Here is a 144179-nt window from a genome sequence, read left to right on the forward strand (position 1 = left end):
AAGAGACTGAGTGCCTGATGCTGTAGGAGGAAGACCACAGGGCATGTCGTCACAGAAGCCATGCAAAGAGAATGTTTCCAAGAAGGAGTGGTCATCCATGGCCAATGATGCTGAGAGGTTGAGTGCGAAGGGGCACGAACATATTCTTTGAATTTGCCAACATGGAGGAAATAGTAACACCAGTTTCTCCATCAGTGAAATGGGTTGTTCTGAGGATTATGGATTTTAGAGTGTCTGCATCCCAGACGTCATCAGCCTGAACTCAAATAATTTTACTTTTGCAATGATACTCTATCAGTGACTCTCAAACTTTAGTGTTTATTAGAACCACCTGGAGGGCTTGTTAAAATACAGGTTTTCTGATTCAGTAGGTCTGAGAATTTGCATTCCTAACAACCTTCCAGGTGTTGCTGAGCCTCTACCTGTTTGACAAATAGAAAGCTACAGTCTTTTCCAGGGGTTACCTTTTGCTCTTGTTTTTGAGAATCCCCATGGTGCCTACATGTCCACAAATAGCCCTGGTTACTGCTTGCTACTTCAGCCTGCTAGTGAAAGATAGACTAAAATACCCTTTGATCTAGACTCTGCAATTCCTGTTCCCTACAGCCCGTCAGAGATACCACTCTGACCAAGTCAGCCCTGCCTGCCAACCTCTGCCCCAGCAATGGGCAGCCAGGCACCTGCTCCCAGAGCTAATCATGGGACCACAGATCGACATTCAGCAGAGCAAGAAATATGTCAATAGCACTGGTGTCAGTTTCTTGCCTTAAATCCCAGAAGTCCTGAAGGAATAAAATTCTAGTGAACTGACTTCTGAAGGTCTTAGTGTAGGTTTCCTCAGACAGGAAAACTTTAGTGAAATGGAAGGGAACATACTCCATCTCCATTAAACCCAGTCAGAGCCATCCCACGGCAAAGCTGCCTGGCTCTCCAAGTGGTAAGCTCATTCAATTCACATACATACTCTCCTTCAGAGTCACTTCCCTCCACCTCTGCCTTAACTCACTCTCAGGGCACACAAGATACACTGTTGAAGGGGTTCTCCCTTAGGCCTTCGAGTTGAGTCTGGGTCACCAGCCCCAAATCCATTTTGCCTTATAGGGATTTTCCTCCTGGGAACCCAATTGTGCTTTCTTGAAATCTAACTTTGGCTGGGCCTTCCCAATCTGTCAGTCATGTTTTTATAGCCTTAAGTCTCAGTGGGGATAGTTCCTGTTCCCTCTGTTTTGTGGGGTGGGTCAATTTCTGAATAAATTTGTGGCTACAGAAAGATACGAGGAATTTCACCAGAACTCACCAACCACAGCAACCAAGCCCCAAAAGCAAGTAGACGCACTGGGGAAAGGGCATTGTTGAACTCCTCTCAGCAAGAGCTCAAGGCCCTGCCCAGGCCTGTAAGACACTTAGTATGTACATGGGACAGATGTTCAATAAATGATAGCTGTTACAATGATTGCCTGTTTCTGCCTATAAACTCATCCCTCTCCCCAGACCAGTTTCCCTTCAGGCTTTCCCTTACTTATCCCAGGGCCACAGCCCTAATCTTAGCCCTCATTTCTTCACAGCCAGATTGCTCCCAACATCTGACAGACCACCTAATCTCTCTTCCTCCAGCGTCTAGCTCCCCCAGTCCATTTTGTCATTTTGTTCCCTTGCACATGAAACAATGGTTCCCTATTTGTAATCACTCAAACTCTTCTCCCTGGCCTTCAAACCCTGCTCCCTAACTTACCCAATCTTAGCAATTACCGCCCCCCCCCACCAAATTCATTCAAACACATATCGAATGCCTTCAGGCAATGGGGCTATGAAAATGAGCAAGATGTTGCTCTTCGCACCGAGCTCACAGTATATAAAAAGAAGCAAATGAGCAATAAGCCAATTCCTAAACCATGTGACGAGGCACAGGCTGCTGGAACCCAGAGCTCACCAGTCAGTAGGCTGACTGAGGGTGGAGAAAAGGCATTTTAGGCAGAAGAAACTACATGTGCAAAAGCATGAGGGGATTGAGAAGTAGGACACATTCAGGTTACCGCAGGTTATTCAACATGACAGAGCAAAGAGCTGCAGGGGTGGACTGGTAAGGTTTCAGGATGAGCAGGGAGGCAGGAGTGAGATTTTCAATATTAATAGATATTAATGGAAGTTTGGAATTTTCCTAAATGCAATTAATAGATGTATTATTAATAGAAGCTTAGAATTTATCCTAAAGACAATGGGCAATATCCGAAGGATTTTCAATAGAAGAGTAAATTTTAATTTTAAAATTCAGGTTTGGAATTATTCTGATTCATAGATAAGTCTAAATAAGAGACATGTTTATAACATGTTTTAAAGATCTTACAATACAGAGAGATCATGTGTTTGTGAACATGGAAGAAAAGCTAAGAGGAGTGACCAGCATAGCTTCAATTACACCCTCCGTATCAGTGTCTATCCTATATAAAACAATATTTAGCTAGCCTATCAGGAATGTAAAACTAAAGCCATTACTAGGATAACTTCTGTTCATTTGCATAATACTGTGCATCTTCAAAGAATCAGTATGAACTCATTCACCACAGCAATGGACAAGCTCAAAGAAGCAAGACGGCTTCCCGTCAGTATAGAACAATCCAAGTGAATTCTGCCTCTTCTCAGGGGATGGATTAAAATTATACACGTTGAAAAAATTTTTCAATAGATAACACATGGTACAAAATTCAAATACTATAAGCCAGTAAAAAGTAAGCTTCTTCCCACGCCACTTGCCAGGTTTCCTCTGCCCCCTTGTCCCTCTCCAGAGGCAACTATTGTTCAGGTCTCTTGTGAACTCTTCCAGAGATGTTTTAGATATACACATGGTAACATTTTATCACGCTGTTTTGCATGTTCATACACATTAATACACAGAAGTACATGATACAAAGCACATCATTCTTCTTCATGACAGCATAGAACTTCATTGTGTGGCTGTACTACTTTGTACTTAGCCAACATAGTATTTACAGGCACTTAGGTTATATCATATCCTTGTACATACATCATTTTTGCTTATATGTGAATACAAACATAGGATAAACTTCTAGATGTGGAATTGCTGGGTCAAAGTGTAGAGATTTTTTTAAAACTACTTTTTACACAATAAAAGTAACACATATGTAGTAAAACAAAATTAAGTCAGGACAAAAAATTATACAATAAAAAGTCTCCATTCCACCTAAGACATCCAGCTCTGCTCTCCTCAGTTAACCACTGTTAATAGATTCTTCCAGAAAATCTTCTATGCATAAGCAAGTCTGTGTGTGTGTGTGTGTTTGTGTGTGTGCGCAGTGTTTAGATTATACTTGCATTTTAGAAAGAGAAATTCTATGGTAGTTCAGAAGGGAGACTAAACAGAGGGCAAGATGGAGAGGCAGCAAAAGCAAGGAAGAGGGTGTGGCAGCAATCTGGAAAATGAGCAACAAGTGATAAAGGCCTAAACTTAGCAGAAGCAATGGGAATGGAAAAGAAAAATGTAGTCAAGAAATATTTAGGAGGCGAAGTCAATAGGATTTCATAAGTATTGGGACATGGAGGTGAGGAAAGGAGAGGAGTCCTTGTTCACTCCCAGGGTTCTGACCTTAGTAACTGGGTGGATGGTGGGTGGCCATCCACTAAGACAAAGCCTTGAGGAGAGGAAGTGATATTGGGGACAAGGTGATGGTTTCAGTGTTTGGTATGCTGAATTTAAAGTGCCTCTGAAACATCCAGTTGAAGATTCCCATAGGCAGTTGGATAGAGATCTGGGTCAGAGATACAGATCTGAGAGTCACCACATATAATTAATTCATAGTTGAAACCAAGGAAATGGATGAAATCACCCAGGGAGAGAATGTAGAGTGTGAAAAGATGAGGGCTGAGGACTGAATCCTGGGGAACATCAACATTAAGTGAGGGACAGAGAAAGAGGAACCTGCAAAGGAACTAGAGAGCAGGCAGCGAGAGAATGTGGAAGGAAACCAAGACAGAATTTTGTCCTTTAAACCACAGGACGGAGAGTTTAAAGAAAGGGAAAATAGTCAATGAGGTCAAATGATCGTAAATGATTTGGAGTTGGACAGACCCGGGTGTGAATCCTGGCATTCCACTTACTAGCAATGACACCTAGGACACATCGCTAGAACTATATAAGCATTTGTAAAAAGAGGTTAATAATATTACTTATCTAGTAGAGTTATTGTGAGGATTAAATTGGATAATGTATATGAAGGTGTTAGTACAGCACCTAGCACATAATAAACTATCAATAAATGCTAATTAATAATAAGAAGAAAAATAAGCACTGAAAAGGATTCATTCAGTTTAAAACTGATGACCCTACCACAGTAATTTCAGAGATGCCGTGTGGATACAAAGCCAAATGAAATATATTGAAGAGTGTATGAGAGGTGAAAAAGCAGCCAAGGAGCTTGGCAATGAAGATAAGATAAGAAATTTGGTGTGCCAAAGGGAAATAAGGAATTTATCATAATGCTCACCCTTCCCCCACCCTTTTTTTAAATAGATGAGGGAGTCGTGTGTGTTACTAGGCTTTGGGAAACAACTAGAGAGAGACAAGTTAAAAATTCAAGACATGGGGGCCGGCCTGGTGGCGTAGTGGTTAGGTTCTCTGTTCAGGTTCAGATCCCGGGCGTGGACCTACGCACAGCTTATCAAGCCATGCTGTGGCAGGCGTCCCACATATAAAATAGAGGAAGATGGGCACAGATGGTACCTCAGGGTCAATCTTCCTCAGCAAAAAGAGGAGGATTGGCAACAGATGTTAGCCCAGGGCTAATCTTCCTCAGGAAAAAGAAAAAATTCAAGAGACGGAGTAATGGTAGGATTGAGAAGGGACTACTTCCATTGACTCCTTACTGTGGTCCCTCCTCCCGAACATCACCACTGGTTCAGCCTTTCTGAAACACAACTTTGCAAATGTCACGTCCTCTACCTCTCTGTCCTTGTTCCAAAGCCTTCAAGGAATTCCTGTTGTCCAAGGTATATTATTCAAATGCCTTCCCAACACTCAAGGCCCTCCACAATCTTGCTCTAACCTACTTTTACAATGTTTTCTCTTCCTATACCCTGTGGACTCTTCTTCTGTTGCATTTCTCTCCTCACTCCTTCAGGGGTCTCCCTAAAGTCGCTTCTTTCCTCATCTTCACTTCTCTCTCACCTCTCTCCTACTGTAGGTCAACTCAAGTCTTACTCCTTCCAGAAAGTATTTCCTGAAACACTGTACTTTTCAGTGACCACCTCTTCCTTTCTCACACTCCTAGAACCAAAGTAGAGGTTGCAGGCCAGTCCATGAAGTGATTTTTGTTTGTTTGTTTTATTTGAATTATCTTCCAAATTTACAAATCAGAAATTTTCACATAAAAATGTGAATTTCTAGGGGACAGCCTGGTGGCGAGGTGGTTAAGTTCACACCCTCTGCTTCGGCAGCCTGGGGTTTGTGGGTTGGGATTCCCAGTGCGGACCTATGCACCGCTCATCAAGCCATGCTGTGGCAGCATCCCACATACAAAATAGAGGAAGATTGGCAACAGATGTTAGCTCAGGGCCAATCTTCCTCACCGGAAAAAAAAAAAAGTGAATTTCTAGCTTCTCTTGAAAAATCAGAAGACATGGTAACATTAAGTCTGCATTCCCTCCTGGCAAGAATGGGCTGCGGTTGAGTGGTGACAGCTGGCCCTTTGCTAGGGCAGGCACTCTCAAGTTTCATTCTTACACCTGGCTCGCCATACTCACATACACAGGTGCCTGGGTCATGTAAGCATTTGAGTTTGTAACCCCAGGTCTAAACCATGGCTGGGCACTTGGCGTACACTATCTGGTAGTTATTTATCTTTATTGTGTCTTCCAGAAAAGTTTCACATATTATGCCTATTTGGGATTCCCCACAAAGCCTAGTGCAATGACCTAAAGGAGGATACTAAGTGTAAGGGACATGATGATGATGATGAGAACCAAGTCTGCCTTTTCTTAACCAACCCATCACCCAACAAAACCACAGTTATTCCGTTCCAAACTTAAATGCCAAGAAAAAATTCTACATAAGGAAACAAAACAGCCTCAGAAAGCTTTGGGAGTGAAGAGGGGAAGGCAGTCCTAGGAGGACTGATTTCAGTGACACCAGCCCAGGTCTTGCAGCTAGAGCAGGAAGTTTGAAATTTATCCATTGTTGTTAGCAGGCATTTGGGATTCCTGTCTAAGTCTTCTTGCTGGAAGGCTCTGTTGGTCCCTATTTCCTCACTCATGCCAGACAGCTGAGACCCAAAGGCAGGAAGAAAAAGGGGAAAGATGATGGATAGTGGTGATGAACACTGGGTTGGAGAAGGTACTAGCTACTCATGTGGCAATTACCCTCTCACTCTATTCTCTAATGTGGGAAGTATGGACAGAGGGCTCCTCCCAACCTGTGGATCCCACAGAGCTGTCTAGAGCTTCAGAGTTAGGGACAGGTCAGGATTTGAATTCAGATCACACGACTCCACAGTCAACGCACCCTACCACTGCACGAAGAAAGGAGGATTTACCATGGAACTAATGAAGCTTAACCTTCAGGGCCCCTTACATGCACAAGCCCACTTCAAGGCCCTGGGCAGGGCCTTAGCAACGTGTTCATGTGGTCATTATAAAATTTGCAAAAGTAAGATATTTTAATAGCAAATGGTTCAGAGCCCTGTTTCTTTTTACTCAGACTCTCCAATACCTTCCCCTTTTGGGGCAGTTTTTGGGATCTAGCTAAGAGGAAGTTGAGTTTGGATATAATTATTTTAGGTTATATTTATGTGGTTTACAGTCCCTTTCATTAGAGTTAAGTTATTGCTAGACATGTAGGTGTAGAAATGGCTTTCAAGAATACCTCTGGTACCCACTGTGCAGACTCATCTGGCATTATGACCCAAAGTTGTAGGACCAGAGGTCATATCTTGATACAAGCGGCATGTAGATTGTGAAGGAGAGACAGGGTTTAAAATGTATGAAGCCAGGGGCTTGCCCGGTTGCCTAGTGGTTAAGTTCCGTGTGATCTGCTTTGGCAGCCTGGGTTCGGTTCCTGGGCATGGACCTACACCACTCATCAAGCCGAGCTGTGTTGGCAACCCACATACAAAATAGAGGAAGACTGGTACAGATGTTAGCTCAAGGTAAATCTTCCTCAGCAAAAAAAAAAAAAAAAAAAAAAAAATGTATGAAGCCAGAAGCTAGTCTGTGGAAAATTCTTCCAAACATCACACTGTGAAATTTTAAGTGGAGGATTCAGTTATCACTAACACCTAGTATAGTAGCAAGCATTCAAGATAGACCCCAATGGTCTCTGCCTTCTGTTATTCATGCCCTTGCTTAGTCCCCTCCCAAATTATGTCGGGGCCAAGGTATGTGATCAACAGAATACAGAAGAAGCAGTATGTCTTTATGATATGTCACTTCCAAGGCCAAATCATAAAAAGCAACCCAGCTTACAGCTTCTGTTTTGGTCTCCCTCTTTCTCTCACTCTGGGGGAAGCCAGCTGACCATATCCTGAGAAGCCCCATGGAGAGGCCCACAGCCCAAATGGCAAGAAACTGAGGTCTTCTGCAAACAGCTGTATGAGTAAGCTTGGAAACAGAGCCTCAAGCCCAGCTCAAGCTCCAGATGACTTGTTGACCTGACCAACAACTTGGTTACAACCTCATGAGAAATCCTGAACCAGCACCACCAGCCGCCCTGCTCCTGAACTCCAGACCCACGGAAACTGTGAGGTACTCAATGTTTGTTGTTTTCAGCCACTCAATTCTGGGATAATTTATTACGTAGTAATAGATAACTAACATCTAGTAAAAAATGCTAGTTCTGTCCTGGTCAAGAATATATTCAGTGGGGCTGGCCCAGTGGCGCAAGTGGTTAAGTGCGCGCGCTCTGCTGCGGTGGCCTGGGGTTCGCCGGTTCGGATCCCGGGCGTGCACCAACACACTGCTTGTCAAGCCATGCTGTGGCGCCGTCCCATATAAAGTGGAGGAAGATGGGCATGGATGTTAGCCCAAGGCCAGTCTTCCTCAGCAAAAAGAGGAGGATTGGCAGATGTTAGCACAGGGCCGATCTTCCTTACACACACAAAGAATATATTCAATAATTCAACAAAGTCTTAGTGCTTATACATGTAAGGAACTTGATAGACGTTTCTGTAAATTTGGCAACAATCTTATAATTTTCATGACATTATCAATAAGTTGTGAAGTTGAAAGAAACTTTTCTAAACTTATTAATAAAATTATTTTTTATTAAAGATGCCAGAGGAAAGACTGATTTATTTTTTATTCTCTTTATAGAAAATATTACAAAATTGTTGTCATATGAGGGGGCAATCAAAGAGTATTCAGCTAAGTACATAGAAAAATATACTATAGAAAATTACAGAATTTATTGGTAAAAAAAATTATGACCTTTTTTTAATGTATGTGGTATAGTTATTTTTTCCATGTGTAATTTGTTGTAATTTCCTTTCCTAGTCTAAATAGATATTCACTTTTGAATCTAATTTTGTCTCAATAATTTTGCATTCTTTTTCTACAGGCCTCTATAAAATCTTTGCTCTCACATTGGACATCCTAAAACGTTTTGTCAGTTATTTACTGACAAGGTCTAGAGACTGTTTCATTTAGATTCAAGGTAGTGTGTGAGTAGGGGGACTCTGGCATTGTGACCTTGGTCTGGGTCCTTTACCCCCTTATAACAGACCAGGGCAGCTCACACGCACCCTGAGAATTCCGTTTGTGTCTGTGGAGGGATCCCCACGTGGGCTCTCCCCTGGCCTGCAGACCATCTCCAGACTCATCTGCCCTCTTCCAAGTCTCTATTACTCTGTTATCTTTCTTTTCTCTCTTCAGCGAGACTAATGGAAACTGAAACATGACTATTTCCATCAAAAAGGAACTGGTGAAACTTATTGCAAAACAGCCTTACCATGGTATGCGAGTTGTTAAAAAGAATAAAGTAGCCCTCTAAGCACTTATGATCATTAAAAGATAGTCAAGATACATTGCAAAGTGGAAAAAAAAAAAGCAAATTGCAGAACAATATGTATAGTATTAGCTTGTTCTTATCTTAAAAATACTGTATTTCATTCATTCTAAGATGCACATCCTTTCAAATTTTAATATCTCTGATCAATGGCCTATCAGAGTTTTTTGGCAGTTTTTTTCTTTTTGAGGTCTGTAAAATAGGATGCATCTTATAAGCAATGATACCTGAGATTTGATGAAATACGATGTAACTATACATAGCATCCCAATCCGACCAGGACTGCAGCTTGGAAAGTCCTAGTCTGGAAAACCCTTCAGCTGTTTGGAAAGCTCTCTTAAATTGAAAAATCCTAGCTGTTGTTGCACAGACAGAAATCGGTTAGCAGAAACCTGCTTGGTTGGTTGACTTGGAAATTACAGAAGTACTGTCTTGTAAGGCAGGGATTGAGGCTGGGATTCTAATGTGTGGCTTCTCAACATCTTAGTCCCTTTTGAAAGGAGATAAAAACCCAAGTGTGAAGAGACTCAGGACCCCTCTGACCTGATATATACGGAGTCGCGGGCTGGCTGGGACTCCCTCACCAAGCTGGGAGCTGGCAGAACAAGCCGGAGAAGAAATAAAAGGTGCCTGGAGTCCCACCTGCTTTACCATCAAGTGTATCCTTTTTTAGTAGCAGAACTATATCCTTTACCTGACCTGAGGTCGCTAAAATGTTACTACCTAAGCAAGTTCTGTTGAGTCACTAACCTAGGGGGCATCTCGGGGTCCTACTAGATCAGTGTAATGTATCTAAGTATATTTGCATACCAAAAAGTTAGAAAGAATATATGCTAGATTAATGAGATTATTTCTCAGGAACGAGATTAATGGAGATTTAAACGTCTACTCTCTGTATTTCTGTATTATTTACATTTGTAAAAGACCACTTATATGTATTACTTTTATAATCGGAGAAAAAGGTAAAGCCATTCAACTGCGAAAATACAGACTAATGTTAGTAATGAAGCCCGGAGGCGCCTGCTGCTGTCTGCCCTTTTCACGCCCCAACCCTCAGGAACTTTTTAAGGAACATGAATTGTTTTTCCAACACAAAAATTTGTTTTAAGAAATAAAACTCTCCCCAAACCCAATTTCACTTCTTCAGATAAAAATAAATGCTCAAATCTTTCAACATTACATGGGAAAAGTAGTTTATTTCTAAATTAAACGTACGCACGGTTCGGACGATTTATTCATTAAGCAAACACTTTGGTAAGAATAAACTGAGCGCCTACCGTCTGATAGACACAGTTCTCGCACCTTTCTCGCTTATTACCTCATTTGGCTTAAAAAAAAAAAAAAGTTTTTTTTCAATCGAAGATGGTTTCAAGAAACCCGTTAACTTCCTACAACGCCTTCCTTGGAAACGAAGGGACCCGCAACACCCAAGCCCCCACCCCGCTCCCGTGACCCCGTGACCGGGCAGCCATCTTAGGCATCGCCTCACAAAGGGGACTACGTCTCCCAGAATCCTCGCGCGCGCGTCACGCTGGCACTTCTACTGGCCGGGTCTGAGCGCGGGGCTGGGAGCCGGGCGCCATCTTTGACGCTGGCAGTCCGGGGTTTCTGCTGGTGGTGTTGCTGTGCGGACGGCGGGCGGCAGCGGCGAAGAAAGGAGAAAGACGAGGCAGCGAGTGGGAGTCGGAGGCAGTGTCGTCGGTTCGGTAAAGTTCTGTTCTCTGGTAACTGGACCCGTTTTCTGATTCCCGGTGGCTCGGGGCCGGGGAGGTGGGCGAGAGGGCGAGGGGAGTGGCCGCGGCCTCCCCTCGCCCCGGGTCGCGGCCCAGCCCGGGAATTCCGAGCGGTCCTCGGGCCCCGCTGTGACGCCCCCTTCCCGGCCGCGGCCCTCGCCCCCCGCTCCCGCTCCGTGCCGGCGTCCGCCACCCCCCGGCGTCGGCCCCTCCAGCCCCCGCCCCCACATCCGGTGTCGGCCGAGTGGAGCCCCGCCTGCCCGCTCCCGGGAGGGCAGCGGAGCGCCGTCCTCCGCAGCATCCCTAGTGTAGCGGGCCCCGCTGCCCGGCCGAGCCGAGCGCCGGGAGCAGAATTCACCAGCTCTGGTTCGTCTCCAGGGCCCTCCACAGAGAGCTCCGACTTCACTCCGGCCCCCGCCCGCCCTCGGCACGGAGCCGGGAGCCGAAGGGGCCTCCGCTCTCCCGGGGACTGAGAGACCGTAACGAAGAGCGCCCCTAACTCCCTAGTCGGTGCGGACTCCTATGGGGAAGGCCCGGGTTGTTGACATCTGCCGGGCCTTGGTTCTGGACCTTGAGGAGGCGGTGGAGCTAGTGATAGCGATGTTATTCAGGGTAAATGTTTGTAGGTATTGGGGGAAGGGGAGGGATCGAGCGAGAAGGAATGGAAGTGGTAGTTTAAAGCTCATGTTTCAGTTTTCGTGGCTCATGTAGAGTCCAGCTTATGAGTTACTCATTTACAGGCTGTAAAACTTCTCCCGTCTCAAAATGTCTGAAAACTAAAGTTGGATTAACTCTTGATACAAACAGTAAATTGAAAATGCAGCTTGTGTCCTTGTTTTTTAATTTCACTCTCAAAGCATTTTTTTAGCCACTTAACATTTTTAAAAATTGTATTACTTTTAGTTAGAGCTGAAAGGGCTCAGCTAGCATCTGCTGTTAATGACCAGTATGTGGAGTCTGATTTAGCTTTCCAGAATTGACTTTTTGGGTTGTGTTGGCAAATCACAGTCCTAAATGATGAACGTTGAATGATGCACTATGTTTTTGTTCAAGTGAAATTTCCTGAACATAATTAATTTCAGAATTAAGGGAAATTGATGTTATCATGAGGCACCATAAAAAACTATATTTTAAAAGCTGAAGGCATTTCAAGCAGATGTAGTTCTTGATGAAGCAGAGAGAACATGGGCCTGTGATTTGGGAGACCTGGCTTCTAGCTGCTACTGACCAACTCTGACTCTGGGAAAGTGGGCCTCAGTTCTTTTTTCTGTAAAGTGAGGAGATTGGACTGTTTGAATTCAGAACTCGGAAAGTTGGAAGGGATCTTAAAGCCCTCTAAGAAAGAGTTTGGGAATGTTCTTCATTGCTGTCACTTTTCCTCCAAAAATAACCTGGCTTGGAAATCATTGGTCCAAAGGGAATTTGACTCCCCAGAGAAATCGGAGAAAAGGTAATACAAGTAGAGAGGAACAGCTGTATTTCTGCTTGAGTAATAAACCCAACAGATTCTGGTACGAATTTTGGAGACGTAAAGAGAATGAGTGTATGTACCTTAAGTGTAGCAGTTTCCTCACTCTCTCCTGGCAGAAGACGCAGCACTTTTAGTAGTGCTGGGATTCGGGGATGTGTTCCGATTAATTCTAATACAGATGAAGAAGATGTGGTAGAGGGAAAGATGGTGGCAGAAGGAATGGATAAAGAGACAAAATTGCCCGCTAAAAAGAAAAAGAAAAAGGGTTTGCGAATTAAGGGGAAAAGGCGACGGAAAAAACTGATCCTTGCAAAAAAGTTTGGTAAGGATTTGGGATCTGGGAGGCCTGTTGCAGACGCCACTGCTTTGTTAGCTTCCAGTGCTCCTGAGCAGGATGATGAAAGTCCTTTTGAGAGCAATATAGAAAAACAGATCTATCTGCCTAGTACCAGAGCCAAGACTTCCATTGTGTGGCACTTCTTTCATGTTGACCCCCAGTACACCTGGCGGGCTATTTGTAACCTCTGTGAAAAAAGTGTTAGCAGGGGTAAACCAGGCAGCCATCTTGGGACATCTACCCTTCAACGACATCTGCAGGCAAGGCATTCACCTCACTGGACCAGAGCCAACAAATTGGGAGTCACTAGTGGGGAGGAGGATTTTACTTTGGATGTACCTTTATCTCCTTCTTCTGCTGGAAGCAATGGAAGCTTTGAATATATCCCAACTGATCCATTAGATGATAATAGAATGGGTAAGAAAAGAGATAAATCAGTATCTGATGTCCTGAGGGCAGAAAGAGGGAGATTTCTCATCAAAAGTAACATTGTCAAGCATGCCTTAATTCCTGGAACAAGAGCCAAGACATCTGCAGTTTGGAATTTTTTTTATACTGATCCTCAGCACATCTCAAGAGCTGTGTGTAATATATGTAAAAGAAGTGTGAGCCGGGGTAGGCCAGGATCTCACTTAGGAACTTCAACACTTCAACGACACCTGCAGGCCACACATCCCATCCATTGGGCTGTTGCCAACAAAGACAGTGGTGCAGTTGGAAATGGGTTAGATGAGCCTGAGCCTGAGAGAAATGATCTCGTGAGCGATACTTTGCATGGAGAGAAGTCTACAGGCAGCCAAGATTTAACAGCTGAGGACCTTAGTGACTGCAATTCAGATGAACCTCCTGTGTTAGAGGTTAAAAATACAAGAACTGAGAGTCCTATTCGTGTTGCAGACCAAGATGCTCTGATCCTTGCAGAGGAGAGAGAAACAGCATATTGTGAAAATTCAGTCTCAAGTCAAATAAGTCAGGCAATTATTCAAATGATTGTGGAGGATATGCATCCTTACAACTACTTCTCAAGCCCAGCCTTTCAGAGGTTCATGCAGATTGTGGCCCCTGACTATAGGTTACCATCTGAGACTTACTTTTTCACTAAGGCTGTACCTCAGTTATATGATTGGGTCAGAGAAAAAATTTTCTTAACTTTGGAGAATGTTCAAAGCCAAAAGATCCACCTGACTGTGGACATATGGACCCATGACCCATCCACTGATTATTTCATTGTGACTGTACACTGGGTCTCCTTGGAAACTGTACCTTCTTCCAATAATGGCAGGATCTCCAATTTTAGAAAGTGGGCAGTACTTTGTGTAACAGGTTTGGCCAAAGACTGTTTGATAACCAACATTTTACAAGAATTAAATGACCAGATTGGTCTGTGGCTTTCTCCTAATTTCCTCATCCCTAGCTTCATTGTTTCTGACAATTCCTCTAATGTGGTACATGCAATCAAAGATGGCGGTTTTACCCACGTGCCGTGCTTCCTGCATTGTTTAAATATAGTCATTCAGGACTTTTTCTGTGAGCATAAAAGCATTGAGAATATGTTAGTGGCTGCTAGGAAAACCTGTCATCATTTTAGTCATTCAGTCAAGGCCCGTCAGATCCTGCAAGAGTTCCAAAATGATCACCAACTTCCATGGAAGAATTTGAAGCAAGATGAAACTGGCCATTGGATTTCTACCTTTTATATGTTAAAATGGCTCTTGGAGCATTGCTACTCAGTTCACCATAGTCTTGGTAGAGCCAGTGGAGTTGTGCTCACCTCCCTTCAGTGGACTCTAATGACTTATGTCTGTGATATTCTTAAACCATTTGAAGAGGCCACCCAGAAAGTGAGTGTGAAGACCACAGGATTGAATCAGGTGCTACCCCTAATCCATCATCTACTCCTTTCCCTGCAGAAACTCAGAAAAGATTTTCAAGTCAGAGGTATTACTCAGGCCCTCCATCTGGTGGACAGCTTATCTCTGAAGCTTGAAACTGACACCATACTAAGTGCCATGCTCAAATCCAAGCCCTGTATCTTGGCTGCTTTGTTAGATCCTTGCTTTAAGAATAATTTGGAAGACTTTTTCCCTCAGGGTGCTGATTTAGAAACTTATAAGCAGATCCTTGCAGAAGAAGTTTGTAATTATATGGAATCTTCACCAGAGGTCTGCCGTATTGTAACTTCGGAAGCTTCTGGTCCTTCAGCTATAGTAGGAGCTGATTCATTTACCTCATCTGTAAGAGAAGGCACCTGCAGTTCAGGATCTATTGATAGCTCAGCTGCAGATAATGTTGCCACTGGAGGCAAAAGCTTCATGCTTGCTTCTGCTATAGCAGCAGTGGATGAATACTTCAAAGAGAAGTATCCTGAGATCTCAGGAGGTGATGACCCTTTGATTTACTGGCAGAGGAAGGTGAGCATATGGCCAGCTTTGACCCAAGTTGCCATTCAGTATCTAAGCTGCCCCCTGTGTAGTTGGCAATCTGAATGTATCTTTACTGCAAATAGCCACTTTCATCCAAAGCAGATCATGAGCCTAGACTTTGACAATATAGAACAGCTGATGTTTCTGAAAATGAACTTGGAAAATGTTAACTATGATTATTCTACGTTAGTTCTGAGCTGGGATCCTGAGAATGAAGTTGTTCAAAGCAATGAAAAAGAAATATTATCCTAATTTCTTTTTCCTTTCTCCATTTAAAATGGGCAGCTTATTGCTATGTTACTGTATCCTAATTGCTATAGTTGTTATATGTAGTTAGACCAATTCTTTATATGCACATCTGGGGAAACCTGAAAAGACAAAAAGGGCTGAAAATTCCTCAGAGGTAATGTTGACAAAGTGAAGATTAAAGATTTCACAGTGGTAACTCAATATAGCCGTCACTTGAAATTTTGTTTATACCAATTGAGAAAGAAAAGATATTTTTTAAATAAAAAAATATAGTGCAGCATTGGAAGGCTTTAGGCTGGTAGATTGAACTAGTAATTGGTTTTAAGTAAAAATTTCTCCCAACATGGGAAGTTTGATTGCTCTGAAACCAATGAAATTGAGAAAAAAGCATACTAAGCTGGTATCCCCCCCCCATTTTTCTATTTCTTTAAAAATCCTAATTCGTATTTACAGCTTGGCAAAAGCAAAACTCACTAAATTGTTTTATATTTGGAAATTTCTAATTGCCTCCTCATACTGGTCACCTTTAAAATTTCAACTTACTGAGTGTGATAGAGTTACCCTTTATATTTAGGATTGGATCTATATAAAAGAGACACATTGGAAAACAATTAGGAAAAAATTACTTTTAGTCTTTGAATTGCCTTTTTTAACCTTTACAAAATAGTGTAAAAAACAGTAAAATAAAGATTGTATAGGTACTTTTACATAATTTATGGGTAAATGACGTAATAAGAAGTTTACAAAATTGAAAAAGATTGAACAGGAATTGGAATGAAAAGCCCCATGAGCATACTTTGACAAACCCAGTATCCATTTCCCGAAGAATGTTTCTGTAATTTTAAGTGATCTTACTTGTCTTCAAAAAAATACACCGAATGATCCATAATACTACATTCTTAACTATGAGATTGTTTTGGCCTCTATTCTTAATGAAAAATAAGCAGTCAGTATTTTCACGTGTTAGGAATCATTGCTTCACTGGTTAAAATGAGAGAATTGATCTCAGTGATCTTTAAAGTCCCTTTCCACTCTGAAAATATGTTTCTGTGTTTGAGTGGGAGGCCAGAAAATGATGACTTTTAGTAGAAGTCTATTAAAAGTTTCAGATTGAATAACTAATATAAGATCCCAATTTTTCCTTTTTTTCATTTTAGATTTGGGGATATTCCCTGCCCAAAAATTTCCTGGAAAATTGACTAGTATTAAGTGTGAGTAAAAGGTGTCCACTTTTTTTAAGTTTTGATTTCAGTTTTGTCTTGGATAGTATTTGGCAAGATTTAGCCTAGAAATTATGTAGTATTTATTACGTGAGATTCAAATTGCTTTGTTACTGGGCTGGTTTCAAAATTTAGAACTCATTGCTATGTATCAAAATCGTTTTTTGTTTTTGTTTTTTTTTGAAATTCTTAAATGGTAAATGTACCATTGTGAAATGAAACTGCAACTCCAAAAGTTTACCCTTTTGCTAACTGGAGTAAATAGATAATTACAGTCTTTAGTTGTAGCCATCAAATAAAGAATTTTAAACTAGGCTGCGTAAGCAAGCCTTTTGTAGGGTCAATATTGAATGTGATGCCAGTGACACTGGTGTTTCTATAAAAGAAGAAAAAGTCTTCCCTTAGATAGAAGCTTTCTGTATTTTGACAGTGCCAGTTCAGGATGGCTATAATGCTGCTCTGCCTTCTACAGCTTGCTGCACCACTCTGTAGTTACTCTATAACCATACGTCTCTATCTTTTCTGGTTAAACACTCCCTGAAGATGATAAAGATGATGATGATGATGGTATACATCCATCCATATTATACACATTGATATGTGTGTAAGGATTTCCCTTCATCTTTATTTTGCAGGCTGGGCAAAATTTAGTGTAACATATTAGAGTACTTCCTGATACTTTGGTATAAGAGTAAGTTCACAATTTTTATAATGAACCCAAATCTAAAGGCTTTTGTAGTGCATTTTAAAAGGGAAAACTTACCCAAATGTTTTATTTCTACACATTTGTGGATATGTGTGTGTGTGTGTAAGCCAGTTAGTATATATGTATATGTATATTATATACATAAAACACTTCATGTTTTTACATACAAGTATGCTTTTATTATACAGATAATAAAGATGGGGGAAGGTTTCTGTTTTTTTCTTAATAGGTGAAGAAATCTTGAAGACCAGAAATTGGATCATATTGAATTTTGGTGTTCTTTTTACTTTTTTTTCTTTTTAAATCATATTGTTCGGCTATGGAAGATGGATTTTTCTTTTTTTTAATCCTTTGAATCTCAAGTTCATCTATAAATGAACTCTTTTTTTGTTTTTTGTTTTTTTTTTGGAGGAGATAACTAACCCTAGCTGTCTGCAGTCTGACAAAGGTTATTCGAATGGACTTAATCTCCCAGTAGTTGGGAGATGTTTTAAAAACACGTCCTGTGTTTGAATTGTGGCTGAGAGGTTTCCTTGGCAATGTGAGGAGGAAAATTCTTTCTGCCTCATTATTATTAATTCATGGATTGAGTGTTGGTTCGACCTACAGGCGTAAGATTGGAACTCAGTGAAGACACAGACGTTCCTGTTGAGAGCAACCAGCTAATGTAAGTGTGGAAATGAGTTTTTTCTCATTAAAGGAGTGAACATTTTTGTAATTTAAGGCATAATATTCCTGGATCAGTAAGAAATTAAATAGCGATTGTCAAGACATTTTTTCTTGTAATTGTTTACAAGCTTTTGGTTTTTGTATGGAATCCCCCCTTTTTGATAATGTGCATTATTAAAAAGGTAGAAATATAGCCAAGGTGCAATCTCCCTGTAATTTCATCTCCTCGGAGAAAAGCACCGTTAATAGTTTATCATGACATAGTTCCATGTGCAAAGGTTTTTTTTTACCCAGAGCTTATAAAAAAAAATACCATACATTTTCCCCCAATACTTGGATGGTTGTGTTAGGGATTTTAGTTATATGGCATTGTCTGTCTTCCTCCCATAAGCATAGTAGACGTTAAATATTGCTTGCCTTTTTGCTGAGTGCAGTTATGAATTCAGAATGTTTCTTAGTATAGTACTTTAATTAGTGAGCTAAAGCCTCTTTGCTATCTTTAATTTTATTCCCCTGGAACCTTTTTGTATGAAGTAGAAATTTTTTTCAACTGGTTGGCCAATTTTTTAATTTCACATGCCACTTTTTTCATAAATCACATTTATTCATGGACTCGCTTGAATTGTGCTCATTCATTTGTCAATATTACATTTAAATGTTACCTTTCACATCTACCTGTAATATCAGGTAGAGCAGGCCGTCTCATTCTTTTTAAAATTTTCTTTATTTTTCTCAGTTATTCTAGATGATTTTACAGTCTGTCAAGTTCCGATAACTAACTCTCAGTGAAATTTTGACTTGAATTGCATTCAATGTATACATTATTTGGGAAAGAAGTAAACTTCTTTAAGTCTCTTCTCCATTATCTCTCCATTATCCGGACCTTCTGTGCCTTAGTAGTTTCATAGTTTTTTTGGTTTTGTTTTTAATTCAGTGTGAGTCTTACACACTTCTTCATTTTCTTCCTGTATATTTTGTAGTTTTATTGTGAATAGGACTCTGTTATCATCAGAATGATTGCTACTGGCATATAGGAAATTTACTGTTTTTTTTAATATCTTATTATTTTAACTATTTTTTAGTTGATTGTTTGGTTTTCTAGTTTGCAAGCATATAACCTGCAGATACTAAACTTTTTGCCTCATCCTCTTTAGTCTTTAAGCCTTTTTTGCCTTATTGCGTATGCTGGACTCTGCAGAACAGTGTTGAATAATAGAGGAGAAAGAGTGTTCCTTTTTTGTTTGCCTTGAATGAGCTTACCTCTAGTGATTAAGTGCATTTATGCTAAGGAGGTTCCTTGTAATTTACTGACAGTTTTATCAGGAAGAGATTTGCATTTTAGCTTTTTTTATTTAAGCCAATTTAACTTTTAAAAAAATACTATTTTAAATCCTCTTTTTTTTTTACCATTTTTTTCCGTTTTGAAATCTTAAGATACCACAGAGTTTTTGTTTTTGTTTTTACTCCCCTTTACTCTATTAATGTAATGAATTTCCTAATGTTAAACCTTTCTTAGTCCTGGAATAAACCTTCTTTTTGATTGTGTGTTACTCTTCTAATCTGCTGTGGTTCAGTTGGCTTTATTTAGGATTTATCAGCTGTATCATAAATCAAATGTACAATGCAGTTGTTTGACACTTTTTTAAAAAGCAGTGGAATAGAGCTGTGACATGGGTTTGTTCATTTTCTGCTTTTGAGTTCTTTTTCCTAAACTTTTTCTCAAGTTAGAATGCTTCCTTAAGTAATTTTTTCAAGAATATGTGGAGTACTCAGATGGTATAGTTTTTGAAACTTTTCATGTCTAAAAACTTCTTCCAAATGCTGAGATCTCCTTGAAATGTAGTTTGAAAGGCTAATTCTAAGGTCATAATCTCTCCTTTAAATTCTGGATGCATAGCATTTTGTCTTTTAGCATTTAGAGGTTCAGATAAGCAGTCACATGTCAGGTCTGATTTTCTTTCTTTTGTCATCAGTCTCCGTTTCCTAGAAGTCTGTATGATTCTGTCTTTACCATTGGAATTCGAAATTTTACTATATTTACAGTATAGTAGAGATGTCTAAAGAAAATTTCTGCCTGGCATTTGATGAGCCCCTTTTAATATAAGGACTCAAATTCATCCAGTTTAGTGAAATTTTCTTGTATTGTTAATATTCTCTCTACCAATTCTGTTCCTTTTAGAATTTTCATTGTATAGAAATTGAATCTTCTGGAATTATTTCCATGTTGTTTACCTTATATTTCATTTTGACATCTTTTTGCATTCTGGGAGATGTCCTGACGGTGATACCTTATTATTCAGTTATTGCGTTTTTTGTCAATGTTTATTCTGTTATCTATTCTTCTGTTGAAATATCTTTGGGGGAAAGAGGCTAGAAATTGGAGTTTTCTTATTTTTTAAGCTTTCTGTTGTTTGCATTCTTTTTTCCATAGCAATGTATGCATTCATATCAAGCTATATCCTTTAAAACTTGCTGAGAGAGCCAGCCCTGATGGTTTCGTGGTTGCAGTTTGGCATTCTTGCCACTTTGGCGGCCCGGGTTCGTTTTCTGGTCACAGAACCACACCACCCGTCTGTCAGTGGCCATGCTGTGGCGGCAGCTCACATAGAGGAACTAGAAGGACTTAAAACTAGGATATACAACCATGCACTGTGGCTTTGAGGAGGAAAAATTAAAAAAAGAGGAAGATTGGCAACAGATGTTAGCTCAGGGCGAATCTTTCCCTGCAGAAAAACAAAAAAAATTGCTGAAAGCATGAGGATTTTAAAAGAATTTCTCCTTTTTTTTTACATTAATTCAGGGATGGGGTGCTGGAGGGCCAATTATTCATCTTGACCTCGTGCTTTCAGACAGCTCTTTTCTGTTGTAATCAGTTTTTTCTTGGCATCTTGGATTTTTTTTTTCTTTTTTCTTTTTAAAACTTAAGAAATTTGTAAGTGTGCATCTTGGTTTTTGGTTTTTGCTTGGGGTAGTAGTGATTACTGTCAATATTTTATCTTAGAAATTTTTTTTGCCATTTTATTGACCAAGAATTATATCCTTTTTCTCCCCTCTAGTGAAAGCTGTAGAAGCTCAATATGTAAAATAGATATATGTAGGAGCTGTTCTGTTGAAACAGTAGTAAGGGAGTGCCCATCTACTCAAGTTTCAGTCTCTCCCTGCCCTGCCTACATCTGAGGGAGTTTTGTAGAACCTAATTTGAAGGAAAAAATGCAATTCATGCTATTTTGTTGCTATTTCACAAGTACGATTTTGTTGTTTGATCAGTATGTTGGGGGTCATCCTGCAACCAGCAACAGATTCATATATGTTCTTTGGGATGTTGGAATGAAATCGACATCTGAACCTTTTTTTTCCTTTCTAAAAAATTACTCTAAACCTTTTTCCTTCTCATCTGTGTAATACTTTTCCTTTTTGCATATGTGTCATTGTAATTATTTGAATATTCCTTAGAGACTTGATTCCATGTGAGGCAGTTTTTTAAATTAACTTTTTGTGTACTCTAGAAGGCAGAATGTATTCTCTGGGTTTGGGGTCGGGGGAATCCTGCTGGTGGATCTGTGATGTGCTATTAAAGGTCTAACCCTTGTACCATTCTGTAGTGGATCAGCGATGGTTGCAATTTCAGTTAAGGCAAACTTAAATTTTTTATTATGTCTATGTTTCATTATATTAGAAAATTTAATGTTAATTCTGAGCATAAAACAAACTAATAAATAGCCACCTACATAATCCTACCACCCTGGCGGTAACTACTGCTAACATTTTGGTCTATGTTCTTCCAGACTTCTTCCTGTTGCTCCACATCCTCACCAGCATTAGGTGGTGTCGGTGTTGTGGATTTTAGCTGTTCTAAAAGGAATTTGCAGTCCCTTAATGATGTATGATGTTGAGTATCTTTTCATATGCTTATTTTCCATTTGTATATCTTTGGTGAGGTGTCTGTCGAGACCTTTGCCCATTTTTTAATTGGTTTGTTTTCTTATTGTTGAGTTTTAAGTGTGCTTTGTATATTTTTCACACCAATCCTTTATCAGTTATGTGTTGTGCAGTGATTTTTCTCTCGGTCTGTGACTTGTCTTTTTACTCTCTTAACAGTGCTTTCACAGAGCAGTAGTTTTTAATTTTAATGAAGTCCAGCTTATCAGTGTCTTCTTTCATGGATTGTGTGTTTGGTGTTGTATCTAAAAAGTTATCACCAAACCCAAGGTCACCTGGATTTTCTCCTATGTTATCTTCTAGGAGTTTTACAGTTTTGTATTTTATATTTAAGTCTGTGATCCATTTTAATTTTTGTGAAAGGTGTAAAGTCTGTGTCTACATAGATTCTTTTGCACGCAGATGTCCACTTGTTCCAGCATCACTTACTGAAAAGATTATCCTTTCTCCATTGAAATTGCCTATGCTCTTTTGTCAAAGATCAGTTGACTATATTTGTGATCTATAATAGTTTCCTAGGGCTGCCATAACAAAGTACCACAAACTGAGTGGCTTAGAACAAGAGAAATTTATTAGCTCACAGTTCTGGAGGCTAGAAGTCTGCAACGCTGTTGGCAGGGTCATGCTCTCTCTGAAACCCGTAGAGGAATGATCTTTCTTTGCCTCTTCTAGCTTCTAGTGTTTGCTGGCAATCCCTGGCATTTCTTGGTTTATAGATGCATCACCCTAGTCACATGGCCATCTTCTCCTTGTGTGTCTTCGCATCATCTTCCCCTGGTGCATGTATGTCCCCTTCAGTCCAAGCTCTCAGCATTTCTGCTGTGATGATTGATTGGATCCATAAGTCACACACCTCATCTCTTCAGCATACTGTTGTCCGACCACACACTTGGTGTTCCCTACAGAGCACACTTTCTCATTTTTGGCAATATGAGTAGGCTGAGAATTTTCCAAATATTCTGGTTCCTTTTTGCTGAGTAGTTCCTTCTTCAATGTATCTCTTTCCTCTTGTGTTTTACTGTAAGTAGCAAGGAGAAACCAGGCTATTACCTTCCACACTTTGCTTAGAAATCGGCTCAACTCCATATCCAAGTTCATCACTTAAAAATTCTATCTTCCATTCAACAGAACACAATTCAGCTAAGTTCTCTGCCACTTTATAACAGGGATTACCTTTCCTCCACTTTCCAGTAACGTGTTCCTCATTTCCATCTGAAACCTCACCAGAAGCACTTTTGAGTGTTTCTAGCAGCAGTTTCTTCTAAGCTTTTTCTATCAAGTGCCTCCAAACTCTTCTGGCCTCTACCCATAACCCAATTTCAAAGCTACTTCCACCTTTTTAGACCTTTTTTTTTTTTTATTTACAGCAGCACCCCACTTCCCAGTACCAAAATCTGTAATGGACTGCATATTGTCACATTACATGAATGTACCATAATTTTTTTAAACAGACTCCAGCTTTTGAACATTAGGTTTCACTATTAGAATCAAGATGGTGATGAACTTTCTTATACATTATTACCTTGTATATTTGTTGAATATTCACCTTAGGATAAATTCTAGAAATGCAGTTGTGAGTCAAAGAGTATGCAGGTTATAAGGGTTTTAGTATATGTTCAGTTAGTATATGTTTACTCCTAACCTAGGTTGCTGACTTCAAGGCTGGTTTTTATCATGGCCTGGTATTCTTGGATTATGATTTTTAGTGGAAGATATGATTGAATTTGATTTCATTAATTTCAAGTTGCAGATCAGTGTTTCTGAAACCTGATCTTCTGGTGTAGAAGTTTGTAGAAACCCCTTCCAGATTTTGACATGTGCTCTGGTCATGTGTTTTCACTTTTGTAGAAGCTTTCTTGAACACTTTAATGTGAGGGACAGGGACTGGGGAGAGGGAGGGAGTGTTGGTTGTTTTGTTATTAGAGGTAATTGTTTCACCAGTTATTCTAGTAAGACAGTTTTTCCCACCTACTTATAATTATATACTTTTGAAATAACAACAATGCTTGTGAAAATATTGGAGCTTTTGTCAGATGAAAAAAATCTAAAGTAATCTAAGTGCTGTTAATAATCATTTGTTGAGTTAGCAATGCTTATTTAATTGTATGCTGAAACAATATAACAAGCACCACGGAGAATACAAAAAAAGAAGGGAGTGGCTATCTTTATCAAAATTTTCACATTGTAGATGAGTATGCACAATATTCACATAAGAATGAAATATGAATCAGTGTTCACAAGGCTCTGTATAGGCAAGTATGTATTCATATAATTAAAATTTGGTTTTAACAGTGTGATCTCATTAGTCAAGGTGATTTGGAGGAGAAAGTTGGAAGAATTTACCTGAAATACTTTAATTCATTGTCTCCTCGTTTTAGGATTACATTTTAAAGACGATTTCTGTGATTGAGTTGTCATTTGGAAGATTAAACCCATTTCAAGAGGACGCGGAGCTTGTCCTCGCCTTGAGGAAGCAGTGGCTTGTTTTCAAGAAGCCATTTCTGTTCTAAGGATCTACCCAGCATGTCTAATCAAGGAGAAGACTGCTATTTTTTTTTCTATTCTACATGTACCAAAGTAAGAATTGGCATCTCTAAATCAGTTCTTTCTGTGATTTCCCTAATAAAATTAGATAAAATTTTCACAAAATACTAAGTTGTTTTTATGTTTTGTTTTGCTCATGAATGGGCGGGTTGTATTGTAGAAACTGTCATGGGTTGAATTTGACTTTTTTCTTCCGATTTCCTGCTGAGTACTAAAGCCATCTTATTTCTAAATATGCTTTTGTAGCTTTTTATTTTGTCAAAACTTCTTGTTTTTCTGCTTGATTCTTCTGCAGCTGCATTTAGATCTGTCTGCTGTTTTCTGTGACTTTATGACTAATTGTATAAGTGTATATTTTGTTAGAAAAACTTTTCTTAAGTCATCTTGGTACTATGTTTGAAATCAGTAGTTTGAGCAAAGCTCTGATCTCATATAGCAGTTTGCACAACAGTAGCATTTTGTTTCACATTATTACCATTGTATAAAGTATACAGTGAAACCTGGAAGTATCCTTAAATCCTCATCTATTAATTTACTTTCTTATTTTCCATCAAAAGCTGGTTACACAAGTCGGGATATATGAAACTGTTTTAAAGATAAACTGTAAAACATATTTTTAAATAGTACCTAATACTCCCACTTTTCTTTTTCAGCCCCATCTCCCAGCTTGTGTCACTCATGTTGTCATATCAGATGAAGGGTACTGTCAAGAAATAGGTTGTAGGAAATTATAAATTTGTTGACCTCAGATTGTTCTTGTCATCCCATCTCAGTTATTTTCTACCTTGCCTGTCTCTCCTTACCCTTTTGTGTTTGTCTAGATGCCAGGAAACTCTTAATAATCAGCATTTTTACCTGGGATCTACTTTGGTACCGTAGTTCTTTTCTGTATTGTTCTCTTTGTTTACAGGGTGACAGCTGTCAATTTCGTCACTGTGAAGCTGCACTAGGAAATGAAACTGTTTGCACATTATGGCAAGAAGGGCGCTGTTTTAGACAGGTGTGCAGGTTTCGGCATATGGAGATCGATGTAAGTTTTCAATTTGTATTATGATAAGTAGTCTGGTGTCATTATGGGCAAATAAAAAACGGGAAGAATGACATTTTATGTAACACGTGGGTTAAATTTTTCTTAATGACCTAGTGAAATTTCTGTGATTATTGTAATGCTCACTTAATATCTAGATGTTATGGGATATGAATTGATATCATTTTTCTGGAAGGCAGTTTGGTAATATATCTAAAGTGTAAAAATTATATATGTATATTTGGGGAGTATTTGTATTTCTGTGTTTATTTTAAAACAGTCTCAAACTTAGAGAAAAGTTGCAAATACAGTAATAAAACTTATTTTTCTAAGCCATTTGGGAGTAAATTACTGACATTGTCTATCACCTTCAAATACTGTAATGAGTATTTCCTACAAACAAGAAGGACACTCTCCTGCATAACCATAATACAAATGTCAAAATTAGAAAATTAACATTGATATATTACTTTCGTTTAATCCTCAGATCTCATTCAAATTTTGCCATTGTACCAGTAATATCCTTTATTGCAGGAGGAGCAAATCCAGAATCAAGTGTTGCATGTAGTTGTCATGATTCTTCAGTCCCCTTCAATCTAAAACAGTTGCTCAGTCTTTCCTTGCCTTTTGTTGGCATTGACACTTTTGGTAGTTATAGGCCAGTTATTTTGTAGAATGTCCCTCAATTTGTGTTTGTCTGATATTTCCTCATTACTGAATTCAGGTTGTGTATCTTGGGCAGGACTATCACAGAGGTGATATTTTTCTCATTACATACCATTAGGTGGCATACAATTTTAATTATTCCATTACTAGTGATGTTAACTTTGATCACTTCATTAAGGTAGTATCTACCAGATTCCTTCACTATAAAGTTATTCTTTTTGTGATTAATAAGTATTTTGTGGAAAGGTACTTTGAGACCTCTGATTATTTCATTTCTCATCAAACTTTTAATTTTTTTCCAGTTATTTATTTGTATTTGTGTGAACTCATGGTTTCCTATTTTATTCAATGTGTTGTACCCCATTACTGTCATTATTTTTTATTATCTTCAAATTGACCCAGATTTGGCCAGCAAGAGCCCTCCAAGCTGGTTTTTTGTATCCTTTTGATGTTTCCGCCATTTTTTAAACACCTCTTAGCTTTCTGGCCAAGAAGATTTTCCAGGCTCATCCTGTACTTTTCCTCCTCCTCCCTTGGAATCAGCCATTTCTCCAAGGAGCCCTGGTTCCTTTTAGTGAAGAATGGTATGTAGAAATAAGATTTGGGCTGCTCCTGGAGTGTCACTGCTTCCAGGCCCACAGTGAACAGAACAAGGGAATATATAAATATATATACATACACACATTTACATCATTATTTATTACTTTATGTACTGAAAATCATGAGTTCACATAGATGCCTCCAATTCACCAGCAGTACAGAGTTTAGTCTGGGCTTCTCCTTTTCCATGCTTGTAACTCTCTTCTCCAAAAGTGAGAAACTCAGTTCCCATTGTCCTTAATATTATTTATTCGATCAGTCCCCTAATTGTGTAAACCAATATTGTATCACAGCCTCTTCCTTCCTCTCAGGCTGTGACATCACACATGAGGCTACCCTTCCATGGGGACATCGTTCTCACCTTGTTTCAATTCCAACACCCTGTGCCAGGCCTATCCCTTTGCTCCACTTTGAGGACGCCTTTCTTAGGCTGCTTGGACTCCAACATCCAACTCTGGACTGCTCTTCCCCCCGATGGATGCCCTTTTCACATGCTTTGGTTCTGGTACTCTGTGTTGGGAAGCCCTCCCATGTGAGCTACTTCCTCTCACCCGGCTCATTCTTCAGCTCTGCACCAGGTCCCCACTTCTGCCTTCCTAACCCTGCATTAAGATCCCTTCTGCACAGAAGCCTTGCTCACCCTCCTCAGGCTTCAGCACTGCACTAGGCCACCCTTCTATGCAAATGCCCTGCTAAACCCCTCATGGGTTCTGACACCTTATGCCGGTTCCACTTTGTCACGTGGACACCTTCCTCATCGCAGTCAGGCTCCAATACCCTGCTCTCAGCCACATACCCTTCCCTCTCCCGCTGTGAATGCCTTCCTCTCTCAGCCTCACCTAATGACTTTGGACTGAATTGTTTGAGAGGGGATGGGGAAAGAAGGAAGAGACTAAATATGCAATTTGTATGCCTGGGATCAGACAGCTACTCCAGTTTGGTTCCAGATTGGTAGTTTCTTAACTTCATTCTATGCTGCCTGTCTCCAAATAGCAGGGAATTCACTAAGTCCATTCAGAGAAAGAAATACTCTGCAACTTTTGGAAATCCTGTTGTAACATTGCTGGCAGAGTGTAAATTGGCACAACCCCTAGGAAAGGTATGTCAGAGTCTCTGAGAACATCTACATTTAAGATTCTCTAGACGAACTCATGGGACTCAGCATATAGTTGTATTATTCATGGTTAAGATTTATTACACTGACATAGTAAGGATACACTGATCATAAGAGAATAAGATACCGGCAGAGTCTGGAGGCATCCATGTGTGGGTTTCTTTATGGTCTTTCCCTCCCACAAGGGGTCACGCAGAGTACACACTACCCCCAGCGATGAAAATGCAGCAGCGTGGGTGGGATGTTTCTGCCCAGGGAAGCCCATTAGAGATTCAGCATCCAAGGTTTTTATTGGGCTGGTCACATAGGCACTCTCTATTTAACACATACCAAAGCTCCAGACTCCTGGAAGAATGGCAGGTGTTCAGCATAAGCCATATTGCTTGCACAGTGTAGGTACAGTGATCAGTTGACTGACTAGGAACATTCTGAGAGCCAAGTTCCCACATGCCAGCCAAGGACCAACCTTGTAAGGAGGCTGTCTAAGGATAGCAGTCATAAAGCTACTCTATTAACTCCTTTCTGCACAGGATTATTTGGTTGCATCTTTAAAAACTACTAAATGGTTATGCCTTTGTCTCATCTGTACTCCTATGTGCAGAATGAGATATATGCAGAATTACTAGTTATAGCATAATTTGTAATAGTAAAATATATGAAACAGCCTAACTTTCATTTAAAATAAATTTTACTACATTGATACAGTGGAGTGCTGGGCAACTGTTAACAAAAAATTTTAAAAGGGAGACTACTTATTAATTGATATGGAAAGATCAGGACATATTGTCAGTGAAAAAGCAAGGGGCAGAATAAGGTGTGTAAATATGCTAACATTTGTGTAAAAAAGAGGGAAAAGAATTTATATTTGTTCTTCACTGGCATATGCATTTAAAAAATCTCTGGAAGTATAAAGGAGAGACTTAATGACTATAGGGCAGTGGGGACAGGAATGGGAAGGAGCCTTTCTACTGCATACTCCTTCTGTATGCAATTGATTTTCATTATTTGTGGGTTCCACATTTGCAAATTCGCCTAAACTTACTCGCTGAAGTTTATTTATAACCCTCAAGTCAATACTTGCAGTGCTTTCATAGTCATTCACAGACACATGCAGAGCACGGAAAAATTTGAGTCGCCTGATATACATACACACTCCCAGCTGAGATCTGAGATCAAACAAGGCGACACTCTGCCTTCTTCAGCTCTCATACTGTAAACAAATGTCCTTTTCAAGGTCCAAGTAATGCCATATTTTTTTGCAGTTTTCTGCTTTTTGTTGGTTATTTTGCTGTTTAAAATGGCCGCCAAGTGTAGTGCTGAAGTGCTATGTAATGTTCCTAAGCGCAAGAAAGCTCTTATGTGCCTTATGGAGAAAATACACGTGTTAGATAAGCTTCATTCAGGCGTGAGTTAACAGTACTGTTGGCGTTTAGTCTAATGTTAATGAATCAACAATATTTATTAAATGAGCAGTGTTTAAACAAAGACACACAGAAAACAAGGTTATGTAGTGACCAGTTGATGAAAATATTGTGACCAGAAGCTTGCAGGAACCTAGCTCTTGATTTTCCTTAGGAGCAGTCTGGTTCAGCATTCACTAATTCAGTATTCATGGTGACTTTATAGAACATAACTGCTGCAAATAATGAGCATCAACTGTATATCTTTGGACCATGTGCTGTAATACGTATTAAAAGTTTAAAGAAATAATCATGTAGGAGAATGTTAAAGTGAAAGAATTCTATACCAAATAAGTGATTCTCTTTGAATAGTAGCATAACAGGCATTTATTTCCATTTTCCAAGTTTTCATTGCTTGTTTATAACTTTTCATTTAGAAACAAAATCCAGTAAGTATTAAACAGATCAAATAAATGTCATGTGACTCCTGTATATAGAGGCTATTATTATAGAAGTTATCCAAGAATTTGAAATTTACTTCCAGGAAAGAAGTAAAAACTTAAGCAAAGACAGACCCAGGAGCAAGGAAGATAGGCGTTAGGTTGTGCCTTGAGGAAGGAGTAATCAAGGAGTTATTGCTATTCCTATCTTAAAAACAATGGTAGCTGTTATACCTACATTTTGGGTATGATTAATAAATTCTATATAATTCTTTGGAAGGTAAAGATATTTTGCTGTACTTTTAAAAAATAGATAATCATGCATGTGGCAATACTCTGGACATAAAATTTTTAAATAGTTTTTACCAAATTGCCTTTCAGAGATGTTAAGCTAACGCGCATCTCTGTTATATGGGACTGCATGATTCTTCCACACCCCTACCAACACAGTGTATTATCAAATTATCAGTCTCTCAATATAGTACATTTTGGTCTTTGTCCTATTTGATACATTCAAGGATCTTTTTGTGATGGTCATTGTTTCTCTCCTCCATATTTTTAAATTTCTGAAGTAATGCGCTGTTCTTTCCTGGAATTTTAAACTTAGGCTGCTTGTTATGATGAGAGATCCAACGTAATGCAGGTTATTAATCAGAGATTAGTTACTTTTTGGAAGTGCTTATCGGGTCTTTTTTTTTTCTTTATTGAACTATTTGTTAAAGTATATATAGAAATGTGCACAAATCATAATCTTACAACTTGAAGAATTTTCACAAAGTGAGTATACTTACTTGACCAGCACCCAGATCAAGAAATAGAGCATTTCCAACCCTCTGTCTTCCCCCTCATCCCTTCATTGTCACTAACCACACCCTGAAAGCTAATTACCATCCTGACTATTCTTTCATAGAGAAGTTTTGCCTGTTTTGATTTTTACATAAATGGAACCATACAGTATGTATACGCTCTCTTGTATCTGGCTTCTTTTACTCTACATCTGTGGTATTAAGTGTAGCAATTGTTTATTCCTTCTCATTACTACGTAGCATTCTATTGTATGAGTACACAAGGATGTATTTATCCAGCCTAGTGTTGATGTACCTTTGGGTTTCCATTTTGGAGCTGTTACAAATAGTATTGCTTTGAACATTCTTTATACACATCTAATGTATATACTAGAACTAATGTGTATATTTGTTGGACATATATCTTATGATCCAGCAGTTTATTCTAGATGTGCAAGTATTCTTTTTTTTTTCTCATTCTCTTTCATAAGAGGTAGCTTGGGAAGGAAAAATACCATCCTCAGTGTGTCGCATGTGCCTTACTTTGAGAAGTCACGAATGGGAAAATTTTTCTCAAAGTCGAACTCTCAGCTTCAAATAGCTACAGTTTATCGGTCCTTTCTGTGTGTTAATAAATGCTTTATGTATATTATTTCATTTAATCCTCATAAGAAACCAATTAGATTGCTACTGTTATTCCCATTTTATAGCTGAGGAAGGTGAGACTCAGAGGCATTAAATTGTTTGTCCAACATCACATGGCCAATGAGTAGCATACTAGAGATTCAAACCCGGTTATCTTTGATTCCATAATTTTAACCAGTGTCTTATCCTGCTTCTTTAAATTAAGCGTAGACATTTAGGGGCTACAGGATAAGGGCAAGGAGGAAAGAATAGCAGATAAACTACTTCTTTGCTCCCTTTATCTTTCCGTCATGCTAGAGTACGTCACTTTCAGCAGCTCCTCTTCCTCCTGCTCAGAGTCATCACACATGCCTCAGATTTTTGAACCCTGTATGAACTTTGCCCAGAAAACAAATCACCACATTAATGCAGGTCACACTTCTTTTTTTTTTGGTTAGGAAGATTGGCTCTAAGCTAACATCTGTTGCCAATCTTCCTCTTTTTTTTTTTTGTGAGGAAGATCAGCCCTGAGCTAACATCCATGCCAATCCTCCTCTTTTTGCTGGGGAAGACTGGCCCTGAGCTAACATCCATGCCGATCTTCCTCTTTATGTGGGACGCCGCCACAGCATGGCCTGACAAGTGGTGCGTCACTGCGCACCCGGGATCCGAACCTGGACTGCCAGCAGGCGGAGCGCGCGCGCTTAACTGCTACGCCATGGGGCCGGCCTGCCAATCTTTCTCTTTTTGCTTGAGAAGATTCGCCCTGAGCTAATATCTGTAACAGTCGTCTTCTGTTTTTTGTATGTGGGATGCTGCCACAGCGTGGCTTGCTAAGTGGTGTGTAGGTAGGTCCACACCCAAGATCCAAACCCACAAACCCTGGGCCGCTGAAGCGGAGTGTGTGAACTTAACCATTGCGCTACCAGGCCAGCCGTACACTTCGTTTTTTTATTTGAAAACAATGTATTTTTCCCTCTTACAGAAAAAACGAAGTGAGATTCCTTGTTATTGGGAAAACCAGCCAATGGGATGTCAAAAACTAAACTGCGCTTTCCATCACAACAGAGGACGTTATGTTGATGGCCTTTTCCTACCTCCAAGCAAAAGTGAGATTCATTTTTAATTTTAAAAGAATATTATATATATAATGAACACATACTATGCACACTGTACAAAGTACTTTATATATATTGCCTTTTTTTAGTCTTGTGAGAGAGTGGTATTATTTCCACTTTACAGATGAGGGAACTGAACTTTATTAGGATTAAATGACTTTTACGTAGTCATAAACCAGTAAGTAGCAGAGTCATGATTAAAACTTTGTTGCCAAAAGCCATACTGCCTCACAAATGTTTCTTGGCACACGGTTTAGATTATTATAGTTTACTTCATTCCCATTTTCTTATCAGAACCATAGAGGTTTTCAAAAGAAACTTGACTTTTCAGGCCAGGGGTTGGCAAATCTAGTCCTCTGTTTTGTAAAATAAAGTTTTATTGGAATGAAGCCATGCCATTCGTTTATGTATTTTCTATGGCCAAATTTTGTGCCACTGCTGCAAAGTTGAATAGTTGAGACAGAGATCTGTGAAGCCTAAAATATTTATTATCCAGCTCTTTTTTTTTTTTTTTTTAAGATTTTATTTATTTATTTTTTCCCGCCAAAGCCCCAGTAGATAGTTGTATGTCATAGCTGCACATCCTTCTAGTTGCTGTACGTGGGACACGGCCTCAGCATGGCCGGAGAAGCGGTACGTCGCTGCGCGCCCGGGATCCGAACCCGGGCAGCCAGCAGCGGAGCGCGTGCACCTAACTGCCAAGCCACGGGGCCGGCCCTATCTAGCTCTTTATAGAAAAAGTTTGTTAACCCTGCTCTAGGCTGTAATTTAAAATAAAACTTACAGTACCAAAAGCTAGTATTTATTTCCTAAGTCCCTTTAAAAGTAATTTCCTAGTGAAATGATCAGCTACTTAAAAGCCGCATGTGCCATGTGATAAAATTTGATGGCTACATATTTTCACCTCTAAAGGAAAAAAGTAGGCTCACTCCTTTCTGGTTTGGTTCAAAGTGTTACCTACTATTTCTTAAAAGCCATTTCTTGCTGAGCAGAAAGCCTAGAATTTCAATATTAAAATTAAATGTCTAGAATTTGCAAATAGTTACTATGCATCTAGCCCTCCCATTTATTCTATGTTTTGAGTGCCCAGTTTGAGTGTGTTTACGTACAGTGAAGTTATTAGCTAAAAAGCCACATTTTCTCTCCCTGGGAGTTTAGAACCTAATTGGGAAAATGGAGAAATTAGGTAAAAAGACAAATGCTCGTAAGGAAAATGCACCAAACTTATCATAGGTAGTTGTGGATTTTTGGTGAATTGAGACTGTATCTTCTATTTTTAGTTTATGACTAATTTTGTACGTCTAGCTCTGTTGCCCACTGTGCCTGAGTCACCAGAAGAGGAAGTGAAGGCTAGCCAGCTCACAGTTCAACAGAACAAATTGTCTGTCCAGTCTAATCCCTCCCCTCAGCTGCGAAGTGTTATGAAAGTAGAAAGTTCAGAAAATGTTCCTAGCCCCACGCATCCACCAGTTGTAATCAATGCTGCAGATGATGATGAAGATGATGATGGTAAGTTGTAGCTTTTTCTTTAAGGCAAATAAATGATCTGGGTCACTTAGTGAATTAGACAGAGTGAGGATTAAAGCTCTAGTCCTCCTTGTAATTGTAAATTTGCCTTAAATGTTGATAATATAGATCAGTTTTCTGAGGAAGGTGATGAAGCCAAGACACCTACCCTGCAACCAACTCCTGAAGTTCATAATGGATTACGAGTGGCTTCTGCCCGGAAACCTGGGGTCAATTTAAAACAAGGTAAGAAGACGCAATGTTGATGCTGGTTTTCACTCATAAATCTTACAGCACTATTGAATGTGTCCAGACTATTTTAAATACTTTCGAAATTTAGTTCACTATCACCAGCACCTCCCACTTCCCTACCCCTTTTGTGCGCACATGCGCGCGCACACACTCTCCCTCTCCCTCTCCCTCTCCCTCTCCCTCTCCCTCTCCCTCTCCCTCTCCCTCTCCTCTCTCTCCCTCTCCCTCTCCCTCTCCCTCTCCCCCTCCCCTCCCCTCCCCTCCTTTCTCTCTCTCTCCCTCTCTCTCCCCCTCTCTCTCTCTCCCTTCCTCCCTCCCTCCCTCCCTCCCTCTCTGTCTCTCTCTCTCTCCCCTCTCCCTCTCTCTGTCTCTCTCTCTCTCTCCCTCCCTCCCTCCCTCCCTCCCTCCCTCCCCCTCCCTCTCTCCCTCTCTCTCTAGCATGCTTTCTTTTATTCAGAAAACATTTGAGTGCCTGCTGGGTACAAATAAAATATGAAGGTGAAAAGGTGCTAGTTCCTCATGTGATTTCTATTTGCATTTCTCAGGTGAATGTTTGAATTTTGGAATAAAAACTCTGGAGGAAATTAAGTCAAAGAAAATGAAGGAAAAAAATAAGAAGCAAGGTGGTGGTAAGTCATTAGGAGTTTTGACAAGGATGAATGTTGCTAGAGGAGAATAATAAGGACACTTAGGATAATAAGGACACTTGGCAGTAGCCAAAATAAGCAAATAGATTTTGACTTTTGTGGCTTGTTTGAAGTAAAACACAGACTTATTTAAATCATACTTTTTTAATTTATTGCAGCTGTTTCAGTCTCTTAACTGCAGAGGCAGGCACATACAATAACCTGAAAAAACTTGTTTATCTTGAAAAATATAACATTACAGAACAGCATATAACACAGGATATAAACTATATTAAAAGAGGGAAAACTTTATTTTGTAGTAGATGAATTCTTCCTCAAGAGGTGCTACGATTTTTTTCTGGAGATTGCCTCAGCCAGGTTGATATATATCTCCAACCCTCAACGTGATAGAGAGAGTATGAAAGGTAGTATTAGAGAGAATCACACTATTGGTTCTAAGTACCCTTTTGCTAAAGCTTGTTCTGTAGGAACCTTGGAGTTGTGTTTTGCAGATGACTGAATATAGATAAAAAGGTTGACTTGAAACACCTGATGGTGGTGTGTTTCTGAGTATTCTAACATTTTAGCATAATGTTAGCCTTATGGGTAAATAAAAGTAGATTGAGTGCTTAAGTCATTCAAAACAATTTTATATTTTATTTTCACATCATGCCTAAGGCAGATAAAAAATAGAGATTATCTCCACTTCCTCCACTTCCCCCACCACCACCACATTTTGCTGTAGGCAAACAGGAACAGAAAGACTGATTGGCTTGTAGTTGTGCAGTTGTCTCTGTTGGACTTCCCTGGTCCCCAAAACAAAATTTCTTGATTTGTGATAGCTTTATTTTCCATGAATTATTTACTGTTCTTTGACTTGCTTTATTCAGAAGGTTCTTCAGGAGTTTCCAGTCTTTTACTCCAACCTCAGCCCATTCCAGGTCCTGAAAAAGAGAATGTCCGGACTGTGGTGAGGACAGTAACTCTGTCCAACAAACAAGGTGAGGTATAGTTAGGTCTTAACAGTTGTCGGGCTACTGCTTTTAAATAACTGGGATAGCAAAATCCTTGGCAGTATTTTACCTTTGGTGGATTTGCTGGAAGACTTCAGTATGTCGATCAGATAGAAGGATGAAAAGACAAGTTAGTGCATTTGACTCTACCATTTAAAAGGTTGAAATTCTTATTCCAGCAGCTCTCACATTTATGTATATCTAATTTTTACATTTACTGTTTATTTGTATCTATTCAGCATATTATTGACTGTCCATTGTGAGTAAAGAACTGTAAAAACCCTTTGAGTTATAGAAAATGTAAGAGTCTTTTCACTTAATAGTTTTAAATCTAGTAAGGAATATGACACTAGTAATTGTAGTATGCAGATACATTTAAATGTTTGTGCCATTCAAAGAACAAAGAATCAGAGGAAAGAGCACACTTCCTGCTGAGTGGTCTGGGAAGGTTATATAGGAGAGTTAGTGGTGGAGTAGAGTGTGATTTCATTTAATGTATTGCAGTGCACAAGCAAAAGTATAGCTTGGCTTTTATTACCAATTGGTTAGAATACAACCTGTCTGTGTATACTTGGCTACTATTAATAATTAGGACTGTGCTGTTGCTTCCCTCTGGGCTGTGCGCTTGGCTATTTAAATTATTATTTAATAGGTTAATTTTTTTTTTTTCTGAGGAAGATCGGCCCTGAGCTAACATCTGCCAATCCTCCTCTTTTTGCTGAGGAAGACTGGCCCTGGGCTAACATCCATGCCCGTCTTCCTCCACTTTATATGGGACGCCGCCACAGCATGGCTTGCCAGGCGGTGCATCGGTGTGCGCCCAGGATCCAAACCGGCGAACCTCCGGCCGCCGCAGCGGAGCGTGTGCACTTAACTGCTTGCGCCACGGGGCTGGCCCCTACATTTTTTTTTTTTTTTTTAATGTTAGTCTTCCTTAATACTGAGATCTGATTTTCAGGAAACTTTCTGGGTGGATGGACTCATTAATTATCTCAGAGCATACTTTGTACCCATTAGTAGTTACCTGAAAACAGAAAAATTGGCTAATGGTAGAGAAATTGTGTTTTTGCCATTTCAGGAGAAGAACCCTTGGTAAGATTGAATCTCGCTGATAGACTGGGGAAACGAAAATTTTCAGTAGGTGAGATAAGTTTTGTGCGTATCCTTTGTTTTCTGCTTGTTTGTGTGTTAACATGATACCTCCTCCAAAGCTCTCAAAATATTGACAAACGCCCTGTCAATATTGATTTGTCAGTCCCCCTATATTCTTGGCTGAAAGCACTTATAAAATTTATTCCGGTTTTTCACATGTGCATTATACATTTTTATTAAAGTCATAGAAATTTATAGTGTTACAATTTAAGTAGATTATGGCCTACTTTTTAGAAGGTACTTGGTTTGAAAAACAGTAAAGAATACCTCTGTGTCTATTGACGAAATTTGAGTTTTTAGTGGGAAGATAGTGTCCAGTTATTTTAATTAGGTCCCTGAATTTATTAGCGCTATTTTATATTTAGGAAAGTATTTTACCATATTTCTGAATTGTCATGTACTTACCCTAGTATGTCTGTCTCAAAAGAATTATTTTGAAAATCTTCTCTGACTTCAGAGGTTGTGTACTTGCAAATACGAAATCTGTTTTTTGTTTTAACACCATTCTCACTGCCTGAGAAGTTTTAGGTAAAAAATTTAGAAAGCTTTTAAGCTATTTTAATATCAGCATACGTGTAAACTTTGTGATTTTTGGTTTCGTGTTTAAATCATAAATGAGAGGAGAGAGAAGATTATACTCTGTGTAGGGTCTTTCAGGTTTTTCATGGGACCCTGCAAAGATTATATCTTCAATCAAGCACTCTGAAAAACAGTTTTTAAAAACTTGTGACATTTAAACTACTTGTCTTGAACAGATAAATGTAATAAACCAAGAGTCAAGAAGCTTGGTTCAGGTCTTGGCTCTGTCACTAATTGGTGACTTGGGTAAGATACAGAATCTTTCACAGCCTTAGATTTCTTATCTGGAATTGAAGAGAGGGGCTGTTTGGCCTTTGGAATCTTCACATCACAGGAAGATCTAAAATTTTATGGTTCTTCTGCTGTTCTTCTATTCATCCCAGGTGCATTTAACCATGAATTTACCTAGAATTCAACAATTGGCCAGTTAAGATTTTTTTGTACGTGAAGATTTTTTTTTAATTTTATTGAGGTCATAATAGTTTATAACATTGTGAAATTCAGTTGTACATTATTATTTGTCAGTCACCATATAACTGTGCCCCTTCACCCCTTGTGCCTACCTGCCAACCCCCTTCCCCTCTGGTAACCACCGAACTGTTCTTTTTGTCCATGTGTTAGTTTATCTTGTACATGAAGATTTTTTTTCACATGTTCCTAATTCTGAATTTCAGCCTTAACCAGAGCTTATAATCCTCCACTTGTAGTTTTAGTCCGTTATTTGGTAAATGTTAATTTGTGCATTCTAATGTTTTGTCCCTTTCCTTACCTCTTCTTTCTGGGACATGTTTATTCCTTCTCTAACATTGAGTTCTAAGGAACCTAGTGAACAGACACACCATACAAATGCAGAAAACTTAAAGAATTATTCTATGTTGTGTGTTTTTGCTTGTATTTCTTGACCTTGCTGAAGATTGACTCGAACTCTTAAACTGAGTTTCTTCTGTTTGAAGGTGGTGACAGCGATCCTCCATTAAAGCGCAGCCTTGCACAGAGGCTAGGGAAGAAAGTGGAAGCTCCAGAAACTAACACTGACAAGACATCAAAGAAAGGTACCTTTGTTCTGATGTACTCTGTGTGCGTGTGTATGAGTAATCCTGAAATTGTCTCTTGTAATGTTAAAAAGTATGGTTTGTCATTCTTTTTCTTCAGGTAAATTAGATTATCACCTTCTGGTGTCTGCTTTAGTATTCATTCAACTCACATTTGAGTGCCTGTTCCACTAGATTCTAGGTAGACACCATGGATAAAAGAAACACATCACAGTTCCTCAGCGGCTTATAGTATGATGGCAAATAGGAATATTTATATATATTTTGATAAATTCTGTGATAGAGAAAGTACACAGTGTTGTGGGAGCACATAGGAAGGACACCTAATTTTTTTTTTCTTTTATTGTTTTCTTTTTTCAGTTTTTTTTTATTGAGGTAACATTGATTTATAACATATAAATTTCAGGTGTACATCATCATATTTCGATTTCTGTGTAGACTACCTCACGTTGAACACCCAAAGACTAATTACCATCAAAGGGCACCTAATCTTACCATCTGTCAGGGAAAGGTTGCCAGAGGAAATGATGTTGAAGCTTAGACCTGAAACATGATTTAGGTATTAGCCAGGTGAAGTTGAAGGGCTAGAGGCTGTGTTTTAGGCAGAAAGAATAATACATGCAAAGGTGCAAGCTAAGAAAGCATGATGTGCTCAAGGGACTGAATATGGCTGAAAAGTAGAATTGGGGTGAAGAGCCTGGTGACTGGAGAAGAAAAGGGACTGGATGGTATGGAGCCTTTTAAGCCATGTCAGAGAGTTTCGCCTTATCCAAGGATAGTAGCAAACCATGGAAAGGTTTATAAATAAGGATCAAAGGCTCAGGTTTGCATTTTAGAACCATCATCCTGCCTAAAATATGGCAAAAGGTTAGAAGGGGACAAGAGTACTGTCCGGGATATGAGTTAGCAGGCTGTTAAAATAATCTACACGAGAGGAGTTAGTGGCATAGATTTAGTATTCTAGAGGTTGATACGGAGAATGTGGAGTAAATTGAGAGATATGTGGGAGTTAGAATGGTTTGATAGTTGAAGTTCTATTTATAGAAAGAAGTCAAGGGTTGGATTTTTTTTCCTTGTATCACTTGCAGTGAAATGTTGGTGTTAATTAGCAAAAATAGGTGTTTTTTCCTTCTCATTGTGTTTAGTTTTAACTTCTCTTGAAGATAAGAAACTTTTTCCCAATTTTCCTGTAGTCCAAGAGGCTTTGATGAGTAGATGTTCTTTTTGGGGGGCTTTCTTGCATTCTCAGAACAAATAGAAATTACTCTTTTTCTTTGCAGCCAAATTCGCTTACTCCTTGCCTATCATATGGAAGACTCTCATAACTAAAGAGCATGTTTCAAATAGATGTAGGGGAAAAAGACTTTTTGATGCCAATAAGGTTTTAGAAGATTGTACAGTAACAAAATTATTTTCCTAAATTCAGTAGTTTTTGCTTTTCAGATCTAAAGAAAGATTTTTTTTTAAGCTTTCCAGAGTGCTCTAGGGAATCCATGATTCGCCTAGAGGTGTACTGTGGAGAAGGAAAGTTTAAGACCTGAAGAGATTTTTTTAAAAAGCATTTGCATTAGAAGACAAGTATAAGCCTAATTTGTGACCTGTGAAAAAGATATTTGACCTATAAAGGGTCTCTGTTCAACTTTTGGTTTTTTAAAATCTTGTTTTTATAGTTCAAGTTTCGAAGTCTCTGAAGGAGCGATTGGGCACGTCAGCTGGTTCAAACAATGAGGAGGCAGCAGGTAGGTAGACTCTAAGACCAGCTTCTCATATTTTTTTTCTTGCTGCAAGAATCTTTACTTTTTTTCTGATTTAACTATTGAGTTAGGTTAGGGCTTGTGGGGGGTTTTTTTGTGAGTTTTTTTGTTTTTTAAGGAATTGCTTACTCGCTGGTATAAATTCTCTTTTTTGAAGCTGAAGATGGCAAAATGATTGTTCATCGTAGCATTAATAGTAGGAAGTTAGAAACAACCTAAATATCCAACAAAAAGGAGTTAAATTAAGGTAGTTATGTACTAAAATAATCGCTGTCATGGAAAGTCATATTCTGAACAATAATGATGTGGAAAACTTCTTGCATTTATTGAATGAAGAAAAGTTACAAAAGAACACATCACTTTTGACTTAGGGCACATAAGAATCTTTTTTTTTTTCTGGATGAAGATTATTTTATTATAGAAAGTTATTCTCAGGAACAGCATCCATATGAATGAGATGATTCTAGTTTTGTAAAGATAAAAATATATGCCTAGAAAATGCAAAAAAATACACAAAATATTAACGTTGGTTTTATCTGGGTATTGAGGTTTTAAGTAGTTTTAATTTTCTTCTTTGTATTCTTCCTGTACCTTAATTTTTAAACTTCTTTTTTATTGATGTTTTAATAGTTTATAATATTGTGAAATTTTGGGTTGTACATTTTTGTTTGTCCATCACCATATATATGACTCCTCTCACCCCTTGTGCCTACCGCCCACCCCCATTGCCCCTGGTAACCACAATACAGTTTTCTCTGTCCATGTGTTGGTTTATATTCCACATATGAGTGAGATCATACAGTGTTTGTCTCTCTCTTTCTGCCTTATTTCACTTAACATAATACCCTCCAGGCCCATCCATGTTGTTGCAAATGGGACAATTTTGTCTTTTTTTATGGCTGAGTAGTATTCCATTGTATATATGTACACCACATCTTCTTGATCCAGTCATCAGTCGAGGGACACTTAGGTTGATTCCACTTCTTGGCTATAGTGAATAATGCTGCAACGAACATAGGGGTGCATAAGCCTCTTTGGATTGTTGATTTCAGGTTCGTTGGATAGATTCCCAGCAGTGGGATAGCTGGATCATAGGGTATTTCTATTTTTAATTCTTTGCAGAATCTCCATACTGTTTTCCATAGAGGCTGTACCAGTTTGCATTCCCACCAGCTGTGTATGAGGGTTCCTGTTTCTCCACATCCTCTCCAACATTTGTTGTTTTTTGTCTTGGTGATTATAGCCATTCTAACGGGCATGAGGTGATATCTTAGTGTTGTTTTGATTTGCATTTCCCTGATGATTAGTGATGTTGAACATCTTTTCATGTGCCTATTGGCCATCTGTATATTTTCTTTGGAAAAATGTCTGTTCATTTCCTCTGCCCATTTTTTTTTTTTTTTTTGAGGAGATCAGCCCTGTGCTAACATCTGCCAATCCTCCTCTTTTTTTGCTGAGGAAGACTGGCCCTGGGCTAACATCCATGCCCATCTTCCTCCACTCTATATGGGACACCGCCACAGCATGGCTTGACAAGCAGTGCATCGGTGCGCGCCCGGGATCCGAACCTGCGAACCCCAGGCCGCTGCAGCGGAGGGTGCGCTCTTAACCGCTTGCACCACCGGGCAGGCCCTCCTCTGCCCATTTTTTGATCGGGTTGTTTGTTTTTTTGTTGTTCGGTTGTGTGAGTTCTTTATATATTATGGAGATTAACCCCTTGTCAGATATATGTTTTGCAGATATTTTCTCCCAGCTGGTGGGTTGTCTTTTCATCTTGATTCTGGTTTCATTTGTCTTGTAGAAGCTCATAAAGTCCCACTTGCTTATTTTTCCTTTAGTTTCCCTAGTCTCGGTAGGCATGTCATCTGAAAAGATTCCTTTATGACCAATGTCAAGTAGTGTGTTGCCTATATTTTCCTCTGTGAGTTGTGTAGTTTAAGGTCTCACCTTCAGGTCTTTCATCCATTTTGAGTTAATTTTTGTGAATGGCAATAGCAGATGGTCCACTTTCATTGTTTTGCATGTGGCTGTCCAGTTTTCCCAACACCATTTATTGAAGAGACTTTCCTTTCTCCATGGTATGTTCTTAGCTCCTTTGTTGAAAATAGCTGTCCATGTATGTGTGGTTTTATTTCTGGGCTTTCAATTCTGTTCCATTGATCTGTATGTCTGTTTTTGTACCAGTACCATGCTATTTTGATTACTCTTGCTTTGTAGTATGTTTTGAAGTCAGGGATTGTGTTGCCTCCAGCTTTGTTCTTTTTTCTTAGAATTGCTTTAGCTATTCGGGGTCTGTTGTTGCCCCACATGAATTTTAGTATTCTTGTTCTGTTTCCGTGAAGAATGTCATTGGGATCTTGATTCGGATTGCATTGAACCTGTAGATTGCTTTAGGTAATATAGACATTTTAACTATGTTTATTCTTCCAATCCATGTGCATGGGATGTCTTTCCACTTCTTTATGTCATCATCGATTTCTTTCAATAATGTCTTGTAGTTTTCATTGTATAGGTCTTTCACCTCCTTGGTAAGATATATTCCTAGGTATTTTATTCTTTTTGATGCAGTTGTGAATGGTATTATCTTTTTGAGCTCTCTTTCTGTTAGTTCGTTATTAACATACAGAAATGCAACTGATTTTTGTAGATTGAATTTGTACCCTGCGACTTTACTGTAGTTGTTGATTATTTCTAACAGTTTTCCAATGGATTCTTTAGGGTTTTCTATATATAAAATCATGTCATCTGCAGATAGTGAGAGTTTCACTTCTTCGTTGCCTATTTGGATTCCTTTTATTCCTTTTTCTTGCCTAAGTGCTCTGGCCAAAACCTCCAGTACTGTGTTGAGTAAGAGTGGTGAGAGTGGGCAGCCCTGCCTTGTTCCTGTTCTCAGAAGAATGGCTTTCAGTCTTTCTCCGTTGAGTATGATGTTAGCTGTGGGTTTGTCATAAATAGCCTTTATTATGTTGAGGTACTTTCCTTCTATACCCATTTTGTTGAGAGTTTTTATCATAAATGGATGTTGTATCTTGTCAAATGCCTTCTCTGCATCTATTGAGATGACCATGTGGTTTTTATTCTTTGTTTTGTTGATGTGGTGTATCACGTTGATTGATTTGCGGATGTTGAACCATCCCTGCATCCCTGGTATAAATCCCACTTGATCATGCTGTATGATCTTTTTAATGTATTGCTGTATTTGGTTTGCCAATATTTTGTTGAGGATTTTTGCATCTATGTTCATCAGTGATATTGGTCTGTAGTTTTCCTTCTTTGTATTGTCTTTGTCTGGCTTTGGTATCAGGGTGATGTTGGCCTCGTAGAATGTGTTGGGAAGTGTTCCATCTTCCTCTATTCTTTGGAATAGTTTGAGAAGGATGGGTATTAAATCTTCTTTGAATGTTTGGTAAAATTCACCGGAGAAGCCATCTGGTCCTGGACTTTTATTTTTTGGGAGGTTTTTGATTACTATTTCAATCTCTTTACTTGTGATTGGTCTATTCAGATTCTCCATTTATTCTTTTTTTTTTTTTTTAATAATTTTATTTATTTATTTATTTTTCCCCCAAAGCCCCAGTAGATAGTTGTATGTCATAGCTGCACATCCTTCTAGTTGCTGTATGTGGGACGCGGCCTCAGCATGGCCGGAGAATCGGTGCGTCGGTGCGCACCCGGAATCCGAACCTGGGCCGCCAGCAGCGGAGTGCGCGCACTTAAACGCTAAGCCAGGGGGCTGGCCCTCTCCATTTAGTCTTGATTCAGTTTTGGGAGGTTGTATGAGTCTAAGAATTTATGCATTTCTTCTAGATTGTTCAATTTGTTGGCATATAATTTCTCATAGTATTCTCTTATAATAAATCCTCTGTATTTCTGTGGTATCCATTGTAATTTTTCCTCTTTCATTTCTAATTTTATTTACTTGATCCTTTTCTCTTTTTTTCTTAGTCAGTCTGGCTAAGGGTTTGTCAATTTTATTTTCTCAAAGAACCAACTCTTTGTTTCATTAATCCTTTCTACTGTTTTTTTTGGTCTCAATTTCATTTATTTCTGCTCTGATTTTTATTATTTCTCTCCTTCTGCTGACTTTGGGCTTTGTTTGTTCTTCTTTTTCTAGTTCTGTTAGGTGTAATTTAAGGTTGCTTATTTGGCCTTTTTCTTGTTTGTTAAGGTGGGCTTGTATCGCTATGAGTTTCCCTCTCAGGACCGCTTTTGTTGCATCCCATGTGATTTGTTATGGCATATTTTCATTTTCGTTTGTTTCCATATATTTTTTGATTTCTCCTTTAATTTCATTGATGATCCATTGGTTGTTCAGTAGCATGTTGTTTAATCTCCACATTTTTGTCACTTTCCCAGTTTTTTTTTTGTGGTTGATTTCCAGTTTCATAGCATTATGGTCTGAAAAGATGCTTGTTATGATTTCAATCTTCTTAAATTTATTGAGGCTTGCTTTGTTTCCCAGCATATGGTCTATCCTTGAGAACGTTCCACGTGCGCTTGAGAAGAATGTGTAGTCAATGGAGAAGAATGTGTAGTCAGCTGTTTTTGGATGGAGTGCTCTGTATATGTCTACTAGGTCCATCTCGTCCAGTTTTTCATTTAAGTCCACTGTTTCTTTTTTTTTTAAGTCCACTGTTTCTTTATTGACTTTTTGTCTGGATGATCTATCCATTGATGTAAGTCTGGTATTAAGATCCCCTACTATTATTGTGTTGTTGTTAATGTCTCCTTTTAGGTTTGTTATTAGTTGCTTTATGTACTTTGGTGCTCCTATGTTGGGTGCATATATGTTTATAATTGGTATGTCTTCTTCGTGGAGTGTCCCTTTTATCATTATATATTTCCCTTCTTTGTCTCTCTTAACCTGTTTTATCTTGAAGTCTACTTTGTCTGATATGAGTATGGCAACACCTGCTTTCTTTTGTTTGCCATTAGCTTGGAGTATTGTCTTCCATCCTTTCATTCTGAGCCTGTGCTTGTCTTGAGAGCTGAGATGTGTTTCCTGCAGGCAGCATATTGTTGGGTCTTGCTTTTTAATCCATCCTGCCACTCTGTATCTTTTGATTGGAGAATTTGATCCATTTACATTTAGGGTAATTATTGATATATGAGGGCTTAATGTTGCTGTTTTGTCATTTATTTTCCGGTTCTTTTGCATTTCCTTTGTTTCTTGTCCCGTTTGTTTTGGACTGCCAATTCAGTTTGGTGGTTCTGTCTTATGACTCTTCTGGTTTTCTCTTTGTTTATCATATGTGATTTTGTTTTGATTATTTGTTTAGTGGTTACCTTGAGGTTTGTACAAAAAATCTTGTGTATGAGATAGTCCATTAATCGATGGCCTCTTATTTCCTTATACTAAGTCAATTCAATCTCTTTCCTCTTCCCCTTGTAAGTCGTTCTTGTTATACCTTATTCTATCTTGTGTTGTGGGTGTGTGTTTACAGTGATGAGGTTATATTTATTTTTGGTGAATTCCTTCCTTTGATCTTTGATTTTGGTATTTATGTTGTTGCTAACCTATTCCGGTAAAGATCTGCTATTTTTCTGATTTTATCTACCTATTTTTCTCCTTGTTCCAAGCTTTGTATTTCCTTTCTCTTCTTTTTTTCAGGCCTGAGTGCCTTCTTGAGTATTTTTTGTAGTGGGGGTCTCGTGGCCATAAACTCTCTTAGCTTTTGTTTATCTGGAAAAGTTGCTATTTCTCATCATATTTGAAGGATATTTTTGCTGGATAAGAGTATTCTTGGCTGAAAGTTTTTGTCTTTCAGTATTTTGAATATATCATTCCAGTCTCTCCTAGCCTGTCAAGTTTCTGTTGAGAAATCCGCTGAGAGCCTGATGGGAGTTCCTTTGTACATTATTTTTTGTTTTTGTCTAGCTGCCCTTAATATTGTTTCTTTGTCATTGACTTTAGCTAGCCTTACCACTGTATGTCGTGGAGTGGGCCTGTGCCTGTTGACGTATTTAGGCGACCTATTGGCTTCACTTACTGGTATTTCCTGCCCCTTCCCCAGATTTGGGAAGTTCTCAGCTATTATTTTCTTGAATAGGCTCTCTGTTCCTCTTTCCCTCTCTTCTCCCTCAGGAATGCCTATAATTCTTATGTTACATTTCCTAATAGAGTCAGATATTTCTCGGAGACTTTCTTCGTTTCTTTTTAGTCTTAGTTCTCTCTCTTCCATCTGGAGCATATCTGTATTCCTATCCTCTATAATGCTAATTCTTTCCTCCATATTGTCAGCTCTGTTCTTTAAAGATTCCAGATTCTCCTTTATCTCCTCCATTGTGTTCTTCATCTCCATCAGTACTGATTGGTTTTTCTTTATGATTTCAATCTCTTGTGAAGAAACTCCTAATCTCATTGAATTGTTTGTCTGTGTTATCTTGTATTTTGTTGAGTTTTTTTATGATAGCTGTTTTGAAATCTCTGTCGTTTAGGTTATGGATTTCTGTCTGCAGGGTTGGTTTCTTGTCATTTTCCTTCTGGTGTGGTGATTTCATGTACCTTTGCATTGTGGTTCCTATATGTGCTTTGTTTTTCCTCATCCTGGAAATATCTGGTTGCGATTTCCACCCGCTGTCACTGTGTGGGGGTTAAGGGCTGTGTAATCTGAGCCCCCTGTGCTCTGCCCCAGCTGCTCGCTGTGATCGGCCGGCCACTTGGTCTGGTCAGCTGAGTTGCAGTGTCCGGCATGTGGAGGGGGCTCTCTCTTTTGCCTGCTGGGTCCCTGGCGTGGGGGGCTTCTTGCTCGCCCCTTGTTATCCACTCTGCTGGGATGCTCAGGTATTGATGTAGCAGTTCTGAGTCCTCTGTGTGGGAGTTTCCCACTGGCCAGAGAGCCCCAAGAGCTGCAGTTTCCCTGCAGAGGGCCGCCACTCCCCCATCTCTGGGAGCCCAGCAGACCGGGATCGCTGATCTGATGGGGAGGGAGAGGAGTTCTCCTTAGCTCTCCTCACCTCCTCCGGGTGCCCCAGCACAGTCCACTCTCAGATGTGTGGCAGTATGGATCTTTCTGATCTTCCTTTTCACTGTCTAGGAGTCCATTGTTGGTCTGTGACTATTCCTTTTGTTGTATCTTATTGGGGGAAGAGTTTATGGGAAAGCTCACTCCGCCGTGACACTCATGTCACTCCCAATTTTTAAACTTTTTAAATTGCGAAATATAACCACATAAGTGTGTATATACATATATATATACACATATATATATATGTATATATATATAGAATTTAAAGACTAATAAAATGAATATCCATGTACTCAGCCACTCAGCTTTTTTACACATTGCTGGGTTCATGTATAATGATGCTTTTTAATTTGTATATCTATATTCATGAATGGTGTTCATCTTGTGCTTTTCCTTTTTCAGCCTATCCTTATCTAATTTAGATATTAAGATTTTACCAGCATCATAAAAAGGGAATCTGATGTCAAACATTCTTATTCTTTTGTAAACAACCTGGATTTATTCTTTAGAAACTTTTTGGATTTTCTCTTACCCCTCTCTAGTATGCCCTGACTTACTATGGTAGATCTAAACATGGATCTTTTTGTTCATTCTGCTCGTAGTCAGTGGTTCCTTTGAATCTAAGAACTTAACCTTTTGTAGTTCTAGAAAACATTCCTCTAATTTCTTTGAGTATATCCTCCCCACCCTTCTTTTTGTTTTCTCTTTGTGGAATTCTTATTACACAGGTGTTGGACTTTTTGAACATATTCTCCACATGTCTTTTTAACCTTGCCTTCATACTTTCCATCCCTTTGTTTTTTTGCCTTACCTGCTAAGATCTTTGCTTGGCTTTATTTTCTAGATTAGGAATTGACAAACTTTTTCTGTTAAATGGTCGGATAGTAAATATTTTAGGCTTTGCAGTCCCCAGTCTCTGTCGCAGCTACTGAACTTTGCCATAGTAGTGTGAGAGTAGCCCTTTGCAATATGTAAATGAGTGAGCGTGGCTGTGTTCCAGTAAAGCTTTATTTATAAAATTTAGAGGGTGGCAGATTTGGCCCATGGACTGTAGTTTGCTGACCTTGTTTTAGATGGCTGATTTACTACAAGCCTTGTCTTTTTTTTATTATTTACTCCTTCAGTTGGATTTATTTGGGCACTCATATTTTTATTTTCCAAGTATTTTTTTTTTGTTCTCTGATTTTTCATTTGTCACAGCCTGATTTCAGGCTGCTGTGAGGTTTCTACTTTGAATCTTTTTTGAAAAAATGTGTGTGTGTATTATGTTGTCTTCTCATCTTCTCTTTGTTTATTTTGGGTCATTTTTAATGTTGTTGCTTTTCCATAGATGTAAGAACCTGGCCTAGGTTTCCTCTGTGAGTCTGAAGGTCTTTTTCCCAAGTGGTCCTTTCTCCTGGCCAGGAGAACTGACTTAAAATGTCTGCCTAAGTGGAGAGGGTACACTGAAAGGCAGCTTGTGTGGGTTGCAGGCTAAAGGCTGGGGGCCCATACCATTGCCACAGTAAGAAAGACATTCTTTACTTTCACAGTGCAACTAACTTTTTTCCTTTTCTAGCTTTGCTTTTGACTTTTCTCCCCCACTCTACTTTTTCTCCTTGGTGTTTGTGAAAGCCTGAAGTTTTCATGCTCTACTTCTCTCCAGCCCTAACACCCTCATAATGTGCTTGCTTCCCTGGCAGAGTCTCCTCTTTGTAGGGAGCAGTTCTCAGAAGGTCATGACTGGCCCAGCTGTTCTATAGGCCGTCCTTAAATTTCTACCCACTGTTGCTTTTCATACTAGTGTGGCAGTTTTCTTTGGCTTTGTTTGGAAGAACAGATCTTACTTCTGCAGTTCTGTCTGTTCTTTTTCTATTCGTTATAAATTCAGACATCTGCTTTCTGTCTCAGAAATTCCTCAAGATTTATGCTCTGCCAGTGGCATCCTTCGTTTTCCATTGCTAGTATGGATTTATTCTACTTTTTTTTTTTTTTTTTTTTAAAGATTTTATTTATTTTATTTTTTCCCCCCAAAGCCCCAGTGGGTAGTTGTATGTCGTAGCTGCACATCCTTCTAGTTGCTGTGTGTGGGACTCGGCCTCAGGATGAACGGAGAAGTGGTGCCTCAATGCGCACCGGGGATCCGAACCCGGGCCACCAGCATCGCAGCGCGCGCACTTAACCACCAAGCCACAGGGCCGGCCCATTTTTATTCTACTTTTAATGTCTTCATTTTGATGAAATTTTGGTAGGGAAGGGAAAAAGGGTCTCCATGTCACCATTCATGTTGTACTTTCTTGGAGTGGTAATTTTGAGATCAGTCTACCATCTTGAAATGGAAGAATTTTTATTTTAAAAACCTAAAGAAATAATTCAGTAAGTGTTTGAGTGCTTCCTCTGTAACAGGTACTATATTAAAATACTGCAGATAACTATAGTCAGTGTTCTCATGAAGTGTATCTAGTATGGTTGGAAATAGAGGCAATTACAGTACTGTGTGATAGGTGCTGTGATTGGAAAAACAGATTAGATTGGAGGGTGTCAGTTTCTAGGCTGAACTCAGTTAAAACTAACTAGGCAGCAAGAGAAATGAGACCACTAGGGAATATTCCGAGTAGAAGGGACAGCATATTCAAAGGTTCAGAAGGTGAGACAGAGTATAATGTGTTTAAGGTTGTAAAAGGATATTTTTTGTTTGTTTTTGATCTTTCATTAAAAGCTGTTATTCAGTGACTAGATATGTGTGTGTATAATCTCCAAATTATTCTTGTGTTTTCTGCATCACTTCATTATTTCTTTCTTTAGCCCTCCAGTAATGAGGACAGGCATATCTGTCAAGTGTGAAATTCACTCTTTAGTTTAAACAGATCTAGAAAGATTAATGTAAACAGATGTAGCAAGATTAATGTATCATTAAAAATAGCTCTTCAGTGGCATGCCCATCTCTGGGCCCTTCCCATTTTTCTTCTGTCTTGTCACCTGTTTTACCTCCTTTTCATCCTTTAAATATCATTTAAATATTACCTCCTTTGAAAAGCTTCCCTGGGCCGGCCCCGTGGCTTGGTGGTTAAGTGAGTGCGCTCCACTGCTGGCGACCCGGGTTCGGATCCCGGGCTCGCACCGACGCGCTGCTTCTCCGGCCATGCTGAGGCTGCGTCCCACATACAGCAACTAGAAGGATGTGCAGCTATGACACACAACTATCTACTGGGGCTTTGGGGGGAAAAAATAAATAAATAAAATCTTTAAAAAAAAAAAAAAGAAAAAGAAAAGCTTCCCTTATCCAATTCCTAGACAAAGGTTGGTGTTCTTGCTGTATGCTCCTGTATAGCATTATACTTCTTTATCAAAGCTGTTATCGTTACCATACTTTGTTGTTGCTTAATTATTGGTCTGTCTGTTAGACTATAAACTACATGTGGGCAGGGATTGTATTTTGCTTATCATTATATTTCTAGCACAGTGTCCAGCACATGTTTATATCTATGAGTGAATGGAAGAGTTAATTTATTGCTATTTTTATTGGTAAGTTTTATAATGACAAGTTTCTCCAATTAGTAAATGGCTTTCAGGTTCCTCAAGAATAAGCTTTTGAATAGAAATTCAAATCAGCAGTTTTTGCCTCCTGAGAGTTTTCCTTGAGGGCAACTACCTGAAACATGCAATATTCTAATTGAGATTGAAATTAATTTACTTTTGATCATTTTAAATGCCTGCCTAAATGATACCACTTTATTGGACTCTGTCCTGATCCAAGAATAGAGAGATCATAAGTTGTTACGAGATGAACTCCAAGTACAGTGACCTGTTTTTCCCCCATGAAAACAGACCGAGTTACTAAAGTTGGTGAGATCCACGTGAAGACATTAGAAGAAATTCTTCTTGAAAGAGCCAGTCAAAAACGTGGAGAATTGCAAACTAAACTCAAGACAGAAGGACCTTCAAAAGTTGATGATTCTACTTCTGGAACAAGAAGCTCCTCCACTGTCCGAATCAAAACTTTCTCTGAGGTCCTGGCTGAAAAGAAGCATCGGCAGCAGGAAGCAGAGAGACAAAAAAGCAAAAAGGATGTAACCTGCATCAAGCTAAAGATTGATAGTGAAGTGAAAAAAACAGTAGTTTTGCCACCTATCGTTGCCAGCAAAGGACAGTCGGAGGAGCCCGCAGGTAGATGCAAGTCTATACAGGAGGTGCATATCAAGACGCTGGAGGAGATTAAACTGGAGAAGGCGCTGAGAGTGCAGCAGAGCTCTGAGAGCAGCACCAGCTCCCAGCCTCAGCCTGAGGCCGCCCCGGGGGCAAGGCGGCTTCTCCGGATCACCAAAAAAACAGGTAACAAAAGAGCTTGGTCTGTAGTACCACTTACCTAATTCATAGTTCAAGGGGCACTGTTCCATGGGTTATTCGTAAGAGTTCGGTAGAACGTGTCTTCACATAGATAACTTTGAAAACCACTGGATTAAATGAAGTTAAGCTGTTTCTTTACAGCAGTGCTATGTAATATTTAGACCTTTAATATTTTAACGTGCATTTTGAAACTATGAGGACTAGTGGGCTTTATCTACAATTTTATTTGTCCTATCTTTCTTATCATTACTTTCATTAAGAAAAGTTTTGTTTAACTTCATCTGTCATGAAGTTGCAGCCTAAATGAAATAACTAATGATTTGTTTAATGCGAATATAGGTATAAAAGAAGAGAAGAAACTTCAAGAAGGAAGTGAAGTTGCTTCTCAGAGCAGTGTTACTAGAACAGAGGCTAAAGAGGTGAGTTTATTCAAAATCATTTCATAGTTTTGTTCATGGCAAGCAAAGGCTAGATGAATGGTAAAATGTGCTTTTTAAGTTTTAGCTTATAATAGATTTCTGTTTAACACTTCACTGATCTATAAGGGTAAACAGTCTTTCAGTATCGTTATCATTTTCCAAGAGTTTTCTATACTATGTATATCAGTGTTCTCTGCCCTTGTAAAGTTGTTTTTAATTGGCCATTAATATTTTTTAAATTGTTTTTTTTCTTGCCTTTGGGAATAACGCCACTGGTTGTACAAAACTTGGGAATTGTTATTTACAACCTAGATATAACCACCATTAGTTTTTTTCATGGATTTCCTTCAAGCCTTTTGTTTATATACACATGTATGTGAATTTGTTTAATGTTTAACTCATATTTAGAACATAACTGAGAACTCTACAGTGTATCATTTTGCAGCCTGTTTTTTTTTTTTTTTTTGACTTTTTTTATTGTTTTTTAATTTTTTTTATTTTTTGTGAGGAGGACCAGCCCTGAGCTAACATCCAATGCCAATCCTCCTCTTTTCTGCTGAGGAAGACTGGCCCTGGGCTAACATCCATGCCCATCTTCCTCTACTTTATATGGGATGCCGCCACAGCATGGCTTAACAAGCAGTGTGTCGGTGCGCGCCCGGGATCCGAACCCGCGAACCCCAGGCCACCGCAGCCGAGCACACGCACTTAACTGCTTGCACCACCGGGCCGGCCCCTGCAGTCTGCTTTTAACTTTACCATATTAATAATTCTTCAAGACATTTGTTTTTACTGGCCATATAGTGTTCTGTTATACAAATATAGTCTGTTTCTGAACATTTGTTTTACACAATTGTTTACACAGTTAAGATAATGAACATATGTATACATAAATCTTTGTGCAAGTGTCTGATTATTTAGGAATCATTTGTATTAGACTTAGGGTCGTCGTTGTCTAGCCTATAGACTCTGATTTTTTTATTGTTCCACACATCTTTAATCTTTCATCTTTAGCTTAATGTTTTCTGTTTAATGTCAAATAAAGAGCAAAAGGTCTTGTGTTCTGGATCACATGAAACTCTGCTTGACTTAGATGTTAGCCTGGTAACTTATAAATAGTAATTATCATACAGGTTGTTAGAATTACTTGGTTTTAATTCTGTCATTTAAATTTATTCATAGGCTTCAGATGAGACCACAGGAGTTGGCATCACTAAAATTCAAGTTAAGAGATGTGAGACCGTGAGAGAGAAGCCCATGCAGAAACAGCCGGAGAGGGGAACCTCACAGAAGGAAAAATCAGTTTTGACACCCCTTCGGGGAGATGTAGACTCTTGCAATACCCAGATAGCAGAGAAACCAGTGCTTGCTTCTGTGGCAGGCGTCACATGGCACCTGACAAAGCGGCTTCCCACAAAGTCATCCCAGAAGGTAGAAGTAGAAACCTCAGGGATTGGAGACTCAATACTAAATGTGAAATGTGCAGCACAGACTTTGGAAAAAAGGGGTAAAGGTGAGTATGTTTTCTAGTGTGTCTTTCTTTAGGATCTCAAAATTACCAAGTTTCAGTGACTTCCTGGCAGCAGTTGAGTTGAATTTCATTTGCCTTGTATTCTGGTCACGCAGATGTAATATTTCTGGTAATTCTATTTAAAAAGACAAAACTAGATGAGCTCTTCTCTCAGAATTTAAAATTTCTGTTTAAAAAGCTTTGTCTAGGGGCTGGCCCGGTGGTGTAGTGGTTAAGTGCACGCGCTCTGCTATGGTGGCCCGAGGTTCGCAAGTTCGGATCCCGGGCGTGCACCAACGCACCGCTTGTCAAGCCATGCTGTGGCAGCGTCCCATATAAAGTAGAGGAAGATGGACATGGATGTTAGCTCAGGGCTAGTCTTCCTCCCAAAAAAAAAAAAAAAGCTTTGTCTAAAACTTTCTGTGGTGCATTTTTTCTCTGGTTTTGAAGAAGAAAATCACCAGGGAATAGAAGAACGGTAGCAAATTCAGGAGCCACTGAAAGGAACCATTTGAGTAAATATCTACATTCTGGCCACTTGTAGTACAGACTGCTTATGGATCATTTTCAGTCTTTTTCTTTTTAATTATTTGTGGTATTTCTAGTACTGTGAAGGAATTTTGACATTCTCAGTTATTCTCCATGTAAAAGAGACATTATTCTAGCTATTAATCAGATATTTTCTGTCCCTTGTAGCTAAACCCAAAGTGAATGTGAAGCCATCTGTGGTTAAAGTTGTCTCATCTCCCAAATTGGCCCCAAAACGCAAGGCAGTGGAGGTCCACCCTGCTGTCATTGCAGCTGTGAAGCCCCTCAGCTCCAGCAGTGTCCTGCAGGAAAGCCCGGCCAAAAAAGCCGCTGTGGTAAGAAGCAGATCCAAGTCGATGGTGCTGCAGTCTGTGTGGTAGGAAAGAAGGGGATTCAGTCTCTACTGTTTGGGTCTGTGTGTAATCCTTCCTGCCATTTCCTAAGCATTTTAGTTGTTTAGGTTGTTCCTGTGTTTTACATTTACGGAGTGGCAAGAGGGGATTTTTTTAAAAGCTTATTTTTGGATGGTAAGATATTTTGCTTATTCATGCATTCAGCCTTTAAATTATTTATTCTTGGATTCCCAGGCTTAAAAAAAATGGTAGCCATGATTCTAAGAAGGCAGCAAAAGAAAATGAATACACTCAAATGAAAAAGCCTAACTCTCCCACTGAATTACCTTACTCTTACTTTTGTAGGCTGTTGTCCCACTCCTCTCTGAGGACAAATCAGTCACTGTGCCCGAGACAGAAAAACCTAGAGACAGGTAACACCTTGCAATTCTTTTTGACCATACTTTAGGCCACTGTTACTGTTTATGCTCTCTAGAGAATAACACTGCTAAATAACTTTAGTGACAATTTAGCCACATCTAAATAAATCTGCTAAACTTCAAATTAATTGCAAGAAAACATGATACTCAGAATGGCTATGCTCTTTTGGTGCCATTGTTTATATTTTGCCTCTATTATTTAAAAAATGTTTGTAACGCCTGTCTGAATTCTGCTTTAAAGGAGGAAGATACTTTGTGCCAAATCAATCAAACAATTCTTTGTTTATGTGTGTCCTCAGAAACAACTCTTTGCTAATAACTCTTTATGTTCCTGAGACTAGGTAGTCCAACCAGTCATTGACAAAGGGCTGTTTTCTAATAATCTTTTGGGTGTTTTTTTTCTTACAGTCTTCTGCTGCCTCCAACCCAGTCCTCTTCAGATCCCTCCCCACTGGAAGCATCTGGCCCTTCCTCATCCCAGATGGCCACGAAAACTCGCCGACTCAGCTCTGCCTCAACAGGAAAACCCCCACTCTCTGTGGAGGATGATTTTGAGAAACTAATATGGGAGATTTCAGGAGGCAAATTAGAAGCTGAGATCGACCTGGATCCTGGGAAGGATGAAGATGACCTTCTGCTTGAGCTATCAGAAATGATTGATAGCTGAAGGTGATAGTAGAACATTTAAAACAAACAAAAACAAAAAACTCGCCAAAAAACTGGACTTAGTTTCATCTATTATAATATTTACCCAAGATGATCATTTCTTTAGTCTAGAATTTGCCCCAAATCATAAGTATACCTCTGAATTATCTGTATGTGTCTTGGATTTCTTTGGGTCAGATTTTTAAAGTCCCTTAATAACTATTTTGTCCATTTGATGCCATTCTTTAGCATCTTTGAGAAAGAAGTCTGTCTTACCCCTCTCTCCACAAAAAGACTGAGAGGGAGATCCAAGTGAAAGGTTGCCAGAGAACCTAGTGACTCCTTGAGGTGTTTGTCAATTTTGGCTTTTTTCTCCTTCGTTATATTATTTATGTATTGTCTTAATGTACGTAATATTACCTGAGTTTGAAAAGGATGAAGACAGCTGCTACCATTGAGGACCAAATTTCATGCTACCACTAAACAACAACAACAAATCCACTCAGTCTGTGTTAAATTGTATGTCTTTTTAAAGGTATTTGGAGATTCAACTAAGCTTTGTAGAGAGGGCTGAGCAGCTCAGGAAGCCTGTAATCTGGACATAACTTTTTGGACCTGATTTTCATGCTTCTGCTGCTCTGTAAGCCTCTGAAGAGCAATAGCTAATTTATTATTACTGTAATTTTTTAAGGCTTTAAAGTGCCTCAGGGGTCCTCTGAAACTAATTTTCCATTTCTGGGATTCCCTGGATTCTTAATAAGAGATGGTGACCTAATGATTAGAGGAATTCTTTTTAAATATGAAAGTTGTCCCTTCTCTTCTTCAGTACTTGCCTCCTTATTACAGGGATAAAAATTGGTTAATTTTTATTTCTAACTCTCCCTGCAAACTCTTCTTGCCCAGTATTTATTTGATGCCCTTTAACCACCTGAGGAGAAAAAAATGAACTTATTCAAGCTGCCAATATTTATCTATGGACTGTAGCAGTACACTGAATTGTACTGTAGTAGGGATTATTGAGATGCTCTGGGGGTGTATTGTATACCTTCCAGTTTTCTTCATTTCTGAATTGAATTTTCTTTTCTTGATGTTAGTCTCCTTCATATCACCTCAAGGTTTAGACTTGTGAAGGAATAAGTATGATCGGGATAATAGTCTTGAAAGGAGACATATTGTACATAGCTGGAAGGAAGAGGAAAGAAGGACTTTTCCATTTTTATATTTTGCTTTAGGTGGCCAGTTTTGTTTCTCATAGGGAAATCTGACCCACCTGTCATGTTGGCTCCTAAGGAACTGCTGTTGTAAGCGGCTCATCAAGAGTTGAACTTCATGTAGCCTTGTTGGGAATATGGAAAAGGAAGAAAGCCACAGGACTGCCCATTCAGTCTTGGAAAGATCTGGATGATTCTGCACAAACAAAAATGACTTGAAATTTATGTATAGACGCCTCTCTACCAATCCATCTTCAGCTGACTGAATGTTGTATTATAGCCCTTCTCCAAAGCAGGGGTGGAATGTTCTGGTTTCACCACAGATTTTCTACTTACTTCATTTATGGAATTGGCTTATAGATTCCAGGTCCCTTTTGTATATAACCTTTATTCTTTTGCTTTTTTAAAAATAATTTTGTTTGATATTTAAAGCTCTTGTATTAGTCAATGATTCGTGTTCAGCATTATTTGAACCATTTGCCATTACAGAAAGAGAAATACTTATTTGTGTTTTAAATAAAACTGGTGTAGGAAAGTCTTGATGTTGTAAGTTAAATAGCCGCCCATCACTTTAGCCTAGGATCTGCCTCAGTAGAGGCCAGTGTTGTTGGCCGTTTGTGTAAATGCCCCGATTTCACAGATATTTGGCTTTAGAAACCTTTCACAAGGACATATTGCCAAAATTACCCACAAGTATGCTCAGTTTTAGCCACAGGTTCTTTGGGTAAGTGAATATTATTATATGTGAGGATTTTTTCTGACACTGATACTTAGCTATTATCATTGTAACTCAAGTAATGCCTTTAATTTTTTAAAAGGAGAGAGGGTTTAGAAGTGATCTTAGATGTATTCAACAATTTAGAATTCTCAAGCATGAAGCATATAAAAAATTTAATTCAGGAAAGTCCAGGTTTTTCCAGTAGTGCACCCATTTTTTTTTATGGGAATACATATAAATTTGTTAGCGACCAAAGAACTTAGATTTTTCCAAATGATAGTCTAAGAAGTACAGTCATGCATTGCTTAACACTGGAGATACGTTCTGAGAAATGCATTGTTAGGACATTTTGTCGTTGTGCGAACATCATAGAGTACACTTACACAAACCTAGATGGCATAGCCTACCACACACCTAGGCTACAAGGTACTAATCTTATGGGACCACCATAGTATATGTAGTCTGTCATTGACAGAAACGTCGTTAGGTGACATGACCATAGTCCCAACAAGTTGAATCAGGTTTTCACGAAAAGCAAAACAAATTGTGTATTCAGTTTTGAGTGATGACAGTTTTTAATTTTAACAGTAAGAAAAGGGGCCAAATGTTGCGGAGTTTAGCCATAGCCAGAAGTTTCAAGATAGTTTGCAACTCATGCGTTTGTCTCAAGATAACAATCCCTAAAGTTCTGACCTTAATCTCAAATTCCAATGGGTGCTCTCTTTGATGTGGCCAGAACTAGTTCATTTTCATCTCAACCAATCTTTGAAACCACCATAGAGATAAGACTGATGTTTAATAATTACAGGTTCAGAAATAAAGCCTGTTCTATGTTGGTCAAAGTTCTATGATCCTTTTCTAAAATAGTGGCTTCATTTTGCCAGAATATTTCTGTAATTCTTTAAAATAGTTGCTTTGAATTTGTCAATTTAGTGATAGGAACTGTGTGGTCTCCAGTTGCTGTTTAATAGGTAACACTATTTTAAAGTGGCTAACATTGAGTGCTTATTATGTACCTCTTAATTCACATATCTATTTTCACACTAAATCCTACACTGCATTGGAAGATCACTGCTTTTTATCTCCAATGTAGTGTCACAGTGTGTTCAGATTTAACAGTAAGAGTATATAGTCTTATGTGCAGTTGGATTTGATTCATTGAACCTTTCAAGAGCTCTTTTTCGTTAAATCTGATCTTCAGAAGCTGCTCAACAAATCTATGAAAGCTTCCACAACCCACACATCTGATTATGTTAATTTATTCTCCAAACTGCTTCAATTTCTTTCAATTTGCAAAATGATGTTAGTTAAGGGCATGAACAAAAAAAATACTTGACCATTTTCTTAACCTTGTATAATAAAATGGGCAAGGAATAAGCAATGACCCTAAATAGGAACAGAAGTCTGGGATTTATATTTTAAAAAATGAGTCACAAGATTTACTGAGTGAACCTATTAATAAAATATTTAGATTTAGTTGGATTTAACTGCTAAGATGTTGCAGAGTCTGAGTCCATGGCGATGAGTAAAAAGTGGATTAAAACTTGGTATTGCCCGTCTCGGGGTTTTTTGGTCTTTAGACTGTGATTTGTCCTCATTAGGAGTAAAGTGACAGCCTGTAAAGAGTAAGGGTAAACAGAGCCAAGATTCAGACTCTGAAGAAGGCAGAAAAGGAAAAATGCTCAAATTTGTTGAATGAGTGAAATAGGGAATTAGATGGATCAAGAACACTCAAAGGAGGAGGAGGAATTTCAAGGGGGAAAGAAAAGCAAAATGGATGGTGTGTATGGTTATTGAGGTCACTGATTTGGGTTGGGAGCTCAAGGATGGTGGTCAAGAAAAAGCTGTGAGGAGAAGCCATTGGCATAACAGCCACAAAATATTTTGGACTCGCATCCCTTGAAGAGGCTCAGATTAGAACATCATGAATTCTAACCATCATTAAACACTACTGGCTACGAGAGAGAGATGGTTTTAAGGCAAACCCTGCCCTTGAAATACTTAGAAAACATTTTTAAGAGAAAACTAACAAAAATGAAGTAGGTGCAAGTATTAAGTGGATGATGCTATAGAAGGAATGAGTGAGCAATCAGTGAGTTTGAGACTGGTTAGGGAAGGATTCCTTGAGGTGTCAGAGCTGGAGTTTTGTGTAGCTTAGCAAAGGAGATAATCTGAGCTGCAAACAAGGCCAAATTGAACAGATAAAGTTTGTTTTTAATGACCTCTGACCATCCCATTGGTACTCCCTCCGGGTCTCTGCCTTGTCTCATTCTTGCTCTCAACTATTCGTGGCTGAGGTATAACTGATCTTTTAAAAAAGAAAGAAGGATCTATTCTAAATGCAAATCTGAATCACTTTGCTTCATAAGACTCTCCAGTGCCGTTCCCTTCCCTCCAAAATTAAATTCAAGACCCTTAGCATAGCATGTAAGCCCTGCCTACCAGCCTCCTGTCTCGCCACTGACGCTTCATGCTCTTCACTCCAGCAAAACTACTGGCTGTTGACTTCCCTCATACGCTAATCTCTAGCCCTTTGCCTTTGTTAATGCTGTCTTCTACCTAAAAATCTCTTTCTTCTCCTCTTTTCTTTTGGCTAACTCCTACACATTCTGTGACTTCCAAGCTACCTCTCCCTACACCCTGCAATCCCTCTCCCCAAACAGGTTTGGTGCCTGTCAGCTAGGCATGTAATTTCTGTTTACTCTCACTGTTTGAAAATTGTTTATCTGTCCATCTTCCTCAGCAGAGTATCAACTCCTTGAGACAGAGACTCTTACTAAGTTATATAGTCAGCACCTAGTACAGGCCTGGCACATGGAAGGTGTATGAGTCTGCTAGGGCTGCCATAACAAAATACCACAGATTGGGTGGCTTAAACAACAGAAACTTAGTTTCCTACAGTTCTGGTGGCTAGAAGTCCAAGATCCAGGTGTTGGCAAGTTTGGTTTCTTTTGAGGCCTCTCTGGCTTGCAGATGGCTGCCTTCTCAATATCCTCAAATGGTCTTTCCTCTGCATGCATGTATCTGTGTTTTAATCTTCTATAAGGATACCAATCACCTTGGATTAGGGTCCACCCATATGACCTCATTTAACCTTAATTACCTCTTTAAGGGCGTATCTCCAAATACAGTCACATTCTAAGGTACTGGGGGGTTAGAGCTTCAACATATGAGTTTGGGGGGGTACAATTCAGCCCATAACACAAGGTATTCAATAAACATTTGCTGAGTGAATGAAAAAGTTCTTGACCCATTTCAGGGGCTGCTGATCTTTGCTAGACTGCCCCTGTCTTCCCAGCCCCATTCTTTGGTGTGCTTCTAATCAATCACAGCCATTCAGCAAGTTGTGAGGCTTCTGGATGAGACGGAAGGAACTTCAAGCTGAGAGGAAGGATGTTCTTCAATATTTGGGAGGTCTGGAGGTGACTCTTATCTCAGGGTGTACCTCTTTGGAGCAGTGATTCTCCAGCCTATTTTGCAGAGACCTTGGGAGTGTCATGAAAATCTCAAATTTTACAAGAACATTATGATTAGTTGCAATAAAAAAAGGAAACAAATATTTCATAGTACTTTCCACTATTTCATGAATTTATTCAATTGGTGCTATATTCATCCACATTTCAAAATTCAAAATGTACATGAGGCTTTAGTAAAAATCCTCCCTCCTACTCCTGCCCCAGCTACTGAGTTCTCCAAAACCAATGTTGTTAGTTTCTCAGGGATTCTTCCAGAGATACTTCAGGCATATATAAGCAAGTATACTTCCATACAATATCATGTATAAAACACATGATATTCTGCACCTTTTTTATTATGAATAGTTTTAAATTATGAATTACAAATTTACGACAAATCCTGTTTCATCTAAACCCACACCAACTGTCCACCCCCTACTCTGGGCCCCATGGCTGGGACCAGGGTGAGGTAAGCCAGATGCCTGAGCACAATTTAAGGAGGTGCTCACTCGGGGTTGTACTTGCACATGTGAGTGTGATTCCTCAAATTTTGCTCCTTAGGCTTGCCCCATCCCCTGCTGGCTCCACTGGATTATTTGGAAGTAAATCTCAGATGCATCACAGCTTGTTTTTTCTTACTATATATTGGATATCATATCAGGAGACAAAGAGCTTCTTAATCTTGATTATAGTTGCATAGTATTACACTATATGAATATGCAGTAATTGAGCCAGTCCCTGTTGATAGACATTTAGGTTGTTTCCTGTCTTGGTATTTTAAACAATGCTGCGATGATTACATTATGTCACACATGTAAGTTTATCTGTAGGATTAAATACCTAGAAGTAGAGTTTAATAATTTACATTACCACCACTTTTTGATCTTTGCCAACCTAATGGGGGAAAATGGTTTCTCAGCATAGTGTAGTTTGCATTTCTCTTTTAATGAGTGCAGTTGGGCATCTTTTTGTATGTTTGAGGACTATTTTATTTCCTTTGCTATAAACTGATTGTTCACAACCATTGCCAATTTTTATTTTTGGTCTTTATGTCAGATTAAAAATATATCATGTACTTAGATTAAAAAAACTAACCTAAGTTGTTCTAGAGTTTAATGTAATCACAGTAAAAATACCAAAAGTTTTTTAAATTAAACTAATTCTAAAGTTTGTAAGAAAAATAAGAATAGCTAGGAAAATTCTACCTACTTCTAGTCCTACCAAATAAGAAAACTAATTATAAGATACAATACTGTACTCATAACAGTGATACTGGTCCATAGACACAAAGATCAATTGAACAAAATATAAACTATGTACATACACATACACTGGTATATTATAAACGTGGAATTTTAAATTGAATGGGGAACAATGGGTTATTTTTTTGTAATGGTGACGGACAACTGGGTAGCCATCTAGAAATCATAAAGTTGTATCAGTTCTAGGATACATTGGGATCAATTCTGGATGGATCAAAGATTTAAATGTAAAAAAGCAAAATCATTAAAAAAAAAAGCAAATCACTTCTCATGAGTTGTATATATGACCTATCAGTCAAATGATTGGTTATAGGGATCAATCCCCAAAAGTTTAGGAATCACGACTTCAGAAACAGACAGGAAAACGCAAAAACGAGTAGCAAGGTCTTCACACCTGCGATGGGCTGGGCAGGGCGGTGTGCGATCCGAGCTGTCTGAACCCTGCACATCTCCAGTTCACTCTGGCCCCACACTCTCCACCGGGTTTGGGGCGGGGGACTTTTTTTGAGAAATAATTACTCCACTGTCTCCTAGCTCTTCATAGGTTAAAAATCACGTTCGTACGCTTTGACCTCAACCCCTTCACGAGGTCGGCATCCCTCTTTCCTCACTGAACGTCCGCCCCTCCTCTAAGGGGCGCCCTGAGCCAGGGCCTCAGCTCTGAGCGAGTGTCTTCATCCATGAAACGGGGGTTCCAGCTGACCAGGACCCCGCCTCCCGCCGGCCCCCGGACACGGTGTGCGGACCACGCACGCGCGCTCCCGCTGCCCCGACTCGCCCGGGGCGAGTGTCCGCCCGTCTGGGGACAGCTGGGCTGAGGCCGGCGGGCCGAGGGACCCGCCCGTGTCCTCGCGGTCGGGGCGGGTGGAGCCCGGAGTCAGGGTCCGGGCCCCCACGCACACGGCCGCGCCCCTCGTCCCCCCACCTCACGGGGCCCACGACGGCGCAGCCACGGCGTCCGCCTCCGGACAGTGCCAGGTGCGCCCCGAGCCCGCCGCCCGCCCCTCCGCACCACAGCGCGGCCGTCACCTTCGGTTCCAGGCGGACAGGCCTAGGAAAGCACAAACCAACCCATTCCACAGGCGGAGGGCCGCCTGGGCCGCCTACTTCTCTCGGCCGACTCAAACCGAGCCGCCGCCTCCCGCCGCCTCCAGGTGGCGCTGTAGGACCGGCCCACGTTCCAAAGCGCCATTCCCCTCAGTCGGGCCTCCCCCGGATGCTGTAGAGCACCGAGAAAAGCGAGCCGCACGGCTAGAGAGGCATTTCCCAGGAGCCTCCCCGGTCGCCGCGCGGGGACCATACACTTGCTTTTCCGGTTCCTTATTCCGGAAGTTGCTCTGAGGCGGCGTGCGCCTTCGTGTGGCCTTTGTCCGCTTTCACCATGGCGTACCGCGGCCAGGGCCAGAAGGTGCAGAAGGTGATGGTGCAGCCGATCGTATCCTCCGCGGACGGCAGGGCTGGGGGGTCGGGCCGGAAGACGGGGCGAAGAGCGGACGGCAGGCCGGAGGGCGCGGGGCGCGGCCACCTCCCGTGAGCCCGCGGGCGGGCGGCCGAGCCGGAGGAGGCGCGGGAGTCGAGCACCGTGCCGGGGGAGCGGGGGCCGCGGGGAGACGGCTGCGGGAGTCCTGGTGAGGGCGGGGGCCGGCGTCCCGCGGAGTGAGAGGGCGCGCCTTCGAGGGCCGGGGGCGGCGCCTGTGTCGTGCAGGCGGCAGAGCTCGCGCTCGGAAGACGACGAGGGGACGGTGGGCTGGGGTTGACTCGCTCAGGGGCCAGAGCCTGTGCTGTGCGTGTACTTCTTCCTTAACCGCGGGTGCAGAACCTCATCTTCAGATACTTGCAAAACGTACGTAAGTCGTTAGTTTCGTAGTTTTCTTTGAGTAAAGAGTGAATTTATTTGGCTGTGTCATTCTGTCTGATCACTGTGTTCTAGAGTTAAAAATAGGTGGAAACTGTGGAGATTGGAGGGGCATTTGAGGGGAAAGGGTACAGGGAAAGCTCTAATGTAGTAAAATGGTGTGTAGCCATGCCAGCTCCAAGCATCAGAGAATCGTGTCATCGTTACTTTGCAAGACCGAGATTACTAATTTCAAAAAGTAATTATTGGCAGACGTGTCAGTGGTATTTGGATATTGGTAGTGGTTATGGCCAGGGGGTTGGAACCTTTCCCTCTTCTTTCCCCTAGGGTGAGACATCGGAGGAAAACTCCAGTCAGCTTTAAACCACGTCATAAGGTGGTGTGTTTAGTACCTGGAGGAAAACTTAAACATAAAAAAGACAGTAAAAAAAAAGGAGAGGGGAGGGATAGATTCAGGCGGTTTAGTGGCAGCCTGCTTTCTTTTGGGAGGATTTTTAGCACCTCAGATTTTGAGTTGGCAGGGCAGAGTGTTTAAATTATTTCTGAGGGAAAATGTAGTTCCTGTTGCTCTTACAAATTTTAGCGTTCAATACAATTGGAAAACATTAATTTCAAGCCATTGTAATTTTTAATCACCAGAATTGAGAGTGTTAGGTGTAAGGCATGGAAAACCAAGAACCTAGAGAAAGCTGTTTTGGAGCTGGATTTTCTCATAGCAGGTGAGAAAGAAGCACTTGGTCATTAGAAATTCCTGCTTTGTGCGATACTGTCACCAACTTTCAATTGAAATGTATTGAGAATAGAAGCAGTAAGAAATGTGATTGAGTTCCAAGATCACAGGGAAATTATTAACTTAGTCCCAATATAGCATTTATTAAGTGAGAATGTTTTTTGGCAAGTAACTAGTCTTAGTTACCAGTTCTTAGGTATGTGTTAAGTGGTTAAAACTCTTGACTTGAAATTTTTGAAGTTTCTTTAGGAGCCATGTTTCTCTGTTGTTTGACCAAAGTGATTGGATTATGTTTATTTTTTAACATTTCTATTTTTATGATTATTTCAGAGATCTCGGATTCAGGTGTGGCTTTACGAGCAAGTGAATATGCGGATAGAGGGCTGTATCATTGTGAGTACCCAGGACATTTACTACCCAGTTAGTTCACAGAAAAAGATTTTGCAGAAAAGGCCAGCCAGAGCAATGTACAAAAAGTCCAAGACCCAACCCAAGGAAAGTTTTTTAGGGCCCACTATCCTTGTCTCATTGTTCTACTTGTTAGGAATTGGGTAATTCAAAAAAGAGAGGGAAAATTAATTTTTAAAAATTATTTAAACAACAGTGTTAGTATTCAAAGGAGAGGACAAAAGAAATAAAATTGAGGGGGGCGGTGAGGATTAATGGAGTGTTAGTTCTGGGTTAGGTGATACCTCAATAGAGCTGGGTGGGGTTAGTTAAATAAGACTCCCAGGATGGCAGAGTACCCTAAATAATGTTTTAAAGAAGGATAAAATATGGCTGAAAGTATTATGTTCAGACACTTTGGTTTTCTGTTTAGACTTGTAGATTCCATCAATATAATCTTCCCTTCCCTGTTTACTAGTTGGAAAGCAGCCGTGGTGGTTAGTGGTGTTAGTGTTTTGTGGGGAGCATGGGAAGAGCGGTGCAGTAGATGTTAATTCACATATGTAGGCGTGTACTCGACCTTGGGCAGCTTATAAAAGGTAGAGAGAATGGCTCTTTGGCATAACTAATGAGATCTTAGTCCAAAAGGTTACAGAAGTAACTTGGAGTACATGCTGGCTTTCTTTGTTATTTAAGGCGAGGCTTAGGGTGGGAGGTGGTGTTCAGCTGAAAGATCAGTGTAGCGGTGAATTTCTGAAGTTGGTTGGCATTTCTGTACCTCCATAAGTGTGTTCTTTTAGAATGGTTTGGATGTGATCTTACTTGAAGATGACAGTCATCAATTGGCTTATTTTTCTAGGGTTTTGATGAGTATATGAACCTCGTATTAGATGATGCAGAAGAGATTCATTCTAAAACAAAGTCAAGAAAACAACTCGGTAAGAATATAGATGCCTTATAGAATTGTAGAAATTTGTATTCACTGGTACAGTTGAATGACTTGCAACTCAGTTCATGTTTAAATTTAGTTTGTATTTGAGAAGTTATTATTTGGGGGAGTAGTAAACACTTGGAATCATGCTCTGCCACTTATTCCTTACCCCACTCCATTTCTCCTGTCTGTCCACTCAGTTCTCACCAAGGTCACTGAAGACTAATGGTGTTTAATGGTCAATATTAGTCCTTATGTTATTGAACTCTAAACAGCATTTGGCACTGTTGGCCACTCTCTCCTTAAAAACTGTTCCCTTGGCATTGTGATACTATGCTTAGGTTTTCAGTGTTCATCTCTAGTTACTCCTTTTCAGACTTTTGTATATTCAGTCTTTGGGACCCAGCCATTCAGTGTTTTAGTTGCTCAAGTCTTGGTTCTAGGCCCTCCTGTCACTCAGTGTTATTTTCTAAGGCACTCAAACTATGCCTTCAATTACCGCCTGTATTGACTCCCAAATTTACGTTGGTAGCTGTAGACCTCTCTGAGCCTGTTGAGTGTTTCTACTTGAGTGTCTCAAAGGCTCCTCAACGTTAGCATATCAGAAATCAAACTCAGTTCCCATCCCTAACACACTAGAGCTATTTTAGTGTTCCCTGCCACACTGAGTGGCACGAGTTTCCATTCGGTTTACTAATTTCTCTAGAGCTACCTCATCCCCCTCCAGTTTGCTCTGCAGCCTGCAGTCATCTTTTAAAAACACCAGTCTGACCTTGTCGTCCCTTTGCTTGAAATCCTTCGGTGGCTTCCTGGTGCTCATAGAGTAAGAAGGTCTTTAATGTGTTCTGCAGAGTCCTTCATGATCTGGCCTTATCTCCCTCTGCTTGTTTTGTATCACTCTCTGCTTCGTTATCTGAGTTTCATCCTCACTTCTTTCAATTCTTTGAGTCTGCACATTTGCCGCACCATAAATCTTTGTGTATGCTGTTAGTGTGTCTTTAGGACTCAGATCAAGTATCATTTTCTCCCAGGGTTTGGTTTGGTTTTGCTTGGGGTGGGCATGGGGGAGGCAGGGTGTGCTGTGCTCTCTGAGTTTGTGGTAAAACATTCATTAGTGGGATTATTTTAATGTCTCTCCCACTGGTCCAGTGTTTTTTTTGCTCCCTAATGTGCTCAGTGCCTGCCATGTAGTAGAAATTCAAAAATGATTGAATAATGAACGCAGTTTCTTAACCCAGTTAACAAAGGGTCTTTAGGATTCATGGCTTCATCAAGACAAACTGAATCATTTCTGTGAATATCCCATTAACTTGAGGTGTGTATAAGCATCTTGTCTTTGTTTAATGCCCCAGTTCACAGCTCACTAGTACTTTTATCAATGGTGGGTTTCAGGTATCTTTTTTTTTTCCGGACTCTGAGGATTCTTTTGAACCTATACTACATGTGCAAAAAGTAGATTCTGAGAAGTAGTATGATGTTTTGCTATGTTTCCTGCTTAGGCTATTTTTGTGAAAGCCTGGATTTTTCACATTTAAAAATGTCTTGCCAGGAAGGGTAAGCTAGCCTTATTGACATCATATTATTTATAAATTACTTGCAAAGTGTTGAATTCCCATGGTACTACCCAGCCTGTAGAATAGATTAATATCACCTGTGGTAGAAGCCTGGGAGAGTGGAACAATTTAATCACTATTGGGGTCGATTAGCATTTCTCAAACTGTTACTAAACACCCGTGTTCCTGAAGATGTTTCTCAGGAAAAAAATATTCTCTGCTCAAATAAGTTTAGGAAATATTGGCTAAAACTTAAACAGATTTGTTTATTTTAGGATGAAGTCTTTAATATACTAAGAGCTCTAAGAATGGGGTTATAGTACATTGCATTTCCTAAACTTGGCAGACATACAACTCATTTCCCAGCTTCTACAAACTCAGAGCAGTGAGACTGACTTGATTCAATTGCCTTAGACTACAGAAACTGTACTTTTTATAAGATAACGTTTCTCTACCTTGTTTAGGCTATTGTTGACAATAATATGCACAGTCTTTCAATGTATAGTTATTTGAAAATGTTCGAATACCTTCATAAGAGAGAGAGCATTTTCAAAATTGCTCGAGAATGATTAGAAATTCTGAGGCTACAAGGTGGTTATACAGTTGTCTGAGTGGCTGTTAATAGCTTTTTTTTTAATTTTGTGTTGCAGGTCGGATCATGCTAAAAGGAGATAATATTACTCTGCTCCAAAGTGTCTCCAACTAGAAATGATCAATGAAGTGAGAAATTGTTGAGAAGGCAATACAGTTTGTTTTTTAGGTGTCCTTTTTTGGAGTGTAGTTCTAAAACATTGGTTCATATTGTTTTTATTACTCGTATGTTATTACCAGATGACAATAAATGCTTTGGGATTGTTTTTATTAAAAAAGTTACATTGCTTTCTTTCTATCCAGTGGTAGAGACCTTTTACACAATGGCACCACTAGCTGTTGATATTTATTTTCAAGTTTTCTGAAGGGTGGCCGTTGCCCTGGGCATTTGCTTTTCACAGAGCCTGGATCTGTAGATTCTTAAGGCAAAGAGTAGGAATTCTCCCTGACAAGTAAGCTTCTGATATTGGGTGGTGGAGAAGGGGAGGGTTCACAAAAATAAGCCAAGGTTATTGTGCTAATATATATCTTCACTATCAATTCTAATTCTGGATGCTGGAGCGCTAGTTTCTAACTACAGTAGGTTGGGGACGTTATAATAGCTTCAGTATTTGCTTAGCACTGTCATAGAGTCTCTGTGTGAGGTCTTTGTGAATTCTTTTTTCACTAAGATCAGAATGTGAGAGGTATTGGGGTATAGGCAAAGAATGAAGTGGGTGAAAAGTACATTAAAATTAAAAATGAGCTATGTTAAGAGTTAACAGGAGGGAGACTTTGTGAGATTGATAACCTGAAAAAGACCACAAGTGGCACTAGTAAGTTGTTAGGCAGAATAGTATGTTAATTGGAGAAACACCTGTCTCTTATTCTTATCTCTCAGGATTTTGGTTTCTTCCCCAGTTATTGCCTTTTTCCTAATTGAATAATGTGGACAAATCTCTCCTACCCCAATATCTTGGAGTGGTTCTAGTTAGAATTCTGTTAAATTGTTAGCATCTGCTGTTAGATAGGCACAAAGTTGAATAAATACAGTGAAACAGACTGGCAAACAAATAGCTTCAGTACCACATTCTAAGTGCTCTTTAAATTGGAGCTTGAAAGATGAATAAGGCCTACCTTAAATTCTGGTAAGGGGCAGTATCAGTAAGGGTGGGTAAGGAAGGACCAAGAAGCCCCAGTTCCTGCTTTTCCAGGTACCTGTGAGGAGCCATAGAACCTTTTTTTGAACTGAGTGAAGGAAACCCTTCATGAGATGTAGGTGAGTGTAGAAATCAGTCCAGCTTAGGACTTGGCGTTCTAGCTGTTCCTCTCCTATTTGAACTTGTGCTTTTTTGGTCACATTTCAAATAAAGGGCTGCTGTGGCTCTTCTAACATTTGAGTTTGAAATTCATTGAACCTGCTACTGCATGCAAAGAAAACATTGGGCAGCAGAGGGAGTTGCAGCCCTGAGACTGCTTTAACCTTTCTGGTAAAAAGCTTTTTCAGAGCAGAGCAAAGACCTCCCTACAACTTTCTTGGCACCAAAATAGCTGGGAAGAAGGATAAAAGCTGGAGCAGTATAATCCCTAAGAAATCCTGCTGACTGTTTCTTCCTTTTCCCCGTGTGGCCTTTCTGACCTGGCTGCCCTCTGTAAGCAAAGCTCTGCTTGCTGTGGCTTATTCTGAATGGATCAAGACGTGAAAGCTTCTTTTTTTTTTTTTTTTTATAATTCTATTTATTTATTTATTTTTTCCCCCAAAGCCCCAGTAGATAGTTGTAGGTCATAGCTGCACATCCTTCTAGTTGCTGGATGTGGGACACGGCCTCAGCATGGCCGGAGAAGCGGTGCGTTGGTGCATGGGCCGCCAGCAGTGGAGCACGAGCACTTAACCACTAAGCCACCGGGCCGGCCCGGAAGCTTCTATTTTTTTTTTTTTTTTTTTTTTTTAAAGATTTTATTTATTTTATTTTTTCCCCCCAAAGCCCCAGTAGATAGTTGTATGTCATAGCTGCACATCCTTCTAGTTGCTGTATGTGGGACTCGGCCTCAGGATGGACGGAGAAGTGGTGCCTCAATGCGCACCCGGGATCCGAACCCGGGCCACCAGCATTGCAGCGTGCGCACTTAACCACCAAGCCACAGGGCCGGCCCCCGGAAGCTTCTATTTTTGACAGCAAACGATGATAGTGAGAAATAAGGTACAGTGAACTCCTACAATTGAGCTCTGTATTTAGAAATCTTTGCTTTCCTGTTCTGCTGGATCCTGTGGTGTTTGCTTTTTAAGTGGTACTTTTCCACAATCTGTAAATCTTTTCTTCCAACCAGAATTTGTATTACCACTGGAGGCATTGCTCTGCTTCATTAAGGTTATTAAAACGTGCTGCTGGGAAGCTGCTCTTGTTGACAGCCCTTGGTATGTGAGCAATTATTTTTCTGGAATGGCTGTTGCTTTCCGAGGGGGTCTTGCTAACCACCCACTAACTCTCTTGTAACATTCTTGAAGAGGGGGTGGGAAGAGAATCAGGCTCTGAAAAAGTAAGTGCTGATGTAGGCCTGCTGTTCTATTAGTAGTACGTAGGGAGAAGGAAGGATAAGAATAGTTTGAAAACCCTAGGATTTTGTGTTTGCAGGCACCAGCTGTTTTCATTGTATCACAGTTGTCAGTTTCAAGATTAGAAAGTAGATCTCTAATTTGGGTTAAGACGTTATTGGTCAGGAAGTGTCATGGGAAGTTCCTGGGGGCCTAATATGCAGCATCTCATGTTAACTGGATGACACAGGAGCTTTTCCTTAGTTAGTCCTTTTAGAACTAATCATCACCACCCTTTTGTGCTTTTGTGAGGAGATGCTTGGTAAAAGTTAAGGTGGCATGAGAACGTAAGTCTGTTAGTACCTAGAGTTTAATTTTACCTTAAAAGTTATATTCAGTGGAATTTTTAACAATTGAATTAAAAAATATTAGCTCAGTACATGTTTATGATCAAAATGCAAACAGTACGGAAAGATACAAAGTAGAAAAGTCCCTCCTTTCTCCATCGGTATTCTCCATAGATAACCACTATTAAGAGTTAGGTGCCTATCCTTCTAAACTCTTTACAATATGTGTAGTATGATTTGTTTCTCATTTGATATTTTTACTTGTTTTTACAAATTTTCTTAATTTTGGTAAAAATACACATAATATTTACTGTCTTAATCATTTTTAAGTGTACAGCTCAGTAGTGTTAAGTAGATTCAGATTGTTGTGCAACCAATCTCTAGAACTTTTTCATCATGCAAAAATGAAACTGTACCCATTAAACAACAACTTCCCGTCCCTCCCTTCTCCCAGCCCCTGGCACTCACCGTTCTACTTTCTGTTTCTATGAGTTTGACTCCCCTAGGTACTTCATAAAAGTGGAGTTATACAGTATTTGTCTTTTTGTGACTAGCTTATTTCATTTAGCATAATGTCCTCAAGGTCCGTCTATGTTCTAGAATGTGTCAGAACTTCCTTCCATTTTGAGGCTGAATAATATTCCATTGTGTGGAGATATATACATATATATACGCTACATTTTGTTTGTACATTTCAACTGTCAGTAGACATCTGAGTTGATTCCGCCTTTTGGCTGTTGTGAATACTGCTGCTATGAACATGGGTGTACAGATATCTCTTTGAGACCCTGCTTTCAATTCTTTTGAGTATATATCCAGAAGTTTTTTTGAAGAACCATCATACTATTTTCCACAGTGGCTGCACCATTTTACATTCTTACCAACAGTGCACAAGGATTTGCACAAGGATTCTCCACATCCTTGGCAAAACTTATTTTCTCTGTTTGATAGCAGCCATCCTCATGGTTGTGAGGTGGTATCTCATTGTGGTTTTGATTTGCATGTCCATAATGATTAGTGGTGTTGAGCATCTTTTTTATGTTTATTGGTCATTTGTATATCTTTGGAGAAATGTCTATTCAAGTCTTTTGCCCATTTTTGAACAAGTTATTGTTGTTGAGTTGAAGAAGTTCTTTACATATTCAAGATACTAACCCCTTATATATATGCAAATATTTTCTCCCGTTCTGTGGGTTGCCTTTTCACTCTGTTGATTGTGTCTTTTGACACACAGGAATTTTTAATTTTGATGTAATCTGGTTTAGTAAAAATAGCTGTGATGTATTTCATTGTATGAGTCTTTCAATTCAAGTAATAACTCCCTGTTGGTGGATATTTTAGGCTGTTTTTAATTTTTTGCTGTTAAAAAGAGTTTTGTAGTGAACATCTTTATACCTGTTTTTGTCCACTTAAATGGGTTTGTGAGATGAATTCTTAGAAGTGGAATTGCTAGATCAAAGGATATGCACATTTTTTAAAAATTCTATAGGTACTTTTAAATTGCCTTCCAAAGTGCTTATGAGAAAATTATCTTCTTCATACCACCCAGCCATCAGGCAGCAGTTTGAATGGAACTCACAGGCTTACTGTAAGGCTACTATGAAATAACTGCCAACATCCTAAGGATGCCAGAGCAGAAAAATGGAAAAATACTGGTCGTTGATGACTTTTGAGGCACTGGGTTAATCAACTCTGGAACTTCTCTACCACCAAACTTGTTATGTGAGAGAATAAATTTTGTGGTTGGGTTTTCTGTTACTTACAACTAAAGCTTTGTAACTGAGAACAATGTCAGAATAGGGCCACCTGTCTTCAGTACCTCTGAAGCTTGGAAGGGGATCAGTTGTTCAGTGAAGAATTGTTAAATGCCATAGTTAAGAAAGTTGGCAATTGAAGTGATGATCTTGGGCTTATGTGAGGGAATACAGATGAAATGATGTGGCTGATTTTATTCAATAAAACAGTAAATTTTACTTCCTTCCCTAGTTAAGAAAAAAATCCTGAGAAAGATGATCTTGAATCATCACTCCATGTCCATAGAAACTTCTCTCTCTGGAGTATTACAGATTAGCCTCGTCCCCAGGGCCGTCCTGAGTTAGAGATGTTTTGCTGGGCTGAGAAATTGCAGAGGGGAACTGGGGAAAATAAATGCCTCTTCCTGATGGACTGTACTGCTAAACCAGAGATTAAGGTGGATGGTGGGATGGAGTGAGTAAGGGAGTATTTTCTCCAGAAAAGCAGCCGCCTTTAGATCCTGTGCTTGATAAGGTACTCGGTTTGAAAAGGTGTTTCTTCTTTTTCACCAATGTCACCTTTTATTGCATATTATATGCTAGACATAGGGAAGAATTTAAAGTGTAGTTCTTGTCTTTGGAGATTTGGGGAAGCAGTTGGGTATAGAGAGATGACCTTGAGAATCCATATAGCTGGGTTTAAATTCCAACTTTAGAATTACCCAAACCTCTCAACCTCAGTTTCATAGGGTTATTGGAATAATTTAGTGAGATAATACTTATAAAGTACCTTTTCAGGCCTTGGCAATGCTGAAGAAGTATTATTTATCTAGTTCCAAATGAGGATACTTTGTAGTTTAAAAGATTTGTCTAGGAATATGTGCGGGGGAAAGGTAAACTCATTCCACATAGAGCAAGACAGGTAATTCTGCGAATCCGTTTTGCTTTGGCTTTTTTAGTCAAGTTTGTTGAGGTATAATTTACAGATACCAAAATTCACACTTTACACATAAAACACTTTGGTGATGTTTGACAAATGTATACAGTCATGTAACCAGTATCACGATCAAAACATAATATTTCCATGATCCAGAATGTTGCCTCAGGCCACTTCAGTCAGTCCACTTCATTCATCCTAGCACCTGGCAACCACTGATCTGATTGCTGTCCTTAAAGTTTTGCCTTTTCAGAATGTCATATAAATGGAATCTTACAGTATGTAGACTTTTATATCTGGCTTCCTTCATATAATATTATGCTTTTGAGACTCATCCATGTTCCGTGTATCAGTAGTTTGTTCCTTTTTATTGCTGAGTAGTGTTCCATTGTATGGATATACCACAATTTGTTTATCAATTAACTAGTTAATGGACATTTGGATTATTTCCAGTTTTTGGCAATTATGCATCAACTGCTGTGAAATTCATGTGCAGTCCTTTGTGTGGACATAAGTTTTTACTTTCTTGGATAAATATCTAGGAGTGGGATGGCTAGGTCAAATGATAAGTATGCGTTTAATTTTATAAGAGACTGTCAGACTTTTGAAAGTGGCTCTACCATTTTGTGTTTCCATTAGAGTTCCATGTTGTATTTATGTATGAGAGTTCCAGTTGCTCTGCATCCTCACCAGCAGTTGGTATTGTCAGATATTTTTCCTGTGTTCTAGTAGATGAGTAATGGTTATCTGATTGTTTTAATTTGCACTTCCATAATATTGAACAATTTTGAGTGTCTTTTCATGTGCTTGTTTGGCATTTATATCTCTTTTTTGGTGAAATGTCTCTTCAAACCTTTTGCTGTTTTAAAAATTAGATTGTCTTTTCCTCTTTTTGTGTTGGGAGGGTTCTTTATATATTCTGCATAAAAAATTCCTTATCAGATAGAGGTTTTGTGAATATTTTTCCCCAGTCTGAGGCTTTCTTTTCATTTCTCTACAGTGTCTTTAAAGAACACAAATTTTTCATTTTTTCAATTTTCAGGTTTTCATTTATCAAAAATTTTATTGTTCATGCTTTTTATGTCCTAAGAATTTGCCAAACCAAAAGTCACCAAGATTTTTTCTGATGCTTATTCTAGAATTCTTAGATTTTACATTTTAGATCTATGATAAATTTCAAGTTAGTTTTATGATATAAGATGTAGATTGAGGTTCTTTTTTTTTGCAGATGAATGATCAATATTCCAGGACCATTTGTTCAAAAGACTGTCATTTTCCATTGATTTACCTTATTAGCACCTTGTTGAAAATCAATTGACCATATACGTGGGTCACTTTTTCTGGATTCTGTATTGTTCCGTTGGTCTGTAGGTCTGTCTTTTCACCAGTACCACGTTGTCTTCATTACTATAGCTTTATACTAAGCTTTGAAATCAGGTAGTGGGAATCCTCCAGCTTTGTTCTTTCTTTTCAAAGTAGTTTGTCTCTTCTAGGACCTTTGCTTTTCCATATAGATTTTAGAATCAGCTTGTCAATTTCTGCAAAAAATGCCTGCTGGGATTTTGGTTGAGATTGCTTGACTCTATAGATCATTTTGGTAAGAATTGACACCTTAATATTGTGTTCCATTGATAAACATGGTATATCTCTCCGTTTGTTTAGGTTTTCTTTTTATTCCTCTCATCAGTGTTTTGCAGTTTTCAGCATGTAATTCTTACACAATTGTTAGATTTATCCCTTCCTAAGAATTTCATGTTTTTTGATGCTATTTCTAATTTGATTTCCAGTTGTTTATATAGAAACACAACTGAGTTTTATAAGTTGACCTTGTATCCTGTGACCTTGCTAAACTCAGTTACTAAGTCTAGTAGCTTTTTTGTGGATTGCTTTGGATTTTCTATATAGATGATGATTTTGTCTGCAATTGAAAATGCAAGCAATAAAAAATGCAAATAAAAAATTTTATTTCTTTCTCTCCAGACTAAGCCTTCTATTTCTTTTTCTTGCCTTATTTCAGTGGCTAGGACCACTGTAGTATGAGTGATAGGAGCAGACATCTTTGTCTTGTTCTGATCTTAGGAGGAAAGCTAAGGAGGAAAGCATACCGTTAAGAAGAAAACATACTATGAAGTATGATATACTTGTAGGTTTTTTTGTTTTTTTTTCTTGTGTGTGTGAGGAAGATCAGCCCTGAGCTAACATCCGATGCCAATCCTTCTCTTTTTGCGGAGGAATATTGGCCCTGGGCTAACATCCCTGCCCATTTTCCTCTACTTTATATGGGACGCCACCACAGCATGGCTTGACAAACAGTGCGTCGGTGCGCTCCTGGGATCCGAACCTGCAAACCCTCGGGCTGCCAGAGCGGAGCACATGCACTTAACTGCTACGCCACCATGCCCGCCCCTGCTATTAGTTCTTTAAATGTTTGGTAGAATTTACCAATGAGCCATCAGGTCCAGGGTTTTTCTTTGTTGGAAGATTTTTGATTACTGATTCAATCTCCTTCCTAGTTATAGGTCTATTCAGATTTTCTATTTCTTCATGGTGTAGTGTTTTTTTGTGTGTGAGGAAGATCAGCCTTGAGCTAGCATCCATGCCAATCCTCCTCTTTTTGCTGAGGAAGACCGACCCTGAGCTAACATCTATTGCCAATCCTTCTTTTTTTCCCCTTTTCCCCCCCAAAGCCCCAGTAGATAGTTGTATGTCATAGTTGCACGTCCTAGTTGCTGTATGTGGGACACTGCCTCAGCATGGCCCTACAAGCCAGTGTGTCGGTGCACGCCCGGGATCCGAACCCAGGCCACCAGTAGCAGAGCGCGTGCACTTAACCGCTAAGCCACAGGGCCAGCCCCCATGATTTAGTTTTGGTAGGCTTTGTGTTTCTAGGAATTTGTCCATTTCATCTAGGTTATCAAGTTTGTTGGCATATAGTTGCTCTTAGTGTTCTTATAATTCTTTTTGTTTCTGTAGAATCAGTAGTATTGTCCTCACTTTCGTTTCTGTTTTTAGTAATGTGAGTCTTCTCTCTTTTTTTCTTAGTCCATCTAGCTAAAGGTGTGTCGATTTTGTTGATCTTTTCAAAGAACCAACTTTTAGTTTTGTTGATTTTCTCTATTGTTTTTCTGTTCTCTGTTGATCTCTACTCTAATCTTGATTATTTTCTTCCTCTTGCTAGCTTTGGGTTTAAGTTGTTCTTTTTCTAGTTCCTTAATTGTAAAATTAGATTGTTGTTTTGAGGTTTTTTTTTTTTAATGTAAGCATTTATAGCTATAAATTTCCCTCTTGACACTGCTTTCATGGCATCCCACGTGTTTTGGTATATTGTGTTTTTGTTTTTATTCATCTCTAAGTATTGTCTAATTTCCTTTGTGATTTCTTCTTTGATCCATTGGTTGTTTAAGAGTATGTTTAATTTCTACAAATTTGTGAATTTTTAAAATTTTACTTTTGTCGCTGATTTCTAACTTTATCCTGTGGTCAGAGAAAATACAGTCAAGCACCACATAGTGTTGTTTCGGTTGATGACAGACTACATATATGATCGTGGTCTCTTAAGATTATAATGGAGCTGAAAAATTCCTGTCACCTAGTGATGTCATAGCCATCTTAACATCATGGCACAACACATTACTCACATGTTTGGTGATGCCGGTGTAAACAAACGTACTGTGCTGCCAGGTGTATAAAGTATAGCACGTACAATTATGTACAGTACATAATACTTGATAATAAACAACTATGTTACCGGTTTATGTATTTACTATACTTTTTATCGTTTTAGAGTACTATTTCTACTTATAAAAAAAAGTTTACTGTAAAACAGTATGCTGTGTTAGACCGGCAGCAGCCTCTTACATCTCATGTTTACCAGATCTCTTGCTTGCACCATTTCCTCTTGTCCTTGATTTGATCTCACGTTGTATTGTACATCATGGCCCTAAGCATAGAAAATCCACTGCTAATGTTGCCAGGAATAGGCCACATTGAGTGGTTGACTTGGAAATGAAATTAAAAGTGATTAAGGACTACAAAAATGGAAAAGCAGTGATAGTTATTGCTTGCCAGTCAGGTATGTCCCATTTCACCACAGCTATGATTTTGAAGAACAAGAACAAAGTGACAGAAGCTGTTAAAGAATCTGCTTCATTGAAGGTGACAAGACTAACAAAAATTCGAGAAGGATCTATATCAGACGTGGAGAAACTTCTGATGACCTAGATTAAAGACCAGACATAGAAGCATATGCCTCTCAGCGCCACAACAATCATGGCCAAAGCAAAAAGTTTGTGATGTTGAAAGAAAAGGTTGGACCCAACTATGATGTTGAGTTTACTGCTACCTCTGGGTGGTTTAAACGATTCAAAAATCGTTATTCATTACATAATGTGAAAGTGAGTGGCGAGCCTGTGAATGCTGATGTGAAGGCAGCTGGAGAATTTTTGGAAACTCTAGATAAGCTGATTGTGGAGGAAAATTACTTGCCAGAGCAAATGTTCAGTGTGGATGAAACCTCCCTATTCTGGAAGTGGATGCCTGAAAGGACTTTCATCCATAAGGAGGCCAAGTCGATGCCAGGTTTCAAGGCTTTTAAGAACAGGATAACAGTCTTGCTTGGGGGCAGTGTTGCAGGCTACAGACTGAAGCCCTTTGTGATATGACACAGAACCCCAGGGCCTTCAAGCATATCAGTCAGCACACACTGCCAGTGTGCTCCAGGAGCAGTAAGAAGTCATGGATGACCCAGCTCTTCTTCCAAGATACTCTCCTGAATGCTCTGTGAGTGACTTGGAGAAGTACTGTTTGGAGAATAACATATCTTTCAAGATTTTGCTTATTGTTTATAATACTCCCATACAGCCTCCTTTTATTTGTGATCTTCTTCCAAATATCAAAGTGGTGTTTCTCCCTGCAAATACCACCTCTTTGATGCAACCCATGGATCAAGGAGTAAAAGCAGCTTTTAAGGCCTACTACCTGAGGAGGACTTTTGCCCAGGCTATTAGTGCAACTGAAGCAGACACTCAGAAGACACTGATGCAATTCTGGAAGGATTACAACATTTATGACTGCATCAAGAACCTTGCTTGGGCCTAGGGTGATGTCATGAAGTGTATTAGTGGCATTTGAAAGAAGACACTCAAGAAAAAAAAAAAGCAAAAGCTTTTGCAGACTTTTAACATGCTCCTTCAAAGATTTGAAAACATGGACCCCAACACCTAAGGGTTTTCATTAATAGAGAGGAATGTTCATGGTGCATTATCTGCTTACAGGCAAATCTATGATAAAAAAAAGAAACAAACCAAACAAACTACCATGGACACAGTTGTGAAAAGAGTGACACCTCCTCAAGAAGAGCCTCAGGCAGGTCCTTCAGGAGGTATTCCAGAAGAAGGCATTGTTATCATAGGAGATGACAGCTCCATGCGTGTTATTGCCCCTGAAGACCTGCCAGTAGGACAAGATGTGGAGGTGGAAGACAGCAATATTGATGATACTGACCCTGTGTTTTTTTGTCTTGGTGTTTACCAAAAAAGTTAAAAAAGTAAAAAAAATATTAAAAATAGAACAAAGCTTATAGAATAAGGATATAAAGAAAATGTTTTTGTACAGCTTTACAATGTGTTTGTGTTTTAAGCTAAGTGTTCTTACAAGAGTCCAAAAGTTTAAAAAATTAGGGGCTGGCCCCATGGTGTAGTGCTTAAGTCCAGCACACTCCACATCAGTGGCCCAATTTCACGGGTTCGGATCCCGGGTGTGGATCTATCCCACTTGTCAAGCCATACTGCGATGGCGACCCACATACAAAATAGAGGAAGATTGGCACAGATGTTAGCTCAGGGCTAATCGTCCTCAAGCAAAAAAAGAGGAAGATTGGGAACAGATGTTAGCTGAGAGCAAATCTTCCTCACAAAAAAAAAGTTTGAAAAATGTAAAAGATTATAAAGTTACAGTACACTAAGGTTAATTTATTATTGAAGAAAGAAAAGTTTTTTTAATAAATTTAGTATGGCCTAAATGTACAGTGTTTATAAAGTCTACAGTAGTATGCAGTAATGTCCTAGGCCTTCACATTCACTGACTACTCACTGACTCACCCAGCGCAACTTCAATCCTTTAAGCTCCATTCATGGTAAATGCCCTATACAGGTAACACCATTTTTTTATCTTTTACAGTCTATTTTTACTGTATGTTTTCTATGTTTAGGTATCTTTAGATACACGAATACTTACCGTTGTGTTACAGTTGCCTATAGTGTTCAGTACAGTAACATGCTATACAGATTTGTAGCCTAGGAGCAATAGGCTATACCATATAGCCTAGGTATGTAGTAGGCTATACCATCTAGCTTATTTAAGTATACTCGATGATCCCATAATGATGAAATTGCCTAAGACTCATTTCTCAGAATGTATCCCCATCATTAAGCAGTGCATGACTGTACTTTGTATGATATCTATCTTTTTGAATCTGTTGAGACTTAATTTGTGGCTTAACATAAAGTCTATTGTGTAAAATGTCTTATGTGCACTTGAGAAGAATATGTATGCTGTTGTTGTTCAGTAGAGCGCTGTGTATATGTCTATTAGATCTAGGTTTTTTGTGTAAGTCCTCTATCTCTTTACTTAGAAATGTTTGGATGTTCTATCCATTATTGAGAGTGGGGTATTGAAGTCTCCAACTATTATTGTAGAGCTGTCTAGTTCTCCTTTCACTGGTGTTTTCACTTCATATATTTTGCTGGTATATTATTAGTGCCTAAATGTTTATAATTTTCATATCTTCTTGCTGTATTGTACTTTTTATTAATATATATTGTCTCTTGTAGCTTTTTTTGATTTAAAGTCTATTTTTCTGATATTAGTGTAGCCACCCCTGCTCACTTTTCGTTATTATTTGCATGGAATATCTTTTTCCATCCTTTTACTTTCACTCTATTTGTGTTTTTGGATCTAAAGTGAGTCTCTTGTAGGCAGCATGTTTTTTGCATCATGTGTTTTTATCCATTCTGCCAATCTTTGTCTTTTAATTGGAGAGTTTAATCCATTTACATTTAAAGTAATTACTGATAAGAAGGGACATAGTTCTGTCATTTTGCTGTTTGTTTTCTGTATGTTATAGCTTTTTTTGTCTGTTATTTTCTGCATTCCTGTCTTTTGTGTTTAGCTGAATTTTTGGTAGTGAAATGTTTAAATGCCTTTCTCATTTTCTGTTGTGTATATTCTATAAGTATCTTTGTAGTTACCTTGGGGATTACATTTAATAGCCTATAGTTACAACACTCTAATTTGAATTTATACCAACTTAGTTTCAGTAACATACAAAAACTCTGTTCCTTTACAGCTGTGTGCCCACTCCTTTCAGGTGTTAATGTCACAAGATTGAATCTTCATACACTGTGCCCCAAAACATAAACTAACAACTTTTAAATGCATTAGTCTCTTAAAATATGTATGTTTTACATACATATTTTATGTGGAGTTACATGTGCGACATGTGGAGTTACAAACTGTTGTTAAAATAATACTAGCTTCCATAATTTCCCACGAATTTACCTTTGTTAAGATCTTTATTTCTTCATATGGCTTTGAGTCACTGTCTAGTGTCCTTTCATTTCACCCTTGAGCATTTCTTGCAGGACAGGCCTAGTGGTTACAAACTCTCTCAGCTTTTATTTGTCTGGGAATGTCTTAATTTCTCCCTCACTCTTGAAGGTTAGTTTTGCCAGATGTAGGATCCTCGGTTGACAGTTTTTTTCTTTTAACACTTTGAATGTATCAGCCCACTGCCTTCTGGCCTCCAAATTTTCTGATAAGAAATCTCTTGGGGGCTGGCCCAGTGTCATAGCGGTGAAGTTCACATGCTCCGCTTCAGTGGCCTGGAGTTTGCTGGTTCGGATCCTTGGCGTGGTCCTACACTCTGCTCATCAAGCTATGCTGCGGTGGCGTCCCACATAGAGCAACTAGAGAGATGTACAACTGTGACATACAACTATCTACTGGGGCTTTGGGGTAAAAGAGCAAGGTTGGCAACAGATGTTAGCTCAGGGCCAATCTTCCTCAGAAAAAAAAAAAACCTTTAAAAAAAAATCTGATTATCTTACTGAGGATCCCTTCCTTGTGACAAGTTACTTTTCTCTTGCTGCTTTCAAGATTCTTCCTTTATCTTTGGCTTTCAAACATTTGATTGTAATGTGTCTCAGGGTGGGTCTCCTTGAGTTCATCTTACTTGGAGTTTATTGAGCTGCTTAGATGCTTATATTCATGTCTTTCATCAAATTTGGTAAGTTTTCAACCATTATTTCTTCAAATATTCTCTCTGCCCCTTTTTCTCTTCTCCTCCTGGGATTCCCACAATGTGTATGTTGGTCCACTTGATGGTATCCCACAGGTCCCTTAGGCTCTGTTTACTTTTCTTCAATCCTTTTTCTTTCTGTTCCTCAGACTTGATAATTTCCATTCTCCTGTCTTCTTGGAGTTTGGTGAGTCTTTCTTCTGCCTGCTCAATCTCCCTTTGAATCCCTCTAGTGAATTTTTCCTTTTAGTTATACTTTTTAGCTCCAGAATTTCTTTTTGGTTTCTTTTTAGGTTTCCTATCTCTTTATTGATATTTTTATTTTGTTCATGCATCATTTTCTTGACTTTCTCCAAATCTTCCTTTAATTCTTTAGCCACATTAAGATGATTGTTTTAAAGTCTTTGGCTAGTAGATCTGCTATCAGGTCTTTTTCAGGGACAGTTGCTGTTGATTGAGTTTTTTCCTTTGAATGGGCCATACTTTCCTGTTTCTTTGTGAGCCTTATGATTTTTTTGTTGAAGACTGGACATTTGAGTCTGATAATGTTATCTCTAGAAATCAGATTCCCTTCCTTCCCTGGGGTTTTCTGCTTTTTGTTTTTTATGTATATATTTTTTATTATGGGCTGTCTCTGTGCCAAGGATCAACCTGAGGTGTAACTTTAAAGTCTTCTCAGGTTCTTTTTGAAATTATGCCTTTCCCTGGGCATGTGTTGTCACTTTCTAATTTTTCCTGTATATGCAGTTGGTTTTGAATGACCTAGTCTTTTAATTTCTGGCTCCCAGATGAGGAAAAAGGGAGAAAAATGAAAGAGAGGGAGAAAACGGCGCTGGCCCTTTAAATCCCCTGGAAGTCACTTCAGGCTGGAGGTGAAGGGGCTTGCAACAATGGGAGGTGCAACAACAATGGCTGCCCTGCTCTTTGCACCTCTCTGATCAGAAGCAGCAATCACCAATCAGAGCACAACTCCAATATTTGGAGGACAAGGTCCTTTTTTGCCCACCCTGGGTATGTATAAGCTGCTCCAGGAACATGTGCACAGCTGCCTGCTGTGTGGATGAGGATGGAAGGTGAAACTGTGCTAAGAGCTGAAATTGACCAAAATTAACTGCAATTTAGCTTCCAAGCCTTTCTTTGGAGGTTGCAAACCTTCAATAGACTCCAGAGTTCCAAAGTAGTTATGTTAGAGGAGTTTTGCTGGTGTGGTTGTTGTCTAGGTAGGAAGAGATTCCTGGTGCTTCTTACTCTGCCCTCTTCTCAGAATCTCCTCTCTTATTTTTTAAAAGCAGTATGGTTGTTTTTTAAAGGCAATAAAAAGGCAGTATGTGTGAGTTCATTCCTGAGTTGAAATTCTGACATACCCCTTACTGTTGTGAAATCTATTTACAAAGATTTGGCCAATGTTTTGATTTCAAGTGTGAGTGTATGTAGAGATAGAGAATAGAAGTACCATGGAAATTAAGGGCCTAGACCTGTGCTGTCCGATAGTGTAGCCTCTAACCATATGTGGCTACTAAGCACTTGAAATGCAGCTGCTATGAACCAACTTTTTAATTTAGAAAACTTTTATATATGTGTGTTTGGAACAACTTTGGTTTGGGAATCCACTTTTTCAGCTATACGTTTAATGAAACCTAAATACAGATCAAGTATTTCTGATGAAAATTTAGCATCCCAATCGAATGTACTATGAGTGTAAAATACACCCAGATATTGAAGACTAAGTGCCAGAAAAAGAAAGTAAAGTATCTCATTAGCAATTTTTTATATTTATTACATGTTTTTGGAAATAATGGGTTAAATAAAATACATTATTAAAGTTAATTTCACTTTTTACTTTTTTTTGACAACTAGGAAATTTTAAATTACATATATGGCTCACATTATATTTCTATTAGACAGCACTGGCCTGGATTTTATGTGCCATGAGTTAAAAAACACTGTTCCCACAGTTCTGCAGTGTTGCAAACACAGATAAAAGTGGTAGAGCTATGGAGTTATTGAGATTAGAGGATTTAATATTAGGGATGTGGGAAAGGGAGCCTGGAGGGCCAATGCAGGACCAACTGGTTGGAAGCAAAAGGTGGGCATTGGCAGGGTTTGTTACTTAAAAATAACTATTGTCCCATTTAAAATATGCACTGACTACAGAGTTATCACCACATAGCCCTGCATTCTGCCTTCAATCTATAATCCAAGAAGTTCATTTTTAAAAAAAGAATAAACATGAAGGTTGAAAAAACAATAAAAAGGATAAAATTAATGAAACAAAAGTAAAAATGAAACAGAAGGATAGAATTAACAGAAAGACAACTCAAAATTCAAAAGGAAAACATACTGCTCTAAGCCAAGAGTTTTAAACATCATATCCATGTACCTCCCCCCTCCCCTGTGGCCCATACTAGATACAGGAGCTAGTGAACCTACCTAAAATTATATTAAAAATTTGTGGGAACATTCATTTTTTAGGGAAATATAGTTAGTAGCTTTCATCAGATTTATAGAAGAGTGTATGTTCTCCTCCCACAACAGGTTCATAATTATAGCTGTAAAAGATAAAGCAGTAGACTTCTGATCAAGATGGAATAAGAGGGATCATATTTGCCCTCTCACTAGAAACAGCTAAAAATCTGGACAAATATATGAAATAGTGGATTTCAGACATTGGACATCAGGCATTCCAGCACAGTGGTCTGTGAGAGAGGGGAACCAAATGAGGCAAGCCATACAATTGGCCCAACTTATCGTCAGGAGAGATTTTTCTTCAGGCCTCGGTGCAGTGGGCAGATACCCAGGTGGAGTCCAGGAGTCTCAAGCTGAGAAAATGGAGTCAAGAAATCTGGATAGGCTGAGGTAAATACAGTTTTCAGGGCAGAGTCCCGAAGAGGAGAGTGCTGGAGATATGCAGACTTTCTCCAAGTCTTCTGCTGAGTATTGATCGCACATGCCTGTAAGGTAACAACCCAAGGCAAGGGAAATAAACACCAAAAAGGAGCAGAGTAAACACTCCACATATCTCACACAGGGCTGGGGACAGTTTCTATCCCCACCAGCCACAGAAGAAAGGCCTTATACTTCACAGGGCATCAAATAGCATACTTAAAAGGGCATTATATTAGTATTGGGACAAAATTAGCCCTAGATTAAGATTGTTCTGATCTCACCTAACAAAGCTTAATGCAAGCTTTAAAAGGAAGAAACTATTTGCCACTAGCTTACCTGAATCCCGGGAGAAAGCTCAAGAATATTATAAGAATACAAAAATATCTGGCACACAACAGTGTGAAATTTACAATGTCTGGCATTCAATTGGAAATTATCAGGCATGTAAAGATGCAGGAAAATGCAACCTATAATGAGAAAATCAATAGAAACACACTTGGAAATAACACAAATGATAGAATTTAGTTTACAAGGACATTAAGACAGTTATAACTATATTCTATACATCCAAGGAAGTAGAAAATTCTTGAACATTGAAAGATTAAATAAACAGACCCAAATCAAACCTCAAGGAATGCAAACTCCATTGTTTGAGATGAAAAACACACTAGATAGGATTAACAGCAGATTTCACATTGCAGAATAAAAGATTAAACTTGAAGACGTGGCATAGAAATTATCCAAAATGAAACATTAAAAAATACTGAAAAAAATGAACAACTCTTCAGTGAACTGTAGAATTGTAGGACAGCTTCAGGTGATCTAATTTGTGTGTAACTGAAGTCCCCAAAGGAGAGCAGAATAGAGGACAGAAAAGTATTTGAAAAAATAATGGCTGAAAATTTTCCAAATTTGATGACAACTATAAACCCACAGATCCAAGAATCTCAGTGGATGGATGCTAAGCACAACAAACATGAAGGAAACTCCACTAAAGCACATAACACTTGATTTCCTCAAACCAGGGATTAAGAGAAACTCCTAAAGGCGTGCAGGGAAGAAGACACATTATGTATAGAGAAACCAAGATAAAGAGGACAGCATATTTCTTATCAGATAAAAGTGTGAAGACAGTTGAGTAACATCTTTAAAGTACTGACAGGAAAAAAATCAACCTTGAATTCTATACCCAGCAAAAATATCTTTCAAAAACCGTGATGAAGTGAAGACTACTTCAGACATAACAGAAGTTCAAAGAATTCATCACCAGCAGACTTGTACTACAAGAAGTGTTAAAGGAAGTCCTTCAGGGATGAGGGAAAAGATACCAAATGGAAATCTGGATCTATGCAAAGGCATGAAGAGTAAAAGTTTTCTTTAAAAGATAATTACTGCTTAAAGGAAAAAGTAATAAAATTAATTATGGGGTTTATAATCTATATATGTAGAAGTAAAAATGTATGACAACAATAGAAGAAAGGCCAGGAAGCGGGAAAGGGAATCTTACTGGAGTGAGATTCTTACCCCGTGCATAAAGTGGTATGTTACTTGAATGTAGAATGTAATAATTTAAAGATTGATGTATATGATAAGTCCTAAAGCAGTCACAAAAATAAAAAAAACTGATAAGCCACCAGAGGAGATATAAGGGAATCATCAAAAATTCTCAATCTGAAAGAGAGAGGAAAAAGGAAAAAGGGATCAAAGAAGAGCTGGGACAAACTGAAGAAAAATAGCACGATGGTACATTTAAAACCAATCACATCAATAATTACACTCCATGAAAATTGTCCGAACACCCCAGTTAACATCAGAGTGGATAAGAAAGCAAGACATACCTATATGCTGCTTACAAGAAAACTACTTTAATAACGAATAGGCTAAATGTAAAAAGATGAAAAAAGATGCCCCCCTACCTGTAATATAAAGAAAACTGGAGAGGCTATATAAAGAGCAGACAAAGTAGGTTCAGAAAGAAGCATATTATCAGAGAAAAGATGATCATGTCATCGAGATCAGAGGGTCAATTCAGTAAGAGGCCATAGCAATCCTACATGTTTATGTGCCTAACAGAGCTTCAAAATACATGAAGCAAAAACTGACAAAACTGTGAGAAGAAACAGTTTTCACAGTTATATTCAACGATTTTAACACCTCTCAATAATTGATAAAACACATAGAAAATTAATACACCTGAAAGTAATATGATGTTAATATGTCAACTATATCTCAGTAAAAAAAATAAAGATATAAAAAACTTGAAACACTATCAACCAATTTAATGTAATTGGCATTGATACAGTACTCAGCAGCAGGAGAAAACATTTTTTTCAAGTGAACAAGGGACCTTTATGAACATAGGTCATATTCTGGGCAACAAGACAAGTATCAATACACTTAAAAGGATTAAAATCATACAAAGTATGTTCTTTGACAATAGGATTAAGTGAGAAATTGACAACAGAACAGATCTTGGAAATCTCCAAATTTGGGGGAACTAAATAACACACTTGTACATAGCCCATGAATCAACAAAGAAACAAAAAGGGAAATTAAGACATTTTGAACTGAATGAAAAGTGAAAACACAGCATATCAGAATTTGAAGGATACAGCTAAAGCAGAGCTTAGACAAAAATTTATAGTGTAAATGCCTATATTTGAAAAGAAGAAAGATGTTAAATCAATGACCTGAGCTTTCACCTTAAACTAGAAAATAAAGAGTAAATGAAGCTTAAAGTAAGTAAGCAGAAGAAAGGAAATAATAAAGACGAGAGTGGAAACCAATGAAATTGATAAACCTTTAGCTAGACTGATCAGGAAAAAAGAGAGATGACAAAAATTACCAACACCAGGAATGAGAGAGGTGACATAACTACAGATATTACATATATTAAAAAGACAGAGAATATTATGAACAATAAATTTGACAATTTAGGTGAAATGGACAAATACTTTGAATGACAAACCTACCAAAGCTCACTCAAAAAGAAATAGGATGGATGTTAACTAGTCTTATTGTGGTGATCATCTCACAACATGTACAAATGTAGAATCATTATGTTGTACATCTGAAACTGATAGAATGTTATATGACAATTATATCACAATTTTTTAAAAATGAAAAAAAATAGGTAACTTCTTCAGATATATAACTATTAAAGAATTTAGATTTGTAGTTAGAAATTCTACAAAGAAAACACCAGGCCCAGATGAATTCTACTGGTGAATTCTACCATAGATTTAAGGAAGGGAGAAAATCCAAATTTCTTTCAGTCTTCCAGAAAATTGAAGAGAACAGAACACTCTCTTACTCTAGGAAGCCAGTTAGTGTAATTCTTCACACTAACAGACTATTTTTTTAAAAAGTGATCTTTTTAACACTTGCTCAAGAAATATTGACAAAATACAACATCCGTTCCTAATAAACTCTCAGCAAATTAGAAGTAGTCGTTTGTGAAAAGCCTACATTGAACATCATGTTTAGTGTTGAAAGATTGAACGTTTTCCCTGTACAATCAGGAAGAAGGCAATGATGTCTGCTCTCACCTCTTCTGTTAACATTGTTAATATTCTGTTCTAACCAGTGCAATGAGGCAAGAAAAAGAAATAGCAAGCCAAGATAGAGTAGTAGGAAATGTATCTACCCTCCTGCTTGTAAAAACTGAAAAACTAGACTAAATATGTGAAACAAAGGTTTTCAAGACATTGGATATCAGGCAGCTGTGTACAGCAAAGCTTGCCTAATGGGAAACAAACACATGCAACCGTACGATTGGCCCAGCTTACTGCCTGAAAATAGTTGCCAGGATGCAGGGAGGGGGAACCAGGTATAGTCCAGACATCTCCCTACGTTAAAGAGGGAATTGGGTCACTGGGAGGCCCAGGCAGCTGGAGTTCTCAGCACAAAGTATCGAATACATAGAGAGTACTCTGGAGTTGCAGTTTGCCAGTTTTCAGCAGAACACATGCACCGAAAGAAAAAGAAAAAAATTAAAGACTTGAAAATAAGCAAAAGAAAGCTCAGCCGAGGGCCCAGCCCCATGGCCTAGCAGTTAAGTGCGCGCCCCACTGCTGGCGGCCCGGGTTCAGATCCCGGGTGCGCACCAATGCACCACTTGTCAGGCCATGCTGTGGCGGCGTCCCACATAAAATGGAGGAAGACGGGCATGGATGTTAGCTCAGGGCCAGTCTTCCTCAGCAAAAAGAGGAAGATTGGCATGGATGTTAGCTCAGGGCTGATCTTCCTCACAAAAAAAAAAAAAAAAGGAAAAGTTCAGCCTGTCTTTTCAGTGTCTTAGTGGAGCATGTTTAACAGGCCCATCCAAGGATTATTATTGATTTCTTTAGGAGACTGTACTTGTATTTGACTTTACCATCTGTAGAGCCCAAACTCTGTGATATTACATGTTAGTTTGCAGATTTCTGTCCAGTAGAAAAGATAACCCCAAAGGTTGTAGTTATGTTGTCCTGAAATTCATTTACCAGTTTTGTATCTAACCTAGCAATCTTAATCTAGCTTTCTTTTTTAGAAATAATATATCTATAAATACACAGTTCTTCCAATACTCTTGGTACCAGCTTTATATCTTTGTGGTTCCATCATTAATGAGTTAATAAATTTTTGACATGACTTCGTTCTACTGTTTGTATGAAAGCCATATTTTTAATTTTTTGAACATTTTACTTTGATATGATTCCACTGAGATGCCCAAGTGGACACTTCTACCAGAGCCAATGAAGAGGACTGGAAGTGCACTCATGGAATATTTAAACCCATGCAGACCTTTTTTTTTTTTTTTTTTGCCCCTGGAGTGAATCCCAAGAGGAAATATAACTTTATTCTTTTTTTTTTTCTTGCTGAGGAAGATTTGCCCTGAGCTAACATCTGTGCCAGTCTTCCTCTATTTTGTATGTGGGTCCCCACCACAGCGTGGCTGCCGACGAGTGGTGTAGGTCCACACCTGGGGAATCGAACCTGGGCCACCAAAGCAGAGCATGTCAAACTTAACTAGTAGGCCACGAGGCCGGCCCCCTAACTTTATTTATTCTTGATCTCTATTCCTGACCCTGTGTTTTTATTTTTGTTTCTGGTTCTTGGTCAAACTTGGTTCTAGTTCTAATTTTCTCATAGTTGATAAGCTGTTCTCAATTGGTGAAAGCAACAAGCAGGTATCTGATTTTATGTCTTGAACATTTGGTTTTCAATATCAGCATGATGGGGGTTTATGCTGTTAGCTAACAGATGACAGAATATGGTTTATTACTCTTTTTTCTCTTTGAATGCTTTCCTATTAGTGAGTTCAAATCAATTAAGTTTTGTGTACACTGGAAAGGAAAATTTTGAGATCAAGACTGGTGAGGTTTTATATTCTGTGTTTATTTTGACCCATATCTGTGGCTGTAGAACTAAAGCTACAAGCTCTCTGTGGGTTTACATGTCTATATGAGAAAATTCTGTGCCTCTTTATATGAATTTGTAACATTTTCTTATCTCTAAGTGTATTAATAAATTACACTCTTCGTCAACAGAATACAGAGCAGCCACAGCTAGTAATTCCTTTTTATCTTGTCACTTCTTTGATGCCTTTAAGAAGGTTATGTGCGTGGGTGTGAAAGTGTCTGTGTATAAATATGTTTGTGTATCTTTAGCATTTTGAGTTATTTTTAGTGGGAGGGGTTGGGGTTGGCCAAATAAAATACAGGACACCAGTTTAATTTGGATTTCAGATAAACAATGAATATTTTTTTAGTATAAATATCTCTGAAATTCAAATTTAACTGGCAATTTTATATTTTTATTTGCTAAATATGGCAACCTTGGTGGGAGTGGGGGGGGGGCGTCAATCTAAATAATCTAGACTACCATTAATGGGAACAAACTTCATTGCTTTCTTCAAATTCTCAATCTTTGACTAGCAATTTCAAAGACATTTAAATTAATACTTTTTTAAAAGTCATTCTTGTTTGTTTTTCTGGTTTTGAAGAGAGTATCTTTAGCTTTTAATAGAATATTGGCTCTTGATTTGAAATACACTTTTTATATTAAGGATTGTGTAGTGAAGAATTAACCTTACCCAAAGAGATGTCTGGCCTTTGCCCTTTGATACTGGAGGGTGATCTCTAGGCCCTGACTGATGGGAATGTCCTGCCTGACAGTAGTGTCTTTGTTTGCTAGGGGCTTTGACCAGCAAGTAGTATAACAGTGTGATTTATGATATGGGCTTTCAGCCACACCATATTAGTTCCAACCTCCAGAGGAACAGATGACTAAAGGTATTAGCTCCACCTTGGGAGGGACTGAAAACTAAGGGTCAGCCTTACAGGCAGTATGTGATCTAGCCTTAATAAAAACTCTAGATGCCAAAGGCTCAGGCAAGCTTCCTTGGTTGGCAGTACTTCCTGCATGTTTTCACACATTGTGACCAGAAGGAGGTAACACTGTACAAGACTCCATGGGGAGAGATAAGAGGAAGCTCTACACTTAGACCCCTTCTGGACTCTGCCCTGTGCATCTCTTCCCTTGGCTGATTTTGGTTTGTATCCTTTCTGTGTAATAAACTGTAACCATGAGTATAAAAGCTCTCAGTGAGTTCTGTGAGTCCTTCTAGAGAATTGTCAAACTAGAAGAAGGTTTCTGGACCCCCCCAAACTTGCAGTTGGTGTCAGAAGTGAGGCTAGTCCTGTGGGCACTGTTCTCTCACTTTATAGTTTGATTAACTCTGGGTGGGATATATCTGTACTCTTAGTACAGATACTAAGAATCTGTTGAATTTTATCATGCCTTCTTTTTAAACTTCTATTGGAATGATAGGTAAGTTTACCTTATCTGATTGATGTAGTTTTGTGTGTGTGTGTGTGTGTGAGGAAGATTAGCCCTAAGCTAATATCTGTTGCCAATCCTCCTCTTTTTGCTGAGGAAGATTGGCCCTGCGCTAACATCCGTGCCAATCTTCCTCTACTTTATATGTGGGACGCCTGCCACAGCATGGCTTGATGAGCGGTGTGTATGTCCGTGCCCGGGATCCGAACCTGCAAACCCCAGGCCGCCAAAGCAGAGCACACAAACTTAACCACTACGCCACCAGGCCAGCCCCGATGTAGTTTTTTTAATATTAATCTGTTATCAGGGGTGGATCTAGGCTTTGTGGAACCTGAAACTTATGTAATTTGGGTAACTCTTTTAAAAAAAAGTATTTAAAATTATAAATACAAAATTGTGTAAAGTGAGTATTCATTTAGAGTGAAAAAAGAAATCATAACGAATTTTTAAAAGTTAACAACACAAAATTACAAAATCCATAAAAACAACGTTTTTATTAATTAACAACGAGAATCTCTTCTGTGATGATTTTCTTGCTGCAACTCTTTGATTGCTTCTTCATATAACAAGATTTTCTAATATTTTCTATTAAATGAATAAAAAGATAAATCAGTCTTTCCTCTTTCATGGTTGTTTAAAATTTATTTTCCTTCTGATTATTTAGAAAGGTTTCTTTCAGCTTTACAGTTTGTTGTTGGTAATACCATGTAATTTCTTAAAATTGTTTTCAAATTTGGGAAAATCTCTATTAAGTTTCTTTCATATATAATCTCTAGATTTCAGGATGTTTTAAATTTTCTGATGCAATGACTAATCTTAAATACTCTTTTGCATTGATGATATTCACTAGCTAATTTGTCATAGCTGCCCTAATTTGGTGAGTATTATGCATTATGTTATCTTCATAGTCAATTCAGCAAGAAATTGAAATCTATTTCCCACATGTACACATGATTCATTTCTCTTCATTGATTGGATTAATAAACAATCCAAGAACCTGTTAATTACCTCTATTTTAAATTTAGCTCTTATTCTTAAACAAGTAATAATTTTGATATATAAAAATGTTCCAATTATAATTCACTTATTAATAAAAAAATACAGTTTTACTGGGACTGGCCTGGTGGTGTAGCGGTTAAGTGTGTGCACTCCACTTTGGCGGCCTGGGGGTCGCAGGTTTGGATCCCAGGCGTGCACCGATGCACCGCTTATCAAGGCATGCTGTAGTGGTGTCTCATATAAAGTAGAGGAAGATGGGCACTGATGTTAGCCCAGGGCCAATCTTCCTCAGCAAAAAGAGGAGGATTGGCGTCGGATGTTAGCTCAGGGCTACTCTTCCTCATGCACACACACAAAAAATACAGTTTTACTAATTTCATAGCTGATCTCTATTGCTTTTGTTTCCTATTCTGTTAATTTCATCTGAGTTTTGTCTCTGTTCTTTAATAAATAAATTTATCTTTTTTTTTTTGCTGAGGACGATTCGCCCTAACATCTCTGAGAATCTTCCTCTATTTTGTATATGGGATGCTGCAACAGCATAGCTGCCAACAAGTGGTGTATGTCCATGCCTGGGAACTGAACCCCAGGGCACCAAAGTGGAGTGTGCCAAACTCAACCACTAGGCCATGGGGCCAGCCCCGATAATAAATAAATTTAAAGATGACAAAATTTATCTTCATGTAACTCCAACTTAGGAGTCTGACATTTCTCACTTGCTTTATTAAAACATTTCAAAGTCTCTCTCCAAATTGCAGGGGAAATGGTGTATTAAGCTTTATATTGGGGCTGGCCTCGTGACCTAGTGATTAAGTTCGGCATGCTCTGCTTCGGTGGCCCGGGTTTGGATGGGCATGGACCTACATCACTCGTCAGCGGCCATGCTATGGCAGCAACCCACATACAAAGTAGAGGAGAATTGGCACAGATGTTAGCTCAGGGAGAATCTTCCTCAGGGGGAAAAAAAAACAGGAAAATAAATTAGCTTTATATTATAAGCCATTCCTATCAAAAAAAGGGAGAAGAAAACTATAGTGCATTTCAAATTGTTTATATTGCATTATCAATATGTTTCTGACAGGAAGATCTTTGGTTTGAATTAGGTGTTGATGAGATTGGAATCCTCTCTTTACAATTTTACATGACTTTTGACCTGTACCTTCCTGTGCCTGTGCCAGGTGCATTGGCATGGTAGGTGTTAGGAGTAGTCCTGGAAAGCCATTCCTCCACGGGGAGGGTTGGCAATACTTTAACTGTGCACAGAAGTAACTGAACTACATGAAATGTCCCGTGTAACCAAAACTAAATGTATTCCCACTCAACTTCCTCTTAGCCAGGGTCCAAAAATGTCTGAGACCACTGTAACACCACCCAACACTGGGGAGCTATGGTGGAGAGGAAGTCTAAGTGGAAAGAGACAAGAATCTTAACTTTTTATGGACAAAATACCTTTCTTTTGCAAATTAAAACATAGATTTGGTTATGTGAAGATTGCTCGTCCCTCCTGGGCCTTTGGAAGGGCCTCTGTAAGAGAAGCCCTGAGCCTGAGCTTTACCTTCATGCTTAATTTGGCTTTGCTGTCGGTGCTTCTTTAGCTTGCTCACCAGAGAGTCCACATGAGTGGAGAATTTAGGCATTCATCCCCAAAGCTTTGATGGCATAATCCTAAACTCTTGAAAAGAAGATTTTTCTTTTAAGTGTTGTTTTATCTTAAAAATTCATGTGAATTTTGCTTACATTCCATTTATTTTCACCAATGTTTAACATACATAGAATGTTTTAAAAAGCTTACTTCACCTTCCTTGCTCCCTCTTTGAAGGAGAGAAAGGGAACAGAGTAAAGCCGATGCTTCAGTTTGTGCTGTGATTTCACATATTTTATAACTGCTTTTCTTTCCATCTTTTCTCTTTGGGTTCATTTGGGAATATGACATCATCTGGAAACTTGCAGGCAACACAAAACCCCAGCAGCAGTAGCTTAAACAAATATTGATTGATTTAGCTCCCACTGGACATCTGAGATAGGTAGTCCAGCTGTATGCCATCCATTGGGACATACACGTACAAGTGCTGGTGTGGGAGTCCAATGATGCATCAGACACGCAGGCTTCTTCCATCTTCCCCTGCTGCTTCCCTGGGCACCGGGGACGTTATCTTTCTGTTCGTCCCTTTGTGATCACAAGAATGGATGCTGCTCCTCCCAGAAAAGGGAGGGAGCTTGAAGGAGCATGTCATCTGGGTCTGTTCTTTTTAAAAAAGCTTTCTCGGAGTTTCTACCCAAAGACTTCTTTATATATCATTAGCCATAAGCAAGTCTTATTGTTCATCCCTAGCTACAAGGATGTCTGAGAAAGTAAGAGTATTAGTCTGCGTGGGCTGCCGTAGCAAAGTACTGGGTGGCGTTCTCACAGTTCCACAGGCTGGAAATCCCAGATCAAGGTGCCAGCAGATTCAGTTTCTGGTAAGCGCTCTCTTCCTAGCTTGCAGAAGGCTGCCTTCTTCTTGTGTCCTCATATGCCCTTTCCTCTGTGTACGCAAGGAAAGACAGATGTCTGGTGTCTCTTCCTCTTTTTATAAGGACACCAGTTCTCTTGGATTAGGGCCGCACCTTATGATCCCACCCTTACTACCTCCTTAAAGGCCCTCTCTCTGTACAGTCACAACGGGGGTTAGGGCTTCAACTTACGAATTTTGGGGGGACACAGTTCAGTCCATCACAGTAAGCATTTTTATCTCAACATATTAGCACAGCAGACAGCATCATGGTTCTGTTCCTGTGGCCAACTGTCAGTGCCCAGCCGGAGGGCACCTGCAGACCAGTTGCTGTATGCGACAGTCACTTCTCACATCTCTGCCACTGAAGCATGCTCAGACCACATGCTCCTGAGTTTTAATGCTCTTAGAGCAACCCTCACCTAATAAGGGACTAGAGATGAGGGAAAAAACCCTTCATACAATTCTGAGTTATAGTCCATATAGTTTCTCAGAGGGTCCCCAGTGGACTTATCCCAGTTACCCACAGTGGTTAACCAGCTTATTAAAGCAGCTTGTATTAGCTTTCCTGTCATCCCTGTTTACCTCCTCTTTCTCATACTGTGCTTCCTGGGGTCATCTCCCAAATGAACTACTTGTGCCTCAGGGTTGGCTTTTGGAGGAATACAAACTAAGACAGTAAATTAGAAAAGGAGAATGGATACCAGTGGACGACTAGGAATGTCTGTTACATTGAGAAAAAGTGTGTTTTGTGATAATATGCTTATGTGTAATGCTAAATTCCATTTTGAGACTGTCTTTAGTCTAGTAGGTGTGTACTAGATTCTGTAATCTACCACATCTTATTTTGGTAATCTTGGGAAATTTATTTAAGCTTATATCTCAATTACCTTATCTATAAAATGGTAATAACAAAATTAACTCCTTACAGGGTTGTTGTAATTAATGAGGTAATTCACACAAAGTACTTAGAACAGTGCCTGCCACATAATAGGTATTCAGTCCATTTCATTAGCCATTATTATTATCTTCCACTTGAATGTGTGCATGTGTCATCTTCATCAGGACCATATATGCCTAATACATCACATTTATAGTGTGCATCTTTTTTTATTTTGAGGAAGAAATGATATAACATGGAAATTTTAAATTTCTTGAAAGTTTAAAATATTTCACCTGTGAACCCAATGGACCCTGGTGATTTCTTTTTAATAAATTTTTCAATTTTGGAATAATTTTAGATTTGCAGAAAAGTTGCAAAGATAGTACAGAGAGTTCTCATATACCGTCAATCAGTCTCTTCATTCTAATGTTAACGTCTTCCGTAATTATGGTACATTTGTCAAAACTAAGAGATTAACATTGGCATGTTACTATTAACTAAACTCCAGACTTTAGTCATATTTCACCAGTTTTTCTACTAATGTCCTTTTTCTGCCGCAGGATCCAATCCAGGATGCCACATTGCATTTTGTCATCATGTTTCTTTTTCTTCTTTTGTCTGTGACAGTTTTTCAATCTTTCCTTGTTTTTCGTGAGCTTGACAATTTTGAGGATAGTGGTCAAGTATTTTGTAGAATATCCCTCAATTTTGGTTTTCTCTTGATTAAACTGGGGCTATGGATTTTGGAAAGAATACCACAGGAGTGAAGCCTTTCCCAGTGCGTCATATCAGGGGCACATGTCGTTAACATGACTTATTGCTGGTGAGTTCACTTTCATCACTTGGTTAGGGTAGTGTCTGCCAGGTCTCTCAACTGATTACTATTTTTCCCTGTTCATACTTTGTTCTTTGGAAGCAGGTCACTAAGTGTAGCCCACACTCAAGGTGTGGGGATTAGGCTCCATCTCCGGGGTGGGGGGAGGATATCCACGTATTATTTGGAATTCTTTAAGGAAGATTTGTCTCTTCTCCCTTTATTTATTCAATCATTTATTTATATTCATATGGATTCATGAATATTTATGTTATGCTTTAACACACCCAATACTGTGTTATTTATTTTCTTGCTCAAATGTTCCAGCTTTCGTCATCAGGAGCTCTTTCATTTGGCTCCTGTGTCCCTTTGATATACCCCTATCATTTTGTCTCTGGAGCATGTCTTTACCTTGGGCAGTAAAAGACGCTCCAGGCCCATCTTGTATTTTCTTTGCCCCAGCCCTGGAATCAACCATTTCTTCAAGGAACGCTGGTTTCTTTTATTGGAGAATGGTATTTAGAAACCAAAATCTGGGTTCAGATGTGCTTATTGCTATTGAGTTGTCACTGCTTCTAGATTCTCTCAGCAAACGGAGCTAGAAAATGTAAGTGTGTATGCAAGTCCGTGTATAGACATATCTATAAATATATATATTTATTTGTACTTATATTTATAAATAGTTGTTTATTTTATTTTATTATATTTTTAAATAAACTTTTTATTTTGGAATAATTTTAGATTTAAAGAAAAGTTACAAAGATAGTACAGAGAGTTCCTGTATGCCCTTCACCTGACCTTCCCTAATGTTAACATCTCACATACCAGGTACATTTGTGAAAACGTCAAAAGGAATTAATGTAGGTATATTATTATTAATTAAATTCCTAATTTTATTTGAATTTCACCAGTTTTCCCACTAATGCCCTTTTTGTTGTTCTGAGATCTAATCCAGGATACCACATTGCATTTAGTTGTCATGTCTCCTTAGTCTCTGGTCTCATTATTTTTTTAATCCTCAAATAATTGCTCCATTTTAGAGATGAGAAAACAGAGGCTCAAAAACATTAAATAACTTTTCCCTGGTTCATATAGCTGAGATAGGTAGCTAGGTAGACATGAGTGGGGGATCATAGTTGGAGACCTTGCTGCATCAGTGAAGCGTCTTGCTGGCATCCTACATGCAGATAAAGGGAAACTGAGACCCACCTGGCACCACCACCAGAGTCTGAGGCCATCAACCATGACGATAAAAATAACAGGCGCTCGCACAGCATACACAAAGCCTTCTGCTATACACCTCTAGAGGACATTGACCTTTCTTTAATTTACATACAAATTCTATATGCGTTAGCCCCCCTTCCACAGGGGATGACTGCCATGACAGTTCCAGAGATTCCCCTAGGAGGTGAAGAACTCCCCCTCCCGACGTGTAGGGGAGGAAAGACCGTTATTGGTGGATAACCAGATAATGCTAATTCCCACTAAACAGCCCAAATAAAAATAAAACTAAACCAAGACATGGGGCAGATGCACTCTCTGGCACTGCCCCCTCATCACTTGGAGTATATCTGACCTTCCCTCTAATAAATCTTTGCTTGCTTGCTGTTGTGATTGTGTTGGTGTCTGAATTACTCTCCTACGCTGACCAAGAACCTGGGCGATCGGACTCTTCAGTCCGGTTACATAGCTAGTAAGCTGCTCAGCAAAGATTCGCTGAGCTCTATCTGCTTGCAAAGGCTGTGCATACTCCAACCACTCTAATGCTGCCTCGTGAGAACCCTCCACAAGCACGAAATGAGGAAACTAATAGAGTACCCTGAGTTTAGGTGAGTTTAGAGCAATTGCCACCTAGGGGCCAATGACTCCCAAGCTTCTATCTCTAGCTCAGACTTGCTCTTTATGCTCCAGGCCATAGATGGAGATAGGGGCAAAGCTTCACATTTACCTATTTGGCTGTCTCCTGCATGGCCTGTAAGCACCTCAAATTCAATATGCCTGAAACAAGATTCATAACCTTCCTTCCCAAACCTGATCTTCTGTTCCTTCTCTCCCAAACCTGGCTGTTTATCATGTAAATGTGGAGTGGGGCCCATGAGAAGCATGGAAACCAAAGTTACCGGAAAGCACTCACCATGAGCAGGAGTAGTTCTAGGGAAGAGAGAACATGGGAGAGTGGAAGGAGAGAATCAGGGACCTCTTAGCAAGAGGGGAAAGGATTAGACATGTGACAAGTGGCTGAAACATGTTCAAAGGGTAGGGTGGGGTCCCTTAGGGGCAATTCCCAAATTCCTTGACTGCTATGAGTTCTTCCTTGCCTTTGGTGTCTGTGAGGCCACCTGACTCTACTGAGTTCCTGCTCTTCCTGAGCATGAGTGCTGGAGTTCTCCATGGCTTGCTTACCATAAACGCCCATGATACATCAGAGATTAACTGAATAGACTGAGACCCACAGTTTGACCACGCAAGAGCCCATCAGAACCTTCCTTCTCCCGCAGCTGCAAGAGCATTGCACGTCACCAGCTTCACAAGAGGCATGCACAAAGGGTCTTAGTCCAGGGTTTCACTGGATCTGTCCAGTTTCTCCTACCTCCCCTGCTCCTCCTCCATGTGGTGAAGTACTAAGAGTCAGGTATACATGGATTTGAATCCCAGCACTGACTCTACTTGTTTAAATCAGTGTTTTGATGATGTTACAGAGGAATTAGATTATTTCTTCTTTGAGAAAATAAGGGGAAGCTTTTCAGAGGAAGTGATGTTTTCTACATATAGCTGTGTGAATAAGAATGCAGACTCTGCAGTCAAATCCTGGCTCTACTAGCTGGGTCACTTGGGCATGTTACTTAAGTGCCCCCTGCCCCAGTCTCCTCATCAATATGAGTTAATAAGGTAAAGCACTTAGAAGACATATAGTAAGCACTGTAGCTCTTGTTATTGAAGGACGAGTACAATTTCGGCATAGTTGAAACAAGGAAAGGGGTGAACACCTTATGGGAAAAAGCATGGAAGGGGAGAAAGAGAAATTCTAAGAGCACCAAGTGAGTAAGCCCCAATACACAAACACTTATCATTACTCTGCTTGCTTCTCATTTGCTGAAGTTGAAAGCAAACCACATGGCCAACCCAGATTTAGAGAATAGAGAACTAGACTCCGCCTCTTTAGGTGGTATGGCCATTTTTGCGATCTACCACAAGTATGTACTATCTATCCTTCTGTTTTTATAAATTACCCTAGAAATTTTAACATGCATGCCTAGTTTCTCATAAAGTGAATCATGTTTTGGCCATGCCCCTTGTACTGAACTTGCCCCTTCGCTACATATACTACAAACCACAGGAAACTGGACAAAACGTATGAAGTAACTGTTTTCAGATGTTGATCAATAGGCAGCAGAGGATGATGATCCCTGAAAGAATGGGAGCAAACAAAGTGAGTCCTGTGATCATCCTGGCTTTCAGTTTGGAGGCACTTTCTGGACCGTAGCATAGGGAAGGAAAACCAATCAGAGTACAGTAGACTTGTTGAGTTGAGGAGACAGAGATCAGAGTTTGGAGAGGCTGAGGCAGTTGGAATTCATGTAGCAGAGTACCAGAGAAGAGGTAACTACGCAGAAAAAGACTTTTAGAAATCTGAAGAGAGGTCTCTTGAGTTTTTTGACTGAATACCAATTCATGCATGCGTGGGGTAAAATTCCACGAGGCTGGGCAAAGAACTACTGAGGGGCAATAAGGTGAATAATTCCAGAGCACACAGGGTGGGGAGACATCTGAATTCCAACCATCCAGACAGGAGAGAACTTTTTAAACATGTTGGGCATTCAGTAGAGATTCCAGAAAGGTCGAGCCTTACTAGTAAAACTAAACTAGTCTTAGAGTAATGGCTATTCTAGACCCACTCTAACAATGCTTGAAAACAAATCTGGAAATATCAAGGTGATCCTCAAGTAATGTAATGCCAGCTAAAATGAAATTCAACACTCTTTAAAGGAAGGCAACAAAGTCCGTTGCTCAACACTGAAACATTCACTATGTCCAGCATCCAATTAAAAAAACTTGTATGCGAAAAAGCAGGAAAATGTGACCCATAACCAGGAGAAAAATCTGTCAGTAGAAACAGATCCAGAAATGACAGAGATGATGGAATTGGTAGCACAAAATTTAAAATTTAGAAGTTATTATAAATATACACAAGGATTTAAAGGAAAACAATGTGAAGAAATAAATGGAAAATTTACAGTGAATCAATCTTTAACCTCCTCCCCAACAATACAAAAAAACTTAGAACATTTCAACTCCAATCTCTCCCTTCCAAATTTATATGCTGATGTTGTCATGTATTTTAATCTTATCTCATTTTTCTTAATTTCATAAGACACTTATTATAGTTTTATGTGGCCAGTGTTTGTTTTACAAAGGATTAACCTATATTTTTACCATTTTGTTCTGCATTATTTTCTTTCATCTTAGACTGACCATCTGTGATCACTGTCTTTCTGCCTAAAGTACACACTCTAGAATTTCCTTTAAAGAAGATTTGTGGTGCCAGCCCAGGTGGTCTAGTGTTAAGATTTGGTGCTCTCATCATTGTGGCCCAGGTTTGTTTCCAAGTCAGGGAACCATGCCACCCATCTGTCGGTTGTCATACTGTGGCAGCTGTGTGTTGCTGTGATGCTGAAAGATATGCACCAAGATTTCAAATACCAGCAGGGTCACCCATGGTGGACAGGTTTCAGCAGAGCTTCCAGACTAAGACAGACTAGGAAGAAGTACCTAGCCACCCACTTCCGACAAAATTGGTCATGAAACCCCTATGACTAGCAATGGAGCATTGTCTGATATAACACTTGAAGATGAGAGGATGGCGCAAAAAGACCGGCAGGTTCCACTCTGCTGTCCACAGGGTCACTAGCAGTTGGAATCAACTTGACAGCACTAACAAAAACAAAAAAATAATGGCAAACTCTTTGCTTTTGTTTGTCTGAAAAATGTCTTTATTTAGCCTTGTCTTTGAAAAGACATTCTCACTGGTCATGGAATTTCAGGTTGACAGTTATTTCTTTCAGTGCATTAAACACTTTAAAAATTTTGCTTCACTATCTTCTATCTTTCATTGTTACTGTTGATAAGTCATCTATCATCCTAATTATGACACATATAAGGGTAATCTCTCTCTTTTTTAATGGCTGCCTCAAATGTCTTTTTTGGTTGTTGTTCTGCAGTTTCCCTGTTGTAGGTATAACTTTCTTTGTACTATTCTGCTAGGGATTCATTGGATTTTTTTATATTATTTTATTTTATTTATTCTTTTTGTGTGTGTGAGGAAGATTAGCCCTGAGCTAACATCTGTTGCCAATCCTCCTCTTTTTTGCTGAGGAAGACTGGCCCTGGGCTAACATCCGTGCCCATCTTCCTCTACTTTATATGTGGGACGCTGCCACAGCATGGCTTGACAAACAATGCATCGGTGCGTGCCTGGGATCCGAACCTGTGAACCCCGGGCTGCCGCAGCAGAGGGCGCACACTTAATGGCTACGCGACTGGGCCGGCCCCTCATTGGATTTCTTCCATCTGTGAATTGAATTCTTTCTTTAGTTCTAAAACATTGTTAGCCAATGTATTTCTTCAGTTATTGCCTCTACCCCATTTTCTTTCTCTCCTCCTTCTGGAACTTTGAATAGTCATTCATTAGAGCCTTGACCTATATCGTCCATTATCTTTTTCATATTGATCATCTTTTTTTCTTTGTTCTGTGTAAATTTTTTCAGACTTATTTTCTAGTCCACTAAGTATTTTTGGCTGTGTCTAAAGAGCTATTAAATCCAGCCAGAAATTTTTAAATTTTAATTATTACTTTTTTTAGAAGTCCTTTTTCATTTCTTTTCAGATATGTTAGCTTTTAATCATATTTTCAACCCTCTCTTTTATTTCTAGAAATGTATTAAATATACTTTTTTTTTTTTTCCTATTAATGTCTGGAAATTTCAACATCTGATGTCTTTGCAGTTCTGATTTTGCTGTCATTTCTGCTGGCTCTTGCTCGTGGTGCTTGTTTCTGGGTGGTTTTCTGATTTGTTTGTTGTTTTGTTTTGTTGTTGTTTTACTGTGAACTGGTTTAAAAAAAAAAATTTCTTTGGGAAGTCTTTAAGGTCTGGGATGAAGATGAGTTCCTCCAAAGAGATTTGCTTTTGCTTCTTTTGGGCACCTGAGGGCATCATTGTACTACGACTACTTTAAACCTAATTCTTGGCTTAAGTGTTTGTTAAGAATCCAGGGTGTACGTGTTTGGGCTACAAACCTGCATTAAAGCTGACACGTGGTCACAGATTCTTAGGGGAGATCATCTTCTCTGCCAGACTCAGCACCACGTTTTGAGTTGAGCGGTTTTTGTTATACTCCCCTGCTGGTGATAGCTGTGGTAGGGAAATGAAGAATCCTAATTTGCCTCACACTGAGTGTAACACTTTGGGGACTCAACTTTATGGTGAGTGGGAGGAGGATCTCCTTTTGGATTTCCTATTTTTGGTGGTTCTGGGCTTTGATTTCTAACTTAATGCTGCACCACGCTATCAAAATTGAACCTGAAGCTCTTCCAGTTGTGGTAGATATCTTCTATATTTCACTTCATTGGCGCCTAATTTGTCATATTTTATTATTCAAAATATGCATTTTTTCACATTTTCACATCTCTGAAATCAGTATACTGATGTCAGCCTACAGCACGGTCAGCAGAAGTCAGGATACATAGACACATTGTTTATGCATGTATGCTTATCAAAAGTGAAGCACTGAAACTTGCAGAATGAACATGAGTGTCTTGGAAGAAAATCTTGAGGCTGATAGTGGAGCATTCTTTTAACCCCTAGGAATCAAATGACTGCGGAGAGGAGCTGTCCTCATAGTGAATCAGACAAATTCAGCAACATTCCTGAAACATGAGTCAAAAGCAGCTTAGCGCTACATGCCAAGTCAGGCTTAAGAACCCAGTGTCAATGGTTTTTCCTTCTTTTAAGAATTATTTTATGAAATAATACATCACCAACGTTCTTGATGACACAGAGCATTGAAGAGCAAGATTAAATGGGAGGAAGTTTTAGGCATACCTTAAGTGAGTTTTTTCACTTAAATGATACGGTTTATGTATGCCCTAGAGCGATGCAGTCGGCCCTCTGTATCATGGTTCCACATCTTCAGACTCAGCCAGCTGCAGCTTGGGTGAAAGGCTGACGTGGCTGCAGCTGAACATGTACAGACTGTTTTTTCTTGTCACTATTCCCTAAACAATACAGTAGAGCAACTATTTACATAGCATTTTCATTGTATTAGATAAGTTATCTAGAGATGACTGAGAGTACACGGGAGGACGTGCGACCAACCCCCCGTGGGTGCCGAGACAACTGTGTGCTCAATAGACGGCTAAGTCTGAAAGGCCCCTCCAGTGAGTGTGAGATGGAAGTGTTCAATCACAAGAAGACATTATGTCACAGTTTGACAGCATTTTTTCCTTTCTTAGTAGTAAATAAAGTAAAGGTATCTCTTTTAGCTAATGATGCTGTAGGATACATGTCATACATTAAATAATCTTTACTTTCCTGTTGGCTTCTGAGTACATTTGAGACTTGTTAAAAATCCAGCAGTTTTAGTTGATTTTAACAGGTAGTTCAGTCCTCTAGGGCCTACTCTGCTATACTTATGGAAATGTAAGACTTGTATTACTTTTATTTATTTATTTATTTGGTGAGGAAGACTGGCCCTGGCTAACATCTGCTAATCCTCCTCTTTTTGCTGAGGAAGACTGGCCCTGGGCTAACATCCGTGCCCATCTTCCTCCACTTTATATGGGACGCCGCCACAGCATGGCCTGACAAGCGGTGCCTCAGTGTGCGCCCCGGATCCGGGCCTGGCCCGGGCCGCCAGCAGTGGAGCGCAGGCACTTAACTGCTACGCCATGGGCCGGCCTCTGTATTACTTTTATAAACAGCAAACATATTATTTTCAAAAAAATTGTTTGGTTTTGAGAGGGTCTTTCAGAAGGAGACAGAACTGTAGTGAAAGAAAGGGTTTTTTCTTTAGGATAGGGAAACCTTTAGCATGTTCATATATTACTTACCTCCTTGTTCTTAACATTTTGTGTATATTTCCTCTCTTCTTGATTTGTGGAAGGCTTCTCTATTTCGTAATGTTTACAAAATCAAATTGTTTTTATTTTCTGATTAATTTTGTTTTGGTCTTAATTACTCCCATTGTTCTATTTACTTTTGGGGGTTTTGTTGTTGCTTTTATATAATCCTTTTTTCTCTCTTAAAAGATAATTAATATTTAAAACTACACATTTTCCTTCAAATACTGCTTTGACTTTACCACAAAGATTTAGATAGGTTGGTATTTTCATAATTATTTTTAAAATAGGTGGCTAATAATAATTACCACTATTTGCTGGACATGTTTATAATAGCCTACAAAGCATAGTCTTTTTACATTTTTTTCTTTTTGTCCAAGTTCTTATTTGTGGAAACTTGTTTATTTTACAGATGATTGGGGACTGTTTATAAGAAAACATTTATGCCATTCATACTTAACTGTGGACAGAAAATATAGCCCATAAAATGTTTTCCTTTATTGTCTTTAATAAGATTTTTCTCTATAAGCTAGTATGCTCAATTTCCATACATAAACATGTATAGCCATGATTTGTAGAATATATTCTCTGCTCAATCTGTCATTGATATTGGAAAATTAAAATCTCCCACTTTATTATATTTTTATCATTTTCTCATTACAAGCTTATGAATCTACATTATATGTTTAGCTGCCAAGTTGGTCCATATCAATTCCTTATTGTTATATTTTCATTATTGACTGCCTTTTATCATATGCAATAACGCCACCTGCCTTAAGTGCTTTTCTGCCAGAAATACTACTTTATCTAACATTAATGTTGCTATCGCTGCTTTCCTTTTTTGTCAGTTAAGTTTATTTTTGCCCATTCTCTTATGTTTAGCCTTTTTAGGCCTTTTGGCTTTTAAGTATATTAGGAACATTGTTTAATTGATTTGAAAATAATTTATGCTTTTTTACCCTCTAAAAGCAGAATTTAGACTATTTAGAATAATTTAATTATTATGCTTGGTTCATCTTACTTTCTATTTTATGCTTCCTAACTTTTATTCTTATTTCTCCAGTTCTGCCTTTTCTGTGGGTTTTCTTTGTTTCCTTGTATCTTTTAAATCAATTTGGAAGAGAAATTTAGCAGCTTAAACCACAAACGTGTATTATCTCACCAAATTTCTGAAAGTCAGGCGTCTGGGAGTGGTTTAGCTGGGCAATTCTGGCACAAGGTGTGTTATGAGGTTGCAGTCTGCGTGTCGCCTGGTGTTTCAGTCTCTGAAGACTCAGGGGGCTGGAAAGATCGCTTCCAAGCTCACTCACTTGGCTGTTGTTAAAAGGCCTTAGTTCCTTGGTGGCTGTTAGATGGAGGCCTCTGGCCTTACCACATGGCAGCTGGCTTCCCCCAAAGCAAATGAGCCGAGAGAGAGGAGGAGATCAAGTGAGAAGCCACAATATCTTTCATAATCTCATCTCCCAAATGACATGCCATCACTTTTGCTATATTCTATTGGTCGCAGACCAACCCTAGTGCAATGTGGGAAAGACAACACAAGGACGTAAACAGCAGGAGGCAGGGATATTGGGAGCTATCTTGGAGGCCGACTACCTCAGATGCCCTATTTTTAATTCTTCTGGTGACTATCTTAAGTCCAAAACTTAAGATCTTAACTCTGTATTTACCTATTTATAGCTATCTAATAAAAAGTAACTTTGGTTCTCATAAGATAAGAAGTTTAATACATTTAGCTTCTTTATCTTATGATTTCCTCATACTTTCTCATTCTTTACTAGTTTACTATGAGGTTTTATAATTCCTAAAATTAATCTCTCTTTTATATCTTTTTTTAATGTTATAGATATTCTATATATGATGTAGAGTATATATTCTATATATCTATATCTATAGATGTTCTATGTTGTAGATATTCTAATATATGTAGTTAACTTCATTGTGTCAGTTAAGTTTCCACCAGAGAAAGAGATCCAGTAGGAGATATATATTAATAGATTTATTGCAAGAAATTGGCTTTTGCAGTTGTGGGGGCTAGCTAGAAAAGTCAAAAATCCACAGGGTGGGCAGTCAGGAAGGCCAGGCTGGAACTCTGGCCGCGTGAAGCTTCAGTCCACAGGTGGAATTTCTTCTCAATTCTGCTCCTAAGAGCTTTCAGCTGATTGAATCAGGCCCGCTCAGATTACCTGGCGTAACCTCCTCACTTAAATCAACTGACGATGAACTTTAGTCACGTCTACGACGCACCTCCATAGCAATACCTAACTTAGTGTTTGATCGAATAACTGGGGACTGAAGACTTGCCACGTTAACACATAACACATCACTTTTCTGCAAAATCACTTTTCGTCAAACAAGAGCTATCTGAGCCCTTGGGACTCTTGAAGACATCAAATATAAAAGGCATGTGCCTTCTAAATTTTATTACCACTTTGCCAAACTAATATTGCTTTCCTGGTCCATTAATTTACAAATGAAACTTCTATTTCAAATAAATGTCTTTTTTCTCTGATTCTTTTGGTTTTGTTTTAATGGCAAAATATAAAGCTGCTCTAATTTGCATATAGCTTGCTTTTGTTCAGGTTGGAAAGCTTAGAATTATTTCATTTTTACCAGTAAGTTTTTTTTTTTTGTAAGGAAGATCAGCCCTGAGCTAACATCTGCCAATCCTCCTCTTTTTTTTTTTTTGCTGAGGAAGACTGGCCCTGGGCTAACATCCGCCCATCTTCCTCTACTTTATATGGGACGCCGCCACAGCATAGCTTGACAAGTGGTGCATCGGGTGTGCGCCTGGGATCTGAACTGGTGAACCCCGGGGCGCCACAGCGGAGCGCGTGCACTTAACTGATTGCGCCATCGGGCCGGCCCCCATTTTTACCGGTAATTTAATTTCTTTTTCCAAAGCTATGGTCTTGGACTCTGCTAGTTAATTTTGATTTCTTCTCTGAGCTCTCTTTGTGTCCAATCTCAGTTCTTTCTTCAGGTTAAAAAATATTTTATACCTTTATTGATCACATCTGTGACCATTTTTCTGTTTTTTTTGTTTGTTTGTTTGTTTGTTTTTTGGGAGGAAGATCAGCCCTGAGCTAACATCCATGCCAATCCTCCTCTTCTTGCTGAGGAAGACTGGCCCTGAGCTAACATCCATGCCCATCTTCCTCCACTTTATGTGGGCCACCGCCATAGCATGGCCTGACAAGCGGTGCCTCAGTGCGCACCCGGGATCCTAAGCCGGGCCGCCACCAACGGAGCGTGCGCACTTAACTGCTATGCCACTGGGCTGGCCCCTCTGTGTTCTTTGAGACTTGTATTATTCAAAGGTTGGTTCTGCCTTCCTCTTTCATGTTCTTTTAAAATCTACTTATATTACTTATTTCCTAATACATTTCTCTAAATTATTTTTTATTTCACTGATTCTACTTCTTCCTGCTGGGTCCATTTTGCTTTTCACTGTTTTACATGATTATCTTGGTAATATGATGATTCTGACCAAATGTTGCTTAGTAAATGCATGCAAGGATTCTTTAGACTAGATGTTCTGTGGCATCTTCTTCAAGAATGAATTTTCAGCTTCTCTCTAGCATATTTTTGTGTTTCTTATGGTTCATCCATTTCAATGGTTGGGTTAACCGGGAGCTAATATGGTACTATTATTTATATAGGCCCTGTATTACTTTTATGTGTATTTCTACTGCCTTGAGTTTAATTTCTTGAGTCATATTGTTGATATTGAAATTTCTTTTTGTTTCAATGATTTGTTTTTTAGAACTCTGGAGAGTATGGAAGGTTTGGAGTCTGGGGCACAGTTACTCTTCGCCGTCTTTCAGGAAGTCCTGAAGTGTGTATTTTTAATTGATTTTGTTTGTTTACTTTTGTTTTGTTTTTGTTTTTCAATATTATGACAGAGTGTTTGGAATAGCAGGCCAAGAATCAGGAGAATTCTATTTCAGTCCCAGCTACTCTCCTAAATACCCTGTGTGACCTTGGCTGGTCCTTCATTTTTATGGGCTTTCATTTCCCTATCTACAGAATGTGAGGAAAAAACCTGTCCTTACCTTTTAGGAGTGTCAGGAAAAATGTAGAGGTTTACGAGAAGGTCAAGAAAATTCATGCCTTTCAGCAAAAGACAGGCTGAGGATAGGGCACTGGGAGTGGAAATAGAGGGGCAGGAAGACGGAAATAAGTGAAGGAAATCACTCATTCATCCTGTATTTATCTCATGTCTATGAGACAGGCACTCTGTTAGTTATTTTATGTAAGCTGTTTCAAGCGATCTTCACAACCACTTTGGAAACCAACTCAGTACTAATTCAAATCATCCTGGCTCTGTACCTTTCAAATTGTGTGACTAGATTAAGGTCACACAACGCAAAAAGGACCAAGTTGGGCTCAGAACTCACATCTTTGAAAAACAGTACGTTTTCCTCTCCACTCCACCACACTGCTCGCTGTGAAGAGGAGCGGCAGCAACACTGTGGTCTTGAGGAGGAAATGGGGTGCAGACACTGGAATTGCTTTCTCTCTCTCCTTCTTGTCTTCTTTTCATCTCTTCCTCCCTCCCTCCCTCCCCTCCTTTCTTCCTTCCACTTAAATTATGAACTATTTCAGGCAAACAGAAAGGTATAGTGACTCATTTATTTATTTATTTTTTGTGAGGAAGATCAGCCCTGAGCTAACATCCATGCTGATCCTCCTCTTTTTTTTTGCTGAGGAAGACTGGCTCTGAGCTAACATCTATTGCCAATCCTCCTCCTTTTTTTTCCCCAAAGCCCCAGTAGATAGTTGTATGTCATAGTTGCACATCCTTCTAGTTGCTGTATGTGGGACGCGGCCTCAGCATGGCCGGAGAAGCGTTGCATCGGTGCGCGCCCGGGATCCGAACCCGGAGCCGCCAGTAGCGGAGTGAGTGCACTTAACCGCTAAGCCACGGGGCCAGCCCTATAGTGACTCATTTGAAAACAATGTATCCACTACCCAGCTTGTCAGATCTTAACATTTGGCCATGTTTGCTTCAGATTTTTTTTTTTTAAGAAGTTAAACATTACATATATAGTTGAACCCACTTTGTACCCTTCATGATAAAATCCCTTTCTCTTTCTCCCAGTGGTGTTCATTATATTAGTTTATACCATTTCCATGCATGCCTTTTTACATTTACCATATTCTAATATATGTTAGCATTTTGCCTGTTTCTAAACTTTGTTTAAATGGTCTCACACTATAAATATTATTCTGCAAATTGCTTTTCCATTCAAGATTGGGGTTTTTTTTTATTTTTTCCTTTCCTTTTTTTTTTTTGAGGAAGATTGGCCCTGAGCTAACATCTGTTGCCAATCTTCCTCTTTTTTCTTTTTTTTTCCCTGCCAAAGCCCCAATACATAGTTGTATGTCCTAGTTATAGGTCCTTCTAGTTCTTCTATGTGGGATGCCACCTCAGCATGGCTTGATGAGTGGTGAGTAGGTCTGTGCCTGGGATCTGAACCACGGAACCCCAGGCTGCTGAAGCAGAATGCGCAAATTTAACCACTACACCGCCGGGCTGGCCCCAAGATTGTTTTTTATATTTATCCATATTGGTATATGTAACTTTAGTACATTCATTTTAACTATTGAATATTTTTCATTGAATGAATATCCCTCAATTTATATTTGTTTAGTTACCTATTGATGGACATTTAGAGTGTTACAGTTTTCAGTGTTACACCAATGCAGCAGTGAATATCCTTTTGCGTTTCTCATTGTCCATGCAGACAGGAGCTCTCTAGAGAAGTGTACCCCTGGGAGCAGAGGGCCATGTGTGATGTGCACCTTCAGCTTTGTTACTTATCGCTGAACCACTCCCCAAAGTGCTTGTGCCAGTTTACCTTCTACTAGCGGTTCACAGCCTCATCAATACTTGTTTGTGCAGACTCTAAAATGTTTTTTGGTCTGATGAATATGAATGAAATCTAACTGTTGTTTTAATTTGCATTTCTCTCATTAGTAGAGAGGTTGAGTTTCTTGTGTTTATTGGCCATTTGAGTTTTCTCTTTCGTGAATTGCTTGTCTCTATCTTTTGCCCATTTTTCTATTAAGTTGTTTTTTATTTTCTTATTGTGTTGTAGGGGTTCTTTTTATATTCTAAGTATGAACTCCTTGTCAGTTATTTTATTGCAGTTATATTCTCTTAGCCTGTGGCTTGTTTTTCACTTTATGTATGATGTCTTGTTTTACAAAAGTTTTAAGTTATAATACTGTCAAAATTGTTGGTCTTTTTCCTTAAGGTTTATGTCCATTGTCATAAAAAATATTCTCCAGTATTCTCTTCTAAAAATGTTAAAATTTTGCTTTTCGCATTTAGGTCTTTGATCTATCTGGATTTTTCTTTTTGTACGTGGTGTAAAATAGGGATTTATTGTAGTATTTTTCAATTATGGATTATTGATTATTCTAATATCATTTTTTCAATAATCCATTTTTTTGCTACAAAATTTGTAATGCCACCTTGATCGTAGTTGTATGTGTCTGCGCTTAGCTCTCTATTCTGATTCACTGGCAGCCTTGACAGTCCCTATACTGTCATGTCTTTATTATAGGATTTTGGGGGGGCGGTTTGTTTTTTTTACATCCCCATGACTTATTTATTTTATAACTTTTGTACTTTTCAACCCCCTTCACTAGTTTCATCCACCTGCCACCCTCCACCTCTGGCAACCACCTGTAGGTCTTGATACGTGGTGGGAATAAGTCTCTCTGCCTTGTTCTTCTTTATAATTGTCCTGGCTATTCATGGCCCTTTAATCTTTCATGTGTAGTATAGGTTCTACAAAACAAGTCTATTGGGATTTTATTTGGGATTTCATTGAATTTTTAGATTAATTTGGGCCTAACTTACTTTCTTATTAACTTTTAATATTGTGGTTGCCCATCCATGAACATAGTATATTTTTTATTTGGTTAGTTTTATTCTGTGTCTCAATATAAAGTTTTAGAATTTTCTCTGTAAGGATTTTTTTCTGTAGTTTTTTTTTTTTTTGTCCCCCTAGTGTGATAATAGAAACAAGTTCAGTAGCAGGAAGCCTGGCAATGAACATTCAAAAGGCCTGAAGAATAAGGGAGGAAAAGTTTGTTAGGGCGTCCAGCTGTGTGTTGATTCTTATGATGGCTTTGTACTGCGTCAACAGTACCTAAGCTGGAACTACATTTCCCATAATTTCTTTCCCTGTATGCTTCTTGGTTAGAATTGTCCACAAGAGAAATTTGCATGAGATTTTTCAAGGTAGAAGTGAAGTAGTAGCCAATTTTGTGCTCTGAAGGTTGGTGTAGGACAGTTGCAGTCATGTAGCTCACATGTTGTCAGTTATCTACTGGCTCATTTTGTTGGTTTGGGGCAGGAACCATCTCCCACTGGATCTCCTCCTTCGTCTTTTCCAAATCCTGGGCCATGTGCATGTATAGCTCTATGCTGAGGAATACCAGCTTATCCTGCAGATCACCTGCAGCATTTAGAGTAGAAGGAGGGAGAAAGAGACACACACAGCTCCAGTTTGTCCTTTGTCTCTCCCACATGATGTCTACCTTCCCTTTCTGACCGTTGGCCTTGCTAACTTCAGGCCCAGCACTGGATACAGAAGCAAAAGACTTACATAGACTGTCTAACTAGCTCCCATGATTGCAAAAGACCTCATTCCCATAATAAATCCTTTATTCTATATCACTCATAGTGGTCTGCTTCCGTGATCAAATCCTAAATGATATAATTCCCATTTCCCTAAAGGTCCCAGAGGGAACACTGGAAAAATAGAATGGAGAAAATGATTAATTGCTTATGGCCTCTGAGGGAATGAGAGAATATCTCCGAGAATTTAGGAACAAAACACAGTTCTTTTAATGAAATGCATAGAGATTGATGCTGTGGGAACTACAATGGCTCATGTTAATGGAAAGGAGTCTGAGACCTGCTTCCGTAGTGCTGCACAGATCCAAAATCAATGAACAGGTGGCAAACTTGGGAAAGCAAGATTTATTTGGTAATTAACTTTGTTTTTTATTGTTGGTGTCTTATTTTAGAAGCCCCTTAGTATAATGCCTGACACATTATGCACTCAACAAATATTTGTGGAATGAAACAAAATTAGACTATCTGTCTGTTCTTGAGAATATTGTGAGACTCATCTTGGCTGAAATACCAATAATTCGGCCAAAGAGAAATATTATTGTCCTGTCGTAGAGAGAGAAAATGGATACTTAAAGAGATAGCACAATATTGTCTCCTTTCATGTGGAAATACGGACTGGAAGATAGAATCCCTGAGTTTAGGAACAGGAAGTAAGTTTAGTGCAACCCTCTCATTTTCCAAATGAGTTCAAGAGAAGTTAGTTGACTTGACAGTCAGTGGCAAAGTTTGTGCCAGACTCATGTTTATAGGAATCTCAGTCCGTTGCTCCATTTACTAAACCACAATCTCTTCCCTGCAAAACAGTTGGGTGAATTTATTTATTGTTGATTGAAAAGTTAAACCCAGGTACTGATAAGATCAATTTCAACTTGGAGGACGATCTCTAAAGGCCCAGGACTTACCTCATTCAACATTTTCTTCAGCAACTTGGATAAAGACCTGTGAGAAATACTTATACAATTTTCAGGTGACATAAACTATAGTAGCTACAACCTACTATATTGACCTAGAGAGTCAGGATTCCAAATTCTAATAAATAGCCTGTAAAATTTACAGGAGTAATTGGAAAGTCCAGTATATACATTAAAATATATAATAATATGGAGGGAAAAACTTGGTTTGGTAGCAGTTCACGAGAAAAAGGCCTGGAATTTTATAGGAGCCCAAGAATGATGCAAAGGAACTTTAAAAAAATGTGTATACAGTCTTTGAATGCAAGAAGATGGAGGCAGCAAATAGGTTGAGGATGTAGATATGGGTACAATTTGGAGAAAGGCCTGAAACAAAGCTTTAAGCTGTGGGATCTAAATGTTTCCTAGAAATCAAGAGAAGCTGTGCATAGCTTGTGGGGACCCCTACTCAACGGGACCTTGCTTCCTTCTGGTTGTTCTACCCCCTCATCACGTCAGGTCCTGCAGTGCTCTGCTTTCACATGGACAAAGTGTCTGTGGACCACCTTCCCCTGCTCACCTTAATCCTGTCCTTCATTCAAGCCCACCTAGTTCCTGTCCTACCCATTTCTCAACCTGGGTCAGGATGAACTTTCTACTCCTCTGAACTTCTCCAGAGTTTATTTAGCCCAAATCCTACACTGTCTTTTAGCTTGTTACTTTTATTTCATGATGATTATGGTGGTGACACTGGTGGCACTGGTAACAAATGGCATTGGCAATATATAAGCATTATCTGAGAATAATAAACCTTTGAGGAGAGGCAACTCATTTGTAAGAAGATTTAGATGGTAACTGTAAAAGCTGAAGAATGAAGTAGTTTGGAAAAACCACTATTCTATTGTTGGTTTGAAATTTGGCTCTTTAAAAAAATTGTAAAATTATCATAAAGCAGAGAGGGGCAACAAATAAAGAAACTGAGTCCCAGGGTGTTAAGTGACTTTGCCCAAGGTCCCTAAATGAGAGAGCAACTTGATTCCTAGTGTCCTGGGGCCTGCACTACGTCTATCAGACAAGGTTCTTAGGGGTTTACGTTGTAAGAAACAGGAACTGACTACGGCTGATTTAGGCAGAAATGCAATTTATTTGGTCCACACTTCTATTTAATAGATATTTATTGAGTGCTCACTATGTGCTAGGCACTCTTCTAGGCCCTGGGGGTTAGCAGAAGGCAAAGTCCCTACTCTCAAGGAGCTCACAGCGTAGTGGGGGAGATAGAAAATAGACAAATGCACAAGTATATGATGTTTCAGGTGCTAAGGAAGAAAAACAAAGAGAAATGATTCAGATGTTAGAAAAGAAAAGCAAGGTTCTGGCAGAGGAGAAGAGGGCTATCTTAGATAGGGTGGTCAAGGCAGCCTATCTGATGAAGGAACATTTAAGTAGAGACCTGATTGGAGTGAGGAAGCAAGTCACATGGGTATCTTGGGGAAGAGCATTTCAGGCAGAGGGAACAGCAAGGCTAACGGTCTGGCATCAGGAGTGTGCTCAGCATTTTGAAGAATATCAGGGAGGCTGGTGCAGCCAGAGCAGAGCAAGCAAGGAAGTGATAGGAGATGGGATTAGAAGGCAGCAAAGAGGGGCCAATCCTAGAGATCTCGGTGAGTGTTTCTGATTCTATTTTGAGCCAGATGAGAAGCTGTGGGATGGTTTTGAACAGAGGAGTGGCAGGATCTGACTTATGATTTTAAATGATCACTGACTACTGTGTACAGACAGGACTGTATGGGAACAAAAGTGAAGGGAGGGAGGCCGGTTAAGAGGCCATAACCCAGTGAGGGGTGATGGTGGCTTGGGCCAGGGAGTACCAGTGGAGGAGATAGGCCACTCTCAGAATTTCCTGATGGGTTGGACATAGGGTTATAAAAAGGACTCAAAGATGTCTCCAGAATTTTGGGCCTGGGCCAACCAGAAGGAATTGCAGGGGTCATAGGATTTGCTGGAGACTCAAGCTCTGAAAATAGGCAAATAAAGAGGAGGGAGGGAGGGGCTGGCCAGGTGGCGCAAGCGGTTAAGTGCTCGTGCGCGCACTCCGCTTTGGCGGTCCGGAGTTCACCAGTTAAGATCCTGGGCGCGCACCAACGCACCGCTTGTGAGCCATGCTGTGGCGGCGTCCCATATAAAGTGGAGGAAAATGGGCATGGGTGTTAGCCCAGGGCCAGTCTTTCTCAGCAAAAAGAGGAGGATTGGCAGATGTTAGTTCAGGGCCGATCCGCCTCACAAAAAAAAAAAAAAAAAAAAGAGGAGCGAGGGAGCCATAACCACTGCCAAAATCATACCACAGAGCCTGTCTGTCTGTTGAAGCCTTTCTCACTGCCAGCACTGGCACTGCAGGCCACCCCTGGCATGGAAACCGGGCATTGCTTTTGCTAGAATAAATTCTCTGTTTTGCTGCTTCTTGCTTTGCATTACTATTTCCTGAGTCAAAACCCCAGGTGGGCATGTGCAGTGGAGCAAGCTCAGATCCCACGCCTACTCCCTCGCTGCAAGAGGCGCTGGGAAGACATCCCTGGCCCTTTTCCTTCTGGAGTGGGACGCTGACCCTGGTTTTTACTGAAGTTCAAATGGTAAGGAATTCCTCAAATATAGGAAGGGGGTTCAGATGGTGGGCAATCACAAAAACAAGGAATATACAACACGTTACGTCAGAGCAGTCACTGTGGAAATGTGTTAGACTGCTGATGCAACGAGCTACTATAACTCATCTAAGAGATAGATGTCTTAAAGGAATTTTAAAAAACCAACCTGAGAGAATTTCATTCATAACTGTGAGAGCACTTCAAGCTCTTCAACAGGAAGATGAACGGTTGCATTATCACTCCATGGCACAGAGTATCAGTAACAGACTTCCTTTGGCTTTGCCCACTTCTCTGACCACAGCCCTGAGAGGCTGGGATTCTTACAGAAGTGAGGCTTGCGTTCAAGGACCCGGGGCCCTATCTGTGTGTTATTTATCCTCTTCATCATGGCAGCATCGGGGGAAAGCGTGACCTAACAGCCCTCTGAGGATTGCTGAGGGAATCAGATGTACTTGAAATGAAAGGGCTGTACCAAAGTCAGGCATCACTGAGCAGTGGTTTAAGAAGTTTTTTGACCTGCTGTAAGAAAGCTCTACAAAACCTACAAACACCTCCATGGAATTGTTGAAGGCCTGGAGAAACAAAGTTTGAAAACCACTGGGTAATGCAGAAAACAGCAGATGGGGTATCTAAAGACCTGAGTTCTAAGTGTGCCTCTGGGGTTAAGTTACTGCATCTCTATAGGCTTTGATCTCTGTAAACCTTGGTTTCCTCTTCTATGAGGTGGGAAAAATAGCCATCTCCGAGGGTTATCGTAAGGATTAGACAAGAGAATATAAAATGAATAAAGTGTCCTGTGAAGTTAGAATAACTTACTTCTCACAAGCACAGGGAACGAAGAATTTTAAACCTAGAGCACATAGGTCCTACATCTGTATTTCTGCTGTCCTGGCAGATAGGGAGGCCCAGAGGCTCATGGTGCCTTGCCTCAAGAATGTTATAATAGCATCGATGATAGAACCAAGCTCGTAGCCTTTCCTGTCCCCATCACTCTAAACGCGTCGTCCGAGCCCTGGCTTGCCTTTCTACCTGGATTTGCTGTGTAGGTGTGAGCTGATTGGCACCAAGTCCAGCTGTTGATCTATGCAGCCCCTTGTCTTAGGGTCCTCCCAGCTCCACTCAGGGGGCTCGCGTGCTCTTGCTGCATCTGCTAACCCAGCTGCTGCTTTCCATTTCTCCCTATTTGGTTCCCAAGCCTCCTGCTCAGACACTTTCCCCGCAGCCCTGGGGAGAGCTGATAGGCTGGAAAATTCCCACTTCCTACCAGCCTGAGTCTCTCCTGGCCCAGCAGCCATTCCACGGCTTGTGACCTAGTTCCACAGGGAGACGGTCCTCTAGGGGCTGCCTTTGTTTAGGATGCATAAACTTAAAGCCCACAAGTGGTTCTGCAGGCTTTTCCAAACTTCTCTTCTGTGGGCTAAGTAGGGAGATGTCCCCAGGCTTCCATAGTACTTCCTACGTTTGGAAAAGAATCTCTCAGGTCTGGCCACAACCAGAAGGATGAAACTGACAGGGCATCTGAGCTCTGTCGGGAGAACTGGGGCAAAAGCAGAGTTAGCGGTAGGCAGGGGCCTCAGGTGTTGCCTGTTCTCTGTGCGGAAAGCGGGAGAGGGGGAGAGCGTGCTAGGAGTGTGGGCAGTGGATAAGGCTGCAGGGCGCAGTGTCTGTATTTTGGCATTGAAAATGAAAAACATTTTTAAATTAAAATATTTAATAAATATATTATAAATACATGTGAAATGGCTTCTTATTTCTGAGTCGTTTGTTTGGGACCCTTGTAGTTGTGAGCATGTGAAATAAGGAAAGGAGATGAAGGCGGGTCTTTTGCCTTATTGCATTTTAAACACATCCCCAGAGAACCTTTGGAAGGGAATGGGTGACTTGCAGTCCCTAAACATCTTGGTGCCTCATGGAGCCCTTCTCTTGCCTTATACACGGGAAGGGACTTGTGAGAGGGGAGCTTGGGAGCTGAGAATATCTTTCCTTAGACCTTTGTTTTCCCATCTGTGTAATGTGTTTATTATTTAAAAAGTCATGTGCTGCTCGGTTCCACTATATAAGATGACAGCCAGTGCCTGCATTCTACGGCATTGAAATTCAAGAGAGGTGTACTTATGAAGATCCACCCTGCAGTAACAGAAAACCAAAACCAAAACCAAAACCAAAACAATGGTGAAGTAGGAGTAAGATGTTTTCATGAAAAATTAGTAGATTTTACAGTTGAGAATGAAGGAAAACTTGACCAAAAAGTTGAGAGACCAGTGTCCAGAAGAAGATTTCAGCTAGGAGGTGTCCTAAAGGAGAGGGAATTATGGGATCTATTTGAATAAAATTAATTCTTTACACTCTCTAGCCAATAGCTTGTTGGGGAAGGGACCCTTTTGATGGGGAGAAGTCAAGGGCTTTTAGGGCCCAGGAGGGGTGAGTAAAGACAGTTAATTAAACAGTTTTCTTTCACTCTGGCAAATCACAGCAGCACCGGATTTGTGGGGTCCTAGTAGGCTTGCAAGGTGCTGCCTTTCCGGAGGTGGTTGCCACTATGTGCCCTGTGCCTGGGATCAGGCCACTTTGAAGGTTACTTGTCACATCACCAATCCACAGCTGAGAGAGCCCTTGCAGATCTGAGAAACAAGATACCATCAGTGCTGGTTTCTGCAGAACACTGAGCCCGGCAGTCAAGCAGGAGAGGAAGGCAAGCAGAGGGGGCTGCCGCAGGAAGTATACCCACCCTCGGGGGGTGGGAGCTTGTGGTCCTACACCCATCAGAACCTACATCTCTGTATAGAGCAGGGACCATAAGATTGATACCAGCTACTCAAACTGCAAACCATGCGGTAGCTAAAAGTAGGACCTCAAATATCCTGGCTCAAGACCTGATAAGGTGGCCACCCCTAAACTGGTGGACACCCAGAACAAGGGGGAGTCCTTGGCATCTGAGCCAGCTCTGGAACTAAAAGGAACTTCTTCTGGAAAATCCCCTTTGACTTGAATGCTTTTCCACTCTTTTGAACAATTTATTTTATTTATGAATCCTATCTAATAACAAGACCAAACAAAAATTATTTACCAAACACCAGCAATATGCACAATATTATGCTAAGCCTTGTAGGGAATGCAAAGAAAATTATGAAATCTGTACTTTCATAAATCTTCCTACTTTCCAAAGTGCTTTCAGATCCTTGCGAGATTTTATCCTTGTGACCTCTGCTCATCCCTTCCAGGGAGCTTTCTCCCACCAACTTTGCCTTGTTAGATTTATTCCAACACGCAGATGTGTCCATGTTTGAGGTTGCGTCCTTTGTACTTGTCTCTCTATCTTCAGCATACGTTCAGGTGTGTGCACCTCACACTAGACTCTTCCTTAGAGCAGGCGCCTCCATTTGACCAGCTGTACTGAGAGTTCCCTGAGGACGGGGACTCTGTTTCCTCCAATAGATTGAGAGCCACTGCAGAGACAGAACTTTTTTTAATTTTTCACTTTTAAAATTTACATATAGTAAAATTCACTTTTTGTGTATGTACAGTTGTATGAGTTTTGACAAATGTATACCGTAATGTAAACACCACCACCATCAAGATGTAGCATAGGGCCGGCCCCGTGGCTTGGTGGTTAAGTGAGCGCGCTCCACTGCTGGCGACCCGGGTTCGGATCCCGGGCTCGCACCGACGCGCTGCTTCTCCGGCCATGCTGAGGCCGCGTCCCACATACAGCAACTAGAAGGATGTGCAGCTATGACACACAACTATCTACTGGGGCTTTGGGGAAAAATAAATAAATAAAATCTTTAAAAAAAAAAAAAAAAAAAAAAAAAAAAAAAAAAGATGTAGCATAGTTTCATTCCCCCTCCCCACAAATCCCTTCATGCTGCCTTCACAGTCAACCTCTACCCCCTGCCCTCACGCCTGGCCACCCCTGACATGTCTTCTGTCCCTGTGGTTTTGTCTTTTCCAGAATGTCCTGTAAGTGGGATCACACATAGGTAGCCTCTTACATGTGACTTCTTGCACTTACCTTTGGGCTCACTTACCTTGGGACATTCGGGTTGTTTCCAGTTTTTTGTTATCATGAATAAAGCCGCCATAAATATGTATGTACAAGTTTTTGTGTGAACATAAATTTTCATTTCTCTTGGATAAATACTGAGGAGTAGGATTGCTGGATCATATGGTAACTGTATGTTTAACTTTAAAAGAAACAGTCTGTGAACCTAAAACTGCTCTAAAAATATAAAGTCTTCAATAAGGAAAAAAAAAAAAAAAAAGAACTGTCAAACTGTTTTCCAAAGTGGCCGTTCCATGTTGCACTCCAGCATTGTGTGCGAGTTCCAGTTCTGTCTTTGTTAGCACATGATATTGCCAGATTTTTCAGTTTAGCCATTCTAATAGATGTATAGTAGTTTCTTTTTTTTTTTTTTAATTTATTTATTTTTCCCCCAAAGCCCCAGTAGATAGTTGTATGTCATAGCTGCACATCCTTCTAGTTGCTGTATGTGGGACGCGGCCGGAGAAGCGGTGCGTCGGTGCACGCCCGGGATCCGAACCCGGGCCGCCAGTAGTGGAGCGCACGCACTTAACCACTAAGCCACAGGGCCGGCCCTATAGTAGTTTCTCACTGTGGTTTGAATTTGCTCCTAACAACTAACAATGCAGACCATCTCTGCTTGTGCTTATTTATCATGTGTATATCTTCTCTGGTTACGTATCTCTTCAAATCTTTTGCACGTTTTCCTAATTGGGTTGTTTGTTGTTTTATTACTGAGTTTTGAGAGTTGTTTATATATTATGGATATAAGTCCTTTGTCAAATATATGGTTTTTTAGACAAACAAAAAACCTCAAACTGATAAATTGGCTCACTTAATTAATTGTAAGATCCAGAGATATAAGGCGCGGGTTCAGGATGGGTGAAATTCAGTTTCTCACTGCCTTTTAATAGGCAGGCCACTCTGCATCCTGCTGTGCTAGCTTTATCTAGGGCATAGCTTTTCTCATGGTGACAAAATTGCTGCAGTAATTCCAGGCCTCACATCCCTAAACCACATTGTCCCGAAAGAGGGAGAGCCTGCTTCCAGTAGATCTTAAGAATGAGAGACCTTCTTTTACAATAGCCTCCCAAAACCTCCGCAGCGTTTCAGTGGCCTGAAATAGGTCAGATGCGTATTGTGAAGCAATCTCCATGGCCACAGGGATGCCATGAGCTGACTGGGTTAAGCCGTGAGGAGGGGACACTTATGCTTTGAGGTTGCCCAGCATCTTTCAATCACCCTGCCCTTGCAGGTTTTTTCCTGACATTAGGAGTCTCACCTCCCTCCATAAAGCAGAAGCCAGCCCCTCACTGTCTCAGTGTCTCTAGTAGTTATGGCACAGACATGGAAGCAGGCTAACCAACCAGATGCTTCTGTGTGAGATTCTGATTAAGAAGAGAGCAGGCTGAGGAAGCAAGGGACATGGAGAATCAATTTCCTCACCAGGGTGGCGGCAGAGGTCCAATCATTTATTCATTAGGTGAGGTTGAGCCCTTATGCAAGTCATCCCACATAAGATTACATCAGTATGGTCCTTGACACACATCACTACAAAACTGTGACCTCTGTAGTTTTTTCTGTTTCTACCCCATTTAAAACTCTGAGGTGTGTGAGGATTGGGATGACCCTATTTCTGAGAGCTGTGTCAGGTACAGACAGAAGACCTAAGGAAGGCAGAGGGAGCCCACAGGTGCAGGGACTGCATGGCTCTCCATTTTAAGTACTTTGCATAGGAGGTATGGGTTTGCATAGGAAAGTTCTATGCAAAATGGGTACAATGGAGGAACACTGGGGGAAAGGGAGATGGTACTTCATTAATTTTAGATAAACCAGTGTGGCTGGAAGGTAGAGAATGGAGGCGAGAACAGCATATGGTTAAAGTAGAGGGGTCAGCCGAGGCCAGGACATGTTAGGCTTTATAAGGCATGGACCTCATCCAAGTTTGTGACTCGAGCACCTGAATGCGAGTAGTGATGCCGTTTACTGTGACGGGGACCCCTGGAGGCAGAGGTTTAAGAGGAAAGACGATAATGAGTTTGAGGTGACTTTGTGATACTCTGTCAGTTAGGCAGTAGGATCTCTGGATCTAGGAGCTCAGGAGACATAGAGTCATAGGCAAGTTGTTAATGTGAAAAGGCACAGGGTGGCAGTTCCCCCGGGCCCCTCTTCTGGCTTCCTTCATGTATGCCCTATGAGAGTGCATAATGAGTTTTTCCAGCACAATGAGTTTTAATAGGCAGGCCTCTTGATTATGAGACAGAACTCTACTTAACTAGCTTGGGCAAAGCCAGGAATTTATTGGAAGGATATTGGTGTAATTCTCTGGTCAAGAAAGAATTGATGAACCCAACCACAAGAAGAGCAGAAGTGCAGCTCGGCTCAAGGAACAACTGAAAAGACAGACTTTCTGCAGCTCTTGTCCTTCCATTTCTTTCATTGTGTTCTCTTCATGCCCACTGGCTTCCTCCTTGTGGAAGTACTGAGACACAGTTGTAAAGAGAGATTGCCAGGTGGTCCTATGCTCTACAGCTTAAAGTGCAGGTAACCAGAGAGACTGACTCTCTTTGTAGTCCCAGTTTGAAAATCATGGGCAAAGAATTATTGGCCTGGCCTGGGTCAGGCCTCCCCTGGACCAGTCACTATGGAGGTGATAGTAGAGTGGTGGTCATGTATGCACATGGCAAAATAAAAATTAAACATTCTGTGTTGGGATATTGGTCTGGCTGCTGTGACCTAGATCCAAAATAACAAAAATGGGTTGAATAAGATAGAAATTAATTTCTCTCATGTAAATACTCAAACATAAATACAGTATTAAAAATATATGTAACAAGACTGCTATGGATCAAACCAAGGGTCAGTCCAGATTTTGAGGGGCTAAATACAATTTTTGGAACCCTCTTTAAAGAAAATAATACAAAGTTTCCGGTATAAAATTAGATACAAAAGTAAATATTCATTGAGTATGAGAAAAGAAATCACAACAAATTACTGGCGTTTTGGAGCTTCGGGTCCCATTCTGAGACCTTGAGCCAATTTACCAGACATGCTCCCTAATGGCAACCTGTCCCTCCTCCATCTGGAGCGCTCCACAACCCCAGCAGCCGTGAGCACTCGCCCAGGCCCAGGAAATGCAGGGATCCGAGGCTTCAGCTGCACTAGCTTTGCAGAACACCTGCCCCTGTGCCAAGGCAAGAATTCCACTCCCACGCAAGAAGAAGAGAACACATATCCCACTAACAGTCCCTCCCACTAGCATAACCCCAAAGGGTATTGTGAGGACTTATGGGTAGAGGTTTGAGAAGAACTGTGTCAGCTTAATATTGACAAAAGCTTTTAATGCAGTCCATAGATATAATGGACTGCATTACAGTGTGTGGAATTCTTGGTCCCTGGAGGGGATTGGGCTGGTAACCGTTTGTGAGGGTGTCTTAATGAGGATTTAAGTACCAGGTTGGGCACAGCTTATTTAGATTAGGTGACCTGTGAGGCAGTGTAGTGAGATGCAAAGGGCATGGGCTTCAAAGTAGAAACGATCTGGGTTTGGGTCTGCATTCTACCCCTAGCTACTAGGATAACAATGGGCGAGTGGTTTAATCTCTCTGAACTTCGATTTCCTTGCCTATAAAATGGAGATAGCAAAACCTATTCCTCTGTTTTTTTTGTAAGGATTAAATATAAATGAATTTTGAACACCCGGACAGGTACAAGATAATAGATCTCTATAAATTATTTCCCTCTCTCCTACTCCTTTTCACTACTGAGAGTCTACGATTCTCAATGTAGGATTTGAGCTTTGGCTTAAAATATAAATAGGATTCAGATGAGCACAGAGGGCGATGGGCATTCCAAACAGGGGGACTTTGACAGGGGATGTGTTGACTCCTAGTTTTTGTCGTCCAGCATCCCCTCCCCTTTTGAGGAACTGCTCCTTTTCCAACCATAGCGCAGGTAATTTTGAGGCTATTTGTAAATCACAAACAATCCTTTCATCGCCCAGTTTCTTCATTCTCATGGCCATAATTTTCATGTCTTGAGTGGCAGAAGCAAATCCTCCAGTGATTGCTTTTAAGAAGGACAGGTGGGTGCCCTGTTTGCTGAGCCCTTCCATATCTGAGAATACTCTTCTGTTGTCTTCACCAGAGAACATTCATTTGGTTGCATATAAAATACTGTTTTGCAAATCTCTATAATGTCTGGCCAAATAGAAGCTACCTCATACACTTCTGCATTCGATCTGTTGTAATATGTTGTCTTGGTTAGAATATTTGAAGAAAATCTGGCCTCACACCAATATGTAAATGGAAAAGGGAGAGGTATTTTAATAATCTTTTTGGATAATTCTAGATATACTTCTTTGATACTATACCCAAAATTCAACAAATGGTAGTTTCCTAAAGGTTAGTTGCAATATGGAATCTAAAACCATATCAATGAACCATTTGTATTCTGTTAAAGTAGAATCTATTGATCTATCTTTCATGTTTTAAATGGAGTTTTTACCCAGGCATAATTTTGAAACATCATGCATTTGGTCACTTGGAAATTATTGACTCACTGAGTTATGCGTATCTTTCAAATGTTAACATATTTCATTTAAAAATATTTTTAAAAATCACTTGCATTTGCATTACCACTGATCTCATCAGAAAAGTCTATTTACGTATTGGGGATCTGAGCTCAGAATGGCAGATACAACTTTTCTAATATATATATATATTTTTAATAATTTTATTTATTTATTTATTTATTTATTTCCCCAAAGCCCCAGTAGATAGGTGTATGGCATAGCTGCACATCCTTCTAGTTGCTGTATGTGGGACGTGGCCTCAGCATGGCCAGAGAAGTGGTGCGTCAGTGCGCGCCTGGGATCCAAACCCGGGTCGCCAGCAGCGGAGCGCAAGCACTTAACTGCTAAGCCACGGGGCCGGCCCCTTTCTAATATATTTTAATTTTCACTTGAAATCTCAAATTTTTTCATTGGCAACAAATACTGTGAATTGTTTTCTTTGAAGTGATAGATTCACTTTGTTCACTTTCACGAAAACGTCTGCCAATACCCCGGTCTCGATAACAGTTTGTCTGTCAGTCATTCTTGCAAGTAAAAATGGTGATACATGAAAAAAGTAGCTCGTTCAGCTTGCAACTCAGTCACACAAGTGCTCTTCCTTGAGTCAGCCATCTAGACAGCAGAAGTGCATTATGTATACTTCCTATTTGCCACACAGAATATTAAAAAATGTGCACTTAAGGATCAAAATTTAGTAAATTAATATTTTTTATTGTTTCATCAAGGACACTCTTTTTTTTCCCCACAAGTGTGTGGTGGTGAAGAATATAACTGCTGGTGCAGTTGGTACCATGGCATTGATTTGTGCTAAGCTGCTGGCAGCTTTACCTACTGTTGCTTTTTTTTTTTTTAATTTTTTTCAATTTTATTTATTTATTTTTTCCCCCAAAGCCCCAGTAGATGGTTGTATGTCACAGCTGCACATCCTTCTAGTTGCTGTATGTGGGACGCAGCCTCAGCATGGCCGGAGAAGTGGTGCTTCGGTGCGTGCCCGGGATCCAAACCTGGGCCGCCAGCTGTGGAGCGCGCGCACTTAACCACTAAGCCACGGGGCTGGCCCCCTACTGTTGTTTTTGCGTCAATAGTACAAATATCAACAGAGCAAAAAAGGCAAATAATGTCTTAATATTATTACAAAAGTGGCTTTGACCTTGTGGATACCTGAAAAAGAAGGTCTGTTTCAGTATGTGTCTTTTGCTGACTTACGGCTACGTCACATAATTTTTCCTGAAAAATTCTGTACCTGTTATTCCATTGACTTCCTATATTTAGTATTCCAGAAGAGATTAAAATCAAACATGTTTTTCTTTCCTTTATAGCTACCCAGTTTCTTCAGTTTAGGTTGTAGCATTTTCTTTATTTTTGTAATTAAGAAATTTTGCTAGGGTATGTCTGTATGTGTGTATTTGTTAATTTTTATTCAATTATGTGATCCACTTTAGTCCTAATACTTAGGGTTTTTTTCCAGCTCCAAAAACTTCTAATTTTGACTTCTTTTTCATTTTCCTCCCTTACCAACAGCAGTACTTCTTGAATTAAATCTGTTTTCTGTCCTCTATTGCTGTCATCTTTTCTCTTGGTGTTTCATCCTTCCTCCTTTCCCTCCACATGTCAGGGGACTTTCTCCTCCTGCCCCGCTTTGTTACGCTGTCTGAACGTCAGCTCACCCACCTGTTACCCACCTGTACCCTCAGCCCCGCGCGTGCATCTTCTCGTCGGGACACTTGTGACTTCCGTGCAGTTCTCCCGTATCCCGCCCAACTCCCTGTCCATCTCTCCTGTGGTCTTTGTATTTCATCCCGCTGTCCCTTCACCCCTGTGGTCCCTCTTTATGCATTTTGCTCCCTGTTTGTAGAGAACATGACCTCTTATGTCCTGATAAAGACCTAGTTATTACCAGAGCAGAAGGTGGATTTCCCTTGGCTCCATTGCTGCTCACCTTTAGCCCGTCTGAGCACCCTATCAAAGCTCGAGCTGTTTGACAAGTTGTGTGCATAGATCCTGACCCCATCCCCTGGCCTGGTACACATTCTCCTAAAGAAGTTTTGGCATTCTAAGATGAGTTCTTCTCCTAACTTCCAATGCATGGTTTTCTGATACTTTAAACCCATGAGTTTGCATCTTTCCATCACTTGGTATTTCCTTCAGTGTGAGGAGAGCTTCATTAGAATAATTTTCCCGACGTCTCTCCGCTCCCTAACTCTTAGCTTCCCTGGGAGGAGGAGTAGGGGTTACTGAGTGATGAGTTTGGGAGAATGGGCGTGGATAGCATAATCCCTCATCTAGGAAGCTGGCTTGCCTGTAGAGTCGAGTCTTATGCTTGTTCTCTCCCATGCTGTAAGATACACAGGGGCAGGCCTTGCCTTTGAAGTAAAGAGGCCTACATTTTTGAGGTGTAACCTCAAAGACCCAACATGTAAATGTCAATCTGTAAACACTGGTAAATAAGTAGAGAGTTAAATTCTGGATGACAAAATGTGTACACACAGTGGCTTTTGGGGAGGTAGCGTGTATGGCTTTGAGCTTTAGACTTTAGAGAATTCTCAGCATGTTTTGAATTTGGCAATTAATAAGCTTATATTAAGCTAGGTGGGTTTTTACAGTTGTGTAGATAGCTTTTAACTTCTGCAAGAGGCTTTAAGTCTTAAGCCACCTCATATTTTGACCTTGGCAGATGACTACAGCTTGTGTCAGGACATTGTGGCTTGTACTTCTACAAAGCAGAGCTGCACACGTTGTGCCTTAAACGAAGATGTGGTCCCTAGCGAGACAATACACCCCTCGGCAAAGCCACTGTGTAGGCCTCGGGGGGCCTCAGGATGCACAGCTGCCGCATCCCAAACCTTCAACTACAGCACTGGTCTTGTCTACCCGTGTGCACCTCCTGGAAACCTCAGCAGATGCTGTGGATCTGGAGGACTTAGTGAGCAGGCATAGCTCACTAAGGCAAGAATTTAAACTCTAGAGGAAAACAAATATTTCAGTTTGTAGTTGTTTTAGTACCTGGTGGGCAGAAAGATGTTTGTGCTTTTAAAATAAAAGCCACTTGAATCCATATGGACTAAAAGCACCGGGAGGAGTAGGCTTTAGATTGTGACTGCTACAAGGAGGCTCTGGTTGTTGGTAATGTTCTGTGTCTTGACCTGGGTGTTGGTTATGTGAGTGTGTTCACTTTGTGAAAATATTTGAGCTTTGCACTTGATTTGTGCACTTTTCTGTATGAATGTTTTACTTCAAAGAAAGTCTGTATGGAAAATGGTTGGTGCCAAGTCCACGTAGAGAGCACTAGCTTGTCTGCCCCAAATCCATTCTGTATTTTAATTAAATATCTTATTGCTCAAACAACTGTTAATCGGGTATTCTGTTACATGAAGCCAAATGTATCCTAATGCGTTGTCCATTTACTAATTTATTGACATAAAGTTCTTTATGATAGTCTCCTATAGTATTTATTTATTTATTTATTTGTGAGGAAGATCAGCCCTGAGGTAACATCCATGCCAATCCTTCTCTTTTTTGCTGAGGAAGACTGGCCCTGGGTTAACATCCGTGCCCGTCTTCCTCCACTTTATATGAGACGCCACCACATCATGGCTTGACATGCGGTGTGTCGGTGTGCGCCTGGGATCCAAACCCCGGGCTGCCGCAGCGGAGCACGCGCACTTAACCGCTGCGCCACCAGGCCGGCCCCGACTCCTATAGTATTTAAAAACTTTTTTTTTTTTTAAGTTTTATTTATTTATTATTTTTTTCCCCCAAAGCCCCAGTAGATAGTTGTATGTCATAGTTGTACAGCCTTCTAGTTGCTGTATGTGGGACGCAGCCTCAGCATGGCCAGAGAAGCGGTGCGTTGGTGCGTGCCCGGGATCCGAACCCAGGCCCCCAGCAGCGGAGCGTGCGCACTTAACCACTAAGCCACGGGGCCGGCCCGTATTTAAAGACTTTAATGGAAAAGAAATTATGTCTCCTTTTTCATTCCTGATATTATTCATATGTAAGCATTTATTAAGTATTTATTTATTATCAATCTTGTTATAAGTTTGTCTATTTTAACACCTGCTTTGTTTTTATAGATCCCTCGATGGTGTCATTTCTTCTCGATTTCATTAATTTCTGCTTTTACTTTTATTATTTTCTTTGTTATACTTTCTTTGAACTTACTCTGCTTTTTAAGATTGTCTCTTGTTCTTTCCTGATTTGCAGTTAAATTGTGATGTGTTTTTGCTGAATTTCTTTTTATTTATCCTCCCTGAATTTTGTTGGGCTTTCTGGATCTGAGGAGTGATATTTCTCAACAACCCTGGAAAATTCCTAGTTGTTTTATCTTCAGCTATTGCTCATCCCCACTCTCTCTGTTACCTCCTCTAGAATGCCAGGGAGATATGTGTTAGACTTTCTCACTCTGTCCTCCACGTCTCCTAACCTTTCATTCACATTTTCCAACTTTGAATCCATGGACAGCATTCTAGATAAGTTCTTTGGATCTATTTTTCAGTACACTGATTCTCTTTTCAGTTATGTCTAATCTTCTATTTAATCAGTCCCTTGACTGTTTAATTTAACATAATTTTTTTTTTTTTTTGAGGACGATCAGCCCTGAGCTAACATCCATGCTAATCCTCCTCTTTTTGCTGAGGAAGACCGGCTCTGAGGTAACATCTATTGCCAATCCTTCTCCTTTTTTCTCCCCAAAGCCCCAGCAGATAGTTGTACGTCGTAATTGCACATCCTTCTAGTTGCTGTATGTGGGACATGGCCGGAGCAGCGGTGCATCCGTGCACGCCCAGGATCCGAACCCGGGCCACCAGTGGCGGAGCGTGCGCACTTAACCATTAAGCCACGGGCCGGCCCTAACATCATATATTTTTTATTTATAGAAGTTCTACTTTGTTTTTTCAAAAATATGCTGGGTTGTTCATTATAGTTTCTTATTTCCTACTCATAGTTTCTTTTTCCTGCTTTTATTTCTTGAAACATATTAAACATAATCATTTTAGAGTCTTTGATAAAAATCTGATACATGGAGTCTTTGCTTTTCTGTTTCTGCCATCTGTTGGGTCTCCAGCTCTCACTCATGGTGTCTTTTGCCTGTAGGTGTTTTGTGATTCTCAAAGTAAACTATTTTTTTCCTTGAAATTTATCCTCAGTAGCTCTTTGAGGCCTGGGTTGAGAATAAGGTCTCCTAAGAAAGTTTGTATTTGTTTCTGCCAGTTATCAAATTTCTACTTGAAATTTTTCTAACCACACAGGCAACAGAAATTCAGACCCAAAACCTTTGTGAGGACTTGTATATTAGTTATTTATTGCATAACAAATTACATAATTTAGCAGCTTAAAACAATAACCGTTTATTACCTTTACATGGTCTTTGTAGAGTCTGGGTGATGCCAGCTCAGGGTCTCCCCCGAGGTGGCAGTCAAGAGGCCAACAAGGGCTGCAGTCGTCTGAAGGCCTAACTTCACTGGGGCTGGGGAAGCCATCTTCAAGGCAGCTCACAGGCCTGGCAAGTTAGTGCTAGTTGCTAGCAGGAGACCTCAGTTCCTTGCCTCTCCATAGGACTGCTTGAGAGCCTTCATGACATGGCAGTTGATTTCTCCCACAATGAGTGTTCCAAGAGACGGACAACTAGAAGCCTCAATATTTTATGGGACCTAGCCTTGAAAATCACACACAGCCATTTCTGCAATACCCTATTAGCTATTATTAACCCTATTCAATGTAGGAGGTAACTACATGCAAGAGTGTGAATGCCAGAAGGCAGAGATCACTGGGCCCCTCTTAGATGCTGGCTACTACAGATGGCTTGTTGTTGTAAAGTATCCAGGGAGATTTTCTTCTCATTATCTCCAGTACTAAGGTCAAGCCAGCTATGTTTCCTTGTCACCTGATTTCTTTTACAACATGATTTAATTTCTGTTTACTTTTACACTGGGAGTGCTCTCCTTTGGGTCCTAACTATAAATAGCCATCTCCTATTAAATTCCCTACTTAGGAGGTCCTGTGATCCATGTAGCCATCAAAATGGAAGTCAAGTCCTCAGGGCTGGTCAGAAAACCTTAGAGTGGATGCTAGAGCACTGAACCTTTTGAACTCCTCTTATAACTCATAGTGGGAATTTGGAGATTTCTTTTATGCCCATCCAGCAACACACTTAAAAAGTTTTTAAAAATAATATTTTACTCAGAATTTTAATTGGAACAGTAGATTTGTTCATTAACTCTCCATAATATAGTCAGAAATAGAATTCAATTAAAATGTTTCCTTGAATTTGCACTATTATTATATTTCTAATTTTTAGAAGAGGATTCTTGCCACTTTAACTTCAATCTATCTTCTGCTCTACTATATGCATTTAAGACTATTAATGTTCCTCTTGTAATTTTCAGTCACTTCTTACAAGTTTTGAAAAGTATAGATTTTATTGTCACTCAGTTCTAAATATATTCCAATTCCCCATTATGTTTTCTTATTTGGCTCATGAATTGTTAAAGTATATTTTATAAATAAGTTTAAGCACAATTTTTGGTTAGTTAGTATATTCATAGAAATCAAAAATGAAAAATGTGAAATGGTATTCCGTGAAAAGTTGCCATCCCATCCAGGGTTTTATACACTCCTCTAATACAAATGTCCACTGTTAAATTTTGAGGGTATATTTCCAAATAATTTTTATATCTACATTCAAACATATATATATTTTACCCCTTTTTCACAAATGGTATCATATATTAAACAATACTCAGAATCTTGAATTATTTACTTCAACTGTATATCTTATTCTTTCCATGTAAGTCCATAGAGAGAGGTGTGTTTTAAGTTTTCCAAACTTAAAACATTTGTGTGCATTTAAAATTTTTCTTTTTATTATTGATTTCTAATTTTATCTCATATAATCAGAAAATGTGACCAACACAGTAGTAATGTTTTGGATTTGTTGACCTTGCTTCCTAGCTTGGTATGGATGTGGACATCTAAAATATCCCCATTCAACTCACCTGTTCAGCTTGTGATCTTGAGAACAATTTGGGGTCATAAAATTCATCAGATAGTGATTCCAATTACAGCTGTTGTTCCAGACATGGTATATTGCCTGGAACAAATCAAAATAGTTGTTATGCACTTATTGATTTTGCAAAGAATTTAAAAAAAATCTATTATCAGTTTGCAAGGATCACCAGATGCTATTTACTTTGACCTAGAAGAACCTACAGTACGCCTTCACAGATTTGCTCGAGTTAAATTTCTTTTTCTCTGACACAATATAATATAATGCAAAGAAATTTTGATCATGCTGACATCTCAAGATCACCACATTAGTCACACATTAATGATATTATGCTATTTGCACCTGTTCAGCTGGAAGGACCTAGTTTTTAGGGAGACTTCCACTTCTGAATATGGAAGTATAACAGGGATAAGATTTACTTTACCCTCCCACCTTAAATGACTATAAACATAGACAAAAGATAAGAAACGATGGTTTTCCTAAAGTAGGCAACAGGCAATGCAGAAGAGTGGTTCCAGGGAGAAGAGGAGAAAAAATGAATCACCTAGCTTCATAGCTGGAGATAGTTTCTAGACCTCAGCACAGTGAGGAGAAATAGAGCCCAGGGTCTCCTTGAGTTGAGGAGCTATAGTTGAGAATTTGGAAAGGTCAAGGCATCTGTAATTCACAGGGCAAAATATTGAAGAGGAGAGAGCGGCAGAGATCTACAGAGGATTTCCCTTTAGTCTTCAGTTGAATACTGATCAACAAATGGGTGTGAGAAAATACTATAGATGAGGGAAAGAACTACTGTGTAGAAGCAGCAGAATAATTGCCAGAAAATACAGAGTTGAGAATAGTTCATATTCTCAGCAATCAGAGTGGAATAACCTTGTAATACACAGGGCTGGGGTGGAGTAATGAGATGGGTTGCCTCAGTAATGGGGCCAATTTAGCTTTAGAATAAAGACAGCTCTGATTTAACCTAACAAAGCTAACAAACAATCCTTGAAGGGACCAAACTGTTTCCGAGTAACTTGACAGCATACCAGAATAAAAACAACAATATTTAAAGACTACAAAAAAAAAAAAATCAGCATTTAAAAATGTAAAATTCACAATGTCTGTCATCCAATAAAAAATTATCAGACATGCAAATAAGCAGAAAAATACCAACCCATAATGAGGAGAAAAAATCAATCAATAGAAACAGACCCAGAAATGACACAAATGATAGATATATATTCCATAATTTCACAAAGATACAGGAAATTAAAAGCATGTTGAAAGACATGGAAGATACAAAAAAAGAAATCACATAGAACTTCTAGAGATGAAAAATACACTGGATGGGATTTGCATTGGTCTGCTAGGGCCACCATCAAATAATGCCACGGACTGGCTGGCTTAAACAATAGAAATTTATGTTCTTACAGTTCTGGAGGCTAAGTCCAAGATCAAGGTGCCAGCAGAGTTAGCTTCTGGTGAGGACTCTCCACTTGGCTTGCAGTTGGCCACCTTCTCGCTGTGTCCTCACATGGCCTTTTCTCTGTATGCATGCACTTCTGGTGTCTCTTCCTCTCCTTATAAGGACATCAGCTCTATTAGATTAGGGCCCTACCTTTATGGTCTCATTTAAACTTAAAGGCCCTATCTCCAAATAAAGTAACATTGGGGGTTAGGTCTTCCACATATGGACTTTGAGGGGGACACAGCTCAATTCATAACAGGATTAATAGCAGATTAGACACTACAGCAAAATGATTAAAGAATTTGAATGTGTAGCAATGGAAAACATACAAAATGAAACACACAGAAGGAAAAAGAACACTGAAAAATATAAACACAACATCGTGAGACATGGAACAACTTCAAGTGGCCTAATATGCATATAATTCAAGTCCCTGAAGGAGTGAAGGGGCAGGCACAAGAAATATTTGAAAGACTAATGGATAAAAAATTTTCCAAATTGATGAAAACTGTAAATCCACAGATCCAAGAATCTCAACAAACCCCAAACCCAAGACTCAGGAACAAAAATACATCATAATCAAATTGCTTAAAACTAGTGATAAGGAGATAATCTTAAATCTTAAAATCAGCCAGATCAAAAAAAACACGACAACTTATGTACAGAATGTAAAGATAATAATCACAGCAGTTTCTTGTTGGAAACAATGCAAGTCAGAAGAGAGTGAAGCAATATCTTTAAAGTACTGGAAGTATACCCAGAGAAAAATTTTCAAAAACAAAGGCCAAATAAAGACTTTTTCAACATACAATAGCTGAAAAAATTTATACCAGCACATCTCAAATAAAAGAATGTTAAAGGAAGCCTCCAGGAAGAAGGAAAATACTATCAAATGGAAATCTAAATCTACACCAAAAAATGAAGAGCACAAGAAATGATAAATATAGGGGTGAATATAAAAGAACTTTAAAAATTATTTTTTAAGTTTCTTAAAAAGATAATTGATTATTAAAGCAAAAATAACAAATGTAATATTATATTTATAACATATGTAGAAGTAAATTATATGATAGCAATAGGACAAAGACCAGGAGTGGTGGAATGAAAGTATACTGTTGTGGATTCTTATACTATTTGTGAAGTAGTATGATGTTACTTCAAAGTAGACTGTGATAAGTTAAAAGTGTATACTATACACCATAAAGCAACCACTGAACACAAAACAACAAAACAAAACAGAAAACCCAAGACGCTAGAGCTAATAGGGCAATGAAAGAGATACAATCGAATCATAAAACATACTCAATCCAAAAGAAGGTAAAAAAAGAGAACAATGAATAGATGGGACAAATAGAAAGAAAATAGCAAGTAAGTAGCTTTAAATCCAACAATATCAATAAATAATTTAAAATTAAACCTTCTTAACATCCCAATTAAAAAACAGAGATTGTCAAATTGGATAAAAAAGCAAATATTCAACTACAGTCATGCACCACATAAAGACATTTCAGTCAACGATGGACTGCATATATGACAGTGGTCCTGTAAGATGAGTACCATGTAGCCTAGGTGTGTAGTAGGCTATATAATCTAGGTTTATGTAAGTCCTATCTATGATGTTTGCACATCAACAAAGTCACCTAATGATGCATTTCTCAGAACTTCTCCCTGTCATTAAGTGACATGACTGTAGATATGACTTTCAAGAAACTCCCTTTAAAATAAAGACACAAATGGAATAAAAGTAAAAGGATGTAAAATTATGTACCATGCTAACACAAAATAAAAGAAAGCTAGAGAACTTTCCATCTTCCAGAATGGCATTAAGGACCTCCAAAAATCTGCTCCTCCATAAAGCCGATGAGAAATCTGGAAACAACTGTCGAAAGCAACTTTTTCAGATGTTTGAAATTAAACAGAGGCTTTCAATAACCTGAGCAGTGTTTGATCAAGAAAGATGGCTGAATCTCAGTAAGAACAATGAACTTTGGGGTGTTTTAACTTTCCCTAATCCAAAACTCCTTTTCCCAGCTTCAAAGTATCATTAAAAGCCAACAGCCTCACATCTACAGTGGCCTATGACAACCAGCAGACTAGCAGCTACTGGAGGGGGGAGAATGAGTTTGGAGTTCCCCAAAAGCCTCAATCTCAGAGATTGTCTCTATTTGACTTGTCTGGCAGCTCACTGAAAAGTCCTGTTCTCAGAGCTTGTCTTTAGTTGACCTGAATTAGAACTCAATCTCTGTGAATAGCCCTATCCACAGGCATTTTTCAAAAACAATCAGTGGCAATTGTTTAACATTGTAGCTGCCAGAGGTGTTGTTAACAGTTGGGGCTAACAATAGGCTGTTGAAAAATCTTAAAAGGGAAAATTGGAGAATGAGATGTTCCTAGGGAGATTTGAAAAGATCTGACATAGTCCTGGCAATCTATTAAGGCCACATGCATGTTGTGTGCATGCCCAGGAAAGACCTGAGAAGGCCCTAATGTCTCACTGCTGGCTGACCTTGAGGCTTTGCCCGGGCAAGAAGTGAAGGCATGAGAAGTGTAAACTGCCTGACAAATCATTGAAACCATATCCCAATACACACATAGAGTCATTCAGCAAAAGCTGGAAGACTTATTGGTTCAAGATATTTGAGGAAATCTCTGTTCAATTATTAGCTGTCTACTAAGCTAACTGAGCAGAGATTTCATATGACAAAGAATACAGACTTTACAGAATTAGTCCAGGAAAGTCACTATGTAAATCCTGAGGAGGGAGCGAGAATCTGATTTACAGAGGTGCCACATTATATAATTTAAAATGTCTAGTTTTCAACAAAAAATTGTGAGATAGGCAAGGAAACCAAAAATTATGTCCCACATACAGGAAAAAAGCAGTCAATAGAATTAGATTCTGAGGAACCCCAAATGTTGAGCTTACCAGACAAAGACTTCAAATGAGCTGCTATAAATATGCTCAAAGAACTTAAAAAATTGTATCTAAAGAATTAAAGGATGAAATGATGTCTTACCAAAGAGAAAAAATCAATAAAGAGAAATTATACAAAGTAAATAGAAATTCTGGAGTTGAAAGTAACATTACTGAAACGAAAAATTCACTAGACAGACTCAACAGCAGATTTCAACAGGCAGAGGAATCAGAGAACTTGAAGAAAGGTCATTTAGGATTATCTCTCCTGAGGAATCAAAATAAAAAAGAGTGAAAAAAATGAACTGAGCCTCAGAGATCTGTGGAACACCATCAAGTGAACCAAAACAAGCATAATTGAAGTCTCAGAAAGTGAGGAGAGGGAAAATGGCAGAAAGAATATTTAAACAAATAACAGCCAAAAAATTGGAGAAAAACATTAGTCTGCACATCTAAGAAGCTCAATGAATTCTCAGGATAAACTCAGTGGGATCCACACCTTTTCGTGTCGTAGAAAACCTGTCAAAAGACAAAGAGAGAATTTTAAAGCAGCAAGAAACAAGTGACTCATCACATACAAGAGATCCTCAATAAGATTGACAGTTGATTTCTCATCAGAAACAATAGAGGCCAGAAAGCAGTGGGGTGACATATTCAAAGTGCTAAAAGAAAAAATTCTATATCCAGCAAAACTATCCTTCTAAAATGAAGAAGACATTAAGACACTCTCAGATAAACAAAAACTTAGATAATTCATCAGTAGACTATCGGCTCTATAAGAAATACTAAGGGGAGTCCTTTGTGTAAAATGGCAGACCACAAATTCTACCTCATCAGTTACTACACTAAACATAAATGGACTAAATACTCCAATGAAAAGGCAGATATTGGCAGGAGTGATAAAAAAAGATAAGATCCAACTATAAGTTATCTTCAAAAGATATAGTCTAGGTTCCAAGACACACAGAGGTTGAAATTAAAAGGATGTAAAGAGATATACCATGCAAATAGTAACTGAAGGTAGCTGGAGTGGCTATTTTAATATCAGACAAAATAGATTTTAAGACAAAACATTGTCACTAGAGATTAAGAAAGACATTTTATAAGAGTCAATCCATCAGAAATACATAATAATTATAAACATATATGTACATAACAATCAAGTCTCAAAACACAAAGCAAAAATTGACAGAATTGAATGGAGATATGTAGAATTCAACAATAATAGTTGGAGATTTCAGTACCCTGCTTTCAATAATAAATATAACAACTAGGCAGAAGATCAACAAGGAAATAGAAGACTTGAACAACACTATAAAGCAACTAGACAAAACAGACATCTATAAAACACTCCACCCAACAATAGTAGCATACACATTCTTTTCAAGAGCACATGGAACACTCTCCAGGGTAGACTATATGTTAAAGTATAAACCCAGCCTCAATAAATTCAAAAGGATTGAAATTAGGGGCTGGCCTGGTGGTGTAGCAGTTAAGTGCATGCACTCCGCTTCTGCAGCCCAGGGTTCGGGCTGGGCACACACCGATGCACCACATGTCAAGCCATGCTGTGGTGGTGTCCCATATAAAGTAGAGGAAGATAGGCATGGATGTTAGCCTAGGGCCAATCTTCCTCAGAAAAAAAGAGGATTGACAACAGAGGTTAGCTCAGGGCTAATCTTCCTCACACACACAAAAAAGGATTGAAATTATACAAAGTATATTCTGCAGCCACAATGGAATGAAATTAGAAATCAATAAAAGGAAATTTGGGAAATTCACAAATATGAAAAAATTAAACAACACACTGGTTGGGGCCGACCCGGTGGCACAAGTGGTTAAGTGCGCACGCTCCGCTTCGGCAGCCCGGGGTTCGCAGGTTCAGATCCCAGGCATGCACCGACGCATGGCTTTGTAAGCCATCCTGTGGCAGCGTCCTATATGAACTAGAGGAAGATGGGGACGGATGTTAGCTCAGGACCATTCTTCCTCAAGAAAAAAGGGGAAGATTGGCATCGGATGTTAGCTCAGGGCTAGTCCTCCTCACAAAAAAAAAAAAAAAAACACACTGATAAATAACCAATGAGTCAGGAACAAGTCATGGTGTCTTCTCTCACCACTACTATTTAACATTATATTGGAGGATCTAGCCAGGGCAATTAGACATCTATATTAGAAAGTAAAATAAAACTATCTCTATTCAGAGATGATAAGATCTTATGTATAGAAAATGCTAAGAAATTCACACACACACACACACACACACACACACAGAAAATCCATTCAAATTATTAAGGAAGTTCAGCAAGGTTGTATATTGATACAAGGTCAATATACAAAAATCAGTTGTATTTATAGACTCTAGCAATGAACAATCCAAAAATGAAATTAAGGAAACACTTCCATTTACAATAGAATCGAAAAGAATAAAATACTTAGGAATAAATCTAACAAAACAAGGGTGAGACTTGTACACTGAAGACTACAAAATATCAATGAAAGAAATTAAAGAAGATTTAAATAAATGGAGAGATATCCCGTGTTAATAGACTGGAACACTTAATATGGTTAGATGGCAATACTACCCAAATTGATCTACAGATTGAATGCAATTTCCATCCAAATCTCAGCTGCCCTTTGTGCAGATATTCACAAAGGAATCCTAAAATGCATATGGAAATGCAAGCAACCAAAATATCGAAAACAATTTTGAAAAAGAAGAACAAAGTTGGAAGATGCACTTCACAATTTTAAAACTTGCTACAAAGCTACAGTAATTAAGACAGTGTGGTACTGGCATAAAGAAAGACATATTGATCAATGGAATAGACTTGAAAATCCAGAAATAAACCCATACATCTGTGACCAACTGGTTTTAATAAGGGTGCCAAGACCATTCAATGGGAAAAGAATAATCTTTTTGACAAATGGCTTTGCGTCAGTCCCAGCCTGTTGATAGTGATACCATCAGCTAGGAATACGTGAAGCACTTACCTGGGCCCATATTTCTCATAGCAAGCCCCCACAGACATTTCCCCCACTGGGCCAGTGTTGTGGCTGGAATGGCCTTTGTGGTTCTTATTATGATTGCAGGACACACTTTAGCAAAAACAATTAGGAAACTTTGAGGAATAAGATTTATTATTTACAGTTCCTGGGGGGTACACGGCATGCCCAAAGGGCATACAACATAGTCACAGGTAGAGAGAGAGAGAGTGGACCCAGGGCTTTGCTATTATTAGGGTCCAAGGGTGAGGTGTCTAGGGTTTTGCAATTCACTCTTTATTGGCTAATTTAAAGCATAAGAGTGGGAATTAAGTTGCAGGAAGGGAGAAGTGGGGTCACTCAAATGGTCAGTTATCTAGGTTATCCACAACTTTCTGAAAGAGGGACCTTCATAGGTGGAGGCAGCCTAATTCCTTATCTGGTTGTTTTACTAGTAGCTGTGTCATACAGATAGCAATATGTTTATTAAAGATGGATATCTTTTGAAATGGATGCCTCAGCAATCAAAATCTTAATGTCAGGCACTTACACTATAATCAAAAGGCTTAATTTCAGTCACTTAACAGTACAATGGTGCTGGGGCAGCTGGATAGCCACAGGCAAAAGAATGAATTTGGACCCCTACCTCACACCATATACAAAAGTAACTTAATAAAGGGATCATAGACCTAAATCTAAAAACTAAAACTATAAAACTCTTAGAAGAAAACATAGGTGGTAATCTTCTTGACCTTGGACTAGACAATGGGTTCTTAGATATGACACCAAAAGAATAAGCAACAAAGGGAAAAATAGATAAATTGGAGTTAATCAAATTAGAATCTTTTGTGCCTCAGAGAACACTATCAAGAAAGCAAATAGATGACCTGTGGAATGTGAGAAAATATTTGCAACCCATATATCTGATAAAGGACTTGTACCCAGAATATATAAACAACTCTTATACCTCAACAATAAAAGACAAATAACCCAATTTAAAAATGAGCAAAGGGGGGCTGGCCCAGTGGTGTAGTAGTTAAATTTGCATGCTCCGCTTTGGCGGCCCGGGGTTTGCAGTTTCGGATCCCAGGCACGGACCTACGCACTGCTTTTCAAGCCATGCTGTGGTAGGCGTCCCACATAAAATAGAGGAAGATGGGCACAGACGTTAGCTCAGGGCCAATCTTCCTCAGGAAAAAGTGGAGGATTGGCAACAGATGTTAGCTCAGGACTAATCTTCCTCACCAAGAAAAAAAAAATTGGCAAAGAATTTGAATAGACATTCCTCCAAAGAAGATACACAAGTGGCTAATAAGCACATGAAAAAATGCTTAACATCACTATAGTCATTAAGGAAATGTAAATCAAAACCACAATGAGGGTCGGCCCCATGGCTTAGCGGTTAAGTGCACGCGCTCCTCTACTAGCGGCCCGGGTTCAGATCCTGGGCGCACACTGACGCACCACTTCTCTGGTCATGCTGAGGCCGCGTCCCACATACAGCAACTAGAAGGATGTGCAACTATGACATACAACTATCTACTGGGGCTTTGGGGGAAAAAAAAAAGGAGGAGGATTGGCAATAGATGTTAGCTCAGAGCCGGTCTTCCTCAGCAAAAAGAGGAGGATTAGCATGGATGTTAGCTCAGGGCTGATCTTCTTCACAGAAAAAAAAAAAAAAACACCACAGTGAAATACTACTACACACCCACTAGGATAGCTATAATCAAAATGAGGACAATAACAAGTGTTGGCAAGGTAAATTTGGAACCCTAATATATTGTTATTGGAAATGTAAAATGGTGCAGTTGCTTTGGAAAAGAGCTGGGCAATTTTTCAAAAAGTTAAACATAGAGTTACCATAGGCCACAGCAATTCCACTCCTAGCTACACACCCAAGAGAAGGTATATACAAGAGAATTGAAAACATATGTCCACACAAAAACTTATACATGAATGTTCATATCATCATTATTCATAACAGTCAAAGAATGGAAATAACCCAAATATCTGTTAACTGATAAATGGTATATCTATGCAATGGAATGTTATTCTGCCATAAAAAGAAATAAAGTTCTGATACATGCTATTACATGGATGAACCTTCAATACATTATGCTAAATGAAAGGAGCCAGACACAAAAAACTACATATTATATGATCCCATTTATAAGAAATGTCCTGAAGAGGCCAATCCATAAAGACAGAAAATAGATTAGTAGTTGCCAGGGGATGGGGGTAGAAGGAAATGGGGAGTGATTGCTGGTGTGGAGTTTCTTTTGGGGTTAATGAAAATGTTCTGGAATTTGATAGCGGTAATGGATGCACACCTCTGTGAATATACTAAAAGCTACTGAATTGTACCCTTCAAGAGGATGAACTTTATGGTATGTGAATTATCTCTCAATAAAGCTGTTACAAAAAAAGAAAAGAAAGCTGGAGTTTCTATGTTAATATCAGACAAAGTATATTTCAGATAAAAAAATATTACCAAAGTTGAAGAGGGTCATTTCATAATGATGAAGATGTCAATTTATCAAAAGGACATAATAATCTTAAATCTTCACACATTATAGCAGAGCATACGTGAAGAAAAAACTGATAGAACTAAAAGTAGAAATAGACAAATCCACAGTTATAGCTGGAGATTTTAACATCTGTCTCTCAACGATTGATACAACAAGTAGATAGAAATAGGTAAAGATATAGAAGTCTTGGCCCTACTATCAACAATTTCACCTAGCTGACATTTGTGGAACATTCTACACAGCAACAGAATTGTGCAGTAAAGAATTTGGCCTTGCCCAAAGAGAAGTATGGCCTTTGCCCTCAGCTTCTAAGAGGTAATCTGTGTCATACCTGACAGGAGTGTCTTTGTTTAGGCTGGCCACATCAGATCTTAGGGCGACAATGGCCACACACAATAATCTTAGGGTAAGGGCTTTGGGTCACTCAGTATCAGTTGACCTGCACACTGAATTCAACCAGGTGGGCAATCAATCAATCATGCCTATGTAATGAAGCCCCAGTGAAAACTCTGGGAGAGGGGGAAAGGGGTAAATGGACACATATGTATGGTGACAGATAAAAACTGGACTGTTGGTGGTGAATACGATGCAGTCTATAGAGAAACTAGTATATAATAATGTACACCTGAAATTTACACAATGGTATAAGCCAACCTGACCTCAATAAAATAATTAAAAAAAAAAAAAAACTCTGGACACTGAAGCTCAAGTGAGCTTCCTTGGTAGGCAATACTTCTTTGCGTGTTGTCACATACTGATGTCAGAAAAACAGCACATCCTGACTCCACAGGGAGAGGAAAATGGGACCTCTGAATTTGGTACTTCTGGATGCTGCCCAATGTACTTCTTCGCTTGGCTGATTTTAATCTGTATCATTTTCCTATGATAAGCTGTAACTGAGTACTGTATATTTTCAGTGAGTTCTGTGAGTTCTTCTAGCAAGTTATCGAAACTGAGGGTAGTTTTGGGAACACCCTGAACTTGCAGTTGGTGTCAGAGGTGAGAACGTCTTAGGGACTGTGACCTCTGTGTAGTTGACCCAAACTCTTACAAGAATATTCTTTTTTAGTACACATGGAACCATATAGCACAGACCATATTCTGGACATAAAACAAATCTCAATAAATTTAAAATAATTCAGATCATACAAAGTGTGTTCTTGTACCTCAATGGAACTAAATTAAAAGTCAAGATGAAAGTAGGGCCGGCCCCGTGGCTTAGCGGTTAAGTGGGCGCGCTCCGCTACTGGCGGCCCGGGTTCGGATCCCGGGCGCGCACGGACGCACCGCTTCTCCAGCCACGCTGAGGCCGTGTCCCACACACAGCAACTAGAAGGATGTGCTATGACATACAACTATCTACTGGGGCTTTGGGGGGAAAAAATAAATAAATAAATAAATTTTTAAAAAAAAGATGAAAGTGAGGCAAGGAATTCTCCCAAATTGATGCATGAGAATCATGAGGTTCATCATCCTTTGGGAGGGCAAGAAGGGTGGTGGGGTTTAGGGTTTTGCAGTGATAGGAATCATGGAAAACTTGTACAGTTTATGGCAGAAATAAAACATTCTGGTTTTGCAACTGCATGGAAATCTCTCCCTTTTGTGTTAAGGGCAATTGTGGGCAGACCAGAGCAGCTACTTCTGCACAGAGGTGTCATTTTGGCAGCCACACTTCGTCCTTTGTCCTTGTAGATCCTATCTTCCAGGCTAAAGCAGAGCGATTGTTCTTCCAATGTCCCTCTCCCTTACAAGACCAACGGATGACTTTGTCTAGACTAGACATAGAGGTGGCCTTGTTCTAGTTCTATCCAGTTACTTAATCTAAAGAGCTATTAACTTTGTCTACATATTTTTTCTTTTTTTTTTTTTTAATAATTTTATTTATTTATTTTCCCCCCAAAGCCCCAGTAGATAGTTGTATGTCATAGCTGCACATCCTTCTAGTTGCTGTATGTGGGACGCGGCCTCAGCATGGCCGGACAAACGGTGCGTCGGTGCGCGCCCGGGATCTGACTAAAGTGTTCCTGGAAGGTGGTAGTTAAGTGGTCTCTGAAATTAGGATGGATTTATTCTCTTTCTGTTTACAAACTTGGCTTTTTGACCAATTTCTACAGGAAAGACTTCACGGAAAGCTACAAAGAGGTCTGGTCTTATTTTTACAACTTTTAAATATCCATTTGTGCTCAAATTTTGATGCAAATATTTAACAATTTGGTGGTAAGTCTGCGTGGCTTTTCTGTTCAAGTTTTGCATCTCTAGGTACAAAAAGATATGGCAGATTATAAGTTTTTAGAATAATCCTAAATTTTTTGGTAAATTTTTATCTTTCCTTCAGAAAGTTAGGAAAGTCTTTTACTAGATTATGCAAATTTGATTTTGGCCAAGGTTTTTTTTTTCCTAAGTCCATTAATGTAGGGGGTGATCCTCATTCACACCTTATTATAAGCCATTGTGAGGAGATATTGTCAGTGAGAGGAATGTATTTAGGAAAGAGCAGTGAAGGAAAAAGAAGCCCAGTGGTGGTGCAGAAGGAGGCAGGGGAAGGCAGAGCAAGAGGGAGGAAGGGTCAAGGTCAGGAGGAGATGAAAAGAGAGGCCCACGTGGAGCTGGTCAGAGGAGGGAGAGGAGCCTTGAAATTGGCATTTTTAGGTTCTCTAGATTGTTATTAGCCTTTTCTAAGAGTTCTTAAGGGAAGCAATTTTAGAATTTTCCCGCCTTTCAGAGACCTCTTTATAACAAGAGAAAAATGTTGCCATCAAATCATTTGGAATTTTTGAATCCTTTGATTCTAAGGCACCAGGAGCGTGAATAA

The 144179-nt window shown here is 39.4% G+C and overlaps 3 protein-coding genes across 5 annotated transcripts; all 3 read left to right on the forward strand.

Annotated features, from left to right (window-relative positions):
- The first annotated feature begins 16882 nt into the window (after positions 1-16882).
- Positions 16883-16981, forward strand: LOC147917710 (uncharacterized). Its single transcript, XM_087436800.1, has one exon. The coding sequence runs from the start codon at positions 16883-16885 to the stop codon at positions 16979-16981; it is 99 nt and encodes a 32-aa protein (XP_087292926.1).
- Positions 16982-24191: 7210 nt separating this feature from the next.
- Positions 24192-56923, forward strand: ZC3H11A (zinc finger CCCH-type containing 11A). 2 transcript variants are annotated; one of them, XM_087436767.1, is made up of 16 exons: positions 24192-24331; positions 25209-25328; positions 31940-32063; positions 33378-33581; positions 33708-33824; positions 34376-34459; positions 35347-35457; positions 36548-36610; positions 38154-38252; positions 39923-39991; positions 50782-51285; positions 51640-51719; positions 52902-53232; positions 53926-54092; positions 54456-54523; positions 54938-56923. In XM_087436767.1, exons 1-16 carry the CDS (start codon positions 24278-24280, stop codon positions 55194-55196), a joined length of 2454 nt encoding a protein of 817 aa, XP_087292893.1. In that variant the 5' UTR covers positions 24192-24277; the 3' UTR covers positions 55197-56923. The 2 variants fall into 2 exon arrangements, with proteins under 2 accessions (XP_087292893.1, XP_087292895.1); XM_087436769.1 differs by lacking the exon at positions 33378-33581.
- A 6190-nt stretch (positions 56924-63113) lies between these two features.
- On the forward strand, positions 63114-68145 carry SNRPE (small nuclear ribonucleoprotein polypeptide E). Of its 2 annotated transcripts, XM_004425143.3 has the most exons (5): positions 63114-63255; positions 63637-63663; positions 64736-64798; positions 65652-65730; positions 67927-68145. In XM_004425143.3, exons 1-5 carry the CDS (start codon positions 63202-63204, stop codon positions 67980-67982), a joined length of 279 nt encoding a protein of 92 aa, XP_004425200.1. In that variant the 5' UTR covers positions 63114-63201; the 3' UTR covers positions 67983-68145. The 2 variants fall into 2 exon arrangements, with proteins under 2 accessions (XP_004425200.1, XP_087292914.1); XM_087436788.1 differs by lacking the exon at positions 63637-63663 and having other exon boundaries at positions 63152-63237.
- The last annotated feature ends 76034 nt before the right edge of the window (positions 68146-144179 follow it).

This window comes from Ceratotherium simum, chromosome 2 (genome assembly GCF_057802395.1).
Source record: "Ceratotherium simum simum isolate JZ-2026a chromosome 2, ASM5780239v1, whole genome shotgun sequence".
NCBI lineage: Eukaryota > Metazoa > Chordata > Mammalia > Perissodactyla > Rhinocerotidae > Ceratotherium > Ceratotherium simum.

What these genes read in the sequence shown, in the direction of transcription:
- LOC147917710 (XM_087436800.1), top strand. Translation starts at nt 16,883, where the DNA reads ATGGCTATAATGCTGCTCTGCCTTCTACAGCTTGCTGCACCACTCTGT.
- ZC3H11A (XM_087436767.1), top strand. Translation starts at nt 24,278, where the DNA reads ATGTCTAATCAAGGAGAAGACTGCTATTTTTTTTTCTATTCTACATGT. An exon ending in TGACAAGACATCAAAGAAAG is followed by an intron (nt 38,253 to 39,922) that starts GTACCTTTGTTC and finishes TTGTTTTTATAG; the next exon opens with TTCAAGTTTCGAAGTCTCTG. An exon ending in AAACAATGAGGAGGCAGCAG is followed by an intron (nt 39,992 to 50,781) that starts GTAGGTAGACTC and finishes CCATGAAAACAG; the next exon opens with ACCGAGTTACTAAAGTTGGT.
- SNRPE (XM_004425143.3), top strand. Translation starts at nt 63,202, where the DNA reads ATGGCGTACCGCGGCCAGGGCCAGAAGGTGCAGAAGGTGATGGTGCAG. An exon ending in GGATAGAGGGCTGTATCATT is followed by an intron (nt 64,799 to 65,651) that starts GTGAGTACCCAG and finishes TTATTTTTCTAG; the next exon opens with GGTTTTGATGAGTATATGAA. An exon ending in AAAGTCAAGAAAACAACTCG is followed by an intron (nt 65,731 to 67,926) that starts GTAAGAATATAG and finishes TTTGTGTTGCAG; the next exon opens with GTCGGATCATGCTAAAAGGA.